Genomic DNA, 142,477 nt, shown 5'->3' on the forward strand with positions numbered 1-142,477 from the left:
GTGAAATTATGTTGATGCTGTGGGGTGATACATGTGAAACCTCTGAACTAAATGATTTCCCCTTATTGTCTTTACATCCATTTTTTTATTTTTTTCTCGGAAAGGAAACAGGAACAAGTGACAGAACACCAGTAGGCCGTTAACTCGTCCAGAAAAGCTTTAAAAGGCAAGGACAGAACACAATGAATCAGAGAGCTTGTTTTTAACCATGTTTGTACAGTAGATAAGAAGCTACAGCCAGCAGCCAATTAGCTTAGCTTAGCTTAGCTGGGTCAATATCACCATAAGGTGCCTTTGAGACTTCTCAAAAAACAAAGATTTTCCATTGAACTTCGTATGCATTGTATTAAGTAGATATTATGCTGTTAGAAATGCATGTTGGTCAAACTTGCTGACAGGGTAAACAATGGACATTTTTGGCTAATGTTAGCATTTAATGAGCACATGGTGGACCTTCAGTTAACAACATGATTCAGTTAGCAAGGTGACTGTGTACTGTTTAACAAATAGATTTTGAATTACTGAAAGGTTTTTATATTAATTGATATTTCACTATGACAGAGTGGACATGATAAGCTCGATAACAAAACACTACACGTATAATATGATGATAATTACGAAATATAAGTGTAAATACTTAGTCTGCAACATGCCACTGGTTCAGCCTCCAGTGAAGAAAGACAAATTGGTGGTAGCAATGTCACTAAAAACACCAAAGGTTTTCTTAAAGGGGAAGTTGTTAGACTGTAGGCATGTTATATATGCCATACTTATATCTTATATCCAGGGTAGGGAGGGTTACTTTAAAAATATATTGTGATACAATTACTTATTACCTGTTGTTATTAACCTAATTTAAGTATCCCAATATTAAAAATGGAACTTGATTTGGATTTGGATGCAGACAAATAAATAAGAGAAAGTGAAACTGCACAGCAGAATGTATGTACAGCAGAGCAGGGAACATCACAGTACAGTGCATGCCTTCCAGCAGTACCAATTTATTGAATTCAGTTACAGTCATGCAAATTTCCCGGTTTGTCCCGTGACCAGAAATTTGAAGCAGTTCGCTCATTTCCTACGAACAGTTCTATCATGCTGGGATGGCTCCCGGCAAAAGAGTGAACTTGATGAACTGAAGTTCACAAACCATCCTGCTTTGTGTTAAGTTGCACTATACTGTGATTCTGTTTCTGTTCCATTTTCAGTGAAAGCCTTTTATAATCACTGGCACTGGAGGCCATTGTGTGAGACTTGTTTCATAAAGTGTTATCCCCAATTTTACCAAATGTGTTGGTCTTTTTTTTTCTGTAACTGTTACAGAAAACTTCCTTAATACTTGCGGACAAGCTAGCTTTATTCCAAGCGATGCTAACAGCCTCCCGGTTCCAAAGTCGTACTGATCTTCTTGGAGAGAAAGTGATTGACAGCAGGAAAAATCTGGCCTCCGTCCACCGGCACCTCTAAAGCCGGCGTAAAGCACAACTCATCAAGTTATGTGTTAGTACAAAAACTGAAGTGACAGCTTGTGGGTTCAGGAAGAGACTTTTGCATTTTGCATGTATTATGGCCATTTCAGAAGGACTCCCTGAAGTCTCTCTGGCAACCTAACGTATGAAGTGGTATCCGTCTTCTCATCTGACTTTCACAACACATTCCCCTAAATGTTGAAAAGTTGCCATTCTTTGTGAATCATCTACAATGAAACACATCTTTTGACTTGAACCCTCTGCTTGTCAGTTGAAGGAGTGTATTGAACAACAGCCTGTCGGTGTTGGTGTGGATGCACCTGTGCAGGAGAGCCGTAAACAGCAGAGAGGAGAGGAAGCCAGCACACGTGGGGCTCAGGGAGCAGATCTGTGAGCAAGTGGGCCCCCTGGAGGATCCCTGGGAGCCGGGCGCTGATGTTCAGGAAGTAATATCCATTACTTAGATTTGTACATGCGCCACTAGATGGTGGTCTCATCACATCCTGCCCACTCGACATAAACCTGGACATAAACCTGCTATAGAAAAGATAAGGTTTTAGGGAGAAAACTCAACTCTTTATGTCATTGTACTAGAATTATCATCAATAGAATTAAAACGTTCTTCAAAAGGAGACAAGAACAGTAAAAAATATATATACAAAGGTGAAACAGTTGAAAACAACAGAAAATTACAAATGATATATGAATATGTAAAATGTAATTATTGCACTTAGAAATCTTTGTAATGACAGGAAAACAAGTACACTTTAAAAACAAACGTAAGCGTGTCCATATATATATATATATATATATATATATATATATATATATATACATACATACATACACACACATATTGGGGCATAAGAATGAGTAAATATTTTGAATTTAATTTTCTTAAAGTGTAAAGCATGAATATATTCATAACACTGTGTAAAATATAAGAACAAATTTCATTCCAAATTGATTTGAAATAATTCAGCATGTGGAGAAGTAATTTTATATCTGTAATTTTTCAATGAAAAATATTGACATACACTTCATAACTATCCAACAAACTGTACAGACATAATTCTGAATATTTTACTCTTGTCTTTCACATCCATCTCCTGTGAGCTTTTGTAAATAAAGACAAACAATGCATTTGTTGGCGATCGTGGTGACATTGTCCATGCACCGTGTTCAAGGCTGTCATGTTGTTTTCAGAGAGGACGCCACCACCAAAGCGCTGAGTCATATGCCAAAGCCATCTGAGCCGTAAAACAATTAGGACTAAGAAGTGTCTCACAACAGCACTTAGCTGGAGACGCTGCACAGGCACCGGCCAGCCGGCGTGGGTTACAGCAAGCAGGCTTCTGTTTACCAGAATTGAGGAACATCTCAAAAGGGGAAAGAGGTCCGGAAATGCTGAAATATTAAACTATAAAAAAATGGTAAATTCATGCTTTTTCTCCCCAAACTGGAGTCAGTGAAAGTTTGTCTGGAAAATGCAGTGTTGTCAAATTGAACACCAGTTGTAAGAAGTAAGAACATATTACTTTATAAAAATGTTTAAGACTAAGAACCAGTATTATTAATGTGAATGTTGATAATGTTGAGATAGAAGCTTCTTAGCATCTTCACCATGGTGCAGTATGAAAATATTAATACTTCTGTTCCACGTCCAATTAAATAAAAGCATTTCGCAGTTGAAAACACTTAATTACATTGCTTGAGATATGCAAGATGCTTATAGTACACTTACTTTTTAACTTACAAGGCTGAAGGGTCAAAATAAAAACAGATTTATTATTGACCTATATTGGGACTAAATGTTCAGTGAAACGGTGCATAAAAAAACCCAAACATGTCTAAACTGTCTTACTGGACAACGCTAAATGTAAACTACGGTCTATACTCGTTTTCAGGGAGGTTAGCTTGTTATCACACTGGACTCCTTCAAAATATCCTGAATAAAAAGTAATAATTAAAAGAAAAACAGAAAAAAACACTACAATCTATGCCAAGTCCTTATAAAACAGTTCCATATTTATTGCAAAATATTTTTGTACAGAATACAACTGAAAAAACATCAACAGAGGAGGAATGGACAGTAAGGCCAACATCAGAACTCCGAGAGCTGAACTGTACAAAGACCAATAGTAACATTTGCTGCTTTCTGTTTTTATACATTAATTGGTTTCCCGCCCTCACAGAGACCTCCTCAAGGGGGAGAAAAGAAAGAACTCAAACATCTTCCCCTTTTGTTCCCTAAAACATTATTGCCTTCGCCTCGAAACCCACCGACTTGGGACACCAACGGACAATCCTTAAAAAGGTCGCCACTTCCGTAAGAAACGTGTCCCGTGGTTGATAATGTCTCACAAAATATAAATATATGTTTATATATATGTATATACTTGTAAAAAGCTCCAAACAATATGGGATATTTTGGAAGTGAGCATTGAGTCACTCGTCGTCGAGAGCACAACAGCTGAAGTTAGGAGGCCAGCGGCAGTAACAATGTGCCGAGATAACACTTCTCATTTTCAACTGAATGAAATATCAACGTTTGCTTTTAGTTTTCGTCGCCCTGCTGGAATAATTGAGCCCTCGCTTTGAGCTCGGAGGGGGTTTAGCATAGTGCGTCTAATAGATAAATTCGGGCGTGCATGCCCATGCACATCCTCATGCGATTTGGCACAGATGTAGAAGTTCTTTCCTCAAATTAAAACTCGTGGTAAACGCGTCTCAGTCTCTCCAGCTGCTTCTCTTATGTCTTTTTTCTTTTTTTATTTATACATGAAAAAAAAAAAAAAAAAAAAAAAAAAAAAAAAAGGCAGAGTGAGACAGGATACATTTTTCTTCCCCTGACATTCAAATGTACATCTTAAACATTAGCTCTCCCAGAATTTGGGATCTAATGAGGACAACAAAAAAACTCCCGTCTCTGTAAGTTTATTATAGAAAATTAAAATTAAATAACAATTAAAATTGATAGGATTTTTTTTTTTTCATATGCATAAGCCCTTCAAGAAAACACACCAACACTTTAGAAAGTATGAAGATGATGTACAATCCAGAACTCCAGAGGGGGGAGGGACAGAGGGGGTCTTTTGAAATGACTCCACTGGGAAGGCAGACTTGGAACTAGAGGCGCAACAAAACAATGCGCCCTTCTGATTCTCGATCTTACAATGCATCTGGTGGATAAATAACAAAACATAAGTATCTGCTGCTCGTCGGGGTCCCTAGACCAGTCAGGTGACTCAGACTGGGGTCCTCAGACACAAACACAACACTTTCAAGCTGACTGGGATGCTTCAAGGACATCGTTTTGAGTCGTTTTTGGAGGAAAATTTTAGAAACTCTTCTACAAACATTCATTTAACGAATGACAGTGAAACTTTGGGGGTTGACTAAGTGAATTTTGAGCCACTACTGCACACATTTATGACCATTTCTGTCTGTGTCTGTGTGTGTGTGTGTGTGTGTGTGTGTGTGTGTGTGTGTGTGTGTGTGGACTCTTTAACCTGCTATGGATATCACAAGTGCTTTCAATGATTTGATACCCTGAGTAGAGGACATAGGCTTGGGGTGAAGTTCAGTAGAAACAAAAACATTTTTGCCAAGCAAACATCAACTGAAAAAAAGGGAAAAAAGGACATTACTAAGTAATACCACCTTTCACACATAAATAAAAACCTGTACTGATCGCTACATTAAAAACCACAAATTTAACCAGAGAGAAATAATACAACGACGACAAATCACCCATGAAAACACAGTCATTTTCAGCTTTACAATATGCATATATTCATGCATATATAGTGTGTATTTCCCCTTGCATACAGGCGAGTGGTTGGGGACTATATAGAGAGCCTTTAGTTATACCAACTCCCTCTGCAGAGACAACACTGATTATTAAGAGATCGGTACAAATGAGAGCAAACATAATTCACAGGACAGGCTGAGGGGCGAGAAGACGGGGACTGATTCTGCGCAGCCTTGTAAACAGAGGAGGCCGGACAGCCAGAGAGGATGATGGGTAACAGATATCCACTTAAAGCAGCAAAGATGGGACAGATTACAGCAGGTGGAGGCTGGGCGGGGAAAAAGAAGAGGTGGGTGACCTTTTTTTTTTTCTCCCGGTTTACCAATCAAAGTACTCGCATCTTTTCCTCGCCTGCTTCCCGTCAGTTCTGACGCCGAAAATTAAGTTAAAGTTATCGACATGTTCCTGCCTGCGCTGCTCGAGAGGGAAACTAGTCAAAATGTAACAAACAGTGGACTCTCAGCGATGTAACACAGCGTCTTATGGTAAAGCGCCCTAGGGCTGAGCGAGTGTTCGATAAGAGGGTGTAGGGAGGAGCAGGTGGGAGTCACTAGGTCTTCGAAGGTCACAGATGCCCCCTCCCAGCACACTCTTCTTTCCAGCCCCCGTCGGACATCCTCTTTGGGTCGTTAAGAGCTGAGAGGACAGAGGAGCTCAGACGAATAACTGGATGCGCTCGCGGATGGTCTGCCGGCAGATCGGGCAGGTCTTGAGCGCGGCGCTGCAGTCGATGCAGGAGGCGTGTCCGCACTGGAAGACCAGCTTGATGTGGTTGTCGATGCAGATGGGGCAGGTGATGCGCTCCTCCATCTGGCGGTAGCGAGACTGCAGCTGCTCCAGCAGGTTGTGCTGCTCCGAGTTCTCGGTGCCGGGGCTACAGTCCACCTCCGTTTGGTCTGTGGAGGCGGGAGGAGTGGGTCAATGTTTCCTGATGTAATACATTTAGGAAAGCTATGCAAGAGGGGACTGTTCCACCGAGCGAAATAATAAGGCTTATTAATACGACATCAACTGACAAAGTATGGATACAGCACGAAGAGCAAGATCAGACTAGCGATCACTGCAAATACAGACAGATTCTCTAAGTCCTCTCCTCTGGGATGTCTACCCCCAAAATACACTTCAAAACAATCAATAATAAAAATCAAATGAATAAATATGAAATCAGGCGTAACACTGAAAGCACAATTTAAACCTGGTAAAAAGAAAAGAAACGCACATAACATTTATAATAAATTACAATATTAAAAAGTTCAGTCACCATTACAAGGAATATTTTGTTCCAAACATGAGTTTACACAGAAGACATTGTTTCCTTCTGAAAATGTTCCATTACATCATTCTCCTGTTAACATACAGTGGCTTGCAAAAGTATTCATACCCCTTGAATGTTTCCACATTTTGTCACATTACACGCCACAAACATAAATATATTTTATTGGAATTTGAAAATGTGGAAACGTTCAAGGGGTATGAATACTTTTGCAAGCCACTGTATCTAAGATAAAAAGAAAAAGAAGATTATTCTTACCTTGTCTAATTTTCTTGGTGATTGTGACTTGGCATTTGATGCATTTCTTCATTCGATGGGCGCACTCTGTGTAGACAAGAAGCACGTCAGCAAGGAGGCAAAGGAGAATACAACAGAAACTAAATGCACCTACAGTAGAAAGAATTCCCCTTACATTAGTTAACATCTAAGATGGAAAGCGAAGCAAAGAAGTATTTGGAGATTGTTTTTTTTTTTATATGAAAAAAGGCCATTCTCAATGTTTTTCTCTTGACACACAAACCCATCATTTGCCTATCGCTAACAGTGTGGCCCTTTGCTGCCATTGGCTTCATCGCCAATGACGGCCGTCAAAGAGTCCTCCACGACCTCCAGTCTCCACCCACCTTCACAGGCCACGCTGTGCTGGCAGGGGCAGAAGAGAACCAGCAGAGCCAGCTCGGAGCAGATGAGGCATTCGCTGGGCCCCGGCGGCGTGGGAAGAACCAGGTTGGTCATGGTGTTTGGCGTAGTGTGGACCCGCCGCAGGCTGGCACTGCTCAGGCCCTGCCCACTTGTGATGGCCTGCAGACGCTGCAACCTGACGGGCGACACACACAGCTGTTACGCACAAAAATGCAGGGTTTTTAATCTCTAAAGTGATTGCTGATTTCACTATATCTTTAAATTAATTAATTCTTTGCATGTAAAATGACAGAATGAACGTGGACAAAAAAAAAAAGCTACTCTTTGGTTTAACAATCCAGCATATTTAGTGACACTACCCGAAGGCGTTGTGAATGTTACAGACACATACCTGTGTTTCTCAGAGAAGCTCTTGATGAGCGGCAGCATGCCGCTGTCCGCCACCAGGTCCAGGGGACTCTTTCCCTTGTGGTTGGCGTAGTTGACGTCGGCCCCTTCCTGCGCTAGGAAACAAGCGATGGCTGAGCCAACGCTCAGCTCGGTATTCCCCAGAAGACCCGAAGCGCTCAGCTGTGGGTGCACATGGCGATGATGAAGAAGAGAGGACGGAAAAAACAGAGGAAGAGAGAATAAGTCGCAGACGGGATTTTGAGGCAGACATCTGCAAGAGTACGTAGCCTCTACTACGGCTACGGACTCATCTCGTGGAACTGGTGGGAGTTGAGAATACTTTGGAAAAACTTTCAACGGCTAATAGTGAGCAACAAAAAGAAAGAAAATAGTAGTAACACCAGTGCAATCCAATCTAAGGCTGATTCATAAACCCAACCTTTTCAGTCTGCTCGTGTGTGTGTGTGTGTGTGTGTGTGTGTGTGTGTGTGTGTGTGTGTGTGTGTGTGTGTGTGTGTGTGTGTGTGTGTGTGTGTGTGTGTGTGTGTGTGTGTGTGTGTGTGTGTGTGTGTGTGTGTGTGTGTGTGTGTGTGTGTGTCCAAGATGTTGAGTGGCGCTGCAGTGTTTGCGGTCATGTAGACTGAAAAGGGCATTCTTCATGGGCGCTATGATATCAACACCAACTAATGTAACAGTCGCATAAGGGCCGCACAAAGCAAGGTCTCTCCATGAGGAATACTAAACTAGTTATTGTGAGTAAATTGCTCTCAGACTCACAATGCAGGCGGTTAATGCCAGATTAATTTTCTTTTTTTACTATGGGTTAAATTATTATATGTAATGTGAGAGGTGTCCCTCGAAGTGATGAGACCACTGAGACCTGCTCGACTGCGAATGGCAGACAAACACAAACACAGCTTGCAGCTAGCTGATGAGCGGGAAGAACCAGACGTTTCCCTCAGGAGTTGAAGGAAACAGAAACGTGAGATAAATGAGGGAGACCATGGACCTGACGTTTCAGCTGGTCACCTAAAGCACAACACACAAGTTAATGTTGCTATAATGCTCCTCCATGTGTGCCGTGTGCTCACACATTTGCTACGAGATTAGCGCCACAGTGTGTCTGTGCACCGTTTACATTTACAGCTCCGGCTTCACTCAAAGAACGGTCCATCTGCCAGCAACAGCAGTTTCCTAGCTTGCCATAATAGATACAGACATTGCCATTGGTGGTGGTTGTTGTTGTTGTTGTTGTTGTTGAGGGCAGCGGTGATGCATGGGAACCCCCTCCCCCACAAAATAACTTAACGGAGAAGAAACAGGCCTACAATTCCAAATGTCACATTAAGATTAGACATACTAGAGGGAGGCCTAAGGATTCAGGGAGTTATTTATGTGGCTGAGGATTAATAATACCACATGCCTTTAATGGAGTGTTCAAGACATCCTCTGGGGGGAGGGAGGAAATGACATGGTGTGTTTACGCCGTGCTCCTAAAGTTAACACAGAAATCTTAACTAGAGCTCCGTCTTTGCCAGATCTATAATGCCACGGTAAGTGGACCCTCTTCACTTCTCAACCCTTCAGCGCTTCCTCTTTCTTCACACCATCGTTCTCGGCCTCCGGCCAGTATTCGCTGTTGAACCAGCGACAAGAGATTAAGAAGTGAAAGAGGAGGTAATCTTTATTTCTAAGAAAATTCAAATCTTCGATGCTGAGACTTAAACAACTTAAATGAATGTGGTTAGTAAAATGTTTCTTAAATCTTTTTTTCTTCTTTTTTTTAATTTGGGTGATTTTCCAGAAAGCGACGTGTGCTTGAGTTGCATAGTATCCCTTTGTGCACTCCAATCTGATGACTTTCTCCTCAGTTGACCCGTCTCCCGCCCTGTTTACACAATAAAGCAAAGTTCTTTCTCCTCAGTTAACCTTCACCTTTAAGTAATCCCACCCCACTCCTTTTCCCTCCTCTTACCCATTCATCCCTCATTTACCTGGTAAAGCCAACTAACCCCTTTATCCTAAATCAACCGCTCAGACTACAAACAAACACACTTACATTCTTTCCCTTTATTTTTGTTTACCATTCCCTCCCTGCTTCAATATTAAGTCTGCTCTCAGCCCTTAAGTCTTTATTTACCAGCTTTGAGTCTGTTTGTATCTTCTTAAGACTGCATTAATCCTTTTTTCCCCTCCTTTCGTCATAATCTATCCCCTGTTTTAGTGTCTATTTACCCTTGAATGTTTTGTGTCCTCTTCCTTTGGTTCTTTGTTTGTAGTGGATTGTATCTTCCGTTTATATTTACACTCTTACCAGTATTTAGACCTTACTTAATATTCTTTCCACTGTGTTCACATCTTCTGAAAGTTGTATTGTTTCTCTTCAGCTCATTCTGTCCCAGCAATATGCAGAATTCAGTAGAGTCAACCGCTGTAGTTACATTATAACTCCTTCCCATTATGGAGGAGAGTAATGTCGATAATCACAGAATACCAGTTGAGAATTCGGAGTATAAAATTAATCCTATTTGCTGTGGCCTGTAAGTGTGTCGTCAGCAAGCTTGGTGAAGAGAATTAAAGTAGTAAAGCTTCCTCTCTTCTTTTTTTTTTGTCACCAGATCAAACAAAGCTTTGTCTTGAAGAATGTGCCTATATGTACCATCACCCCAAACCCTGGCAAACAGTTACTCATTCATGGACAGTTGTTTTTCTGGACCCAACTCTAGTGGCTCCCCTTGGAATAAATAATAATAATGCCACCTCCCCGTCGGTTCTCACCCTGCAGTAGAGCGATGTGGAGGAGCAACCTTCGCTGCTCTCCTCGGTGCTGCTGGTTCCCACGGCGGGGCTGAGCATAACGTTGGCCAGCTGCGGGCGGAGGAGGGCCACGTGCATGGCCGTGTCCCCGTCCTCGTCCTCCATGTTGACGTCGGCGCCCTCGGACACCAGCAGCTGCACCAGGTCGGTGTGGCCCTGCGTGACCGCCAGCTGCAGCGGCGTCTGGTTCCGGTTGTTGCGGATGTTGATGTCGCAGCGGCCCTGCAGGAGGAGAGGAGGTCAGGTGAGTGGCATGTACAAAGACAATGCTGGGGTGCAACTCCTGTATTCATCGGGAGTAAAGAAGGACGAAAGGACGCTGACGCGCTCCTGTCTCCAGCTCACCTCCTTGACGAGGATCTCGGCGACGTCCCGGTGGTTGTTGAGGGAGGCCAGATGCAGCGAAGAGAAGCCGTCCTCCTTCTTAACGTCCACCAGCTGCCGCGCTCTGCCCAGGATCTTCTCCGTCGCCCTGCCGCCGCAACAAACAACACAAAACTCAATCAGGCAGAGTGCACAGCGCTCTTCAAGGCTCTCGGCTTAGCTTAAGAAGAGCAATATCCGTAATAATGGCCCCAGTGCTCTTTACTGAATCATCTCTCACTTTAAAAAAATTGCAGACTGCTGAATGTTACGGTGACCTGAGAGAACTAAACTACCTTGTGCCAAAATATTCTGATATTGGCGAACATGAATATATTCTCTGATAAAATGTTGTTTTTTTTACACGTATGTTGATTGAATCTTCGTACATCAGACACGGTGACAACAACATGGACCTCTCAGAATATGAAGCTCGCATCATTTTGTGCCACAGTGCATTTTGACACCAGCTTTTGGACGGAGACCCAGCTGTTGTAGCGCTGTTGACAAGCCGATATCACAAGAACAACACCCAGGCTGCCGGTTCACAATAAATACAGCAGACTGGCCTCCTGATGTCCAGCTGGCCTTTTCCTTGATACTCCCCTTATTTAAGTGTTCGACGTAAATTGTTCCTTTAAGCTTAAAATGATCGTCGATAGCCATCATCCTCAAAGCTTGTTTTCATCACATTCAGCATCAAACCAGCGTGTCATATATGGACAGAATATCACAATCAACACAACACTGCTCACACAACTGACATTGAACACTTTCAAGGCCAAAAAACTGCAGCTTTGGCACCCATCTAGTTTAGTCAGATAGCAGCATGTCATCTTTAATGTGAGGAGCTCTCTGAAGGATGACGGCACATTCAGTGAAGTTAGACTATTACAACTTTTTCTTTGTGATTCACGCAGCGGGCTGATGCTGCAGTGTGAAGGGCCAGGGATGCGCCGTTGAGTGGTCCCCTAGTCTTTAGCCGAGTCTGCTTTATGACGTGTGAAATTGAAGCCGACGGCCTTAGCGAGCACCCGGGACGCTGGCGTGCCAACATGGAAGCTTTGGCGCAACGTGACCCAACCTTTTCCTTAATGGACGCTGGGCTCTCTACCTCTAATGATGCTCACATGTCACTGCTCAGAAACACTAGTGTTGCTGATGTTGACAGATTTTTGTAATTTTTCCTTCAGATCAAAATGAAGCAGACTGACGGCCCACACACAAAGTGATGCTCATTGCTTCCAGCTCAACGTTCACTTTTTGATTCATCTTATCACTCAGACAGACAGACAGCTCCTCATTATCCCTTATTCATATAGAACACAAGAGGATGTTAATTCATTTCTTAGTAACCAGCAGAACATCAATAACCATCGAGTGACCGATAAGGTATACAAGCTTCTTCCTATCCAATACAGCAATAAAAAGTAAATTGCTATAAAACATAACAATGCAATACATACAAAAGTATTCCTACTGAGAAATAGTTTTGACATTAGTCCCAGTTTTAAAGTTTTCTTGTTCTTCTTTTTACATTTACGTCATTAATTAATGTTGTTTTAAAAAGCCTACAGCCTTCTCGTGTCACTCATGTAGTCATGATCATCTCGTTAATGGAAATTCACCACGAGTGTATTTTAAATCGCGATCCACGATCAAATCTTACATCTCCAATTTGTGACTATCCTTCTATTTCTATGTAACTTTTATTCTTAGTTTTAAGGCAAGAAAATCTTAAAAATCTCTCTACCTGAAACACAAGGTTTTAATATTTAACAATTGGCCCTTCTGCAACTAACAAAACAAGAGCACAATCAATAAAAACACAGCCAGTTTGGGACTCAAAGGATCTTTTCTGAAGCTTGAAATTCTACAACCTTAGACACACAAAATCATAGACTGAATGACAGATGCAGTGAAACTAATTGAGCTCATCGAGACTCTTTAATGTTGCATCCAGATAGTGTCATCTTCTCTAGATTACACTGCATAAATGAGAAACGGCAGTTTTAATGCAGCTTTAATTGAAATAACTGACAAATTACAATGTTTACAGGCTCATTAGCAGCAGATTTCTGAAACATTTCAAACGCATTGCTGAGGGGCCTTTACGCCGAGAGAACCAGCTGCTTCGTTACATGTAGAGGGGGAGGGGGCATTGTGTTGGAGGTCATTTGTACCTGCAATGCAGCTCCGTGGGTGTGGGTTTAAATGTGTGTGTGTGTGTGTGCATGTGCGTATTGACAGAGTGAAATATCATTCCAGGCTTCTCCAGGGCACCTTCGATTAGATAAAGAGCCTGAAGTAGACACAGACGTGTCTGTCGTGTCCCCTTCACGCCCACTACGCCTCATTTCGCTGCCTTATTTCCATAATCGTTAACACCGATGTGTTCATGAATATTCAGACCTGGGCAGGCGTTTTGGGGCAGTTTTGTACAAACATGCCTTCACACGCAACAGCCAGAGGGCATCTCGGACACGCTTAGTAGCGATTATTCTGGAGACTGGAGTCGTCATTCGGTTATTTTTGGGAGTTTTGCATAATGTTTGTTTGCAACACACTTCTTGGTCAAAGCTTGATAAAAGCAGAAGAAATGTACCATTACAAGTGCTGCTGCTTTGACTTTGGTGACAAAAGACATAAAAAATGCTATGTGAAATCTATCCAGTGTGTGTGTCAGACAGTTTATGTCAAAAGGCAAACTGTAACGCCAGAAAGGAGTAAGTAGGAACTGCTGGGGGACAAAAGGGAAAACAAGGAAGCAACAAATACATTTGTTAAAAAGGAAAAGAGGGAGAAAGCCAGACAAGTAAAAACAGACCAACCACTCGATCCCAACTATCCTCTTGCCTCTTGGAGCTGAAAACTCCAGAGGAAATCTGGCCGCTTGCCTCGTTTCTTTTCTTTCCCAGGACTGTTCGTGAACTTGGCCTCTAGCCCTCTTTTTCCATTTCCTCACAATAAATAAATAAATAAATACGCTAATAAAACAAAACATTCTCATCTAACTGTCACAAAAAAACAACAACAAAAGGAGAGCCACAGATGCTCATCGGAACTAAAAACAGTGCTGCATTAAAACAACAACAATAAATCTACTTTTATGGATGATCTATACACTCAAAGCAGAGGACGGTAAATCTGCACTCATTAACTGACCAATTTACTCCACAAAGTTTAATCTCATGTTGAATAGGAGATAGACTATTATTATTATTATTATTATTATAATAATAATAAATCTAATGCCCGTTCCTGGTTCCAGAACAAACAAGGAAAATGTACAACAAACACACGTCACCTGTGCTGCAGGCCTGCTGATGATATATGATTGAACTGGTGAACCAAGCCAAGCCTGAACACTGTAAATCCTGTGTCTCTCCTCTTGGCGCAGCGGCTGATGTCAAGCTAAATGAATGCTTAGGAGTGCAGCCTAAACTCCCAGCACTGCACATATGACACTTGCCAGAACGGATTGGACATTTATTAAACGACTGTCTACAGCGGCTTCCACTTGTTTTTCCTCTCTCACTTTCTGTTACTGCTTGTTTTTTGTTGTTGTTTTTTACCCCTGCTCTGTTGATAGTTGTCCACATACTGCAGTGATGTACAGGGCTGTCCTGAGATTAGATTTTTAGTAGGATCATTCTCAAGGTGTGTACAATGTGAGCTTGGAGCAGACTGAGTTGCTGGAGAAATGTGGGTCACGGGGAGGTGAAGTTGGGAGGGTAGAATTTAGCACTTCAAAGCTTTCTTGTGGCGAGAAAAAATAGATTGACTTAAGGTTATTTTTCGCTAGTTTAGCATTTGACAGACTCGCATAAATAGATGGTGGAGAGTCTGCAGGCAAATAACCAAGCTATGGTGATCTACTCATAGCCTGAAAATCTTTGCTAATGACAATAACAGTGCTCCCACTCTTTGGAATAAACATTGAGAATATATTATCCAACAAAGGACATAAAGAGCACTTTAAAAACATCTAATTGAAACATTGAAGGGTGGACATTTATGGTGATGCTGGTGTTTTTCATTCCTCCTTCCTTTCTTTCATGGCACCTCTTTTATATAATAATACAAATTAAAAAAAGCCAGGCACAATTTTCCATTACATGGTTTTGCTATAATTTTGGAAGGAAAGTTCATATGAAGTCATAAAAGCCCTGGAGCGAAGAAGCAGTAACCTCATCAGGGTCAAGCAGACTTGGTGCACTGTGAAAAAAATCAACTCTAAGTAGTCACTCAGGCCTGTGAGGAGACTTACTATCTTATTCATTTGTTTTTAATGCAAATAAATCAGTTGGTTTTCAAAGCATTTTACTGTAATTAATAAATTGTCCTGCTGAAAATATCAAGAAATAATACAAAAAATAATGAAATAATTTTACAGTTCAAATTATCTCAGGTCAGCTGCAGTAATGCATGCACTTGATCTACGCAGTGCACAATGTAAACAGTTCATGGATACCATATGAGAGGACAAACTGCTCAACTGTTGAGGTTAGTTTGAGTCATGGGATAATATATATATATCCAAAACTACATAATTTGTAGATTAAAATTTTAAATGTATCAATGCTGCTGCTGAGAACTTGGATAACTTCACTTTTGGTTTGTTCTCTCTACATTTTTAGGCTTTTTGGCCTGTGTGGGATGCAACATGGGCAGAGGAGGACACTGGTAAACCAAAAAAAAAGAAGCCAAACAAAATTAGTTGTGTTTGAGGGATGAAACCTTATCATTGTGAGAACATTCAGTCATGTGTGGCGTTTCTGCCGGCCTGGTCAGTGCGACGTCAAGGCTACGCTTGTGATTAAGCACCTCCAGTGTTAACGGGCCAAAAGCCAACAAACTAACAGACAGCGAGGAGACAATGGAGCCTTTGTGACAGGTGTCAGTGAGGCAGCCATGATGTTTAGCCTCAAGCACCTCCGTGTAGAGTAAAATAGATGAGCTGATCTTTCACCAGCTGTCTATTGGTGTCATTTTATGACATTCTTAAAATACACGTGTGTTTCCCTTCACGCTCTCTGTGACACAGCAGTGACACGACCTCTGGACAAGTCATGAGTCTTTCCTGGGAAAACTGATCTGGTTCACTGTTCACAGTTTGCTTTGATCTTTTCTTCTTTTTATACCTTCCTTTTGTCCAATCATGAATCCCTGGTTCTGCATTGCTGAAAAATTACTACACAGAATGCAGAGTGGGACAAATTCGGAGGACAAGTCGACGTGGAGGGAACTAGAGTGCAGAAGTAAATGTTGCATTTTTGCCTGATATCGACTGGCAGCCTGCTGACAGCAGCAGAAGCTGTGTGGGAGATGAGCTTTCTATCTGTAACAGATAGTGTTGACCTGCGAGTCCTCATTTGAACACGCAGGAAAGATTCTCTCACACACACACACACACACACACACACACACACACACACACACACACACACACACACACACACACACACAGAAAAGAACAGACATCACACACCACAAGGACTGGATTTCTTTCCCCCACGCATATTAGAGACGCATACTTTTCACAAGCAGTTGGATTTATCTAGTGCATATTCGCTTGATGACAAGCTCGATTTGGGGAGTAGACACCCAGAAAACATGGCTGTCATCTAATATTATAGGAGACTGCCCAGATTTCTTGTGTTGGAAATAACACTGATGATTCTGGTTATCTCACTGAACCCGTTAAAAAATATATTAAAATAAGACCACTCCCAGCTAGTCCTTTTGCCAATTATTAACCATTATCTACCGGTAGTTATGGTAAGTCGTATGTGACCAGCAGGGCTGAACGTTGGAATTTACAAAAAAATTCAATAAGATGCACTTCCACTAATCCTGCTAGATGAAAACTCCAAGAAAATCCCAACTATACTGAAGTGCCTGGGTAAAAATAGCTGACTTCTCTTGGGGGGGTGTGGGGGGACAAACAAACCCTTTTTTTACTGAAAAGTTTGGGTTTCAATATCTAATGTCAATCTTATATAATAAGTGTGGCGCCTGGGTCCCAACCAAGCTTAAAAACGTACTTGCACAAAGTTTCTGACATGACCTCTACTCACAGTTTGTTTCCTTTGAGGGCAGCATGGTGCAGCAGGTTGAAGCCTCTGTGGTTCTGCTGTGTGAAGTCAATGTTGGGCACCAAGACCAGGATCTCGATGATATTTCGAAAATCTTTAGCAATGGCGTCATGCAGCGGCGTGTCTCCATATGAATCCTGATTGGGTGAGAAACATTTCGTTGTTGTTTCACTTTTTATAGGTTTTCTATTAAACTCAAAATCAAAGTGTATACAAGCACCGCTACATTATTCAAATGATTACAGGTACTTGAGGTACCCTACTAGTTTTCTTTGTACTAAAATACTTTGTTGTAATCCTGAAATCTAGACTGTGTATACTCAATTTGTGTCTACATTAATATGATGGATGATGCAGTCCATTCTGTTTATATACAAAGTAGTAGCTGCACCACTCAAACAGAAATAAAATTCGGGGCCTGGTTGCAGGCACGTTAGACCGTCTGGAAAACGCCTTAAAGGAGACACTAAACTGCCTTAATGAGTATGAGGGCTGTAAACAAGCAGGGTCACAGTCAAACACAATAAATGTTTGGTTTTGTGCGTGTTTCCATCTGCTTGGAAGGACAATATGGCAGTTGCTCCCTTCTCCTGACCAGCGACTGAGCCGGAGAGGGGCATGATGAGGGCTTGTAGGAGCCATTTACTTTGGATTTTATTTAATTTTTTCAAAAACACACAAAATGTATGTATATGGGACAAAATAAAGATAACTGGATCCCTGAAACATGGACTTTGTTGCGCAATTATTTTTTTTAACAGATGTTTTTATTTTGTTTTTCTATAAAAGCACATTGCGTGCTGGGCCCTCTCACCTGGAGATTGACGTCAGCCGAATGTTCGGTCAGCACTCGCACCACGTCGGTGAAGCCCTTGTTGACGGCGATGTGGAGCGCCGTGCACATGGAGTTGTTCAGGAGGTTGACATTGGCCCCCTTGCTCAATAGCAGCCGTGTGATGTCTGCCTGATTACTAAACCAGAAGACGGCATCAACAGAAAAAGACACATACGCAGATTAATCCCCACTGTCATCCACTTGAGTTTAGTGATTCTACATGTCTGAACAGTGCTTTTCATTAAGTAAATGTAAACCAGTACATCAAATCTGAAAAACCTAACAGGAGCTACACTAAACTCAATTCACACAAATATCTTTTTTTAAACCCTGCCATTTTGTTTGCATTGTATACCACTCATGCAAGACAACAAATGTATGTGTTGGCTCGACAGCAAGTGTAGATTCCCGAAGAGACTTCCTGAGCACGTGTTAATGTGGTGAGAGGAGGAGATATAGCTGACTGATTAGGGCATCACTTAATGCTGTCGCTTCTGTGAACGGATTATCACATTACAAGGAAAGACAGACAGGAGCTCTACTGTACATCTGTCAGTCTCCTTTCTAAATCCACAAGGAGCAGAGCTGCAACTTGTTTTCTTGTTTTGCGTGTGCGTGTTTTGCGCCTTTGTCAATTGTGTGCAGGAAAAATAAGTGTGTGTGTGTCCTCACCCGAAGGCAGTGTAGTGCAATGCTGTGTCTCCATCTTCATCCTTGACTTCGATGGAGCTGTTGGCCTGCAGCAGGGCCTTCACCACCTCCATGTGGCCTTGGTGAGCAGCAACCTGCAGTGCAGTCTTGCCCTGGTTCTTTATATCCACCTGCCAGGAACACAACCGTGGTCGGAGATTCATTAGAGGCGACGACAGCCAACACACTAACAGAGCTGAACATAGACTGTCTGGAAATAATCTGAGCATGAGTGACAACCACGTTCGTCATACACTCCGTATGTAATCCTAATAAGTAGTGTAGTCGTCGCCAGGTAGTAATGTAGTCGTGTAGAACGAAACAAAATAAGGACTATACAAATTTACTTATATTTAATTGAGCAACATGTTATTACTTTTCTCACTAATATTTTAAAACAAAACATCTCAGACAACATTATATAATGTCATAAATCATATGGAAAAGGCAACTATAACGTGTTTTGTAAAGCGATGTATCAAGTACATAATGTGTAGTACCTAAATACGTTTTTTCAGTTGCTGACCAAAGTTAGCATGATTCATTGTGCTCTTGCAAGACTTTACTGAAATTATATAATTAGTTAAGTAGTAGCATCCCATATTTGACTATCCATATCATTTCTCACATTTCTTTCTGTTCATTATACCTGTAAATATAGTAAAGTAACTACTAACTTATTATATCTAACTAATTACATCTTTTAATATAAGAGTCACTGACGTTTCTAAGAGCAAGAAGAGCATCATATTGTCTAAACCATGTTTGTTACACATAATGTACTATAATCACAGCACAAAGCCAACAGAGTTTTTAGAGGTATTAGAATGGTGTGTGAAAATCTGGACAGTCTAGAGTTGCTTCATCAAACAGACTGGGAAATGTCAGTGTGTACAGCGAGCCCTTGTTTAATCAGATTCACTAAGTCACTGGCCCTTAAATTCCCCACCCAGTCTGGTGTCCTGGTGGAAAGAGCTCTTAGAACGGGTAGTGAACTGCAGCAAAGAGGAGTGCTGCACTCACCTTGTCAGGATACTTCAGCACCAACTCCCGCACTTTGTTGGCACTGCCGTGTGCTGCCTCAATGACCAGCCGGCTGGGATTGTCCTGCTCTGTGGACTGAGACAGCAGCTTCTCCAACACCGAGATGACAGTACCTGAACAGAGACACAGGCAGATGGAGAGCAGGGTGTAGGGAGAAGGAAAAGGTTGTGAAAATGGGACAGACAAGAGAGACAAAAAGGTATAATTCATCGTCATCGGCCCAATGTGAACAAAATGAGAAATGGTGGCAAATTAGAAACCCTTCCAGAGAGCTAAAACAGCAGACACATGGGTTAATGGGTTCGTCAAAGCACACACACACACACACACACACATTCACAAACACCCACATCCCTTTGTTGTCAAGCTCCAATCCGCTGAGGTGAACACATGCACAGAACAGATTTAGTCATGATTAGGAGACTGCTGGGAAACCTCTGACATGATGACAAACGTCTGCTGTGCTGCCAAAGCCTCTCGCTGTCAACATGCAGGATCATGCACATGCAATGGAGCAAAGAACATTTCAAGAAGTAAGACCCCCGTTAACACACACAATGCTGAAAAAAAGACAAACAAGGAATGGCCATAGCTGTGCGCATGAATACCACAGTTGCAGCCCGTACGTGAAAGCATGCATGGGCGGAAACGGCTGCAATGAGGGCAGGGGAGAATGGATGAATGCACGCAGACGGTAAAGCTGGAGCTGGACTGTTAGAGATGGGCCCCCTCCTCTCGGCTTACTTCCAGATTCGTTGGGGTTTTCGGCTGTCATGAGGTTGGCATCCACCTCCATGGTCTGGCCCGAGAGGCACGCTGGGTTGAACGTCCACGTCTGGCCTCCGAACGCCACCCGTAGGTCGCCATCCGCATATACTTTCAACACCTTCCCGGCTTGGCCAAGCACCTAGGAGAGCAACAGTAAGTAAGGTGGATGTGGCATGGCTCGGTGAGAAAGGGCCTTTTAGAAGTAAACTAAAAAACAAGGGAGAAGGGAGACATGGACAATTAAAGAAACAAAGAGATAGAAGAAAAAAACTAATCCAGCAGGAACTATTCATGGTTTTTAGAAAGGACCTATTTCTGTGCCACATTCAAGGAAGCGGCTCTGAACTTGATTACATCCCGATGTAACCTCAGTTTTCAGGACGTACATCACTTTTAATTCAGAGGGAGGTCTGCCAAATGAAGGCTTTACTTAATGTAAGAACATTAACATCCTGCATGCAGACCTAAATACAAAGAATACAGAGGGGAGACAAAAGAATTGTTTTGCAAGTCTCAAGTCTTGGTTATGAAAACCGAAGTGAAGTTGCATTTCGAGTCCCGATTGAGATATTTAATGCCATTTACAAAAAAACTCTCCCTTATAGTAACAGTTAGTATAATTAATAAATATAGTAAACAATAATAAACCATTGGATTATTGTTCCAAGTCAAAAGATTTATGTCCAAATGATAACTTGAAACTTTTTCTGATTTTGTCTCATGTGAAGCCTCCATAACCAACACTGAAACACCATGAAGAGTTAGTACTATCCGGCTACTATCTATTATCAGGCTAAATGAGCATACAGGAGCCATGCTGTCTGTCCACTCTCCATGGCCAGCCTGCAGTCTCTTCACACTCTCGATGTCCTCCAATACTTTTACTAGTTCGCCAACTCCAAAAGTGTTCACCTAGTGGAAAGAAAGAGGGACAAACATACTAAGCTATTAAAATCAGTGGGGGGAAAACAAAACGATAATCCAAACACACTCCCGTTTAAAACTGAAGTTCTGAACCACATCAGATCCCACTGTAAGATCCCCTGGTTCTCTGTTACTCAGTACCTTGGTGAGGGCCCCAGGATGGAAAGTCCAGCGGATGTTGTTGCTGTACTGGACTCTGACATCTCCTCGGTCAGTGATTCTATGTACAGTCCCGATCCGGCAAATGTACTGCAGACACAAAGAAGTTGTTTCACCCAGGGTCTCTCTCTCTGCACGGCTGTGACCTTAATGGTCCCTTTAGCAGCTGTGATTTGAGAATTGGATGCCGTTTTCTTTCACCCTGTTGCACGCCAACATCCATCTGAGCCACTTACATAAATAATCTGGAAGCAAGGCTCAAGAGGCACGTGTGTTTTGACTGAGGGCATGTTTGTCCAAAACATAAAGAGTACATACTATGCACAAAGTACAAAGAGGTCATTGTAACTTCTTGGAAAAAAACAAGTGCACTTTGTACTTCTACATTATAGACATAGTCCGCAGGGAGTTACGTAAAGCTGTCTATTGTTAATATGTTTTGGAATTGTGTGATTTGTCTGTCTGGCAGAAGGGAAGGCTTTAATACCTCAGCCATTTTGGGGTTCCACCCTCCGTGGCCCTCCTGCATCTGTCGCAGGATCTCCATTTCCAAGAGACATTTGACCTTGTCGCCCTGCTGGAAGGAGTGGCCGTCAGCACTCTCCTGGCGTTGCAGCTCTGCGTGCTCTCCTTGATGGACAGGTGTTATGTTGGAGACTTGCGTGAGGGTTTTATTTTTTCAAAGCAAACACCATAGACAAACCTATGTTTTCCAATAACATTTATATTTACAGCGTTGTAATGTTCTACAATGAACCGACACCAAATATGTTTTTGATTAACCAATTCCTGTTTGACCTCCACCTATCAGTAATACGTGACAGACTAGTATCAGATTATTCATTAAGGCCAATATCTTTCAAATATGCTGCTTTACGCCTAATGTTGCAGTGTGATCCCTTAAACAACTGAGAAATAAATGACAGAGCACACTTAGAAACAGGCGCCTTACCGAGCTTTGGTAGGTGTTCTTTGTAATAGAAGCCTCCTTGGCCGTCAGACACGTATTTGAGGTCTACCTTGCCCTTGTGGCCCATTCGGTAGACATTGGTGGTGCCATTGGACCAGGTGACACTGGCCACGCTGCGACCCGACTCCGTGTCCCAGCCGCGAATGTCCACTACCTTCCCAACCTTACCCTCCCCGCCTACACACACACACACACACAAATGCATACATACAAACACACACAAATATGCAAGAAACCATAAAGCATCACTGTGTGTGGGAGATAAAAGGCAGTGGAATAAAATGCATCTCATTAAAGAAAGGAAAAGTTGTTAGAGCCTGTGTTTTGAACAGGGAAGAGAAAATGAAATGTGTGAACAACAGAGTGCACATGTAATCATCCATGGTCAAATTAAGAACAAGAGACAGATTAGATGACAGAAAGAGGTGTGGAAGAAACATTTTCCTGTAGGTGCTTACTGCATACACCATTTAGGCCTGCTGAGTGACTTAATCGAACCCCAGGGCATTGATTTCAAAGACACCAAAAGGACATTTTGACTCATTCGCTCTAGCCCAGAAAAGGGAGCGTTGCTATTCCCAGAGACGACGATGACCCCAGATCAGAAAGCATGAAAGACATATTAGCATTTCCTCTTTCCCCCTAATAGGAACATTCAAGGGCTTTAATTTAACCCACTTGATTTCAACTATTTCAAACACCAGTCAGCACAGGCTGCCTGTATCTGAACGAGAGTCATTCTTTTTACACATAATGTAAAATGGCAGCACTTTAGTGGAAGCCACAAAAACACAATCTCCATTCTCTGCTTTGTCAAAACTTGCATCATAAACTATAATGTTTAAGTGAAGGGGCTTCTCAGTTTATGCCACTACACAGGGCTGGAAAAGAGAAAAACAAAGAAGATAAATGTTACAGAACGAGGACTCTGTAAAGACACAGGCGCACATCTGTGGAACAGACTCAGATGAGTCACTGGCAATATAAATGCACGCAGACACACACTGACACAACATTTTGTGGATTAAAGAGACGTGAGGTTAGAATGTTATTATGGGTTGTGGAGGGTGAAACACTTTGAAGAGGTACAGCTCCATGCTCAAGAAGGTAGGGGGCCTGCTGAGTCGGCAGCAATAAGTTAGCGGTTAAGAACAGTCAGTACCCCCACACCCCCCCCACCCCCTGCCCACGCACCACTCACCGTCTTGGTTGCCCCAATCCCAGTCAGGTCCACGAACCACTTTAACCCCCTGGAAGATTCCTTTGAGGATGATCCGCGGGAGGTTCTGCCTCGGTGCCAAGATCACTCTGTGATAAGAGCATAGAGACACAGCTGAACAAACTGCTCTATGGACCATCCAAGACAATGTTAATACTTGATATGAACTTAATACCAAACTTGGTACAATTGTAGATATTTGAAAACCCAACGAAACATTTAACGGCTTTGAATCTGTAGCAAGCCTCGGCGGACACATGTCCCAAAAGTCAGAATCAAAGTATATCTGAGCAAATACATTTCTTCATTCTTTTCAGTTATTGAGGTTTAAACATAAGTCAGCCTTGTGATCAATTGATTGATTAATCATTGCAAGTTTAGGAAATGCAAATTAAGCATCCTTGAGGACCAATGAACATGATGCAACATTTAAAAAAAGGCTGTAGCGAGATTCCAATCACAGGTGAACAAAAAGTCCATTAACAGACGGACAGATCTAACCAAAATATATAAAAGTGCACAGTGCTAGCTGTAGTGAACCAGTAGTTATTCCACAAGTGGTCAAGAGATAAGCAGAATAAACCCTCCTGAAAATGGGATAGTTTTTTCTGATAGGGTTTCAGCAAAACTAAAAGAAAGAAAATCAAGAAAACCTATGCAAAGCTGCTGAAAGTGTCGAAACTCGACTATCTAACACACTGACCAACAGCCTCAACTGCATTTAAAAGATTCAGACACTCAGCCAGTCATATCCTTAAAAATCAGACATACCTTATGATAAAGATTTGATCAGATCTTGGAGCAAACGAGCTGCCTATTCCCATACTTTCTTGATGAGATCAAACCCGAGCTTCCATTGAAACCCAACAGCTTTTTGGATGGACTCAAAGTCATATAAAATCCAATGCGCTCAAAGGAATATGAGAGCCTTTGCGAGAGCTGTCGTCCTCCGGGAGCATCATCGAGGCTTTGCTGCTCCCACGTTTCTCTCTAGAGCTGAGGTTTTGCTTAAAGTTAGCGTTGGCTGACTTCATCCCCCGTCACTGGACGGATTTTCCAGGTTCCTGGGTGCTACAGCAGGAAACAGCAGTACATTTGGCTCTCGGAGCCAAGTAACAGTAAATCAGGTCTGGGCTTGTACAGGTCTGTGATGAGAGCGGTGTGTCACTGTAAACAGAGCTTTGAGCCTAATCCATGGGAAGCAGAGCTATCAGAAAGCAGGCCAGCAGAGCATGCACTTTTCATTCATACTAATGCTGTAAATAAAGTATATAGCAGCTGTACAAAGCTGATTTAGAACAGACTGGAAGGACTGGTTATTTAGAGAAAAGACTATTACCAAACACTGGACTGAGAATTAATTCAGTCGCAAAGAGGAAGGAAACTGACAGATGTCTCTGGAAACATGACCTCAGACTGTGACATGTTGTTTCTCCGTGCAGCTCTGAGAAAGACAACAGCTCTTTCAAGGGATCAAGATTTTCTAATCCTGCTTGGGCTAAATGTCACCCCTGCTCCTAGAAAGGATCCGAGACCGACACCTACTGACACAACGGCTGCTGGGTCAACACTCCCCCGGAAACAAGCTTCCCTGCTTTAAACCATTTGTTTGCAGAAATCACCAAAATAAAAAGGTCACAAGAAAAATACAAATTTGCATAAAAAGTGGAGGCCGTCAGAATAATACGGCGAGGGTATGAGTTGGTGTTACAATACCAGTTGTGGGCGGCTCAGAGCTTTCTACTCCCTGCGCCCCGCATTATTGGACAAGGAAAGAGGAACATAAGTCAAGTGACGTTTCCTAAAGGATCTCCAGAACCACAACGTTGATTAACTTCATTTAAATTGATGAAATACAGTAAAGCCTTGTGGGAAGAGTTCTAGCCGAACAGAAAAAATTAAACTTACAGTTAAGTTTATGTAATTACATAAACCCGCCGTCATTTGCGGCGGCTGTAACGTTTCACTAGATTGTTAATAAGTACACTTTACAAAGTCGGATTTCAAACCCTACTAGCTTGTAGGACTCTAATAAAGTATGATATATCCTTGTGTGTAGTATATTAGTACCTGAAAAATCCAAATGCGGCCGGACAGGTTTTTTTTCTACTCACTTTGACTTTTGAATGCACCAAAACCAATGGTGTTTAGACATAAAAGGTTATAACCGAATGACACTTTTTTTTACTAAAACTCCACGGTAACTCCCCAAGGCTTTGTTTTATTGTGATTTTTCACAATAAAACTGTTCAACTGCAGATTCCGATTTTGTAGGTCAATATCTTTACAAAGAGGGGTCTTACAACTCTGTAGGTTGTTGTTTAGGCCTTGAAGCATGCATCTGGAAAAACTCGGGGGCAGCTTGAGAAGGCATTTTTGGGAAATCTTGCTCAGATTATGCTGGATGTTTATAGTTATGTTAAAAATATGTTATAAAAGAGATTTTTTTAGAAGAAAATTTTTTTTTTAAATCACAAATAAATTCTGAAAAGAATTATTTAAAATTACACAGGTATTATAACTCATTTGGGGTTCATACGACTACTTGAACAGACCTCACTAAGGCCTCTAGAAGGGCTTCTCCCCCTTTAGGGGAGGGACTAGGGGCTCAAAAGGTTAAAGTGAGATGGCCCTGGTTTAAAATCTCAGCTGTGTTTGCATTTGCTATGCTTTATTGTAATGCGTCTGTGGTTCCTTTGCTATTGTAGAAACACAAAACCATTAATTAGACACACCTTTCAAAGCACACATCAATATATTGTCCACACTGGAAGCTCAGAAGCCCTTGTGTTGGGTGGTGCTCCTACAGCTACAGTGTGGCTTGATGTGCAAGGGGAGGATTAGGCATTGTGTCGACCGGATATGTTCCCTGGAACTGTGTGTGTGTGTTTGTGTGTTTCGTTTGTGTGTTAAAAAGCCGATTAACCAGCTGCATACCAACCACCTCCTCGTAAACATATGGTACACGCATATGCCGCCCTGAGTGCCGTCAGCATGCACACACTTGTCAAAGTAGCATGAACGTATTCACTTTGAGTAAATGCAGCTTCATGCTTTATGAGCAGCACCTTCATTTAGCTCTACATCTAACACTTGTTATCTCTACACGTCTTTTAGGAAGTTGAAACTGTGAACATGCTAATCCGCACAGCTGAGAATGTCCGCATGCTAATCCAGTTAAATCGGTTGTAATTACAATGGAACGCTCATGTACAGTACATCCGGCTCAGGTCTCACACCATGTCTGTAATGGTGCAGCTCCAGTGTCTGGGAGTTGCAGCAGTTTATCGTGTTGACAACTTCCCATTGTCCCCTCAGGACACTGGCGGAGTTTCTCCCCGCAGTATGTCAATGCACTACAAATAGATCTACCCTTCTTAAATAGTCATTAAACCCTCACACATGTTTGGTGCACATGTCCCTCTTAACTATGTTAAGCCCAACCTCCAGTCTCCTTACATAAATCACTGCTGGCACAACAAGAAGCCGCACTCATTATGAAACTAAGCTAAATTTGTCTTTCCAGGCAACTATCAAGCGCGTCCCATGACTGCCAGATTATAAATTAGTCTTTTGAAATGCTGTCAGAGAAATATGGGTCAGTGTGGTCCAGAAATAAAGAAGCAGTGTGTGTTGAGCAGCGCATACTGGAGAGTTTTCCTCTATTGCAATTCATCCGACGAAGAGAGAAGTGACCTTCATGTGATGTTCTCCCAAACGCATGCCCCTTCCCACCGCTGGGTGATAATCAAACTCTATTTTTACTGAGTGAAAGTCGTGAATGGAGAATTGCATGTTATTATTATTATTATGATGAGCAGAGATTCATGCTGTTTAAAAAAAAACCTGTCTTCTGATTTGTCTTCATTGTCCTGCACAATCCACGGACAGTCACTATAGTTTCCTCTTTAATGGGAAAACCAATAGAAACGCAAGTGTAAAATGAACTATGACTTAAAAATAACACACACGCAAACACACACACATGTGCTGTGTCGCTGCAATTTCACACATTTCACTTCCTCTATTGTGTTCTCCTCAACCAGTGTTGCGCAGTTAAGTTATAAAAAGATAATACAAATATAAGTCAGTTCACTCTGCCTCACTCAAATGTTACGTGTCACAGTTGCTTCCGATTACTGTCCAAGCAACCTTTAAATAACTCAGATTAAAGACGGCGATGCTCGAGGTAGCACCATTTGACATTTGTTCACAAAGGCAGGTTGCTACGGTGATCAAACACATCAGATCCCCATCTGATTGATTAAAGGCATCCTTTAAACTAAAATTGTGAACTATTCTTTAAACCATTAGGCGCATTACTCTCATTAATATGTCTCGAAAACCTTTTCACCAAATTTGATCAAATGAAAACCGTTTCGGCAGAATGAGAATCGGCGAGTATTTGTGCAGCGTTCACAGATGGGAGGCAGTGACCTGTTTTGACTGGTTTGAAGGGTTACATAAAAGGTGTTTGTTCTACCAAAAAAGAAGAAAAAAACTCCATAATGAAGGACACTGCTGAGCCAAACATTTGGGCATCAGTGACAAATCAATACTTTTGAAGAGAAACTGAGGTGGGAGGCGAAATGAGATTCCAGCTACTGTCAGAATGCTAAATAATTACTGCAGGCCGGGTTTCACTGTAAGCCAAAATCTGTAATTGGTGTGCAGCTCAATATCCGCTCTGACCATCACAGTCCAAATGGTTGGTTGTGGACCCAACCTTAATACAAAATGACTTGAATTAAGACATTTTTATATATGAGTGAGGATGTGATCACAGATGGTAAATTAAAGCAGGAAGTGAAACAGCAGAGAGGTTGCAAGGATACTGGATTCAAGCCATGACCAAGTCAAGATTTGGAGCGAGGGTTGACCACAAGTTATTTGCTGCACCGCGGTTTAAATCAAACCATTTCAATGACATGCAAGTGACAGTGAGCTTTTTTTAATACAACCATGAGGTGTCAAAGTCAGAAACTCTAAAATCCTACAGAGGGGTTAAAGAAAATACACCGTTGCACCCAATAGCTACTGTAGTGTTTTTTAAGCTTAGTTTGTCACATTTGGACTTGCACATCTATGTAAAATAAATTGTTTATGTGTAGATTACAATGCATGAAATATGATAATTAATAAGGGATATTATTATGAAGGATTTGTAATTGTATGCATATTAAGGTAATTTTTATTACTGTGTAATGATGTCCATGTGTACATTGCGAATACTTTTCACTACCTAGTCTTGATTAACACCCACTATTCGCACGTTTCATTGGACAGCAGGACCGTGCTGGACCTGGACCAGGCTAAACTATAGAAGAAATCTGGGTCATACATATCACCTCTAAAACCAGAACAGGCCATCCAGCTGACATTCAGACAGCGCCTGAAGCCGTTTGGAGCTTTACTGTGAACTGATGCAAAAGAGTGGATTCTGAAGAGAGAACTCTGGTAATCTGGATACGTAAAACACTTGGAATCAGCTCGCTAAACATTTATCCTGAACAAGACCAAGTGTGGTTTGCCTAAGCTGACTTAAGGCTAGACGTTAATAAAAACAAACAAACAGAGTCTTTTGGAAATGATATTATCTGGACAGTAACTGATAAGTTGTTATGCACCTTTCACGTTCCTTGTATGTGTAACGTACTTGGCAATAAACAGTTCCGATTCTGATAAAAGATCCTGAACACAAACAGACAATATATCGGTTTGCCATTATAAACTTGGTAAAACAAGCAGATGTGCACAAGAGTTGAAAACCTGGCAATTTTGCTTAAGCCTTGGCCTGCTGGCCCGCGTCGACAGACGGCAGCCTAACAACAATTAATTGAAAGGAAACAACACTAATGAGATCGTAGGTCCTGAGTCAAAGTGGACAGAGGAAGCTGGTCGAAACAGAGACATTGTGACGGACGACACCATGATTAGAATTTAAATGAGGATCAATTGTGCCGGTGGAAGTGGCGGTGCAGTACTCACGGCTGGGAGTGCGCCGTCTCGTAGCGCTCGAAAGCGTGGCCAAGGTCGTGCTTGTTGTTCATGTAACACTGGGTGCACAGGTCATAGTCGAAGCACACCTTGCACTTCCATCGCATTCCCATGACGCCATGCTTCTTGCAGCTGTCACAGATGATGTTGGAGTGACGCACGCCTGGAAGGGAGGGAAGAGGCGGTTGGAAGAAAGGTGAGTGTGGTTACAACGACAACATGCTGCTACACATCTCCCATATGCAAGTCACTGCGGCAGTCAAGGCCTTTGCCATGTCCTTCCTTACCCGTGGTGCTTATCACAGCGGCTCATATCATGTGATGTGGAAGAACTGAGGCACAAACATCATGACACAAATACCACCACCACCACCCCCACCCCCGCGGCTCCTCTCCTCTCGCTCCATTAAAGGGCAAGCTTCTGAGGCAGAAAAATGTTGCTTTAAAATGGAGCAAAATGCTAATGAGTCCTGCATTATTGTGTGTGTCATTCAAGTTCCTAGAATAGAGCCGGATGGCAGATAATTAGAGATAGTCTTTGCTACCATCATTTGTGCTTAAACTGAACCTGGATTCTAAATCATAGGGCTGTAAAACTCCACAGAAACCGAGGACGATGACTTTGTCTGATGAGGTTTAAGGCGGGGGTTCTCAATGTTGTCCAGCCAACGACCACATTTTAGGGAGCCAAAATTGTCAATTGTCGGCATGTGTATTGTTTCATTTTGTTTTCTAATCAATAGCATGCAGGCAGCTGCAACTTGATTAACAGGAGGGCTGAACTTGTTTATTTTGTATTCATCATTTGCAACCGTTATCTGCACCGTGTCAAGAACTGATTCACAAACAAATTATATTACAGCTTAAACGTGACTTGATCTTGCAGCCGAGTTTGTTTTTTGTCTTATTGTAACTATCCTTGCTTGGCAGAGCAGTTTGGGGTCCATTTCACTGTTCTGGTGCTTTGAAATGGCTTCCTTTTGTCTGATTCGTGCATGTTTAGCGGCCGCACAGCATCAAATGCAGGCGTCACATTCATAAATAAAGTAATACTTGAAGAAACTAGAATCAGCTCTAGTTTGCTCTGGTGTTTTAGTATAACCCATGAGTCATGAGTGCTTACCGATTTGAGCGTTATCATAAAGCAGCAGGTCAAAGGAACCCTGGTAGCCGGTGCGGTAGTTGGTCCGTGTGCCGCTGTCCCACTGCACCACTACCGTCTTGTCCGGCGTCGTGGTGCTGCCCTGGCGCCCAATCTCCACCACAGTGCCCCCGTGGCCCTCGCCATCATCCTGGTTTCCCCATTTCCAGTCGAGGCCACGTACCACGCGCATGCCTACCTCCATGCTGCCTCTGCTGGGCCCCGGCCTGGGGGTTGAGGGCAGCGGCCGAGGCCTGGCAGCGCTCTCACTCCCGCTGCTGCTGCGCCTACGGGGCTTCTGAGCGTGGCTGGACCGTGCGGACAATATTGCGGCCAGGGACGGCACCAGGGGTGTTTCCGGGAACAGTTCGGGGGTGACTGTAGGAGAGAGAAGAGAAAGGCTCAGTGAAACCTAGAAAAATCTAAAGAAATAGTAGGAAACTGACAGTCACAGAATATGTTGGGTTCCTTTCCACTGCCTCTAAAAAAAGGAAATCACGCAACCTGTGTGTTGTCCAACTACAAGTCTGCCAGTGGCAGCTGAGGGACTCACAAAGCAACATACCATGTGTCTCATTAGTTTCAGAGCAATGTTTTTCTCTTTGCTTGTGGATCATTCACTGAGGGCCTTGCAGTGTGTCATGGCACATTTCTGAAGAGAGCAGCTGGACACAACTGCTACGCCCTGCTGCACTAATCAGGCCCTGACTGACCCCCACAGATACAAACCCACACTTAGCAAGACTCACTCATGGCAACCATAACACTCAACTACTAAAACCTAACACCACAGGGGCAATCATGAGGAGTAAGTTGTAAACATGCAAGCCAAGTATCCTCCATCCTGAAGCAAAAAACTGGAGTTCTGGGAAAAAAGTTTGTACTATTCATTGAGAAGCAAACATCAAAAGCGGTAGCCATTAACGCCCAGCAAAAAGGTATGAAAAGGGCCAAAAGTGCTCCTGTACAGAGATGTAACGATATAGGATTAAATCACGGATCCCAATACGCACAATGAGTTGATCGTTGTCAATTTCCATTATCGGGACATTCAATGGTGTGGTCACAGGAGTGACTTGAAAAAGCTGTCTGGCTCGCTATCATGGCAGAGAAGTATAATAAATAAAACCTGAAAATAATACAGAAATAAGCATGTAAGAAAGTCACACAATTTCCTCTATTTATGCAGGATGTTGTTATTTCAGATTGTTTGTCTTTCACTAAAAACAATGTTCACTAAAAGAAGACACGTGTCCTAACTGGGATACAATGACAATAATAGTTAATAGTGATTCAGGTATGTTAGTTTTATTGCCATTTTAACAGATTTAAGCATATTTAGATGATTATTGGGATAATTTTGGGCCGGGATAATCGTGACTTGACATTTTCATGTTGTCCAAACGTCTACTCATGCAGCATTGTACACATCCCAGACATTTGCCTGAACTGAAACCCCAGAGCATCCTAAAGAAGACATAAAAAAGTAAAAATCTTGTCATAAGGACAGACGCAGAAAAACTCACTCACATATTTACACACATGACTGAAACAAGTACAAACACAGGAAGGAAGCAGCATTTATGTGTCGGCTTGAGTCAGCAATACAGAGAGGAACTTTTGCTGAGGAGCACGACCATCAGCGACATGCAATCACATCCACTAATCATGTTGTTAAAAATATTATTTTATACACTGGCGCAGTGTTCCGTCTCCGACCATTATAAGTATTAACGAGACACAGACATAAAGCATTCCTTGTTGATGCTGCATTGCTATTTCTGTGTGCACTCACACAACAATGAAATGTTTGTGAGGTTGCAGAAAAGGAAAACTGCAGGCTTGTAAAACTGAAGGACAGCGCATCCCGCTTGGACCACCAATGAGTACAGCTTTCACATTGCAGCAGACATCATGCAAATTGTGATTATCTGCCTGTGTTTATGCTTCTTTCCTAAAATCCGATTTTTGAGGTAGTGCTTTGTACGAAAGCACTACCTCAGAGGCCTCACGTGGTGTGTTGTAGTGGAGAGGATTAATACTAGAGAGATAAACCTTTCGCAACACCAATGTCCACTCTCAAGCAAGACTAAGAAGCCCTAACCATTAGTGTTGATATTTTTGAGCTTCGCAACATTATGTTTCTGGACATTTTATTGAACAGTTTACATGCAGAGATGTGTGACAGACGGTGGCTCCAACTACACAATAAGCAGTGCTATGATGTTGGATGATACACGGACTGTGTTACAACGACCCTTCAAGGATTTGGAACAGAACACTGTCATGTCTCTGCTGAGCCTCTTCCTAGTGTCCTGGCTGGTTTTCCCTTCATTGTGTTTCTCGTTGGTCCCAGTGTGTCACTGTGTGTGTCCCTGTGTGTGTGTGCTTTCCCTCCTGCTGCCAATTAACCTGCACACCTGTAACTCATACTTCAGCCTTTGCCAAATCCTCAGTTCTCACATGTGGTACTAATGCTGCGGCCAAACTACGTTTCCAGCAATTGTTTGCTTATGGCTTCGTTTTAAAATCTGTGTTTACCTAAGCCTCAGGTTCACTGCCTCTCTCGGGATCCCCTGTTGCCTGCCTTAACTAGCCAACCTGCTACCAACCTGCCTCCCTGCCTGCTCAACACCTTGCTGTCCAGCTCTCATTCAACACCAACCCAGACCAACATCATTTCAGCCACTGCTTCTTTTCAATAAACAACTGTGAACTACTCCGGTCCAGTCAGTAGTCTGCTCTTGGGTCCAGCTCTACACTAACATGACAAACTCGTTATATAGCTGAAGCGTGCAAGTTTAAATGTTGGCAGCACGCTAGCATGTTGTACATGATGTAAATGTACACTGTGTAATACCATTGTACCGCTAACCCACTGCAGCGGCCCCAACGCCACGAATAAAAATGGCCATCGCTCTGACCGTCCAGCTACATTGATTTGAATGAGTGTGTCCCTTCTACTCCTATTTTATTTCTAGGGTTACAACCATACATGATACGCATCGCATCACCAGGTTCTTTCCAAAATGTAGCCCTAATTAGTATTGGTAGAATTTATTAAATCATAATTATATACATTATATACAGTGCTACAGTCATCAACAGACAATACAGAAACACCAACAACCACCATTGATCTAAATTACAAGGACGAGGGACGTTTTTCTGTAGACAGCAAATATTTAGTAAATGATCTACAAATACTGGTGTAGAGAGGAAATGTTCAACAAGTATTGTTTTAAAGTCTATCCAGGTTTCTGTATAATAGCCTTAAACTTGCTAAAAAAAAAACATCCATTAATCTGGTCATTTTCATCTCATATGTTTTTAGTTGTATAGCCTGATCGTTCAGTCACAGGGTTTAGGTAAAAATGAATATAAAAAAAAATAATAATAATAATAATAATAATAATAATAATAATAATAATAATAATAATAATAATAATAGGGCAGACAGATGTCTGTAATGCGGCTGAGATTACTCTTCACGCTCATCAAGAATACAATGTCATTTTGGTATTAAACGCATCTGCTTAAGCATGAAAACATATGAGATTTAGTGGATCAAAGCAGGCTGCTCATACTCTACTTTCGGTCCAAACATGACAGCTTAGTCTCTTTTTATCCACTGAAATAATATCCCAACCAATCATCAAACATGTCAGCATGAAAACACAGAAGCTGTCCACTGGCAGTGGATGGCTTTTTGCACAGCTCCTGGCATTCTGGGTGTGGATAGATGTAAGTAAATGCCAAAATGATGTACCACTACCAGCAGCTGAGAATGCAATCATGAGGAATCTCTGAGTAAAAAAAACAACACACCACAACAGCGAAGACAATCTTTTGTTACTTAAAGCAGCTCCACGAGCCAGCATTCCGGATTGAGGACCTGTTTTGCAGACATAGACTGAAGAAAAAAAAAAACATAACCTACCGCCGACATTTCAAAACACACCCACCGCCTCCCACGTCACCAACTCTGCACACACACATGCACACACAAACATCTAATCGTTATTATTTTAGACCAGGACTGGTACTGACAAGTAGATGTAGCCCAGGGGATTCAGGAGATGACTCCATCTACACAACGAGCTCCTATCCGACATCGACAGAGATACTATGTTTTACTGTGTGAGCTCACCATCTACTAGCGTACACTCCAGCATGAGAGTGAATACATACTTCAAGCTGCACTTGGAAGCATATTTTTGTCAAATTACCCTCATCTTCTTAAATCCCAATGCACGTTATTGTTTGGTGTTGACAGATGGCTACTGCTAGAAAATTGCAGCCTAAAACAGCAGTGAACGATTACTACATACCAACAAAGATATTACCTCTTGTGGAAACGTATAAAGTGAAGCCGCCTCAGCAGCTGTTTGCACAAACACACTTCTGGTATGAACAGTGTGAACTCCAGCTTCCACTTTTGTATTTACTTTTCTGTGTTTACTTATGCATTTCTATATATTGTGTAATGTTATCTAAGGTCTAGCAGCTTTATAAGGGTAAACCACTAAGATGGTGTTTGAAGACAGTTTGGCAAGATATTTAGTTATTAATAAACTTACCGAAGTCAAACGTTGCCCATTTCAACAACAATAGCAAGTTAGGAAAAATAAAAATAAAAAAATTTAAAAATCGTAAAGATTCGACAAATCTCAGTTTATAGACTGAGGGCCAAGACTCTCTTCCTGCAATAACAGATGGGCTGGCTTCCGTCACACACACTGCTGAGGGCCAATCTGGGAGTCAACCTCCTTCACAAACAACCAGCCAGGCGTTTGGCCACAACACAAATAAAACACACACCGTAAACAAATTAAACAAAGAATATTATTGGTTTCCATTAAGTAGGTGTTTCAAATTTGACAACATTGTGCTTGGGTTTTATGTGGAGAAAATCATCACTATATTAAAAAATGTATTTGTAGTAAATAGATGTGTACAAGGATTGGGTCAATAAACTTTGAAAGCTAAAAATACAAAAATGAAGACCTGAAAATCAGCTCGCAGTAACTACATCAAACAACAGATGATGGTTTCACTGCACAGACATATATTTAAAATTCTTCACCAGCATGCAGGCAGACCTTCTGATACAAGTCACCGAGCAGCTTCCAAATGGGGAATGAGTCAGGTGTATTATTACTGGCGGACCCGGTGCCATCAGATACATGCTACTGTTTGAGACCGCAGAGGCCTACTTGTGCCGTGTGTCCTCTTGACACGTGGTCTGCCTGGTTTATATCCTCACGCTCATGTCTGATAAGAAGAGGCTGCTCGCTTGTGCTGTTTTTTGGGAGTTATTCTAATATCCCTGCCGCTAGACCCAAATGCTTAGCAAAGAGCAATCTACACACAAACTCTATTGCTTTAGCCTCATCGACTATCACAAATGATTAAAAGCCTGCTGGAACTGGTTCACGTCAGAAACATCTGGTGGCCAGAGGACTTTTGAGGAAATCAATAAGGATCGTGAGCAAATAACACATTTATGGGGATTTCTTCAGAGTGGGCGATGGGCATAAAATTAGACTCTCCAGTTTCCATTTCAGGCTTCTGCTTGGCCTCCCTTCCTGTTCACATATCTCACTCAAACAGATGCTGTGTACAGAGTGTGGAAAATAGTTATATAACATATAATCAACTATTGAAACTAATCCAAGAAGTACGACATGGACATCTTCAAATCTTTGTTGTCTTGTCCAAAAGAATACAAATTAAAAAAAATATTTAAAAAGCTACTTGATACTGGCCGACTTATTCCTATCAGCAAACTTTATCCCTGGAGCCTTTCACAAAAAAAACACGGCAGAACATGATATGAATGTACGTTCCATGACCCTGTACGGAGATTATTGTATCCAATTATCGTGGATCATCATACTCACACCCCATGATCTTCCGCCCACTTTTGAACATGCTGGAAGCTGTACGAGCCCAGTGAGCCGGGACACCGATAGGCTCGCTTTGCTAAAACCATCAGAACCATCTGAAATCCTGAGCGCTATGAAGCCTTCATCCTACTGACAGGGGAGTGAACCTTTTCTGGCACGGTCATAGTATTTGGTTTGCTGTGAACTTTGCTCTCCGTTTTGGAACATGCAGTTCTATTCTCCTCGGTTGGGTTGATTTTTTTTTGACAGATGTTGCTCAAGAACTGGACAAGCCTGATGCCTTATCTGTAAAAAATAAATAAAACATATTGGCTTGGTAAGCTAAAGAAATAAAAGTGCTGATCCTGTGTGTCAGGTCAATACATTACTTTGTGTAATAATGGGGCATTGTCATGTCACATAATCAGTAGTAAGAGGAAGCTTTGATCATTTCTTTTGTTTGCTAAGGATAGTCTCTCGCAAAATGGGCTTAACTGACAACTGTAAACCCAAACTGCTGGGCTTTTATTTAGTCCAGGCCTAGAGCCTCAAGTCAAAAGGTCATTTAAAAAGCCAGTATTTAGTCAGATGTTGATGAATGCGCATTACAAGCTCTCAACCCCAATTTCTATTAACTTAACCCAAAGCAAACAAATCATTCAATCTTATCCAGCGATGCAGTCATCCCGTAATTATCCAATCAGCCATTGTCTGTGTGATATAGTGAAGTATGACGTACCCAATGTGGTAATAGCTACTCAAGTCTAACCTGGGCTACCTGCAATCAATGATCTACAGGCTAAAAACCCAAAACTACTTACACAACTTCGACATCACCATACGTACACGCTCACTTAAATGTTTTACCTGTTTGATGGTCACTGTCTGCTCCACAAACAGTGATAGAAGCCAGCCAAATGTCTGCCTGCTTATCACGTCTACACGCTACAGATTGCAATGACATGTGGCACAACTGTAGTATCGTGGCCATGGACGTATATATCGCCTGCGCATGTTTTATCTTTGCACATGCTAATAGTTACCTTCCTGCGAGGGAAAACAGTGAAATCAGAAAATATGTCCCCTATGACAGTCCATGACCTGGAAACCAGAAGCAGAAGTGTTATTTAAGACAAATACATTTTCAAACTGACGAGAAGGATACATCTAGATCTTAAAATAAGCACAGCATCGTCGCATGGCTCTCACTGCCTGACAATAAAGACATGCTAGCATTACCCAAATGGTCTAGACGGAAACTGCATCACTCGACAAATAAAGCATGTCCTGTTTAGCTAGCTGGTTTAACTGTTGGTATAGTGATTACAGTAGAGACAGAAAGACCCACCAAGACAGGGAAGGAGAGGAAGCAGCACCTACCTCATGCTACATAAACGCATCAGATGGTGAAGGGGTGGGTGGGGGGGGGGGAAGCGTAGCTACCGGTGGTCCTACCGGTTTCCAGCAAGATATAATAAATTAAAAAAAAGAAAAAGAAAAACGCCTCCTCAGGGCTGAAGTCCTTTTCAGATTAACTCTCTGAATGAACCGGCCCAGGAGGAGGAGGGGGGGATACAGTGGGTGGAGTACGAGGGTAACCAGGCCGGTATTTTCAGAGATGCGATATGCAGTCGCAAGCCGTCTCACAGAAACGGTGTTCGGCTGCACAAGCGTACAGCCCAGCTCTAAAGGATCAGAGCTGGAGGAGAAAGAGGAGAGTGCCTTGCTGCTGGAGGATGAGGCCAGCATTTAGTCCTTTGTGCGTTGTGTCAGCAAGGATTACCACCGTGGTGGTGGAGGAGGCAAGGGAAGAGGATAGCCAGGGACAGCAGCTGCCCGACGAGCACTGCATTCAGGTCGACGTACCCTTGCTCTCGCATTTAAAACAGGCCAATGGGCTTCGCTCCGCGTAGGACTCCTCCGATGCTATATTCCGACACAAAGGACGCGAGCGGCAGTGGCACGCGTGTGAAGCCGACGCACCGCATTTACTGATCAGTATGTTACAAACACATGCGCATCGAGCGCGACATAAGGATGTGCAGCCCTTTCATAGCGCGCGGGGGACAGCGTTTGTTCTGCTGCCAATGAGCAGACAAGCGGAGGACAGAGGGAAGGGGGGGAGGGGCGATATGTTTCAGGGGGAGGGTCTTGTGTGTTGTTATTTTGCACACACACACACACACACACACACACACACACACACACACACACACACACACACACACACACAAACACACACACACACACCTCATTTTTAGTCGCAAAATGGCTTGTGCAACCGCTGCTGGGGAGCTGGCAACACCAACCCAGAATCTCTTGCAGGCTCACACAGGAAAGAGGGAGGAGTGTGGGTGTGTGATTGTGAATATTTCCCCTATGCTCTCCTAGCCTTGAACAATACTCCTTAATGTGTCCACAGCTGTGGGAGACCTCGAGAATATGGCTTCCAAGAAAACCAGGCCAAAACAGCATTCTGTTGATGCTGGCACACTGGCATGAATGTACAGTACGGTATTGCCGGAACACGAGCAGCCAATGGATGAACGGGGGCTTAGGATGCGGTCGAGACACGGGCTCATAATGAAGTTTATTACACCACACTCTCCCATCTTGTAAACAAAGCTGCTGCTGTCTGTAATAGGCTCATCGGTCCACATCACACAAAAGGGGGCATTCATTCATAGAGCTCCTCTTCAAATAGACGGTGACACAAACACACATGACGGCAGTCATCAGACCGGGAACACTGTTGAAATGTTGGTTGCTGGTGGCAACCTGGGAAAAACACAAAGCTTAGCCGCTGGGATGCAAGGCGTGTCTGATCGACCAATCATTCTGGCTGCTAATCAAACGACGTTTGGAACCTCGAGTAAATTAAAAAGAGATTTGAAGGGACAGGAAACCTGTTTAGGATTGCACTATTACACTATACTATAGAAATACTGCTTGAGCAAGCCATCATTACTGCTCAAGCTATCAACTCTGCCTCGGAAATTCCAACCCGACTATCACCATGACGGCATGTCACTCTTTTTCTCGCTTATAAACATTAATCTGACCTGGATCTGCTGCTTCAACTCAAGGCCATTCCTACGCGATCCTATCATTTAACAAACTGGCCACCACATAGTCCCACAGAGATCAAACTGGATGACTCTGAAGGTGCTGACTCTCTCTCGGGGAAGCTGTCATCTTTGTAACTATTACGGGACTGGCTTGTGGCCAGAGGGCTGTTGGTCTGAATCCTTCTCAGTCCAGCTGGGAGGATCTCAGATCTGGCAGTGTCTCTCACCAGAGCATGCAATGGCCTGTGACAGGATACACACATCAACATCAAAGAGGTGAGCGTTGGAATTGGGAAAAGTGCAGCAGATCATGAGACACTCCAGACCAGAGGGCCCAAACCACCGAAAGAGAAGTCGACCACCCCAGGAGGAGAGGGAGGAGATTTAGCTAACCCAGCGAGGGCCAAAGGCCACTCCACTACCCAGTCCACTCCGGGCTAACGTCCGGTTCGCAGGAAACTAAGGGATATGGCGGCTACTTGCTCCATCGTGTCATCCCGGGATCAAGCTGCACTTGACTTGAACCTTAAACAGCAGCAGAATTTTACCGTTTTGTATCTGTTATATCAGAACTGGAGAGCGTTTCTTCACTGTAAAGGAGAGGTTTCCACTCTTCTCCTGACTCGCTTCAGCAACAGTTTTATTGACAGGTGGTTCATCAAATCCTCTGCCAAGTATTTTTGTGAAACAAACCATCTGGCGAGTCAGGTTTGCACTTGACGGGTGAACCACAGGACAGAGCCCGGACTCAATGGTGGTTGGTGCTCAAGCATAAAGCTGATTAACAATGTTTCCCCGATGACGAGACAAGGAACTGATTTGGTGCCGCTTTAAATTCCTCCTGATGCAAATTTAAAGAAATGCACTAACGTTTCTGTTTGGTTTAGTTTTGTTTTCCTTGTGTAACAAGGAAACCCTTTTATTCTCAATCAACTGATTGTGTCTCTGAAACACCAGCAACATCTGTGACATAAGACATAAATAAGCCTTACACGCTTTGGTTATTGTGATTTAGTTGTGTGGATGCCAAGCAGGGGCAACAAGACAAAGAAAACAGCAGATGACTGAAACTTCAGCTTCCAAGTAGGTGTGGCTGAGAGCAACCCCGGCGGTGTCCATTTGTGTGGCAGCTGCAGCTGGGCTCATGGCTCCCAAACGACCGGAAGGATGAAAGTTTGGGTGAAGGGGTCTTGTGCGTAACAGCCACAGCCCTTCACGGGACGTCATAATAGACTCAGACAACAACTGCAGGAAATACCTGTGCTCTTTTTATTTATTGTATAGGTTTTCTATGAACAACTGTTCCCACCGTCCGACACAACATAACGCACAGACTTGACAGGTCGCAGTAAACCGACCATGACACCCCACTGTTCAGCTAGCACAAGTTAGCTTGCTTGCTAGTCAAAGCAAAGCCCAGACACTGGCCCCGGTCTCTAAATGAGGAGAAAGCGCCACAACAAAACGTCGTGCCATTTCCATTACTCTGGTTACTTTGAAGAGGAACTTAAAGCACAACAATTAGTTGACGAAACGCGTCGTGTTTATTAATGCGCAAACACAGACGCGCATTTATTCTCATTGCTCAGGTGTTCCGTTTTCTAAAATTAACAGCCAGCGTTCGGCTCGTGCAGCTTCCTGTCGCCCTTTGAAGAGTAACGTTATTTCATCTTTTGACAGTTACATTATCCCCTGGACACGTTTAATCTTCTAAAAGAAGAGAGAGGCGCCGCTGAGAGACTCACATGAACATGTGTGTATTAACCTAAGTTACGTTGTGACACGTATCGATACTCAGGGTGATGGCGACATGTCAACGGGAGCTGAACTGTGCGCGGCTTTATGGCACGCGCGACTACGAACGTTACTAGCTCGTCCTAACGTTGACGCTAGCTAGCGCTAGCTAACTCATGTCTGGACACCGTTTATTGGTAAAAGGAAAACAACTTATTTCACGCTGTAGCTACTTACCAACAATGTCTACTTTGAGGTCTAATATAAGTCCATGTCGCTGTCCGCCGCCGACGCTGAGAGGACCTTGTTTTAGGACAAATAAGTGTTATATTGGAAGGTTTGGCACAGCCATGTCAACACGCCCCATGCGTTACGTCACTACAAATGATGCCTTCACGTGCTCCCCGTAATAAACATAACAACTCGTGAATTCAAGGTTTGGTTTGATTTCAATTAACCAATTCAGGAAAAGAAGAAAAAACAGGTGGACGTGCTTAATTAACGCTTTGCTGCATTTTCTTTCTTCATTGATTGAATATACATTGTTGTGGAGTGAAATACGAGTAGATGATGTTGTTGCTTATGCATAGTCAGTGCAACACAAACACGAAATGGGAGCATTTTCTTCATGAAAATATTTGTCCATGACTTTATTATTGCTATAGTGGCCTTCCTTTACTCTGCTATCACTAGTGCATTTCATCTGTACAGCTCCCTTCTCAGTCTGCAGCATACTCCGATTCAGAAGCCAACAGACAGAGGCAGAAATACTCACCAGGAATTATGGCAAGTGGTAATATACAGACATAAACAATATCAGTTGCTCAACACAGTGGACTCCATGGAAATAAGATGTCACTTGTATAACTATATAGGAATATAGCGGGGTATACTTGTTAACGTGACAATGTGCAAATGTGCAAAACAACAATCTACACAGATCCTTTTTAAATTAAGTGCAATCAAACAACAAGCACAAACACATGTCACCCAATTGCCCAGTCATCACTTATGATTAGGTCTTTGTCGGGCCCTGGTGGAATTTTTAATTAACTATTTACAATATCAACAACGTGGGAGTGGCAATTCTTAATTTCCAGGATATTTGCCCCACATTTCTTAGGGCTAGGGGGGAAACTTGAGCAGCACAGATAACCCACACAGATGCAGTGAGAAGCAGGTTATTAAAACGAAGCTTGGGGGTGAGCTTCTCAATAACACTCTATGGAAGGGGTTTGAGTTTAAATGTACTCAAACACTGTAACATCCAGTATCATTGTTTTTTCTTCTTCTAAATGCAGTGAATTAATTAACGGCAATGACATGTTATATCAAAATGATGTACTTTAATGTGTGATCACGATCGGGCTTCTGGGCTTTCTGCTCTTCTCTTTCAAAATAACTTAATTCAGAACGCGTTTGATGTTTTTCTTAGAGATGACCGACAGAAACAATAATGTGCATTATGTTACAGGAGAGTAATACAAAAAAACAGGTTAACAACAAATTAAATGGTAATGAAAAGTTGTGAGCTGTGGTAGATAGCCTAAAACAGATGAGTATAAATGTACAAAGTAATTTGCATTGATATATTATTAATACAAGTTTAGATTTTTGAAGACACAGAATGTACAAATAATTAGACCTGCCTAGTTGGACTAGCGGTTCTGACCCCACAAATACCCCATTTAACAGAATTTGCACAAAGCCTGTGAAGGTTTGTGTGCATGTTGTGACAATGGTTGTCCACTACTGCCCCCTGCTGGCAAATACCGTGCTTCACAAATCCAGAGCTGTTTGTAAATGTACTTTATTGTGACTTTATTTGTTTTATTAAGTAATATACTCAACATTATGGGTGACTTCATCTCTGTTCTATTCAATTACTTGAGTTATGTCCGTATCAAATTAAATAAGTATACAACACAGTACATCTTTGATTGAAAACAGACAGGCATGTTACCCATCAAGTCTCAGGGACTATCACAAAGAAATAAGATCAGATTTCTGTTCTGGTGTTTTGTCTCTTTGCAGATTAAATAATATGTCTGCTACCAGGAAGTGTCGATATAAATTGTGCACAGACACAAAGGAAATAAGAACTTCTCATGTAGAAATCCTGTCAGAAGTAGAAGCAACCTAAATGTCAAACTTTGCATCTCTACCAAAGTCTGTCAAGTAATACATATTGGTCTCTAACTGTGGTTGTTTGACACTTTTGGTTCAACAATTACCAATACAGAATTAACGCAATTATTTTCTACTTCGCAATGTATATATCCATCTATCAGCCATTTAAATGCCACATTCTGAATGGCCATGAGGTGCTGCTTTATCCCTTTATGTCCATTGTTGCATCGCATATGAAATTATTATTTTTAAACGCATCATCAAATTGCACTCAAAGGGAACTTTAATCCAAAATGAACACATGGAACATCAGCGTCAGTGAGTTTTATTACAATCAAATTAAATACTATTTGACTCTCCAAAGGAAAAGCAAACAATTTACAGTACAATGTCGAGAATATCTGAAGAGTGGTTTATTCATTTTTTCATGTATCAATGTTCTGTCCATATGGCAACTGTAGGATTATTTAATCTGTCCTCAGATGACGAAAATATTGCCGACTTCTACAAAATGATACGAACGTATCAAAACATTACAGCGGTCTTAATACTGAAAAAAAAGATACCCCGGATTATGCCTTCAGTGTCACAGAGGTGGACCTAAACTAAATCTCGGTTTAACATAAATATGACAATAAATTAAAGCCAGCGAAATCCATCAAAGAGCTTTGTACAAATACAAAGAGGAACATGGACTAGTCTTTATTAAAATAAGAAAACATTCGAAATATCATTTCTTATTTTAAAAAAAAGAATCACAGGGACGGCAAGCTTCCGGGGGGAGCCAGAATGATCCCGAATACGTAGAAAAGTCCCATGAGGAGGTTGAGCTTGGCCGTCTTCTGGGGGATCTTGGCGTAGCATCGGATGCGGAACTGCTTCTCCAGCGGGAAGGCCATGGGCAGCGTGAGCAGAGGCAGCGCCATGCTGATGGTGTACCGGGTGGCGAGGATGCAGAACAGCACGTAGGGGACGAACAGCAGCAGGTTGTAGAGGACGTAGGACAGCGTGGGGCCGATCAGGATGGCCAGGGTGACGATGCCCGCCTGCCTGTCAGAGTCCATGTCTCTGGTATTGTTGCTGTGGAGGATGGCTTCCGTGTTGAGGGCCAGCGGCACGGCGTACACCAGCGGCAGCACCGACAGGTAGCCGACCTGCACCGCGTGGGAAAACATGACCGCCAGCGGGCCGAAGGTGATGAGGATTACCACGTCTCCCAGGGCCACGTACTTGAGCCCGATGCCTGTGGAGGGAGGGGGGGGTTGTGTTGTAAATTATTATGTTGGAAAATACACCACTGTAGCTCAGTTGTGTTTGGTTGGTGGTTTAACATAAAGGAGGAAAAGTTGATGCTGACAAACGCAAATGTAAAGCCATAACATTTTCTCAATTATAGTTGATAGTTGAATATCATAACATGAAATATTTCAAATGAATCATATCCTGATTGAACCACAGATCAAGATATCGTGATGAATATTTACATTGTCTAAATTGATTTAGAAATTTCTCGAAAAATTGGAAGATAATAAATAATTTATTGGAATACCTTATTGTAGTTAAATCAAACTATTGTAACTAATTATCTCTCACACACACACACACACACACACTATATATTATTCATTTATATTATGCACATAAACATAGTGTATAGCTGAAAATATTTGTTACCATGTGCTTATTTCGTATAGAACAATAATTTATTGAATAACCAGAAAACATGCCACATTATCGCAATATGAAATGACCTATACCGGGAATAAAGATTTTGGCCGGACCGCCCAGGCCTCCTCAATTACTAAACCCAGACTATTTGCATGGCCAAATAAGTACAAGTTGTTAAGTTCAACATACCAGTGTTTGTTTTTCTGACCTTTTGTAACAACACGTGACAGATAGACCATTATACGTATTTCACAAAACACAAACCTTGTGTTGCCACCTGGAGCCCACTGACGTGCAATGTTGCCCAAACTCTGTCACTCACTCACTGTGTCCTTCTGTCCGTCCGTCTGTCTGTTTAAGTTTATGTTTTACTCACCTCCGGTGTATAAAAAAGAGCTGGACAGTCCCCCGAAGTAAATGAGGGCCAGGTGCTCCAGTCTAAGCGTAGACAGGAAGTAGAGCAGAGTGGCGCACAAGCACCCCAACGAATACAGCAGCGCTCCGAACATGACAACATCCTGCGGCGCCAAGATTTCATCCACCAGAGTCCTGTCGTCACTCTTCTTGTGGTCAATCCCTTTGGAGAAGTCATAGTAGGTGTTGACGAGGTTCCCCGCCCCGTGGACCACGAGGACGGTCACCGCGCACACCAGCAGGATGACCAAGTCCACAGAGCCCCCCAATTTGTACGCCAAGGCGCTGCCGAGGGCCACCGGCGTGAGCGAGGCACTGAAGCTCCACGGCCTCAGTGCCAGCACGTAGGCCGCACACTTGTGCCTCACATCCGAGGCAACGCGGGCCATCCTCGACGCGTGGTTAGCACCCGTAGGAGGGTAGGCCAGGTTACTCAGACCAGTGTGCCATTCTTGGCCATTGTGACCATTCGAGCCAGCCAGTACAAACGTTTCCACCCTGCCTGGTTTCTGCTCTTTGGCCATTCTTCTGCAACGGGTCTATGAGTACCAGCAATGTTTCCAAAAGGTCAAGAGTCTGGGGGTTCCTGTAGCAGTGAAAACAGGTACGCACAGGTGTCAAGTATCGTAGGTTGGCATAATAAATTGTTAAGATATTTCCTGATATCCAAATCAAGACACTGATATATATATATATATATATATATATATATATCACACGTGCATTCTTAAGTAAACAAATGCATTGATGACTTTGTTAAATGAAAATAGGGCTGTCTAAATTTCCCACACTAACGTAGCAATGAAGGTTTTATTTTTGCATTAAAACAGTAATATACACATATATGCACATGTTTGCCAGTTTAATGTTGCCTTCCTTACATATCACATCACTTTTTGTACAATTACTTTTAAGTTGCATGACGAATACTGTACAAATACGGAGATCGTAGCAGGCCCAATGGCTAGAGGGGGCTCTGGTAATAGCTTGTTGTTATGTAAAAAAGTGAGTAACGTTACTGTAACGTTACCGGTCGTGACACTTCCACTTCAAATCGAAGTGGGTGTTTCTGAAGATGTACAAACAGGAGCTAATTGTGTGGCACCCCAATCATACACGTGACATTTCGTTGAATACCACACACACACACACACACACACAGACACACAGACGCTGCTCGTCTCCTCCTCGATAAAAGGCACCGTGTCAAGTGAGGTTGGCTGACTACTGAGCTTATAGGATTAATGCTAACCGGTTAGCCTCGGAGCTAAACGTCTCCGTACAGGGACGCGAGAGGAGGACATGTCCGACAGCCCTCACCTGTTACGTCTTCAACATCCGACACGAACTGGGCTTCCCTCCGCTCACGAACATACTTCTGTGCCCACTGAGCCCGATGCGGCGATGGGAGACAGTTACATGTCTTACGTGTCAACTTCGGAGGTGCTTGACTGGTTGGCAGCTGTAAATCGATGTACGGCTGATGGCCGCCATTTCCTGCGCAGAGGGGTGCCACTTCCGCGCAGGGCTCGAAGAAACAAGCTTCTCGACAACGGTTCCGAGGAGCGTTTTATTCCAGTTTATAGAGATAAATACTAAAGATACATGAACCATGAGTTACAATGTTGTGTTCACAGAGTTTAAACACATGCAGGTCGTCACTTAAAGCCAACATGCGCAGGGATGTTTTTAGAACAAATAACTGCAACAATTACGCATATGACGTATATATATATATATATACACGTCAAAAAATACGTAAAAAAAAATGGCATGGACCATCGACCTTAGCAGCAATAATGAAGAGATGTTCATTAATATGTATTTGTATTTTTATATATATATATATATATATATATATATATATATATATATATATATATAAAGATTCGATCTAATCCATTTATGTGGCCCATAAACCAAGCCAATGAGTCAACATACACAACACGTCTGCTGTTAAAAAAATACCAATTGATTACTGAGTTTTGTAAACACAGTTGTGTTAGACCCTTAACTCCTGGTTTGATCTCGTATTCTTAATCAAGAGACTAAAAAGGGAAGCTCAAGTTCCTCTACCCTGTCTGCCCTGAAAGTGTCTTCTAAAATTGGGCTGAGGAGAAACCTAAACTACTTTTCTTTTTTTCTTTTCTCTTTTCTCTCTCCCCCTCAGCAGCATTACATAAACCTCAGAAAATCCTGTTGAAAATAAACCATCTGATTCCGCTCCAGCGGTTGCAGCGGGTGGTTTCGGTGGGCAGAGCGCGTTTGGTTCTCATTAGATCGTCTCGACTCTGACCCAATGCCCCATCTCCAGTAATATGAAACCGGAGCTTTGGCAGCTAGGCGCACTACGCGGAAGAGAGCCGAACAGATGCAGTCTGCACCGCTTTCACTGCCCGGTCCGCGGGTCTGACTGCGCTGCCGTACACAGCACCAGAAGCTGCGCGCTACGCCGGACGGTGCCACATGGCCAAGGAGTAATGTTCGCGGGCACAGGTGATACACCTGCGTAGTCTTTTCTGAGGGATTATTTGTGTTTTTGTTTCTTCTTCCCCCCCACACACACCCATCCACACACCCTCCGGAGGTGTGACATCGCAAGCCATGGTGTGCTGTCAGACTCCCAGAAGTTTACGAAGAGGCGAATGGGGCTCCGCTCCTCTGCTGGCGGCGGCAATGCTCAGCCTTCTGGTCGCGGGGATGCAACAAACCAGCGCGTTCCCCTCCTGGAGGTTAGAGGTATGCTGTGACTGCAACTGTGAAGTCCAATATATTGCGTATGTAGTTTGTCATTTTCAAATGATATAAGTACAAGTTGGTTACTTAGTCATAAAAAAACCCCCACAAAACTTAATTTAAATGTCCGTGATTTTCCCTAAGAAGATTCATATGAATAATGGTGTTGCTTGACCTACTTTTAAATAATTAAAAACACTTTTAAATTCGGCATGTAGAGGATTGTTGTTATTAGACGAGACTTTCAAACAGAAGGCAGAAGTAGCTGAAAGTATTCAACACCTACTCACTGCATACAGTAAAGTCGTGAACCAATTATATAATGAAATACTAATGTGATACTCGGATACCCCGAATCCACCGAAAGTAGGTAAAGATTGTGTAGAGTTAAATTAAAATCTAACCTATATATATTTAATGAAGTTTGATCAGGATGAGGTCAGATCTAGAAAGATTTTGTTCTAAGTAGCAGCGTAATTCACAATATTTTCTTTCAACTGGTGTTATATATGCATAGGTTCTGCACAAGACCTGTCAATGTAATTTCAATCATTTCACCAGTAATCCTAAAACGTATAATGGACGTCGTCACGTTGAATCACTCGGTTACAGCGTGGCAACGCATTTCAGATCCAATAAATGTTCGGTTATAAAGGCAGAGAAGTTGGATGAAAACTAAAAATAATTAGATTAGGCAATGGAATGGATCCCTGTTGAGTAAAATCCTCAGTCAATTGGATAAGTGTGCTCCTCCAGACTGCCTCCCACCCACTGGAAAACAGAGCCTGAGGGATTTCTTTATGTCCTTTTCTTTGCCACACACTCTCATTATGTGTCAATCAGGAAGACTGCTGCTGCATAACTGCCTATATATCTTCGACCAGAATGAATTACAGCAGAAGTAAAATAAATATTAGTCTAAATGGATCGCTGAGTGAATAAAGTGAGGTCAAAATGCAGTCAAAGAGCATTTCAATGTGTTTTGTTTTATGTCTGAAACCAATATACTGACCAATTATATGCAATATAATGACCAATTTGCATAATTCAAAATCTAGAGATGTATCAGAAGATGCATGAAACTATGCAACATATCTCTATATTACTATATAAATAACACTGTGTTCTATCAATGCTGACAATCTAGTTTTTATACCAATCTGTGACAGTCAGAATGTTTTAATTTGTTGAATTACGCCTTTGTTTCTCTGAAAACTAAGGATGGAAATCATAATCCCTGTTTTAATAATAAAACATAATCCCCCCCCCCCACACACACACACACACACACACACACACACACACACACACACACACACACACACACACACACACACACACACACACACACACACACACACACACACACACACACACACACACACACACCCCGGGCTCCTCTGGGATCCGTCCTCAGATCTGATGCCCTCAGAGTCTGCGCTCACCACTGGCTTTAAGGTTTAGTCTAGAGCGTTTGTTTTCGGACCCTTATGGTTTATGGTTCATCTCTATTTGTGCCAAAGTCTGACAGGAGATTTGCAGGGAAAATAACAAGACGCGACAGCGAAAGAACTGCACTGGAACCGCTACACTAAACACTTCATAAATCACGGGGACACAGGCCTCCGGTGTGTTAGGTAAAGGTCAGGAAGAGCAACTGTTGTATAAAAAAAGCCAGTGCACTGAAATGCAATGCAGAAACATTATATTTAACATCAGAATAAGAGGCCATCAAGTTCAACAGCGGTGCGGGACAATCTGCCAGACGGCCTGTCCCGGTTTCACTATTTTGGTCAGGAAATGAAGGAAGTACTGCTTCCATTTGTCTTGCCTGGGCGAAGCAGGAACAGGAACCAGAGCGTAGGGAGTAGAATACAAAGTGAAGGGAGTGCCTTGGATGTTTCTGCTCTCCATCTTCGGTGCTTTCCCCGCCAAGTAAGACAACATGAATCTGAATCAAAGACAGATTTTCCTCACTACTTCTATATTTGTAATATGCTTTGGTTTTGAAGAAGTCAAATTATGAAAGATTGACCAACATTTGTATAATTTTCTAGAGCAGATATTTGTTTTTCTTGCTCATTTATTGCCACTGCAATGATCTTCATCCTAGTGTATTAGCATGGTATGGTCGTATACACCATAGAGGCCTTGGTATGCTTTAAATGAACAAGATCTTATTAGATGTCGTCTGACCATGTTCGCAGGTAAACGCCCACTTCAGGTGGCGAAAAGCCAGCTCGACGTTGAGGCGCGATGAATGGGGACATTTGACAACCGCACATCATTTCTGTCAGTGTTGCACGCGGTCGGTCGGCCGTTCGTTCCTTGGCATCATCAGATTCTCTTGAGACCACAAAAACTGTTTTAGTATCAAAATGACCAAAAATGTTTGGCTCGCGCTCTCTGGCCGCTCACATAGAAGACCTCTGGTTCTTAAAGCCCCTGAATCATTCAGTCCCAGTACCCAGTCCCTAATGGTAGTAGTTGTGTGAGAGAAGCTTGAAACAGACTACTCTCTCTTTTACACACACACACACACCTGGCCAGACTCTGTTTAAAAGGGAGTGTTTTGTTTGATTGTCTCTCTTTGAAAGCACTTCAGATTCCAAAAAGTATAGTTTCCAAAGCCGTCAGACAATCGAAACAACACGTTAATTTGAAGCATATTGAGGCCTTCACACTTCTCATTGCAACCTGTTCGTGGATGGCATGCTCTCTTTAACCCCTCACACCGTACTCCTGATTTACAGTGGTGACGCTTGTCAGTCTGCAAGCACATAGTTACGGTTAAAATATGTCGTGGCCCATTGCAAAATAAATCAAAAGTTTGCGGTATATGAGCAGTGGTATGTCGCTTCCACATTTTTCAGTTTTGATGCATGGTTCCTATAATCCCTCTTAAATGTATCCGTTAGGACAGGAAGCCTTCCTGCTCTCAGGCACAGAATGGGCTCTTTGGGTCAGAGTGTTAAAGTGTTGGAAAGTGGATTTATTACTTAAACCCGTCTCCATAAAAAGTGATAGATTTTTATCAACTGATGGGATCACTATTATGGAATATCGCAGCCAAGGAAAACCACAGCCTCAGTAACAGAATGTTAATGAAAGCAATAAAACGCAAAGCACACACAGGCGGCCTTTCAAAGCTATAAAAATTCCACCTGTGATGATTTAGAATCGACATTGCCCATCTCCAGAGGGACATCAGACACAACTTATCTGTGAAAAGACTCATTCTTTATGTTTGGAACGCACTTTTACTGCTGACCACTTTCTGTTTCCATGAGACTCTACTCACAAACATTCAGTCGCAAGGCACTGAAATAGCAGCAACTGCAGCGCGGCTGCAACTGTCAAGATTGAGAATGGAGTTCACGTCGGAGCGAGGTGATTAAAGAAAGGTTTTTCTTTGTCCAAGGAAGAAGCTTACACCACTGTGCTGCTCATCGGGATCCGCAAAGAGGCCCGGTCACAAGTGCTTCAACTCTCCAGGAACAAGCGCTACACCCTCACCCGGCGGCAGCTCAAGTGGGACAAGTTCAAGCTGACATACAAGTATTCCTTTGCGATTCTTCCTCTAGTCAGCAGAACAGCAAAATCCAGTCATAGAACACACATTTTTCTTTACTGTAGAATAATGTGTGTAGAGAGCAGTAATAACTACATAACACTGTTGTTTCTGAGCAGGTTGCTCTCCTTCCCCACAAACTTGATCAATGCCAGCGACACGCGCCAAGGCATCGCCAAGGCTTTTGGCATGTGGAGCGACGTCTCTCCGTTCAGCTTCAGAGAGGTGCCCGCTGACCAAGAAGCAGACATGAAGATCGGTGGGTACTCTGCATGTGGCTGCATCGATCCCCGACAGATGTTCCTCGGCTCCGAGCTCCAGCCTTCCCTCTGCTCTGTCGTTACTGTTTTTCTCTCTCTCTCTCTCTCTCTCTCTCTGTGCTGTCAACGCAGAGATGAATTTCACCTCCAAATCTATTAAATCACACCGCCGCTATATTACTGACTTACTGAGCTTATATTCGACGTGATTCACAAATTGTAAGCGATAAAGAAAAGGAAGAGGAAACTCTTAACCACTTCCATACATGTAAGCCTATGGCGAAGCGGCCCACATTATGCTTTATCTGTCCCTTTGGGTGCAAACTCCAGGGTCCTGCATACATTCTCAGTGACAGCGAGAGGAATGGTTGTCATCCTGCGAGGTGAAGGCTGAAGAAAAAGCTCAGCCTTTTGTAATTCATCATCCCCCTGCTGAAATAATGGCGTGAGGGTTTCCCTCCTCGGCTCTGAGGTATGTCTCTCTCTCTCGCTCTCCCCTTCTGTCTTGGCAGGCTTCTACCCCGCCAACCACACTGACTGTCTGGAGTCCCACTTGCACCATTGTTTCGACGGCATCACAGGAGAATTGGCTCACGCATTCTTCCCGCCAACTGGTGAGATCCACTTCGACGACGACGAATACTGGATTCTGGGAAACATGCGCTTTAGCTGGAAGAAAGGCATGTGCCTTAAGCTTGTTTGTCGAAAACTGCTGCTATTTAACCCCTTGTGCGGATTGGATGCCGGTCAGCTCGTTGGGGTGCAGGGCAACTGAAAGAGAAAATAATCAAAACGGTATCTGTGTGTTGCAGGGGTTTGGCTGACGGATCTCGTCCATGTGGCAACTCACGAAATTGGCCACTCCCTGGGACTTATGCATTCCTTGCACCCGGAAGCTATAATGCACAAGAATTCGACTCTGACAGGACGCAAGCTGATCACACAGGATGATGTGTGGGGCTTGTACCGCCTCTACGGTATGTTCACGATCCTTCTTACTTTTCCACCAGCACACAGTTTTCCTTGGGCTTTGACAATTGGGGATACATCCAGGACACAGGATGTTGAGAAGTAATAAATCGAAAGCAAATGGACTCCATGGGTCTTGAAGACATTTTGCGATTCCTCCAAAAAATGTGAACTGCTGAAGCCTCTTCAAGGAATGGAAAATGTCCTCAAAACCTAAAGAAGCAAGTCCCGTTCTCATGCTGGGATCAGACGACATAATAGGCCTGATGGCCCGACGAAGAGGGTCATAGGGGAAGACAACTGCCGCAGCATCTGAGACGCCTCACAGCAGTTTGACAGCTTCTACAACGGGTTCCACGATGTTGGCCCGAAACATGCCGAAGCGAAAGAGGAATGGTGCCGTTGGTGCCGTCAGGTGGAACAGCACCACCTTCCCAACCACCTGAGCGCCATGAAAGTCATGAAAAGACGGCAAGCTACGATTGTCTCTTAACCAAGTCTTTAAGTGATGTCTTCATCCGACACATCTCCAAAGGTTAAGAATATTGTGTGGTCTGATCCCAGTATGAGAAGGATTACGTCTCTGAAAGGACCAGCTGTAGACAACCTCTCAAAATCCGATCCAAATGTTGGCCACAGCTCCCAGAACGTGGACCACAGTTTGTCTTCGACGACTGACACTAATGAATGTTGTATAAACTGCTCATGAGTCACCATTAGCCTGTATTAAGATGAGTCACTTTCATTGGAACCAAAACTAGATCAGGGATCCGAATACTTTTGCTGCTGACTTGTCTGATCCTCCTCGCTCCGTCTGCCCCTCTCCCCCAGGATGTTTGGACCGGTTATTTATCTGTCCGTCCTGGGCTCGGAAAGGCTATTGCGACAGCAAGCGTAAGCTGATGCAGAAGCACTGCCCCGCCAGCTGTGATTTCTGTTACGGTAAGAAAGAAAAAGAAACATCTGAGTTTTCTCTCAATTGAGCAGCTCAAGGAGCTGCTGTGAACCGTTGGCCAATGGAGCAACGGGAGCCAACAGGTCCAGCCGTGCAGAGCGGCGATGGGGGTTTTAGAATAATCTGATTTGAAGGGAGATCACGTTCGCCACTGGACGAGTTTGTCTTTAGTTCTGGAGAAGACGAGCGTCCCCAGGGAGGAAATGTGTGTGTTTTAGCCCAGAACACTGACAGAGCAGAGCAGGTGCCTGTTGATTGCCGTCATTGACGTCACATCTGCAGTCGGGCGGCCTGAGCCCCTCCAGGTTCACCGCTGGGTGCGCCAGCGCTCAGGTCTCCCGTTGCACATAAGGAAATGGCTCTGCTTAACCATCGCAGCCCATAGATTGTTGTGGCGTTTGAGAGTTTTGTCAGCAACGAGGGTCAGTGTGGAGAGAGGCAAGAGGATACGATTCCTGGCTCGCAGTAATCTGTTCCTCATTGTTGATTGGGAGACGTTGTACGGCTGTGGAAAATTCCTGAGCGACTCCAAACCGCTGGAATTTCAGACTGTGGCTTGAGGGTTAGAGACACACAAGGTCAATTTGGATTTTTGCAGCATTAACAAGAGCGACTGTTTTTTAGGCAGACTCTTTGAGTTGATCACAAGGAGGCCTGTTGTGTTTGTGTTCGTCAGAAACCAGATGGGAGAGATTATACTGATAAGACAACCGCGGCGCCGGCAGCTCAGGGGTTGTGAAAAACCCCATTAAGTGACGCGATGAGGTCTGGATCAAAAATGTTCACAAGTAATCAGAGTTTCGGGCGAGAGAAAAGCTGGAACGTCTCCAGACTATTAAACACACAGGTGTAGGATCTTCTCTTTTCTTTTGTTATGGGTCTACATTGCTCTCAGATGATTGTTGTAGTAGGATAAAACAAATTAAACATCCCAAAGGGTCTGATCTTTGTTTGTCTCAGATTGGAGCGTCAGTTTAAGTGTTTCCCTTCCAATATCTCTTCAGAATTTCCTTTCCCCACTGTGGCTCCCACCCAGACGCCCCCGAGGACCAAACAAAAGCTGGTCGTCGAGGGCAAGAAGCTCACTTTTCGTTGTGGGAAGAAAATCGCATCGAAGAAAGGCAAAGTATAGTGAGTATCTCTCTCGCTCTCTCTCTACACAGTAGATGTTACTCAAATTGAAAAAAAAAGTGTCTACAAAATACAACGTTTGGTCCTAGTCTAAATAGAGTACAATCTAGTTAATAGTTCAGAGTATTTTTTACTCCATTTAGCATTCATATTTAACTCTACATGATGATATTTTACTAGAATTAGATTCAATTCTATATAGAATTGGATTCAACTCTTCAGCTCTCTTCCGTCCCATAAACCGTCAGCTCCTCCAGCGCAGCGAGAGGTTTCATGGCGGCGGAAACGGAACTTAAGGAACCGTAGTGTGCGTGGTCACGCTGTTTTACTCCAATATATTCTACTTTGAATATTTGCTCCTACTCTACTGGCTACGGCTAGTAATTATGCTCCAAAATGATGAAATATTACACCTAAATAATAGTAACCTCAGAAAAACTACTCCCCCGTTTTTCCTGTGTAATCTGTCACCCCGTGTCACTGAGCAGCATCTAACGCGTGACCCCCGTTTCAGCTGGTACAAGGACGGGGAGCTGCTGGAGTACTCTCACCCCAACTACCTCTCCTTGAAAGACGACCACATCACCATCGTGGCCAACGCCATCAACGAAGGCACCTACACCTGCATTGTGAAGAAAAAAGACAAAGTCCTCACAAACTACTCGTGGAGGGTGCGCGTGCGCTTCTGAGGGGCCTTCGCATGCTGAACAGGATGCATCCGCACACACACACACACACACACACACAGAGTCACATTGGAGCACATGTTTTCACATCTATCTGTCATTGTGTAAATGTGTGCAAATAATAAATGATCCGTGACGAGTACAATTCTAGTGGAAATATCACTCGGCTGTGAAAAGGTGTTTGTGACGGACGCTGCGGTTTCCTTTTTATGTGGTGATGAAAGATTTTGGACTGTAACGTCCACTCTGGGTTCAGAGCCTGGATTTGTTCTTCAGAGCTCTTGCCGCTGAAGCAGTAATGGCCCGAGGCCACCCGAGGGGCTCTCCAGGTTCTCCCCAGCAAAATTAATTAGATTATGCGGTGAAGTGTCATCCAAAGAAAACATCCATGTTCCCTAAAAGTATCTTTGTTTAGGGGTCTGAACAATTTACAGGAGCCATTGCTTTGACTCATGCCTTTTGGCTAATTCACACACCGACCAAACTAAAACGACTTAAGCCGGAGGAAGCGATGTGGTCGACATCCTTCGGAAGCATTTGGGCCTGAAGCCGCATATGAAGCCAGCGGCCTGCCTCCAGAGAGCGAGCCGTCAGCTCCACGAGCAGCTTATTCAACACACATCCGGTGTGACACCCTGCATTAGGGCTCCGGTGGGGGATAGGTAGTAGGTCTCGATGGGAATAAAATAATAATAATAATAATTCAAACTTATATAGCGCTTTACTAGATACTCAGACGCTTTACACTGGGTACAAGAGACAGAGCGCACTATGCTGTTTGTTTGTCTTCGGCTCAAAATCAAAATAATTTATTGGTTTGGTTCTGAAGTCGCAGAGCCATATAAAACAACAGCAGAGCAAAGTCTGGGCCTCTTTTCCCCCTGAAAGAACAAAGTACTGAGACGAAGTGTGCAGTGCAAAGAATGACATCACTTTTGGACAGCGACTACCAAGTTGGGTTCAAGGCTGCATTTTTTAAATTTCTTTTTTTTAAAGGCTCGACTTCCCTTTTTTTTCCTCCTCTGGCACTGTGCGGTTGTGTTTGCATAAGTTGGACAGTTTATAAATATAGGGAAAACGGCAGACAAAACAAAGTTTGAAACTTTATTTCTTACAAAAACATCATCTCTTCCCCCGCCATCAAGTGACATTGACAGTCCTAAGTAAACTTCTCGCATAATGCTGGATGGAAAACACAGCCAATGCTGCATCATTATACAGTAGCTCAGGCAGCCAGGAAATACCAACCATTTAGAAAATCTGCTCCTCTCTCATGACATATAAAAAGGGAAAATAAAACAAAAGTCAAACATGAGAGCTAAACTTCTAACAGATGTATGGTCGAGTCTCCTCTTTAAAAGCTAGAATGGTCACATTTAAAAAAAACGTTAGAGAAGCCGAAAGTTCGACAAAGAAGCGACAATTCTGAAGATTCAACACGTTGGAGCCACCAAGTCTTGCTGTGAGACAGTCCTGACTATCCTGGTAACAGTTGCAAATGTTCAGATGTTCATCTGGTTCATAGCTGTATACCAGTGACACCGTCCCGATTCCAAAAAGGAACGACAAGTCCCAGATCTCTTTGCTCTCGCTCTCTCAGTTAGACCGCCAGGCGTCCTGCAGCTTTGGGCTCAGAACTTGAGGCTGAATCCTGGACCGACTGCAGACACTCCCTGGTTGCTGGTCGTCAGGTGGAAGCCCGTGTCTTTTAGGTCATCGTCGCCGGCCTGAAGAGGTTATGGAAACGAAGTTAATTCGTGGGTTAGGACCGCAGTCGCTCTTCTGATATCCTGCAGTTTCATTTTTTACATATTTATTGTAGAAACGAACACCACAACACTGATTCCCTTTGAAAATCAGTCTTCCTTACAAGTATGCATGAACATGTTTATTATTCATATTTATTTTCCCCCTGGTTTCAGTGGAGTTTAAATGTGCCAGTTGGCTGCGCAAGCTTTTCCAGAAGAATAAAGCAGAGATAAACAAACCCAACCTTTTGGGCATGATAAAAGGCAAATATTCAACTCGTATTGAAATACATAAGCATTGGCCTCAAGCTTCTGGGTGGGTAGGACCACTGCTGAAGAAATTACGGACTGAAGGGCGCTCATCATGGAAAACACAAGGAGGAAATACCCGGACACAAAGCAGAAGCCTGTAGGTCTGTAATCTATTTACCATAGACGCCGTTCGGAAAGCCTGGTAGCTGTATGTAATGGAGAAAGTGGAGCTTAATGTCCTTACCAGTTGACTATAGCCCAGTCCTCCCTCGGGCGGACGAGGACTGGTGCCTCTCTTCACCCTCTGCTGCTCACTCTTGGCTGGCCAGGTGGGGAACATGGACGGGTCGATGGGCAACGGCGTCTCGCGGAAGTACTCGTGCTTGAGCCCCTCGTCCGATAAAATCCTCTTGCTGGGGCAGTAGGTGAGGAATCTGGGAAACAGACGGTGCTCGCGTTCATATGGAGATGCCAATGCACTTCACACACACACACGTTTCAACACAGAAGCACGGGTAACAGGAGGCTTACATTGTTGCGTGGACTTTTATTCTTTTTCACAGAAACGTCTGTGTGTAGTGCGATGATAAAAAAAAGAAAACTCCCCACATTTTTTTTATATCAGCTGCATTAACTTAACTAAATCTAGACAGGCAATCTGGACACAAGATGCAGGCCAGACCCGAAGGGCCACTGGGTTTGTGCGAGGAGTCCTAATTGGTTTTGACAGGATCAACACGGCACAACGGGGAGCTGCTCAATGGTGATAATTGGCTTTTCAAAAAGTGCCAGATCGGAATCTTCCATGTGCGAGTGGGAGAAATGATTTAACACCAGCGTGAAAAGGTTTCGCTGAACAAATTGTCTTTTTATTTTATTGCGGAAGGAATCTCTGGGAGGGGGTTTCTGGCTGGGATTAGACTGATACACGGGACAATACTGGACTGGACGATCCTACGTCTGTTGACGGACTGACTCCAACAGTGTTGAGGAATGCAGGCTCTTCCTGTACCTGTGAACGTACACCTCCTTACGGAGCCATACGGACCTGTTAATACCTGGGACATACACCAGCAGTATTCCGGGTCTTGAGGTCCGGGATAATATCTGGCTCACAACATTTTGACATGTCCTACAGTTTGAAGTAGTAAATAAAGCAAATTCCGGATACCAAAAGGCCATCATTCCTCAAACACTTTCCTACACAGGGGGGTGTGATATTTCAAACAGCTCTGAAGTCTACCTGCCTGAACTACAAACCTGCCTTCACTTCCTTTCAAAACAGCCTATCTCTACGTCTTGATCCCCCCACCCCCGAGGTAGGAAACTGTCCCTGGGTAAACGCATCGTGAGTCTTCTGACAGCTGGAAGGTTGCAGCTGCGCTGGACAGGCGCCAAACTTCCAGTGATCCACGAGGCCTCCGTGGTGGACATGCTTTTGCCCTCCTCTGCAGCTGTACGGTTTTCATTTACAGGTGGAGGCTAAAGGCTCTCTGGGTGGGTAAAGGTCCTACAGGAGACCCGAGAAGCTGCTAAACATTGCTGATGTACGGATTGTGCAACAAAAAAAAAGACGTATGAACCTCATTACTCTGTGTGAAAATTATTTTCCGTATTAAATGGGTTTTCAAGAACATTTTCCATTTTCCTGTGGAGCATCACCATAGTGAGGGAACTGCTGCTTTGGCAAGCTGACGAATTACCAGTCCGCTACCGTTGTCATGTTTTAGGTCCGCTCGCCAGAAACGTGCCGACTGACTAGGAAGAGCTGGAAAGAGCAACGGTACTCAGAAAGGGCAACAATGGGTTCGTCCAAGCAAGGCAACTTCCACTGGGGGAGTCGCTTGGATTGTTCTAATTTACTGGAACAAATACGCTATTGTGTACTCATCAGGCCGCAGGAGCGTGGTCGCACACACACATACAGAAGAAGAGTTGGAATAGTTCAGACTGACTGGTGCAGCGCGTGTGAGGTGCAATGCGGTGTGCGTGGAATTAAAACAGCCCTCAAGAATCCTACTTGTTCATGAGGTCAAAGCCTTGATCCGAGAGCAGCGCCCCGAAGCGTTTCCGCAGGTGGTTGTAGGGATACTCTGTGAAAGTCATCTTCTTCACAGCGGGCAGCTCGTTGTAGCCGGGCCAGATCTTCTCACTGGGTGACCCCAAGTCCTACAGACAGCAAATTGTTAGTGCAAGGAGAGATGGATATGAGATATTTCCACCTTGGCAAAATCATTCATGGACCACAGACGATATGGCAATAAACCAGTCCTAAGTACATTTCAGTACTTCAATTCATAACTGGTAAAGACTGTAGGATGACTTGGGAGGCCTGAATGACATCAGTTCCCTCAGCTGTCATGCTTTAAGCAGATCATAAGCAGGGCCGACCCGTTATAGCGTCTCCTCCCCTCAGCTGTGTCCTCAGCGTCTAAACTTGTGTGTCTGCGCCGGAGAACCAGAGAGAACGCTCAGTTAAAAAAAAAAAGGGTTCTGCTCTCAGTTCCTTTGTTGCTCTTCCCTGAATTTCTGTGCTGCGGAGGTTAATTTCACTTCTGCGTTCCCGTTTGTATCGTTTCCAGATTGCTTTCAAAAAAGGTGTCGGAGCCGTGCGTTACTGCTGATGCACACACACCTCCACTGTTCCAGCTTCACAATAAAGTGTTCCACTTGGGAACAGGCAGGTTACTTTTATGGTCGTAAAGCAGTACTGCTCTTCAAGAGAGAAAACAGGTCTAACCAACCAGACATGGACACATTTTGCTCCATTTGCTCAGTTTATATCGTTGCAGGGAGAGCAGAAAATGGCTGCAGAGCATCTGACAGCCTGGTTTGCGACACCTCCGATGTGTCACTAAGGTAAACGGCTTTACCTTGCTGTGCTGTGCAGTGGAAAAAACGATCACACTGTGCCAAAGGGGCTTGACTGCTTGCGGCCGTTCTATGAAAAAAATTCTATATAGAGCCCTTTCTCAGTCACATAATAACTTCCTGAGCTGGGTTAAAGTCTACCAACAGCTCCACCCTGTGGTGCACTACAGACCTCCATGCTGACCTCCTCTGACAGACAGCACACTTAAAAGATTTACAGCCTCTCAACCAAAAGGCTTTGTCCTCTGTGGCGAGGATTTACTTCAATTTATAAAGGAAAATTAGGGCATTTACCTTAAAAACCTTGTTAATTTGGTCGATTTCAGATTTTCCAGGGAAAAGAGGTTTCTGGGTGAGGAGCTCGCCAAATATGCAGCCCACTGACCACATGTCCACAGCTGTGGAGTACTCCTGTGGAGAGACGAACAAACACAGTGGCAGTCCGCAGAAACACAAAGTAGACAGTCTGCCTGGCGAGTTTCAACGTTTTCAAAGTGGATGTGCTGCTGGACCGCTATCGTCTCTAAATTATACACTGGAAAACTCAAATAGCGTTTCAGTGGTATTTGGTATCTTAAAAACTATTCTTCTCTTGGATTGAATACATCTTTGGGTAAACCAACTCAAAATGGTGTAACCAAAGTACATCGCCTTAATATTTGTGCGTGCATGGGTATTTTATGTGGTTCCTGTGAAGTGTGGGCACGGGGTGAAGTGGAATTCTCACCTTGGCTCCGAGCAGCAGCTCTGGTGATCGGTACCACAGGGTCACCACTACAGGGGTGTAGGGCTTCAGGGGGGAGCCGTACTCCCGGGCCAAACCAAAGTCACCAATCTACAGTGTGGGACGGTAAGCTCACGTCAACACCAGTCAAAGTAATTTGGGGTAAAAGACCAATCGATCAGCATCAATAGGATTCCTCCACTAGAGTTCATTTCATGATCCCCTGACGTCTCAGAGGAAATCAAATACGGCAACGTTTCTATTCAACCTGACAAATGTCTGTAAAAACCTTGTTTATTTACACGTGGAGACTCATGTCTGCCGTTCATTTCGCCAAATAATTCATGCTCTAATCGGCTTTTAGTATTCGTGTGCAATTTGTGCAGCTGTGTTGTATTGCTGCTAGTTTGGGATTAAAAGATCCCGATGGATTAAAAGAACCCCCTTCAAGAGTCTCTATACAAAAAGAAACATGAAAGAAATATCATTTTCCTTTCTGTAAGGGCTAGGCTTTTTTTCTTGCGACAACTAAATAAAAAAGAAAATCTGACACAGTTACACCACATTGTTCACACCGTCTGCTATATTCTAAATTTCCTGTAATGAACTGTATTTATGGGTGGCATGCAATGGTCTGTGTCCAATATCCAGTTACATTGCTGTAATACATTAATCTGTGATGTTTATTGCATTCCAACCCAACCGACTAATCTACTTCCAATTAATGATTTTCTACATGTCCAAGAAGTGGGAATGTGTGGCTATCTGCATATTGATTATATCGAGCAGAACAACTAGTCCCTGACAATCATCAATGACTGGACTCCCTGAGCTACCTTCGCGGACCCCAGAGAGCCCTTGTTGTTTGTTTGCGTACTGTACCTTGAGGATACCCTTGTGGCTCAGCAGCAGGTTGGACGTCTTTAGATCACGATGGAGAATCCAGTTGTCGTGGAGATGTCGGACACCTCGCAGCAGCTGAATCATCAGAGTCTTTACTTCACCTGAAAGAGAGGCCCACGCGTTAACAGAGCTGTTGGGAGGCGTAGGGTTTAAAGCCGAAGCTGTGCAAAAAGGAAAACAAACAAAAGGCAGTAGACCACTTTTATCCCATTCAACAGAAGCGGACCAGAGGCCCTTTACCTGGCAGGAAGGGCTGCTTCATGGTTTCCATCAGACTCTTCAGGTCATGTTCCACGTAGTTCATCACAATGTAGATCTTGTCCATGTTACTTCCAACAACTATTTCCTAATATAGAGTAAAAGCAAGCGGTTTGATTTTGCGACAACACTCGACAATAAAAGATGTTAACACCCAAATGAGTCATTTTCAAGTTCTCTCACCCTCACTGTGACGATGTTTGGGTGCTGAGCTTTCAGGATTGTGTTGATTTCTCTCAAAGAGGTGATGGGGAAGCCCTCCTTCTCCTTCTCCATCTTCAACCTCTTCAAGGCCACAATTTCATCTGCAAACAGGAGAGCGCGTTCATTGTTTCGCCGATAAACACGCAAAGAGCAGATGGACCCTCCGGGTTTGGTTTTCATACCCGTCTTTTTGTCCTTGGCTCTGTACACCACACCGTAGGTTCCCTCTTCTATTCGGTTCAGGCACTGGAATTCCTCAACACTGCGACAACCCTGGTAAATGACACACAATGTGGTTGAAGACCTCGACATGCTGATGACTCGCATCACATTTGTAGCTGAGCCGGATGAACAATAGCGTTACGTCGGTACCGACCTGCAGAGCGGGCAGATACTTGGGCAGCTCCTTCTTCAGCTCCACGGGTGAAATTGGGGGGGAATCTGGGATGTAGTTCTCTTCGGGGGTGGGGGAGCGAGAATGAGTTTGAGATTGAGGAGTGGGGTCGCCCTCTCCTGCGTCATCCTCGTCTTCCTCCTCCTCCTCCTCCTCGTCCTCCTCCTCATCCTCTTCCTCCTCCCCCCCCTCCATGTCCTCGCCGCTCTCCTCGGAGTCGTGATCGAAGCGGGACTCCGGCACTGTGAGGCGAAGCGGGAAATCAGCTCAGTGTTGGTAAGTGCAATTTGAGTTGCGAGAATTTGGGCATGTAGAGGTCAAAACCCCAGCAACACTTTTAGCATGAAAAATAAAAACGTTATAGGATCTATACTTGCACCACAGATTGCGCCTTTCAGAACCTTGCAGAGATAAATCCTGTGAAAGGCATTTTATTAACCTCCGAGAGAATAATTATAAATGAACTCCCAGATATTTAGCAGACAAAGCCAAGCTTTTACTGCCCCAACTGCTATGTAGGCACTCTCTCCACTGGCCACACAGCTCTTCCTTCTAAAGTGGTTTCCCAGACATAAACTGTTTACACGAAAATGTTTTAACAACACTCAAAGCCAATATCTACAATTCAGCCGAGCTTCACGCCATTTGAAGCATGAGAGTAGCTTCGCAAATGTGCCCATGGATGATGACTTTAAAAGTTCAGGAAACAATCTCAGAATTGGAAACACAGGTGGCATGTTGACCTACCTGCAGGTATGTGATTTCCATTTTCTCTCTCGTCCTCAAATTCCTCCACTGACTGCTCGTCCTCACTCACGTCCTCTGAAATGGTGGAAGCCACAGAGTTAAACCCGTGATGCGGAGTAACTGGACCTGACTCAGCGGCAGAAGCCGCAGCAGGGGAGCAGTTTTCGACAGTTTTACCTGCGCTCTGCTCCGACCTTCCCGAGCCCGAAACGGACTCCCCTTCCTCTTCTTCACCCTCGGTCTGGCTGCTGGACTCCTCGTCGTTGTCGTCGTCTTCTTCGGAGCCTGATCCTGATGCTAGAAGAGGTGAATGAGATGCAGTTTTGAGTCTAATTATCATGAGAGGTGACCATGTACTAAAGAAGGCAGGCCTTCCCACAGGGTTTATCCCTTGATATGTGTTAATTATGTATCATGGTCATGTCTGTAGGTTTTATAACCCTTTACCGATGGAGGATCCTCCTGAGCTGGTCTTCCTTTCGCTGTCACTAATGTCCTGGAGGTCTGCGAGCAGGTCTTTGCCCTCTGGCTTCTCCTCCTTCGACGCTGCAGACAAAACGCAGTGTGAGTTACGCTGAAACTAGGGGTTTGATAACTGTGAAAAATTAAATATTGATAATACACAAATAGACCTGTGACATGATTACTCCACATTCCTACACTCGTATTTGTTTTATTCCTTTGCCAAAATAAACAAAAGACAAAACGCGCAATAAACAAAAGTAAAGATTAATTTAACTGACAGTCTTTTTTCTTATTTTCTCCAGATATTGTGGCAATATTGTTATGGTGAATAATTTGGGCCACTATAATCGTGTAGAAATAATCTGGCAAAGACAGCCTGAGCTGAAACAATCATGATCTTGGGGAAATTGAGACAGTGCGCAGTTGATCATAAATATAATACATTACATAATAAACTCAAATAGACATTTCTTTTTAGAAACTGTGAAAATCGAATAAATAAATGTATAAACTCACGTGCACTTTTCCGTGGTTCGCTGAGGTCAGATCTGTCCCGGGGAATGCGGGTGGGACTTCGGCTGTGGTGGCTTTGTTTTGGCTTGTCGCCATACTCATCCGGTAGCATCCGATGGTGGGACGGCACTGTGGACAGGACAGTCTCTTATTAGTCAATGCCGCAGGTGTAGCACCACAGTCCACAACAATCTTCATGACTGGCAATGGGACTGGGCTGTTTGGGATTTTGAGCTTTGAGAAATTGTTGGAACATTCTTGGCAATATTATTTGCTTTCTTTTTGCAGAGTGGCATGAGCAGATAAATATCAAATCGTATGTCTGTATGGCAACTACGAAGCTGAAATTGGGACATGTTTAGCCTAGCTTAGCTTAAAGACTGCAGGCAGAGGGAAAGCGCTAGCCTGGCTTCATCAAAGATGGGGAAAAAAATGTCCAGCAGGTGTTTATGTTCCTTCACCGACCTTCTCGTCGACCATCTCGCTCTTTGCGCCGCTCCTCGGCCCTCCTCTCCCGCTCCTTCAGCTCACGTTGCTCTTTCTGCTGTTCGCGGAGCTTTCGGTCTCGTTCGCGCTGGCGCTCCAGCTGTTCCAGCCGGTCCCTGTGGTCCAAAAAAAACCCAGGAGAATCCAATCGGGGTCTGTCCAGACAACCAAAAGCCCAATCTCGTCAATGCTTGTTTATTTGGAGTCTGGGTTGTGAAAGTGTGTTCTACTCAAACATACAGTTAGTTAGTGGCTGCAGCAGTGCTTTGTCATATCACAGTTGAACTCAATGACTGATATATTGCAGTAACATAACTCAAATGTGTCTGTTGAGTTCCACTTGAGGCTGCATTATTTACATACTTTACACTTGATAATAAATTGCTTATAAAAGAAAACACATCTACAATCTTACAACCTGCACTTGAGAGAAAAGTCAAAATAATATGTTGATTTATAAACAATTACTGTTGTGTCAATTCAGATACTTTGTACAGTACATCACATTTACACGGACAACTAGAGCACCGAAACTATAGATTTGAAGGAAAAAGAAAATAAATGTATTTCATGTTGCTCAAAGGCTTTAATATGCTGGCAACTTGAATACATACTCCAACAAAACAGACTTTTAAAAACATGTATAGTGAATAAACTCAAGTGGAAATCCAGAGAATAAATACTTCTGTGCATTATTTAATGTAAGATATAATGCCGGTGCTCACCTTTCTCTCCGTGAATGCGCTCTGGCCTGTTCTCTCCGTTTCTGCCTCTCCCAGTCACGCCGGGCTTTGTCTTCCTCCCACTGGCGCTTCCGGCGCTCGTTCTCTCGCTCTTTTTCTTTGTCTTTGGGTCGCACTTGTTTCCCTACTGTAGAAGTAAAAAGACATAAGTGGAAGCAAACATTTTGTATTCAGCTACAAAATGTTATGTTATTAAGCCGCACTTCCACACCTCCTTCTGCGGAGTTACTGCGATGACGTCTTTTATCTTTTCTCTTCTCTTCCTTTCTGTGGTGAGACTTGTCTTTTCTTGCTATTTGCTGTGGAGGCTTGATGGCTAATGATTCATCTTCCTCGCCCCTGTGTGAATGTAAAGAAAACACTCTGAGACTCTAAAAGCGTCAGTGACATCGTGTTGCATCACATTTTAAAACCATAACATACATACTTCGGCGTTTTTTGTTTTGTTGACATGTTTTTCTTGTGTTGCAAATGGGCTACAACTGCATTTCTTTGTACACCCCTGTGTTGCATAATGACAATAAATGATCCTTGAATCCTTAATTATTACATGTCTACTACTTCCGCCGTAAAAATACACTCGTTTGTTTCTTACGGTTTTAAATACCTGTCCTCTGTCGAGTCCTCCCGTGTGTACGGGGAATTACGAATTGTTATTTCCATCTTTTGATCCCGTAGTTCTCCTTCCTCCGGAGTATCTCGTTTGGCTTCCCGATCATCCGACTGGGGAACAAGGGCCTGTGTGAACTGTGCAAGACATAGTAGGCATTGTATAAATTGTATTTCTTGTGACTGCTTCCCTCCCAAACTGCCCAAAATGCCCTCAGATAAGGAAAACAATTACCAGCCTATTTGGAATGTAGCCAACACTACTCAATGTCTTTAAAAATATATATTAATACATCAAATATATGTATCATTCCCACTAGAACTGTTTCAATGTGCTTGAATCAGTATTTAGAGAATGAATTATTAAACTCTTTTACAATAAAGTTGAGAAACCAATCACACATATTTATACATCTTAGAATTAAAGAATTACCAAGAATAAAATGTAAATGTAGTCTGAATAAGTATGTATATGTATATATATATATATATATATATATACACATACATATATATATATATATATATATATATATATATATATATATATATTAAAAAAAAAGACTACATGTATTACACAATCGCCCTTTCCAATCATTTACAATGTAGGGGTCACATGGGATTTCCATAAAATTTGGGATACTTTACATTTTTCTGGCGCTTGGGATCTGTTCTCTCTTCTAATTCTCTTCTGCGTTTTTTCTCCTGTAGGATTTCGTCAAGAGTTTTTACTTTCCAGGTTCCCTTTTCGTCCCCCATCAGCGTCCACTCTCCACCGCCTGCTCCACACAAACACACACACAAAAGACACATACATTTATTATATGTAATTTCAATTCAGCTTCATTTGAAGTGAACTGGACTAATACAGTTATAATAGAGCCATGACAGGGAAGCGTCCGTCACTTGTCGGTCATGTTTTTTTAATCTATAATCATTGAACACAAGTGTTATAACTAGAATCATGCAGCTTGTCAATACAATACATTATCACAGATTTAAGATAACATTCAAGATGGCATCGATTTAAATCAGCAGTTGTAAGATAACCTTAGAGTGACATTAAGACCTTCAACTAAAAGAGGATATTTGTTCAGATCCGAATCAGAACCATTTATTTGCCAGGAATGTTTACACAAACGAGGATTTTTTTCTTGGCGGAAGGTGCATAACATTAGACGAGACAATCAACAATGAACGACAACAACAAGCCTCATCGCGTTATTTGTGTGAAGCTAAAGTTCACTAGCTAGCTAGACGTTGCAGCGCACCAGCTAGCTCGCGAGCAGGGAGCCGACGTCAACAGGTCAGTGGAGACGTAGCTAACGTTAGCCCGCTGGTTCAACGTTGTGGTTTAACAAAGCAGTGGATGATTTGTAAGGCGCCAATGTGGCCGCACATTCAGCGAAAATGAAGATGAGGGGATTACGTATTACTTTAAACTGCTGAGGGAGTCCAGCGGTTGGTGCTAACACATTAGCTAGTAAACGTTAGCTCGGAACAACTAGCATGGTCGACTGTTGCTAAACAACTTCTGTAGCTAATTACGTGATTTTAACGGGAATAGTTAGTACAGCGGGCAGAGCAATAAACTGAAGAACCTGTGGCCGTGTCCGGAGCTGTACTTAAAGCCATATGTACAGAAAAGGGTGACATTAACCAGCGAGCAGGTGAAATGGTTAAACAAACCTGATGTATGCGCAGCGGTATTATGGCACACCGGAAGTCTGAGGCGAGAGTAACGGCTGTAAAAGGTCCGACGGGAAACAACGACACAATTTTACCATTATAACATAGCATAACAATAATGTTTTAGTAGATCAAAAATGATTTTATACAGTTCATGAAAAAAACACATCAATCCTTGTAGTAAGATACTGTGTACTTTCCACTTTGTTTTAAAGAATAGTTTGCTGTGGGTTAGAAAGAATCTCTTCATCACACTTCTGGGTTTTATTGAGGAATAGTTCAATTACTCTTTGTTAAATTACATTGTTCCTTGTCAACTTCAAAGACTGTATATCAAAGGTGCTCGGAAGTTCCTTTAAAGACTCAAAGTGTTCAAGGGAAAATTGTAAATCGTCTCCGAACACCTGTTTCATAGTTAAATCATTTTTGTGGAAATACAAAAATATTGCTCACTCAAAAACCCAGAAATTTCCTTATGCCTGTGAATTTCACAAATGGTAGCACTACACGTTCATACAGGGAAGATAGTATCATGAAAATCTGCAACACAAAGGTATTTTTGCTTTGCAGTTTATGGCACAGGATGTGGTGAAACCGGAGACCAACAAACCACACGCAGCATTAATGGCCCTTTATCACTGAGAAAGAGTCATATAAGAAAAGCTGGAGTACAACCAATGGATTTATGACAGGCTGACCTCAGTGAACACACCAACTACAACCAAGGTCTCATTCCAAGCAGGAGGCTCCTTCAGTCTCACTCGTGGCTATAAAAGTGAGCAGCAGAGCTTTCTTGGCAGATTAAGCGTGTCAGACTCATACAGGTGAGCACGAAATACGTGTATTTGAATGTGGGGATGTAATGTGATTTCTTATATTATATTCATTGACACCTACTTTTGAATATCATATTACATAAAACATATATTTTATTTAATTAAAGTAAATGATGCAATGCAACCAGATTTGTTATGGCATTTTGACAACAGTTGACAGCAATTGACAGCAGTAAGTTACCTTTGATTCTAATCCTTACTACACATAATGATGACATATTGTTTGACACCATTTTGGTCCATATAGTCCTGAGGCCTTACAACAATGGACAGTTTGTGTGTCTAGGCTGAGCGGCGTAGCGGTGGATGAACAGTGATTCCAGGCAGCAGATAAACCTCTGAGGAGAGGAAGGACTTCCCTCATGGACTCCGACAATGCCGGCAGCGTGCAATATGATCGCTGGAACGAGGACAACATCAACATGAACGTGGAGGCATCACAGTCTACTGCGATGAGGTCAACATAAAGTTTTCATATTGTGGAGGATTTTCTGATGCTACTGAAGAACAAACCTATAGAGACTATGAAGATGTGGAAAAAGATAAAACTATATACTGAGACATGAATGGACTCAACTGACAGAGTTCACAAAATATAAAATGAGCTTTTAAAACTGACACCATTTGTATGCAAAATAAGAAAGTAAGCTTTGTAAAAACCTGTATAATCAAAGTGAAGTGACAATGTGGTGAAACCAGGTAATGAAATATATTATAATAAATAAATAAAAAATAAATATATGAACACAGTTGATCTCTCTCTCTCTCTCTCTCTCTCTCTCTCAGGATCTACAACAGAGTGTGTAACGGCAGCTTGGGAGTCGCAGTGAAGGCAGCAGGAGCTTTGGCTGCACTGGTGTCCGTTTACGTCATAGGATATGTGACAGGATACTACGTCCACCGTGTTTAACCCTGACTGCTATCACCATGCTCTGACTTTAGGATCACTAGTGGGATTATTCTTTTATCTTATTGGAGGGTTTTCCCTGCTGCAAGGGTCAAGGGTGCAGCTGGTTGAGCATTAAAAATATTTTTAATTATGATGATCTTCAAGGATCTTCAAGGAAGATTCAAGGAATCTTCAAGCAAGGAGCCAACATAGAACTTCAAAGTATGTTGTGTCTTTATCAACGTAATGCATGATTGTAATCCTTCCGCTAAAACTGTTTGTATAACCGCATTACAAACAGAAATCCTGACTTCATTAACATGAAATCTTGAGCTCAACACTTAATGTGGAAACAGGTTTTTAAACAAAAAGACCTAAACAATCAATTTTGAATTGTTTAAATTGATTTGCTCCGCAATGAAATATCCTTCCTGCATTTCAAATAAACACCATACCATTCAGTTCACAGTCTGTCTGTGTGTTATTTGCATTTCCTTTGCGAACCTAAAGCTTTAAAATTCAGGTCATGTCTAATATTTTGTTGTTTGGCTCGTGGCCTTCATCGGGGTCTTCCTACTACACATTACAGACAACCTTGAATATGATTTACAAAATAAGACTTTTGAACTAACAGAGTTTGGTCCTGGGTCATCAAAGAATACGTTAACACCTTCCTCAAAGGCTATATCTGTATTTCATGTCCATCTTCCACTGCGGCTCGATGGGAAAACACAAACGAGTGACTTTTTTTAAAGGCTGTAAATTTAAGATATCAGCTGGATTTCACTCACTCGGACTGCTTAAACTTTAGATGAACAAAGTATTCGAATTACACTGACCGTGAGTGATCAGAGTGTCTAGGACACCTTTACAGGTCTACAGGCTGGTTCAACTTGTGACCTTCAAAAAACAAATCTTGAGTCTTCTGTCTGATCTGTACAGTGAAATCGGTCACAGTGTTTGATTCCTCTCTTATCGGAAGACACAATTTTGATAATGAGGAAGCAGATATAACTCCGGTAGCAATAAAACAACATTTATGTGTGAGTAGTCATATACCGGTCCAGTCACTCAAAGACAGAGTCCAGTAAATAAAAAAATATGCACTTTGTTGTCTCTTTGTTGCTTGTCTCTTTTTTAATATAAATTATTACAATAAACCACCGAGGTGTTTGAAATGTGTGTATGATGCAATGGCAGGTCTGCCTTACTTCATCAGATCATTGAAAACAGATGCATTCGTTTAACCTGCACCGACACTGGTGTTGGAGCTCAATCTGACCAATACTGCCCCCAAAGTTAGAATATCAATAGTATATGGGAGAATGGGCCATAGCATGAAATTATACTGTGAATAATCCAACGAGTCAAGACTGTTTACAGAGTTATACATATAGAAATTAAGCAGACGTGCAATTATACTATATGGCTTTACCTACTGTTAACAAATCCAGGTAATCAATAGATAGATGGTAGATCGTTTTCCAAATTATGATTAGTTTACTTTTTTATAATGTAACGTTGACGACTATTTTTTTAATATTCACGTTTGTCTTTCCGAAATAGGGACGAGGGCTGCAGCAAATAAGGAATCAATCGCTGGGTTTAACGTCGTTCACACGTCTGATGCAAAAGGCGTCTTTGACTTTTTCCTACAAAATAACTAATGTATTCACTGTCACTTCACCGACACGTAGTGGGAGACTTTTGTCCCTCTCATAATCAGCTGTGTGGAGAGGGGTCAATCATGCGGCGGGGAAACCCGTCAGCGTGATGTCAAAGCCCGGACGGTGGAGAGGCGGACCCGAAGTGGCCCAGGACGTCCAGCTCAGCGCGCCTGAGCAAAATGAAACATGGATGAGGAGGTCGCCGAAAGTTGGGAAGAAGCCGCCGATAGTGGGGTAAATAATGAAAGGCACGATGCCCCACCAGCTAAAGGCGAACGTACTGTCGCGAACTTCTTTGTATTTCCATGGGGACTTTTATAAGTTCTCGTAACGTTGATTTATCTGTGTGTTTGTTCAAGGCTCCCACGGGCCAACAATGTGGCTAAAGCTAGCGTTAGCTTCGAGAAACTTGGCGGAGCTAACGTCAAGTAGCGTTTAGCTAGCTCGCGAGGTTAATGTGGCGTTTAGCCAACAGACGTCAAAGAGCCAAAGTGATGTTTAATACTTCTAACTCGTTTCTGGTGATATGACATCAACGCGGCCCCTTATTAGCCGAACGGCGACCCGCTAACGGACCAGTTGAAGGAACAAGATGCTAAACCCACGAAGTGAAGAGTTCCCTTAGCTTAATGCTAAGCTAAGCTAACACGAACACTGTATTAATTACATGTTGGTTTAACGTATCGGCACAAGTACAAACGTTTCACACGACTCAAAGCCTTTTCCACGACGCACTCTGGTCTCATATTGAACGTTTTAAGACGTTAATGGTAAACGTTCACGCTGCTCCCCGCGAGAAACGAACCGATCTGTGAACGACGACTAGCAGTGAAGCGAGTCGGTCGACATTTCCGTCAAAAAAGTCAAGATAAGTAACTTTGCTGAGTGTGTGCGATTAGTTTCACGTGGGGCGCCTGGTTTATATCCCACACGCGCTACTGTATAATGTCAGCCTGCCTAATTAACTTGGTGATTTCCTGTTTCAAGTTGTTGTGGGGCAATAATTTCGGCCATGTTGCCAACTGCTTCTCTGGGGACGAGCTAGTTATGACGCCACACTTGTAAATGGGTAACATTTCGCTCAAATTAGCCCCCCCGTCGGTGGAGTTAGTTCGGCGGACTGTCTCTGGCTCGTGGCTCCGGGAAGAAATGAACATGAACGATCGGCGCTCGTGAGTTGGAAGTTCACATTACCAAAAAAAATAACATTTAAGTTCGTAAAACAAGCTCATCATCAAACCTTTTTAATGAACAATTTTCACTGGCTACGTCATGCGGCTATACGAGCACGTTGCGTTACCTCTGCAGCGGTCCTGCACGTGTATAAATAGCTTGTAACCGAAACCTGCCCTCCGTCCGCTCTCCGACTTGCTCGCTTCTTGCCGCACTTTTCTCTCTGCCCAAAAATCAGTCGGACCATGTTGTTTTTCATAAATACATGTTTGCACTATTTTCTTTTCACTCAACAGGAAATGGAAAAACGGTTAGAAGAGAAGCTAAGGATCAGCCAGAAAGAAAAGTAAGGCATTTTAAAGGTAGACGAAAACATGGCCCACATTTGTGACTCTGTTTTAAACAATTGCATCGATTTGTCTTCAGAACTATGCTGTTTTGCTATGTGTCTTGCTTATTTGTAAAAGTACACACCTAGACAAAATACTTTTGTTCAGGTGTGTACCAGTGATTTTAAAAGTCACTCCAGCTTACCATACAGGTGTTCGGCCAAGAGCCAATTACTTTTTTTGGGAAGCACAAATTCGGTCCACTTAAGTTATTCCAATATTTCATCCATTTGTACATTTTTAAAGTGACCTCAATGGTAGTGTGTATCCTAATTATTCAAAATGCTGTACCAAGTATGTATTTTGGAAGTCTTTTGGCCATCTAAGCTGTTATTGACACCGCCCCCCCTGCTGTGGGTTTGCTTCTAGGGAGTCCAGTAACAATTCCTCCCGATCTCCACTGAATACGACCATGGTGATACAGGACGACTCTCTACCAGCGGTGCCGCCACCTCAGATACGCATTTTGAAGCGGCCTACAAGCAATGGGTCGTTGGGCTCACCCTTCAATCCGAACAGGCCCACGCCACAGGTCAAGTCTTTGGCTCAGCGCGAGGCAGAGTACGCCGAGGCCAGGAAAAGAATACTAGGCAGCGCCTGCCCAGATGAGACTCCTCAGGACAAACCCAACCCTGACCGGTAACAATCCACAAATATTATTTTATTTTTTTTTCCCCCAACGGTTTTACTCGCAGCCTAATAACACGTTGCTGCAGGGCATGTGCGTTTAGTGTCGTTCGTTTTGCTGAAGACTGTGTTTTACTTTTTGTGAGCCAAGTATCCAATTGGGAGAGAGAGAGACGGCAAAGGAATAGGCATTATTTGAGTCTCATCCACCTTGAGTCCAGTAATTAACATACTTTGGTTGTTTATCAATGAAATGTGTTTATCACAGTGCCATCTATTACTCTTATTCCAAAATCAAAGGGTTTATTTTATTTTCAACTTGATTTGACCTGTGATTCAGAATGTTTTTGTTGGATCTGTGCTACTTTTAGACTTAAATCTTGGATTGGATGGAGAAAAAACTATGTAAACACTACTGTATAAATAAGCATCTGTTTCTTTTGGCTTGATTTTGATTGACAGGAGGTGGAGCCTAACGATAATGACAGAAAGCTGTCTGCAGCTTTGCAGAAATTGATTGACGTTCTCGATAATAGTACATAATTTATTAAATTGAACAAGAGGACGTTATTTGAATTTGTCCTCAGTTGGATTTGAATAAAGAATGGACACAACGAAAAACTACAAACACCATCTTGAAGCCAGCTCCCTAAAACCAAGAGGGAACCATATAATTAATATCACGTGGAGATTTTTTTTCTTCCTTTGTGAGAATACAGGAATCTTTTAATTAGGGTAGTTCAGGAGAAAAACATCCATTGCAAACAAGAACGGTGCGGAAAGTAGTTGTGAGCCGTTTATGTCCGGCAGCAAGTGGCGCGTCTAAAAGGCTGCTGTTGCTAATGTCTTCCCGGTTGGTCTGATTTTCTTCCAGGGCCGGTCGCAATAACTCTACATCGCCTTCAGAGGACACCCGATCAAACAATCACACTGTCCGGCAGCCAGCCGGCCCAGACGGCACCCAAGGTTTCCGACAGCACAGATAAGCGGGGCCCTGGGGTCGCCCAGCCATTGAGGGGGGAGAGAGAAAGAGAGAGATATTAAGGGTCACCAGAGAGCAACGTCAGCAATGGATTCTGAAAAACTTTCCTCCTTCAGTTCCATTATATATTGAGCGGGCTGCGAGTGCAGCTGCACTGCTGCCCGACACTTCCCACTGGCGGTCTTGTGGAACTCAAGGAGGAAGTCGAATGGAAATGTGCTCTCTTCTCTCCTCACTCCAGTCTGTTTGACACTGTGATAATGGACATCTTCTGGACTCACTGTGATGATCCCTTTAAGAGACGCCCCTTCGGCTCCATCGCTCTCCTCCTCCAGTGCCCAGCAGCTCTGTCTCAGGGCGGCTACGAGGCAGAAGCAAAGACTTGGACAAAGGATGGCAGAGAGGAGTAGAAGGGACGGGCCATAGCAAAATGAGATGAGCTGGTAATCGGGCAGCAGCCTCTCCCCAGTAATAATACCAGACATCACCTGTCACACCTTTTACATCCATGTTTTTAATTTTCAGATGTTGGCTCGCATCATTTTTTTTTTTTTTTTCTGGCTTCTCTTTCATTATCTATACTAGGGATGCTCTGATATCTAGAGTACAGATGTACATGCTTTACATTATACATACACCACCAAGAACCGGTTCATTTGAACAGTATTCATTTTGAGCAGCATCTGCAGTGTTAATGAAATAGGAATCATTCATATTTTTCATCTTTGTTTGGTGGTAAAATATTCTTAAAAAACACTTTGTTTTGGTTTGACATCTTGGGCTGCAGCTTGTGGCGTCAGGTCTGCCTCTGGAAACTCGCCACCAAAGCTGAGTACTTAACTTGTACCCGCCCTGTAGTTAGCATTATCAGTGCACCCCTAATATGTATGTTACCATTTGTTTTTAAAAGCTGCGGTTGAGGGTCAAGTTGTATATCTGTTTACGGTTCCTCTTGTTTTTGTTTTTTAAATAAGCTTTTTCAGCTGTCTTCCTTAGGCCGTCGCATCATTATTTCTATTTAAATAGTAAAAGCAAAAAAGACATAAAAAGGAGATTCCGGATATGTCTGTTTTTAAGTAGCTTTTCTGCCTTTTTGTATGAGATAGTAGCAATGTCGGAGCAGTATTTTAATCGAAATGAACCAAAATCCCATTTTAAAATCAACGTGTGTGTGTACACACACACACACACTCTAAATATATATTTTAAAATGTTAATTCAGATGTCAGTGTGAAGGTGGTGTTGGCAGCAACTCGAGGTAGGGTCAGTTAGGTGGATGAATTTACTGCTGTACTCCACAGGCCTCCGTCATATCCCCACCTCGTCAGCGGCGCCCTCGTTTCTTCATGTCTCTCGCTGACGTGCAGTACGTAGGAAACTCAGGTGCGCGTGAATGAAATGAACTAAGATTGTATTTTTCCAGTGGGTTTTCGATTGCTTCAAAAACAGCAAATTTCCGTATTTTTGGCACTTTTGTGAGAAGCAGTGCTACACAGCGAGATGTAACTGAAACGATGTCCTCGTCCCAAGATGAATGAATGCCGGTTGTTTTTTTTGTCTGACTGTTGGCAACTTGGTCGGAAACGGTGACTTCACCCCGTGTGATTGTTGGCTAACTGACGGTCCTCTGCTGAACTGGAACATGGAGAGTGGATACGCAGCTGTTTGAGCCAGAGAGGTAGAGACTGCCTGTATGAGCAGGACCATTGTGCCCAGTAGATGAGAGCTCAATAAAGCCATATTCAGTGGTGCACATCAATAGAAAAGCTCTTATTATAAAAGGGTGGAATTCAGCTCGTGCCTCCTGTATCACGTCTTTACTCCGATTGATTTTTTTTTTTTTTTTTTTTTGTTACCGTCTGTCAAAGTAATTGAATCCATCCGAGGGGAGAATTCGCAAGAGATTTCAGTTCAGGAAATAAAGCAGCAGAACAGGCGACAGATGGATTTAGCTGAGCTTTGAGCGAGAACTCAAACTGCCTGTAAATACTGACTTAATAAAATGATTTGCAAAAAGAACTAAAGTATTTTATTTTGTGATGCATTTTTATTACTTTGTCCAGAGAGGCTCATGTGCATCTCAAAAGGGAACATTAACCGGTTGAAAGTACTTCCAATGAACACTGATTAACCAAAGTAACACATTTAAATTCCATTCAGACTATTGCACTGCTGTATGAAATCTCAAATCCACCCTAACTGCCATGCAACGGTCAGATTAAATTATTCTTTTTTGTAATTTGGCTATAGTGACTATGGGCTTTAACATGCAAACTAGTGATGGCGAGATGAAGCTTCCTGAAGCATTGAAGCTTTCTATCCAAATGGTTCGCTCATGGGCCGGAGCTTCATGTAGCTTCATTTGCTCTACTGCGCCACCAAGTGGACAATAAATGTAAAACAGGCAGAGTGATCATAACGACACCATGGCTTTGGTGTGTGAAGCTTTACATTGAATACATTATGTTTGTGACACCAATACATCAATTATTAACTCATTAATATTGTGTCTATCTTTATGATATAATGGCGGGGTCAAAATCAAAACTCGAAACAAATTGTGAGAGGGTTGTGATGTGACTGTGGGTCAGTGGTTAGAATATCCGACTTTCAGTCAGAGGATCGGTGTTTCGAGCCTCGGCTCCGTTAGTCCATGTTGATGTGTCCAATTTTTGAAGTAAAAATAAGAACTTTTCCACAGTGCTGAGCTTTTTGAGACTATTTCGCCTGCTTTATAAAATACCCTTTCACAGGCACACATGACGCTGGGTACAGAGAGGAAGGGGGAAATCCATTGAGTTTCGCTGCCCCTTTATATTTCAAATCGCACGGCAAACCCACAAACCATTTTCTGAATCAGTCACGTGGTACGGCCGGCTCGCGAGGCTTCGAACGTCACCACATACGTCATCGACACAAGCCTCGATACGCGCTTCACCAAAATCTACCTGGATTACTCGACACGCGCATCGAAGCCTCGCCACGAAAGGACGCATCACTAATGCAAACCCATCAGTGCTTTATGGTCCTCAAAGACCCCACCATCAAATTACTTACAATATTTCAAAACACACACACACACACACACACACTGAAAGTATACATAAATATATATATTTTATTAATGAAGGTAAACATGACTTTGCATTGTTTAAAAAAAAAAGAAAAAAGGATGTAGCTCAGACGGGACTTTCTGGCTCTAATGACTGACGGTGTCCGACAGAGCAGGTGCTAGCTGCACTGGATGACTGTGTGTTCTGTGGGGGACAGGGTTTGATCGAGGGGCGGCCATGATAGAGATTCAGACAGAAGGGCGTTAATGCGTTTGTATTGTTTCTTGGACTGACGTCTCCCACGCAGGAACCGAAAGCAGTTCAGGAGACCCCGGTCTACTAGCACCTGGGGGGAAGACAAAACGACTCGTTAAGCATCTCTAGAAATATACCACACACGAGATGATCTACTAATGATGGAAAAGGACAAATCCTTTTTTAGCGCAGACATTTTGAGAAGAATCTGAGGATTCTGCTGGGAGAAATAATCCCCACTAACAGTTTTCCATACTGTGTATGTCTTTTGAATATGCTGCGCATGCAGAAGGGGCCAGAGAAGTTCAATCCGATAGCACTCGAGAGGAACTGGCCTTCTTCATGAAGGAGAATATTACAGCTAAATGTAATGTAATTACAGACCCAGAGTTCAAGTGTAAAGTTCAGCATCACATCCTGCTGTGCTTCCCAACCAGCTATTTTTCACGTAAATCCAACAAGTATCAAAGTATCGTATCGTCTCTCACCTCGGCGACAAAACAAATGACGAAGTTGAGAGCAGCCACGGCGACGAGCAGCATTTTAAAGTCCATGTCAAGGAAGTCGTGCAGTTGTAAGATTCGGCAGACAACGGGCCCGGGATACAACACCAGCCAAGTCGTCACGGCAAAGAGGACGAGCAGTACACAGAGGAAGATCCCTGGAGAGAAGAGGAAGAGGAAAAACAACACTTCTGAATTCAAGGTCCTTCATCTTCACGACGAACAGCGTGACAGTTTTTGTTAGCACAGGTCTGAATGAGTCACCCTTACAACCCCCCAAAAAATATAAATCTCACAATTGAAGAAGATCGGTTTCTTGTGAGGGTAGCCCTTTGTGACCACCACGGCCATGATGATGAACTGGAAAGCGGACAGAAAAAACACACTGGTGTTCTCCATGTTGGGCAGATTGGCACTGCCGAAAAATGTCGAATTGAGTGGAACGTACCTAAAAAGAAAAAAATACACAGGGGAACGGAGTTTTACAGTGTGTCAGAATGTTTATTTAGCTTTATTTGGCTTTTTTTTAAACTGACCAGTCCTGCGAGGTGGTGATGAAGAACACGGCCAGCTGGCCCACAACAATCATGAAGGTGTGGATGAGGAGGCTGCCCAGGACGGGCAGGGCCAGCAGACTGGCTGAGGGCCTGCAGGGGTGCAGCTCCTTGCTGGGGCCTCCTGCCCCCATCACGATGGCCAGCAAAGTGGCCAAAACCAAGTCACAGTACAGGAACTGCAGGTCACCGAGGTTCGTCTTCACCTGGACACACACAGAGAAACAGAGAGAGAGAGAGAGAGACACGACACGTTTCACTGTATGTTCGGTAGGCCATGCGATCAGCGGTGCAACCAGATGGCTTTAGATTCAAATACATCAAAGCGTTATACTTGCAAGGTTTCAGAAGAAAAAAAAAAGAATGGTGTGCAGTGTCTCTTTTCATACTCCTGCGTGGTTGATAAATAACAAAAGTTTTTACACATCTGGCTTATGTCCAGTGTCTGCTGCATACTTGCCCGTGCTTCCTGTGGAGCTTTTTGTAGTCCGTTTTAGCATCATCACGACTACAGCTGCCGTTTCTCTCTGGAATATGCTCGTTAACGAACCAGAGACGGCGTCCATCAGAGAATCAGCGCGTGGTAATATGACGGCTTCTGTTGTTAAGCTAACGACGACATCTTATCTACACCAACAAGCCGGCCTTTGACAGTGAAATGGCAGCAGCATGAGGGCCACTTTGAAAGCGGCTACTCACGGTGTAGAGGATGAGGACGGAGCAGAACTGGATGAGGCTGTACGTGGCCATGTACCTAAAGAGACTGAAGGAGGTGACCAGAGAACACCGGCCTTCTCTACACACAGAGAAAACAAATATATTATTATATATTCTGCTGCAGATATTGTACTACAAACATTTCTGGTTTAGTTGCTTCGTCCATTTTTAGTTGACGCCTCCTACTTGCTAACCTGATGAGCAGCGGCACGCAGCTGATGTTTTCAGTCTTGGAAGTGAAAGGCGACGCGACTGAAGCCTCGGCTTCGGACAGGGAAACCCCGACGTCAGCGGCCCTCAGGGCCCCGCAGTCATTGGCCCCGTCCCCACACATCCCCACCCGGTAGCTGTAGTAAGAGAAGCCAAGTGGTAGCTAGTGTTAAATTTGATAAAATTATACAAATGACTACACGTGATTAGACATTAATAATGGTGCAACATTTTATGTGGATTCCACAAATAAGATACACTGGAGTGTCAGTATCCCACAGTACTTCATAGACTTTTCCACTCTGATGAGAATTAAATTCAGTTGTTTTTGTTTAGTAAAATGTAGACTGCTTACGCCTTAAATTTAATAGTATTGGTATTAGCTCCTTGATGCCAACATGGATGTGCTCTGAGATACAGTTCCTCCAATGGCCACTAGATGGGCCAAAAACCTGTACACTTTTTGTGGCAGTGGATTTGTTCGGGCATTTCTAGCACTTCCATCCACCCATTTACCCGTATTTCAAGTAAGTGTTGTGGTTGCAGGTTAATGAGGGTTTGAGTTCCCCCCAACGGTTTTCTTTTCTTTTGTGTGTTGCCCATCCTTTCCATTTTGTGTGGGAACTCACTTCAGTTTCTGCAGCTCCTTCACCAGCTGGGTTTTCTGGTCGGGAGCCATGCGTGCAAATACGGTGGCTCGCAACAAAACCTGCAAAGACGGCATGTCAAGGAAGGTTGATCTTGAATTGAAATACAGCCCAATATTGTCCCTGTCACTACTCCTCCCAATTGTTGAATGCTAGCGTCATTTTGATGTAGAAATAGCATGATCCATTCTGCTGGGATAACATAGCATACATTACCTTTGGCAAATACTCAGGGAAGTGATTACAGAGGGCAGCAAAGGACTTGCCATTAATAGCCAAGTGATACTCAAACCCACCCTGAGAGGAGAAAAAAAACATTACCAACAGCAGCCAAACAGCATCCTCCTAGTTAACAAATGTAGGCCATGAATGCCTATTATGTGTGATATAGTGAAAGCTACTGTACATAATCATTAAAATGTAAACACAAATTAGGTTTGACTTCCAATCAAACCCTTTTCACTATTCTCTTTCAAGTTCCAGAGCATGACAACTTGGGAAAAGACTTGTGACTTATGGTGAAGGTCATCCCCTTTAATGTTTTTTATTTTATTATTTTAAACAGAGTAGAACAAGTATCTACAATCCAAAATGCCCTGGGCGAAAGTTGCTCCAAGACAATCCTCAAAGAACAGAACCATGGTTCCCATCTTCCCAGATATCGACAGCAGAGTACACCGGAGACTTCAAAAGACGAAGCGGTACCAACCCGAGTGACAATAGAGGTTTGGGTGACAGAGGCCCCTCCTTCTTCCAGGCTGAACTTCAGGGTAGGTGCGGACCGGGCAGTTTGGGCGGTTGCATTAACGAATATCACCGTCTCATTGAATCCCACCATGCCGCAGCCTTTTGCTACATTGACTGCTGTTAAGATGTTGTCCCCTATGTGAAGAAGGACGAAAGAAAAAGATTTGACATGAGATTAAGATGATGCCTGAAATTTAGCGCTTTAATTATAAAAAAAGTGCAGCGGTTCTCTCACCAGTGACCATGACGCTGCGGAGGTTTGCCATTCTCAGGATGTTAATAACCGTGGCACTTTCTGGCTTCACCAAATTCTTCATTATCAGCAAGCCGAGGAACCGCATGTCCTTCTCTACCTCTCCTCTGTGGAAAGACAAGCAGCTGCACTTCAGCATGAGCGGGTTTACAACACGCTTCAGGTGTAGGGATGATGACAAATGGCAAATGAGTCTATTGAAAATAAAATAAAACACAAAGCAGCCAGAAGCACAGACGTGGGTTCCCACCGTTCAATGGCCCTCAAGTCAGTGCTCCCGTCTACTGGTTTATAGCCGAGGGCGAGGACTCGGAGGCCTTCACTAGAGAAGCCGCTCAGTTCACTGGAGAACTGCGCCGGCACTGTAAACAGGAAGCAACACGTTTAGTATGAATGTAATGGAAAAGAGTGAACAGCAGACAAAGTGCAGAATTCATTTCATTCACATATATACATTAACAGAGTCTTCTTATTATATTATTAATAACAAGTTACTGACCAGTTTCTGCTCGGCAGAGGCTTGCCACCATCTCTGGGGATCCTTTGATGAAAGCGAGTACAGAGCGTCCCCCGCGGGCCACCGTCACCACACTCATCCTCTGCAGGGCCGAGGAGAAGGGAAACCTCCGGACAATGGCCACCGCTTCGCTAGTGGACTGACAAGAAAAGAGAAAGAAGGATATCAGTTTTGGATAACTGGAAACTCCAGAAAGATATTGGCACAGTAGGGTGGGACACAGTAAAATAATAATAATAATAATAATAATGATAATTACATTGCAAAAGGTACTGATGTTGCAACTTTTCTCCATTTATTTTTAATTTTAGTTTCAGTAAATTAAGTCATTAATTTCACATATTGACCACAATGTCAAAATCTAAGGCTAAAAGAACGATCAATACCTGTGCAACAGTTCTATCAGAGTTAACGGGATTAGCCGTTAACAACAAACAAGTCCTACTAGTCGGTCAATATGAGAGGAGGGACACTCACAGTCCCTTGTGTAGGAGGTTTCAGAACAGCCAAAACTCTGTGGCCTCCAAACTCTGCATCCAGCACCTTTCCATCTCCCTCTGGCTCCTGGAGGGTCTGGAAAAATAAAATGTAAATATGGCGATTTAGAAGATTAAATGTAATGAGGGATGCAATGACAAAAAAATAAGTGTTTTTTCTACAATGTCCCAGAAGTGCGCACAAATGCTTTTTGAAGTAACAATATTTGTTCATATTGATAGGTAATAATGGCAAAAAATGAGGTCATGTTTAAAAAGAATTGTGTAACTGATACCAACAGAATGGTTCAAATAAACTGTGCATTTACTTACAAATTCTTTTAAAAGTCTAACCGAGTCATGCGTGGGGCTTGATATATCCAACCTGAATTTAACAACCGAGAACTTTGGCTTCTTTCGTTAAAGAAGAAAAGGGTTTTATAAGTATGCCAGTATTGTTTTAGTATCAGTACCAACTTTGGTGATGCATTATACTAATATTGAGAATTTTAAAAAAACACCCTTGAAGTAAATAAAACAAGTTTCATACCCAGCCAGTGGACTCGACCATCTTGAGCTCCAGAGGGTCTCCGAGGGGCTGTCCTTGCAGCAGCGTCACAGTGTGACAGCAGGCCAGGCCTGAGAGCATGGGCCCTGGGGCCAGGAGTCTGGGGTCCGGGACCAGCTCTGAGAAACCGGCAGTTCCCCCCTCCATCACTCCCCACACGTCGAGACCCTCCTCCGTAAGAGTCCCTGTCTGGAGAACACAGCGGTGCGCCGATGAAAGGAGACTTCAACGGGCGAGTTCACGACGAGCTCTCCACGTACGAAGAGTGGATTCCCCCTCACCTTGTCAAAGCAGAAGACGGAGACCTTTCCGCAGACGTTGATGCGTGGCGGACTGATGCAGAAGATTCCCTTTCTCTTCAGCCTGCGCTGGGCGTAGATGGTGCCCGTGGTGATGGCGGCAGGCAGGGCGGGAGGCACTGCGATGGTCACGATATCCAGGCTCCTAATCAACAGTGCCAGCCAGGTAACCTGGACACACACATCCAGACACACGTCAGTGTGTGTATATGTATGTATATATATATATATATATATATATATATATATATATATATGGTCTTTGCACTTACATTGGCTCTCCAGAGGACTACAGTGCTGTAAATGGTGCCAATGAGCGCTGAAAGGACAGAAATAGGAAAGAGCTTATTAATGTTCAATTGTTGAATAATAGGTGAGAAAGACTAGAATACATTAAATTAATTAGTTGTAAATACAGATAACATTAGCTTCTTTATACAGTCTTGAAACAAAATCCTGCAGAAGGTCACTGTTAAAAGTGCTTACCAACAAAACCCAGGATGAGCAGGAACTTGGTAGAGTCCTGGTAGAAGCGGAAGTCGATTGGCTGAGGATGCATAATGGAGCTGATGAGGCTACCTTTGGCTGTGAAAAACCCTGAGGATGAGATAAAAAGCAGAAGAACTGGCTTGACTTGGAGAGCAAACTTAAGATCTTAAAAAGGAACCCTTCACAGTGCAAACTTTACCATTTCAAGTGGGGGTGGACAAACTACGGCCCGCGGGCTCACAAAAAAAAAAACTGTTACAGAATCACATTAGGGTTTCTACTCACCGGTGCTCGTAACCACAGCAACAGCACCGCTGCTGCCCCCTTTGGCCTGAATGAGCTGGGTGCCACAGAAGAGGGTGTGTCTGCGCTGCTCCGTCTCCGAGCTGTACCTCCCCTCACCGGTCGGCAGGGGCGTCTTCAGCACCGGGACACTTTCACCTGGACATGGGGATGACGAGGAGGAAGAGGAGGAGGACAGAATTGCAATGTTCATTTCAGATATGAGCGGTTTGCCAGATCAAAACAGTTGGTTCAGATTTAGGATATAAAACTGATGCACTATCTTTTAACAAGGGGCAATAAAAATGCTTAAAACCCACAGATGTACGCAGTCATCTTGGATATCACTTGTGATGGCTAACTTGTGACTAAATCAGCCTGAAGGTTTATCCCAGCTTTCAAAAAAGGAACATTGTGTACGTTTTTAGTGGCATCTAGTGGTTTATAAACCCCACATCTCAGCCCTCCCTCTCGAAGCGTGCTGGGCCTACAGGTAGAGATCGGTATCTTTAGGAGTTTAGTACAACTAGGGGCTACTCTTATCAATAATCTGTACTTCAAATTCAGAAACAATTAGAAGTTATTTATAATTTAGATATAACTAAATATTGTTTCTATAGCAGCAACAGAAAAGTCACCATATAAAGTAATGAATAACTCACTGGAAACAAACGTAAATTGTTAATTAAATAACATGTCTGAGTGAAGTTTATTTAGAATGAGGAACACAGACATCAGTCAGTATCGGTCGTTCCTCCTGTAAACGTAGCGGCGGTGCATTGAATTAGGTTTCACTTTCGTTGGTGCTTGCTGAACGGAATACAAATGCTGAATATTTGCCCCGAAATATATCATTGCACAAGCGCAGGTACTGTTGGTGGGGGGCGTTGAGGTTGGTTGATCACCTGTGAGCATGCTCTCGTTGACCAGACACTCCCCGGCCAGCAGGGCAGCGTCACAGGGCAGCAGCAGACCTTCCTGAGGGATAACGAGACAGTCGCCGGGGACCAGCTCCTCCGAGCTCACGCACTCCTCCGCTGAAGAAAACACACAACGAGTGAATGCATGTCCCTCTGGAGAGATGGCTGTACTGGGTCCGACAAAACAAAACGACAAGCTTTCCTTCTGGTTAGGCTTTACGGCAATTTTTGAAAAATAAACTAGTCCTGTAACCAAAACAAACTAAATCTTATTTCTCAGCATGTAGTCACGTTGTTTGCTTATTAACATCCGTTTGCTCTTATGACCACAATTTGCCAATCCTGTTCAATATGGACAGTCTCATATATTCTATTGTAAGCCAGGACCGGGACACTTTTCATAGAGCGTCAACTTCAATGTTATTTAGTATATTTGGTCAATACATTTATATTTTTGACCCACTTCATAATTATGGTGATTTATCACTACATGAAACCGTGGCTACACGTTACTGCCGGACTCATGTTAACGCTCAATCGCGAAACACATCCACACCAATTTCTGAATCTACAAGAAATTCACATTAGAAGAAGAGTACCTTTGCAAAAGCTCACCTCCTGACTTTCTCCGTACCGTGACATTTATGACAAACTGGGCCATGTTGCGAAGAGTGATGCTTTGCTGTGGAGTAAGGTTTGTATAATGTTATTTTATCCATGTTCAGAGCTAAACCCACAACAGAGTATGGTCCAAATAAGTGTCCCCACTGCAAGCTCACCTTGCGGATCTCATAAAGTGAGAGGCCGATGGAGAAAACGGAGATAATAAATATGCACACGGCGTAATAATAATACTCATCGCTCAACCACAGGGCGATGCTGAACACTTGGAACACATAGAACGGGTTGAGGACCTAAAAAGGAGCCGATAAGAAAAAGAGAGAGAGAGAGAGAGAGATCAATTTGATACTTCACCTGGTCGTTTGAATAAAATAAACAATTAAACAAACAAATCTGAGCCAGGCAGTATATAAAGGACAGATTTTCCATCTCACCTCCTCAAACAACAGTTTTATGTAAGGCTTCACAGGCACATCAATAAGGTTGGTCCCATACATGCGTCTCCTGAAAGAAGGCATGTCATGAATAACTCAGCAGTGCCCTCTGAGATTGAAGAATCAGATTAATTTCCTACCTCACGCTCTGCTCCAGGGGACTCAGGCCCTTTTGGAAATCATACAGGTCCTTGCAGGTCCAGTTCTCATCGAGGACACTATGGACAAAAAGATGGAAGAATTCAGCGTTAGGGTGAGTGAAAAAATAAATAAATGAAATATTGGACATTCATGTTGGAAATATGACAGAGGAAAAAAGTAAAACTGCCTAAAAAACATTTTCGATCTAAACATACAGGATGAACCTAGCTGCTCGGGACTGTGTACAGTGCAGTGTTCTTGTGATTCTCTCCCACCCCCGTTTCAGTACCTGACGCGACAGAAAGCTCCTTTCCTGGCCAGCCAGATGTAGCGCAGTCCCTCAAACAGGTAGTAGCGCAGCAGCGTTTTCTGGAACACAACAACGGGCACCTTCAGCATTGGGAGAGAAGATCCCTCAACACATTGTTCTGCCAACCATTCACTTCTTCCTCACCTCCTCCTTGTGCAGCTGAACCGTATCCCTGCATTCATTGTCCTCCAACTCAACCAATAACTCCAAACTGAAAAGAGACAAACCCAGTGAGTTGAGCCTACACACAGTTTCCACAGATACGTGCATACTGGTGTTAAAAGCCTTTTAAAGAAAGGTGATGCTGAAAGAAGGTAGGGACTTGAAGCTGACCTGCCGTCCTCCATCTCCTCTGTGAGGACCTCCACCACATGATGCTGGTTAAAGCTATCCTGAAGGTACAAATGACACGGATACGCTGGTGACTGTTGGAAACTAGGCACAACCAAGATGACACCGAATGTCACGAGACAGAGCCAACAAATACAAAGCAAAGTATGGAATCAAATATACTTATTATAGCATATTAATTCAACGTTCCACCCAGTAAGAACGTGTGAATACAACAGATTAATTGGTGATAAATATTGGTCAGGAAACTGGTGACGCAAGAATAGGTATTTACTGCAACCTGACTGGTGGCAATTATTAGCTTCATTTAAAAAATATTGGCTTTTATTTTTGTGCCGACGTGTGCAGAATTTATTCTGAAAAAGACCAACAGCTTTTCGGACATCATCAAACTAACATTTCAGCGCAGGTTCTATTAAAGAAAGGGGAAATTGTAGGAACCAAAGGGACAATTCATTTGCTCACTCTTATGAGCAGAATATCCGCCAACGCCAGAGGGCAGGAGCAGCAGCGGGCGAGGACAGCGAGGCGTGGGCGCCAGTGGAACACGATCAGGAGGAGACCCAAGGACAGCGCAGCGCCCAGACGACACAACCACACCCGCCAGCGCACCCACTTATAGCCCTGAACATCCTGGCGGGGCAAAAGAGTCAACATGGGCCATTCAGATTAAAACAAAAACATGATTTCCATTGTGCTGGTGAGTTTAGCAGCACCCGTATACATCGTTTGCCACACTTGGACAGTGGACGTTCCTTACCATATGGGAGTCAGGACTGAGCAGGCGGTCTCTTGGACTGGGTGAGGGGAGTCCGCTCTGCAACCCGGCCGCACTACCTACAGGACAGGGACAATGTTTCACATGAACTGAGCAGGACAACCAACGCACATCTTCAAAGTCAATACAAACAAAGCACATACTGCAAAGCTCTCGTCGAGTCCATGTTGCACACTGCAATCACTCCGTTTGGTATGATCTCTGAGGCATGGACGTTTTTGTCTGTACAATATGGTCTAAACTGGGACTTAACAGACACTCAACAGCCTGGGTCAATGTGGTGAAAACTATGGTTTAAATGTTTTTTTTAATTTAAGTAATTCCTCTGCAAAAAGACTGAGCAATTCTAGGGAGAAAAAAGAGAATGCAATACAAACAAAGCTAAACTTTATGAATATATGGAAGACAGTGGGAGGCTACCATAAACTGTAATAAACACACCGGAGCCGACGAAAAACACTGAGTTCCTCTAGAAACATTAACTTGTAATGGCTACAGAGGGTGAGTAAAATGTCCCATAAAGTATTATACGTTTTCTACAATCTCACAGTAAAGACACATATTAACAGCATACAATAACAGAGAAGATAAAAATATATATATATACCAGAAAATGGAGTGAAGTGGTTACGGTGTTTGTTTAACCCGTACACGTACAAAGAGAACCGGATTCGCACTTCCGTTTCCGCAGATGTGGATTAAAAAACAAAACTATGTAATACTAATTAACACATTTGAAGAGGAAACAATGTGCTTACCGTCAACTCGAGACCGTTACTAAACACTTTGTATCGGTCCCGAACACAGAGGGTTAGTTCGTGTGAACCGCTCGCGCCTCTCCGCAGGTAACTACCGCTGCTGTTGCGTTACACCTTGCTGCTGCTTTTCTCTGCTTTTTTTTTCTTTTTCTTTTTTTAAATACACCTGCGTACGTGTCTCGCGCAAGAACCATGGCGACCAGCATCACTAGTTTAAACAACTTCTGAACCCTAAGGCCATTTCTGTTGAGGCGATAAAATAACAAGCAGGACCTTGTCACTAAAAGGACACGCAATGCCTTTATTCCACACCGTTTCAATGGCGACTGTGGCTGCAAAACAAAGATATATACATAATAAAAAGATGAACGGTTCTGTTATAAGTAGGCTTTATGTTGTCAGGTGAATATCAGTTCACGGTTTGTTCGAAAATATAACGACACAAACCACCTGACAGAAAAAGGCAGACAAACTCGTCAATTCATATTTATGAGTTTTTTTTTAAAGTAGCAGCTTGTGTGTAGATAGATATAGTTTATTCATACCGTGACAAAATGTGTTTGTCACAGTAGACACAAAAATATCAGGAATGAAAGATGCTCAATACAACAAAATCAATATATACAACAAAACAGTATAGATAACAGGTGTAGAGTTTAGCGCCATCTAGCTGTGAGGTTGCAGATTGCATCCAACTGAATACCCACTCTCCCTTTCCAAGCGTGTCGGAGGGATATATGGATACGGTGGCCTTCTGGCAATGTAATAAAGGCACCGGGCTGTCACTATAGAGCCATGTGTTGTTTGTCCGTTATGGGCTACCACAGGAACGTGTCGGACACCATGAAGTGGACCCTGCCCCAATACATAGACAAAAACACGACGATTTTTTGTTTTCAGGCGATCATACACTAATTAAATGATGTTTCTGAATATTATATTCCATTTCAGCCAATAGACTACCCTAGACACACTGCTCCTTTAAGTCGAGTCTGATGTCACCTCCACATGAGGCATACAGCTTATTAACTAAAAACTAGTGTCAGATCTGTACTCAGTATCGACCAGGTATCAGTGGAGTGGTATTGTGATGAAGCAGTTGGATGAGCGCGTCCCAAACCGTCATGTTAAAACATCTTCGTATGGATGCAATCTGCAGAAAGAAACCAGAGCAGACGTTCATATTATGTGTGTCCTTCCTACTTGTAGCGTTTGTGTTGGCTTCCACACACACACACACACACACACACACACACACACACACACACACACACACACACACACACACACACACACACACACACACACACACACACACACACACACACACAAAGAATTGAGTCATTTGTTTTTGTCACAGTTCATAACACATGACCGTGGTATAGTATCATGTGAAGGCTAAACAAGGCGCGTGTAACTAAATGTGAGATATTTCGCCCAATCACATGCTTGCTTTGCTGCAACTAGGCCAATCTCAACCAAGAAGGTAATTTGTCATGGTTTGCGGTGTGCCAGATTGTTTGGAATGATTTCCCTGTTATCTTCATAAGCTCCAAAGTGGTATCCAGTTCCAGCCGGTTTCAAGTGACAAATTCATTGAAGTACCTACTAAATAGGCCGTCTCAGCACACACAGGAATTCCAGGCTTCTAAAGTAATAATTATGCACCTTTTTAAATGACCAGCTTGTCCCAGGCAGCAATTAATAACTCACTGTTCAAAAAGGACCATCTGGTGGAGAGAGGCCACAGTGGACAACACATCCTGCTGTGGTCAATGAGCTGTGGATTACCCGAATAAAGTCCAGTCTTTCAGTTTCATCTTCATCCATTACACACAAAATGTCTGCAATGTAAAAAAAAAGGGAAACGCCGATGCACACATGACTAAGCAAGACACAAGACAAAGAAACAACCAGCCTTTAACCTCTAATAGCACCAGCTTCAGGCCAACAGCCTGTACTCTCAACAGTTTGGTGGGCCAGCCTGACATTGGTACCTGGCTCTGTTAAAGCTAGCCATCTCTGCACTGCAACTATTTCATGCTCAGCGGCCTCCATAGACGTTGATCCCCAAGCTGAAGGCGGATTCATCGCTCCAGTTCTAATTGAGACACTTAGTAGTACTTACTGTAGTAGTATTTGTATACTTGCGTTAGGAATGCTAGTTAGGCGGTAGTGAGGTTTGCAGCACATGTGCAAGATCCGAGAGCGGCATTTCGATTGCCTCTCAACGGCTCTCAACATGTCGACGGTTGAGACTGCGGCTAATAGCCAACTATGCAAGCAGAGGGAGAGCGACTCCATCCTCTGCCCAGGTACACATTATTTCACTACATCTTTACACAGACAACAGCTGTTTGATGCCATACAAATGATTAATAACAATAATATACAGCTCCTTTAAAATGGCATTCTTGGTGATGGGGAGGAAGCAGAGACTGACAGCTCGCCATCAGCTGTGCAATTAAACCAAAAACATCTGCTTGGCTTTGTGCCCCCTGGAGGTAAGAAAGGGGATCACATGTTTGTTTGTTTTTTTACTTTTTGTAATTTAGGTTAAATTACCCTTTAAACGCCACCGGAGTTTGCATTTGAAGCACATGACTGAGATGTAATCACACAATGACAGGACAGTTAAATGCTCATTTGTTGCTTTGATTAAAACAACTTATTTCCTCTCATCACCAGTTAGCTATCAGATAGCTACATTGTTGGTTAGTATACATGGCTGCTGATTAGTAGTTAGTTATGCACCCTAAAACCTGAAGCTAATCAACATTTGCACAGACAAAAAAAATAGCACCTCTGGTTTGCTGTTTTTGAGCTAACCTTGTTCGTTTAGAGCACTCAAACACACTCACCGTGCCTCTCCATCCTTCGGTCACGAAGACTGCCTCCACATGACCACCGGAACCCAAATGACAGCAGAACGAGTCTTCTGGCCGGACGGACGCGCTTCCTCGATCAACCCCAACCCGCTAACTAACGATATACCCTTCTACGGCGAGTCGCGATGTCCAAAATAGTCGCATACGTGCTAAAGTGCAGAAACGCCGGTAGGCTCATGCCAGCTTGCTGCAGAGCCGCAGTCCTTACAAACGACTGAGCTCCTCCACACAGCAGATCATGTTCTCTTCTACATGACAAGAGATTTGATCAATATATTTTGTTCCGATAAAGACAAAAAAATCCCGACATCAGTTTGATTACAGTAGTTTTCATTTGGATGCTTTTGCCTATCCTACACATCTCCAATAGAACTGTGAAAATTCCCAGAAACACACTCTTTATCGCTTTCCTAGGGCATCCTTTGCAAATTGCTCATAATCTTAAACCTACGCCGTCAGCCAATGTATTAAAGCTTTGAAGCTTTATTATAAAATAACAACTGTTGGGTTGCCAAAAAAGTATGTGGATCCCTTTGGCAGGAGTTTGTACTCCCTCTGCATTGTACTTGTTTTTTTAATTTAAGATTGAATTTAACATGATATGTTTTGTGTGATTTCCCCACAGACCAACAAATACAAATAGTGAAGCTTTGTTCCCCCGTAGAAATGTTGACTTGTTGAAGCAGTGACAAGCACAGGTTTAAACAATAGCATTAACAATGGCTTCAATCCGTTAATTCTCCCAGTCAGTCATATCAGTGAATGATTATGGACTGCACAAGAGCCCTGGATCTGGTTCAGATCAGACATGGACCTGTCTTTTGCCTTCTTAGACAAGTCTGCTGAGAAAAAGGCATTTTGGGGCAATTAAAATGTCCCATTAGTTGTGTTAATATTGTTTATTGCAATGTACTGTATGTTGCAAAGGAAATCAACAAGAGTATAGTTTGTTCTTTTCTGAACCAAAACACATTCAGTTTCCTTAATGAGCACAGCACATCTTTAATGAACATATATTTAAATATTTACAGTCGAGTTCCATTACAAGTTCCATTAGCGTGTCCCAAAGAGTCAATACAACGGAGCCCAGTATTTTAATTTTGCAAGCAAATAACCTGTTGCACCACTCAAAATATGTTTTATTTAACAGTTCTTTAGAGCAGCCTTTTCTCACAATGTCCTGTATTCCTCCCACTTATCAAATCCCGCTCGGCACACGTGGACTAAACACGTGTTTCTAAAAGTGCTGAATGTAGGCAACAGTTCCTTGGTTTGCTTTTCTCTTCCTTTTAACTTTGTTCCAGGTATTAATGGTGGATCTCTTGAGCCAGCTGGTTTTTCACACGTTCATGAAGCCGCTGCTTGCTTCTCTTTGTAGGTTGCCATCATCTTCTTGATCTCCGCAATGGCCTTTCCCGGGTTGAGTCCCTGTGGAGCAGCGTGCCAAACAGACCGTGAGAAAGCAACACTCGATTAAATCTGTGAGAGAACGTGTGCGAGAACGCTTTTGTGGTACCTTGGGACACGTCTTGGTGCAGTTCATGATCGTGTGGCAGCGGTAGAGAGAGAAGGGGTCCTGAAGCTTAGACAGACGTTCCTCTGTGAATTCATCGCGGGAGTCGATCATCCACCGGTAGGCCTGAGGGATAATAACAACACAGTTGGCATCCGTCGTTTGCTCCATCATTAATCACATTATCCACCTAAACCTAAACTCCTGCAAATATCTGAGCTATTGGGACGTGTATCTTATTACTAAATAGGAAAGAAAACTCACCTGCATGAGGACAGCAGGTCCCAGGTATTTGTCTCCGTTCCACCAGTAGCTGGGACAGCTGGTGCTGCAGCAAGCACACAGGATGCACTCATACAGGCCGTCCTGTTGGGGTAAGAAGACTATGACTCTACGGGCAAATAAATCACCATGCGACCATTAAAAGTGGGACTCTGCTCAATATTTCCCACGAGTAATACATTGTGAAAAGGGGCAGATTGTGTTGTCAATTCTGTGACTGGCCGGCTGAAATCCCTGCGATTAAATGACAACTGTGACCGTGATAAGAAGACCTCCAATATGGCTGTATAATATGTGCAGAGCTCTGTCGATCTTATGGTGAGATTTTTTAATTACCAGTTTTTGCCTGTCTTCCACCGACTGGAAATACTGCTCCTTCCCTTCATTACTGTCATCCTTCTTTTTCAGGTAGGGCTCGATGGATTTGTACTGGGCATAGAAGTTGCTCATATCCTGGTGGAAATCACATAAAGAGGTAGGGAACTCATAACTCAAAAAAACAATAAATGCACCATAATGTAACTTTTTTTTTCCACTTTTAAACATGGCAATGTGAGGAGAAACGGCATACACTTTGCAGCACTTACAGGCACCAGATCTTTGACCACATACATGTGTGGGAGTGGGTAGATTTTTGTCGGCTTGCTTGTGTTGGTGTCAATTTTGTTCAGGCATGCCAGCGTGTTGCCTCCATTTATGTTCATGGCACACGAGCCGCAGATACCTGAAGAAACAAGCAATGGGTCACTGACATCCGGCACAAAAGGTCAAGTGAAACGAGCTGAATCTAGATTTGTTTCTTACCTTCGCGGCAGGAGCGTCTGAATGTGAGCGTGGGGTCGACCTCATTCTTGATCTTAATGAGGGCATCGAGAGTCATTGGACCGCAACTATAGCAACAGGAACGTGTCAACACATTAGAGGAAAGCACAGCCCAACAATGTTCTGTTCACGGGACCCGGTTATGACTCACGTGTTGAGATCGATTTCATATGTCTGCATTCGTGGTTTGTCTCCAGTGGTGTCCGGGTCCCAGCGGTAAATCTGGAACTTCTTAATACGGGCTTCAGGAGCCGGGGCAGCGGCCGTCTGAGCGTGCCGTACCATCTGTATCGAAGATAATAAAAATCAAATAAGAAAGTTAATCTTAAAGTAATCCCTTCTACAGAAAGCATTTTTCTTTTAGGCGAGAGTAAAATAAAGAGCCACAAAAGCGAGAGGTATGTACAAAGGAACACCCCATAATGTGACCTAACAGCCGTTTCTGTGAACTCGGGCCAAAATAGGAAGCACTTGGTTATTCGATCCTGCGACACCAGAGGATACTACTTGCACTAATACATTACCTCATGCAAACAACAACAAAAATTAAGCTTTATTTGTATTTCACAAATCTAAAATAATGAACAAAGTGTGCTTAGCAGTAGAACGAAGAGACCTAAAACGTTTTTTTTTTTTAAATGTACTATAAGATCACAACAACCACAGATAAATGATAAAAAGAAAATCTCAACGAAAGTATTTGAAAACCTGTAAGAAAAAAACAAGACTCAAGCCTTTATATTACTTGTAATATTTCGTATTAGGTTCATATTATATCATATTGCCAGTTTATCCTGTCTAATACCGTTTACTCTTCTTTTTGTTTTCATAAGAAGGTATGGAGACGCCCCCTGGTGGCAGCTCGGGTGAACTAACAATAAAGCGTTACATCACTTAGCAGTCTTTAGTTACCTAACTGACTTTCAGGACAATGAAAGATGGACTTCAGCACAATAACTTAAATTGTTCCATATGGTCGTGAGAAGTAAACATATCTGTGTATCCTCACTGCTAAAACACAAACAAAACTGTTTTGATTTGATAGCCTTTGATGTGAGAGAGGGGGTTGTAAAACAAGCTCAGCTCATGAACAATGGATATATTTACTAAGCATGTATCATAAAAGCCTGTATTCATAATGAAGCGTTGACTGTTTTGCTAAATTCACAATAGCGTAGCACTCAAACGCAACAGTCAAAAGATCAACACAAACATACACGTTTCCTATAAGTATCCCGTGAGGCGTTTCTCTGTTCTTGCGCCGAGTATAATAGTTGTACTCACCACCATCATGCCAGAGTTCCTCACGGCCAAAACATTTCGACACAAGGCGCCACCGACCACCGACATCTTTCCAAGTTAGAGACGAGAGACGGTGCACCACGGGACAGACAGGACGGCTGACTGTTTTGTGTCGTCTAGCCGCAACACCTATCTGCTATATGACTCAAAGCCCTGCCGTATACGTGCATTAAAGTGACGTCAACACGTCGCAGTGCGGAGCGGCTGTTGCCTTCACGAGCTCCCACTTAGCTCTTTCTTCTGGCTATTTCAGACCACAAAAGTACACGCATATGTTTTGTTGTTGTTGTATGTGCTGCAGCTGGAGAATACAATGAGCTTCCAGCATGATTATGGGACTGTTAATGTTGCCGTATAAAAAAAACACTAAATTCGGTCCTAAATGTACACTTCGTATGGGAGTGTCTATAGATCCGACAGCACCTGAAGGCCCCATGTGAAATAGCCTCTTTCACAACCCTCCTTGCTGTAGACGAGGGTCAGTTACATATATATAATAATAAATAATAAAATAAACATGCATTGCTATGCTAGTACTTTTACAAACTTTACTTTGCCCATATTTCACAATTGTTCTCCTTTAATTTTAGTGAATATAATTATTTCTTAATACCCTTTTCTGAATGTAATACTGTACATTTTCCATTTAATTTCTTCTCTTTCTCAATATGTATGTCATACTGTACATGTTCTATTTAATTTCTTCTCTTTCTCAATATGTGATTGTTCAGGCCATCTTAATGAAGTGATTTAGATTTTGTGTCTACTTAGCGTGCATTGTTACTCAACATGTCCTTGACCCATCCATTTTTTATATGCTGTATGTTATATAAAACATACATTCAATATACGTCATTGATTTTCTGCTGCAATAGCCCAGTTAGTTGATCACTTTATTTTGGTCTTAAATAATATCAACAGTCACTTTGGATGGACCCCTGTGTGCTGCATTTAAAAGGGCCCATAAAAGAGATAGGAGCCACTCTGTGTGATTACAGTATGTCTGTTTTATATATGTAGTATGGTAATGTAATGACTGCTGGTCTGTTTGCATTCAATATACATCATATCCCTGGGGCAGAGATGCACACAATGAGCTATATCCTAATGAACATGAAGGTTGAGAGGTAAATTTACTCATGCAGATTTAGATTAATTCAATGATTTTTGTCCACATGTTTAATGAAATGTAACACTCACAACTGGCTCTCCAGAGAAATAACCGGCACTCCTCATCCTCATTAGTGTACACAAGCTAGTGGCCAAATATTTCCCTGGCTCACACCCTAAAATATGTTACACCAGTGTCTTCTCATTAGATACAATGTTGTCTGATGTTATTCATTTCAGTCTGAATTGTAAAACTAGGCGTTATATCTATCAAATAAACACGTAAATATAATAAAACAACAAGGACCCCAGTGATAAAACATGGCGTAAGCAATGGCTCTATTGGACAGTATCAGTTACAGTCTGCAGTGATTTTATGTTGCTCTTATTTTCAGAATAAAAGCATATGAACATATCAATAAATAATTATTGAATGTATAACACTTCACTCAGTAAACATTAGCTTTAGTTTAATTCTCTATAATATGATACATAATACCCTTATAAATAACCACAAAACAGACGGTGAATTGGTAATTTTGTTCAAACATCTTTACTTTGATTGAGCATAAATTAATCCTCCCTCCTTTCGTTTCACTTTATATAAAATGTTGCAAAAGGACTGTTCATATTCATCAGTTGCGACTGGAAGTTCCTTTCACCTGTTGGTGTCTTTTTTTTTTTTTTACAGCCTATGGTAGCATAGTAGTTCAACTTTTCACCTATAATCAAACTCCGGCACAAAAAGGTGACAGACGGTATTATTTAGAATCTCACAAGCTAATAAATAGGCCAGCTGAGCAGGCAGCCTACCCAATAGAATTAGACATGAACCGTAGGCCTATGGCAATCAATCAACACAGCAATCAAGCAACACATAAGTCCCACAATATATTGTATTGAAAGATCAGCAGATAGCAGATCCAGCAACAACATTAACAACAACAAGAACGATAACAACACACTCAACACAACACTGTCCGGTGTTTGTCCGAAACAGAGCGGACCAACGACGAAAAGGGCCTACCAACAGCTAGCCTCCAACAGAAATTAAGAAGACATTGCTTTGCATTACATGTTTGTTTGTTTGTTTGTTTTTCCAAGAAAGAACAAACACATAGGCCTACAACCAATCCTTTAGCCTCGTCCATAGGGCCAGCAGGCTGGATGAAACCAGATAACTCACCGTTAGTAGAGCGGGAGACGATGGTTGGCCGCCAAGTGAGATCTGCGTAGGACAGTGTCCCTCCATTCACTCCTGAACTTCTTTGTTAAGTCTTTCTCCAAAGCATAATCAGGTTGCCCTTTCATTTTTGGAGCATCGACTGTCTGTGATCAAAATGATTTTGCTCCTTTTTTCAGGAGAAATGTAAAAATCTGGCAAGTATTTGTCATTATTATATGTTATAAAGGCTTAAAACACGCAACTTAATAATGTATTCAGCATCGAGGAAGGAAAATAAAAACACTTGTTTGTTTGAGTATTTGAAAGAATCTGGATAAATAAAGAGAATTTCATTTATTCTTCTTCTTCTCCTATAGTTTTAAAGGAACTCACACTCCAGCATAATAGGTGGCGGTAACGCACCATTGACGGTAGTTGCCACCCGCCGTTAAACAAGACGAAGAAGAAGAAGAAGCATGAGCTTAGTTCGACCACCACAGCAGCGGTGACTTGGAAACAAAGTACAGCCCGTGCAGCCTGTTGCTTGAACGCTACTGAGCAGCATGTCGTGGCTCTTCGGCTGGGGCAGGGGCTCCGGCGCTGCGCCGGTGGAGGAGCAGGCAGCCGGTGCCGAAGGGGCCGGGGGTGCACCGGGAGGCGGCGGCGGCTCTGGGGGAGACAAACCCGGGGACAAGTGGAGTAACTTTGACCCGACGGGACTGGAGAGAGCTGCAAAAGCTGCAAAGGACCTCGACAAATCACGTGCGTACTACTTTTCTTTTTTTACAATAATGTCGTATCAAAGCTCTTTCTTTATTTCATTATATCCCGGTTATTTCACTGAGTTGATCTGCTGCACCAGACACACTTTCTCACGCTGGTACGTTCTGTTCTTTTCGGAGGAGAGTCCCTCGCGCCGAAGTCCAAGCAAAAAAAAGTCTAGCTGAAGGATTTCAACGAGCAAATGTGCAGTTTTTGAATATCGTGTTGTGTGACTGTGAAACGGTATAACATCATCTTTCTTTAGGCATTCATCAAATTTAGCAGCACCATATATATTTCTATATATTCGATATCTTAAAGGAACAATACTCTTATGTAATGTGCTGTACCGACGGAGTCAGAACACTGTCTCGTTTGGTTTCGGCCGAGGGGAGAAAGCAACACATCGGGCTGTTGAATTGCTTACTAAGTTCCACATGCGCGTGCAAAGCTATTTGACCTCCACGCAGTCTTCCCAAAGTTACTGAGGTTTGGTGGGCGTGTCAGTGAACAGAGATAGGACAAAGTGTCCCCCGCGAGCGCAGCCCCGTCACCTGTCCCATACGTCACACGCCCCCATGTCAGTATGAACATGCATACTGCTGTTCACTGTGTGGGGGTGTTTTTTTCTTCTTTTTCTTAAACCAGTCAGTCAAGAAAAGTTTAAAGCATGTTATACCCAAAAGTGTAACTATTGTGTTGGTGGTTATGGTTTAAATTTTGAAAGTTGAATGAATAAAGCAGTGTTTGATTTTTCCATAATTTTACAGGGCATGCCAAAGAAGCGTTGGGGCTGGCTCGTATGCAGGAGCAGACGGTTCAGCTGGAGCATCAGAGTAAAGTGAAAGTAGGTTTTTGGGTTAAAAATTGTCTCTTGGTGTGATTGTGTGGTCAGGATGGCACCCACTGCTGAACCTGTGACGTCACGGCAAGCGTTACACAAACCAATCTCCTCAACAGGAGTATGAAGCGGCCGTGGAGCAGCTGAAAGGCGAGCAGATCCACCTGCAGGGCGAGGAGAGACGGAAAACGCTGGCAGAGGAGACGAAACAAAACCAGGCGGTACGGAATCAACACTTTACACACACACACACACACACACACACACACACACACACACACACACACACACACACACACCATGCTCTTCTGATATTAAAACACGTGTTCCGCCTAGAAGAGTTTACCTGAGAAGGTAATGCCTTATTTTCTGTATCGCCTCCAGAGGGCACAATATCAAGACAAACTTGCCAGACAGAGGTATGATGAGCAGCTCAGGCAACAGGTAAGACTTTTTATTAATTTTTTATTGAAATGGACCCTTGAAATAAAAACCTGAATGGAGTGTTTATCATACGTTTGTTTGTTTGTATCCACAGCAATTTCTCAACGAGGAGAACCTTCGCAAACAAGAGGACTCTGTTGTGAAGCAAGAGGCCATGAGAAAGGGTAAAAGACAAAACGCTCGCTTTCGCATTATTTATTCATAATGCCATGTAAAAAAAAAAAAAAAAAAAACTCCTTTATTACCCTACTTGCAAATGCAATAAGTGGGATTTGTACTGCTCCAAAGCAAAGAATGACCATAATATGCCCTCAGGGGTTAATAAGGTTGTCGATCAGTACTGATGACTAAGCTCACTGTGAGATTTGTGGGCCCCCGTGGGCCTGTACTCTGTGTTGTAAGAAAAACACACAACCCAGTTTTAGGATGCTAAATATTAACATTATTCTAATATTTATTGTGATCATGAATTAGATCTCCAATAGACATTTGCATTGAGTCAAAGATTTCTTTAAAAATCTTTTAGATCCTAGTGAAGAACCCACATAGAATGAACACTTAACTCTGCAGAGCTTTTATGCTCTTTTAGCTCATTGTTTAGTTTTTTTTTTCAGTCCAGGCCGTTACGGTTTTGGTCAACTCCCACCGCTCATTACCAGCCGCAGAAGGCAGCTCCATTAAACTGTTCAGTGCTGCACAGCTCAGACAGATTAAGTCAGTGACTAGCTGGTGATGATAGTTGACGTTTAGCTGCTAAAGAGAACGATGAGTTGGCAGAGTCCCAAACCAAACTAAAAGGAGAGTAAATATTGCAGTATAGCGTCTGCAGGGCATTTAAAAATGCGTTTTGCAAACACATTCTTCAAATAACATAATTAAATGATGATATGTCTGTGTCGTTGTTTACAGCTGGTTCCGCTGCCTCCGTGTGGCTAGAAATATATATGAAACAAGAAATAAAACAACATGAGCCGACAGAAACGTCAATAGAACAGAATAAGGGACACTAAACGATGAAAAGGCTCATATAAAACATTAACACACGATAATTGCCAATAGGTCAGTAGATTTGTTTGCAACATTTATGCCCCAAGTTAGAAAATGCCATTAATTTAAAGCTGTGACTACTTTTAAGTCCAATATAGGCCACTATAAGACTGATGGAAATCCTATATTGACAGCCCCAACTGTGCAAAATGCAAAGGGTTTCCATAATAGAAGTAGTTCAGTTCAATCTAGTTCTGACCGTGTTGAGTTAAACCACACTGATCAAAGTAGGTCAAATTCTCAGCCCTGTCAGAAGTGGTCATAACAAGCACGTAGTTATTAATATCTGCCTCTTTCCCCCCCCCAAGCTACCATCGAACATGAAATGGATCTGAGACGCAAGAACGACCTGCTTCGCGTCGAAGCGGAGGCCAAAGCCCGTGCCCAGGTGGAGAGAGAGAACGCCGACCTGATCCGGGAGCAGATCCGCCTGAAGGCTGCCGAACACAGACAAACTGTCCTGGAATCTATAAAGTGAGGGCAAAATGACTTTCCACTTTCCTTAATCCTCAGAGTGACTGGCACGTTATCTCCTAGAGTCTCTCTCAGCTGTAAGAGTAAGATCCCAGAGGGCGAGCGGGCGAGTGCGGCTGCCACAGCGGAGGCAGCCGGCGTGATAATTGTGTTCTGTTCCTGGCAGGACGGTGGGAGCGGTGTTCGGGGAGGGATTCAGGGCCTTCGTCTCTGACTGGGACAAACTCACCGCCACGGTAAATCCATGTCAGACCTGTCACGCTTCTGTCACATTTCCACCACAGGAGGACTGTGGAGGATTATGGAAAGCAGCGGCGTTCCCACTTTGATATGCTGTACGGTGCGTTTTGAAGACGTGTGCGTTTGTCTTGATGTCCTTCCCACAGGTCGCTGGGTTCACCCTGTTGGCGGCAGGGGTGTATTCGGCCAGGAACGCCACGGCGGTGGCCGGGCGATACATAGAGGCTCGCCTGGGCAGACCCTCGCTGGTCCGAGAGACCTCCAGGATAACCGTCGTAGAGGCCATCAAACACCCGATCAAGGTGAAACTACATCCCAGTTTCACGTTTTTCATTCATTGTGTGGATGTGGTCCTCCACACAATGAATGAAATGTATGCAAGATGTGTGCCAATAGTATATTTTAATGAGACAGCTTTTTAGATGTAAATAAATGCCTTCTGGATTATTGGATTATTTTGTTGCTTTTTGAAAAACCACTGCTCCTAAATAACAGTGACACGCCCAGAGTCTTGTTGTCACTGAGATTTCACCCCGTAACAGCTGCTGGTGCATCAAATTAATTTTCTCTCAAGGAATTGTTTCAGTGGATTTTGTTTATCCAGCCCAATGAGCTGAATGTGGGAGAATTTTAGAGGGTAATGTGAAAAATGTGCTAAAAAAAGTGAACAAATGGAGTGTGTAAAATGAACACGCATTCACCGAGATAACAGCAGGTGGGATGTGTGCTGAAGTTATTTTGAGGACTGCTTTGGGTTATTTCTCACATGTTCACCACAAAAATCTGTAAAATAGATAAGAAATGGAAAATTTGAATTGGTCTAAAGCCGAGCAAAAGAGAGTCACTCAAAGGTAATGAAGTGTTAAATGATAATTAGAAATTTGATTCTACTGTATATCTAAGGTTTCCGACATAATTCCTGTGACGACTGGTTAACCGTTAAAACAAGTTACCATCCAGTTCCTGCTGTTCTCATTTTTAGACCACCAAGCGTCTGAGGAGCCGGCCGCAGGACGCCTTGGAGGGCGTGGTGCTCAGCGTGAGTCATTTACTCTTTGTGGCTTTTTGTTGCATGGACATCTTCTGAATGCAACGTCCGTGTACTCTTTTTATGACTTTGTGAAGAAGAAAAAAAAAATGCTGAGTGCTGTCATTGTGCTGTGGGTCACAAAGGCAGCTTTGGAGGGGCGTGTGAGGGACGTTGCCATCGCCACTCGTAACACCCGGCAGAACAGAGGCTTGTACAGAAACATCCTGATGTATGGACCCCCCGGAACTGGAAAAACACTCTTCGCTAAGGTACGGCCGGGTCAAACACCTTTTTGTTTTTCGTTCCCTTTTTGACTTGGTGCATATATAGTTCTATTTTTGGAAGCTATTTCTTTCATGCATTAGAGATTCAGTTCAGTTTTGAAACGATATATTTTCTGGCTGTCACTTTATATTTTTAAGAATTTTTTTTGCGCCTCTGTTTTCTGTTTTGAACAAAGCTCTTTCCATTGCCTTCTAGAAACTGGCTCTCCATTCAGGGATGGACTTTGCCATCATGACAGGTGGCGACGTGGCACCCCTGGGGCGCGATGGAGTCACTGCCATGCACAAGGTGTTCGACTGGGCCAGCACCAGCAGGCGAGGGTAGGGCTCTTTAATTTGCTCCATTAACACTCAATGAATCGTTACTATAATGTGTATCAGCCGTTGGATATTGACCGTGAAGGTTCACTAGTGCGGACTGTATGTCGTGTTAAAGTACATGCAGAGCTGCTGTTATTCTACCGGCTAATTATCATTTAAAAGCCTTAAAGAAAGGGAAAAAAAGCAGTTTTTAAAAAAGCACATTCTCTTTGATGTCCTCTGATTCACTGCAGCGTCTTGCTGTTCGTAGATGAAGCTGATGCGTTCCTGCGTAAGCGGTCCACAGTGAGTTCAGCCGCAGTGCCATATGCATGGGGATGATGCCCTGCGTTTGAATCACATATTCATGAGTCATGATTTTTGCATTGCAGGAGAAAATCAGCGAGGACCTCAGAGCCACCCTGAATGCATTCCTCTACCGCACTGGGGAGCAGAGCAACAAGTCAGTGTCTTAATGCTATTCACTGTGCATGGCTAGGCAAGAAAAGGTTATCAGCCATGACTGAAAAGGTCACTGGCCGGGTCTAAGTAGTCTCATCCTCTCTCCTCAGGTTCATGCTGGTGCTTGCCAGTAACCAGCCCGAACAGTTCGACTGGGCCATCAACGACCGCATTGATGAGATTGTGAACTTTGCGCTGCCTGAGCTGGACGAGAGGGAAAGATTGGTGCGCATGTATTTCGACAAATTTGTGCTGGTTCCTGCCACTACAGGGAGACAGTGAGTCAACTTATTGTATTTCAATTTCTTAAACCGCTACTGTTGCAGCTCTGTGGCAGAGGTGATTTACTACTGCAAATGAAAGCCCAGGTCCCGAGAGGTTGCCGTGCTAGCTCCAGTTGCATAATGGTGTCTATAATGCATTCAGTCCTGAAAACAAAGTGGTGTCTGGGTCTTTACTTATTGCTTTTGTGAAAAGGTGTTTAAGTCCTCAGGAAGTGCAGCACACATGGCGTTTGCATAGCGCATTGGCCAGTTGAAATAGATGATCAATGACAAGAAGCGAGTTTAAACTCAAGGTTCACTTACACTGCAAACCTCTTTAACTCAACAGGAGAATGAAGTTGGCTCAGTTCGACTACGGCCAGAAGTGTTCCGATATCGCAAAGCGAGCAGAAGGCATGTCTGGTCGGGAAATCTCCAAACTTGGTGTGGCCTGGCAGGTGAGTAGAGCAGCCTGTTGCCACAAAATATGAATCTCCATCGAAAAAACCCAATCTAAAGCCAACCCTTTTGTATTTAATTTCTCCTTTCCCGGAAAGGCTGCTGCATACTCTTCCGAAGATGGAGTTTTGACCGAAGCGATGATTGACGCGCGAGTCGATGATGCCGTCAAGCAGCATGCGCAGAAAATGGACTGGCTTCTGATGGAAGCAGGTGAGGGGGTCGGGAAGGTCGGTGTACGCCTCCCGAGGGAAATGGCTGCAGCAGTCGCGGCCCAGGAAGCCGCGTCACTTGAACAACCCAAAGATACAACCCTGACGGCACAACAAATCCTTCCACTTGTGAGCGCGTCCATGGCAGAAGCAGCCGCCCTACCTATAGAGGTGGAGGCAGATGGTATTCTCAAAGAGGCAGCCACTTTGGTTAAAGACAGTGAAGCTGTGGCCGCAACAACTGCGGGAGCGCCAGTTTCGATTGAAACGGTTGAAACAATTGAAACCATTGTTGAGACCGCTGCTGCTTCCCCGTTGGTGCAGGAGGCTGAGGCCATCAAGGACCTGACGGAGGACGTCCTTGGCACAGCCGTAGCTACCGACACCGTTGTTCGCGAGGTGACGGATATAGTCGCTGAGATTAAAGAGGCCGAGGGTGTACCGGCTTCCACCATCCAAGAGATTGCTGCTGTGAGTAAGGAAGAGCCAACTGCTGATGTAGCGGTGCAGAAGGCTGAGGCCATTGAAGTAGTCAAGGAGGAAAATGATGTCGTAGCACACTCGGAAATGAGCGTCTCTGCGGTCGCTCTGGAGAAGGAATTGGATGCTGTTGTCCAGGAGCTTGAAGCAGTAGAAGCCACTAAGGCTGCAGAGGAATTGGCAACGGATGCTGTAAAGGTTGCAGAGGAAATTGCAACCAATGTAGCTGAAGCGTCTGAGTCCCTGGCAAACATTGCCAAAGAGCCCGAAGCAATAGCAACTGATGTGGCCAAGGTGGCCGATGCCGTAGTAACCATCACCGAGGAGATTGAGGCAGTCGTCACGAAGGAGACTGAAGCGATGAGAAGTGACGTTGCCAAGGACCCAATCGAGGTTGTAGCGGAAACTGCTCCCGAAACATCTGAGGTCATTAAAGAGGTGGAAGTGACGGATGTGGCCAAGGTGTCAGAGAATATTGCCACAGAGATCGTTAAAGAGGTCGAACCCGCGATGCCCGAAACCGCTGCCAAGGTTGCTGAAGTCATCTCAACAGAGTCTGCCATTGAAACGGAAGCCACGATTTTGGAGGAAATCAAGGAGCCTCAGACTACTGCCAGTGAGTTTGTCGCAGAGGGTCAGACTTTGGCTACAGAGGTTGCTGCCAAGGAAGCCGAGGTCACACCAGCAGAGGTTTCCATGGAAGCTGAAGTCACACCAGCAGAGGTTTCCATGGAAGCTGAAGTCACACCAGCAGAGGTTTCCATGGAAGCTGAAGTCACACCAGCAGAGGTTTCCATGGAAGCTGAAGTCACACCAGCAGAGGTTTCCAAGGAAGCCGAGGTCACACCAGCAGAGGTTTCCATGGAAGCTGAAGTCCAAACAACGAAGGAGACTGACACTGTGGCTACAGAAGACGTGAAATTATCTACTACTGAGGTCTCTGCCAAGGAAGCTGAAGTCACCAATGAGACTGACTCTGCAGCTGTTCCCAACATAGAAACCAAGGTCGATGCTGAGGCCATCGCGTCGGAACAGTATCAGAAACTAGAGGGTCCAACTACCGAGAAGTCAGCGGACTCTCAGACCGAAGGGGCTGAGCCGAGTCCAACTGAGAAGCCTCTCTCAAAGAAACAGAGCGGAGATGACAAAGCACCAGCCAAGCCTTGTTCAACAAAATGATCACGTGAAATCGTTGATGAAAGGCGAATGTGAAAGTCAAGCTATTTGTCAAACACTCGAAACATTTAACCTCAAATTTTGTCTACTCTTCTAACAATACGTTTGTAACCCAAGTACTGTGACGACCTGTAGGTTTGCAAGAGTCTGAATTAAAGCACGTGTGGACCACTTTGTCTGACCGTCTCATTACGCTTTTTTTTCTTTTCTTTCTCGTCTGGTCGTCGTTGCCATTTTCAAAGTCTGTGGCTGGGTGACATTTTGAAAAGGTGCCCTCTGAACAGGATGTTCTCGCATGTTTACTGACCGGCCCTGGCAAGAGTTCAATAGCGTGTCTGCAAAAATGTTCGTTCGGTACATTTCCTCCCCGTCACAAAAACCTGCCCTTGACCGATATTTTATTTCACCTTTCATAGGATGAAATAGGATTAAAATGTAGATTGAGATTTTTTTGTTTTGTCCTCTATAGGTCTGACTGTCACATAATGGGCTTCACGGTAAGCCCAGCGTCCCCAATAACCCCACTTTCTATCAGGCTTGTTTTAGTCTCTAACCGCTGCCATACAGGTGTTTAGAGCCAGGCCGGCTGTGTGACCTTTCTCGCACATGTGCAGAATAAAAAATATAGAAACACGAAAATGTGAGAAGATTTATCAATTGCTTGACTGCATCAAACAAATGATCGCAGAGGAAGTAATTTATCAAACAGTCACTGCTTCTCAGATGTGAGGTTGTATATCGCTGTAATTTGAAAATCTTTGGCTTTCAGTCGGACAGTAGGAACTGTTTAAAGATGTCAACTCAAGTTGTTTTATGCACATTTTGTAGATTAGATAATGGCTTTACAAGATATTTTAGAGATATATCAATAATGAAGGTAAGTATTAGCTTCAGTTGGGGTTTATATTTTCAAAGAATAGTGAGGATAATGCCAAAGAATACCCAACAAAGATGAAAATGTTCTCTGTCACTGGAACCTGTCGCGTTGTGCCGGTGGATAACCGTGGAGGGCTTCAGTCGGTCGCACGAGCATGTCATTGGCATTGTTGGTCATTTCATAAGTGTTGTTAGTCAGCGCTATTAGAATCCTAACAAACCCGACTGAAGTTGTCAACAGGACCTCTGCATAATCTGTCTGTTGTCGGCTCTCTGGAATAACCCCTTAATATGAGAACGCGTTCTCATCTTCGCTCACATGATTGGAGTGACACAATCAAACATCAGAGGTCACTGTTGTGCTTCAATTGCACTTTTAATAAAACAGACATTTCATCCTCACAACAGCAATGTCTGGACGGAGAGGACAAGGAGGAGGAGGAGGGGGTGGCTGGGTGAGGGTTCCCTCTGCTGATAGGCTGGTTGCTCCTGATAAGTGAGAGGGAATTGGATAAAGAAAATTGAACTGTGCTGTTGAGCACAGTGTGGGGAAGATGGAGGGGCTGTGTGTGTGTGTGTGTGTGTGTGTGTGTGTGTGTGTGTGTGTGTGTGTGTGTGTGTGTGTGTGTGTGTGTGTGTGTGGAACTCATCTTGGCTGGCATTTATTTCTCCTCCTGTGTCGACTAAATGAATGATAATATAGCAAAGAGAACCCCCGACCACAACCGCACACGCTCCCCTCCCCCTCACATATTTACAGGAAAAATTAATACATTCAGTTAATTCACTAAGTAACAAAGCTAATTAATCTGTGTTTTTTAGCAGAAATCACATGGTTTCACATCCAGTTTTCAAACAGACTCGTCTTCCCGTTCCATTCCTACAGTCTCTAACCACACAGTCCCATCGTTAGGTTTTCTATTGACAAACGACTCACACAAAAAATCCCCCCACGCTCCCCTTTTTTTTTAAAAGACTGTTAAATCCCTTTTGCCTATATTTATAACTATTTACAGAAGCAGCGATCTAACTATCACAAAAACCCGCCCACCCACCAGTCTCGTTCGCCCCTCCCCACGCCAACAAAGTCCAACTCCCACCCGATAGTGAAAAAAAAGAAAAAGATTTCATGACACCCGTCTTGCTGCCCCGTACCATACGCTGCCCACATCTTACCCTGTTCTAAAAGAGCATGCCAAGTTTAACAATGAACACAGAAAATGTCTCTATACAGAAAAAACACCCTTAGAAATGTTTTTTTTTCCTTCTTCCTCCTCCCACAATGGTGGACATGGACATCAGACAAGATTTCAGTGGCAACAAATCATCGTCATCTTGCTCCATTTGGGGATTTTTTATTTTTTTTTAAGTGCTGACAGGGACTGGGTTTAGTCATACGAAAGTCCTGTCATGGGGGTTTAGGGGGCCATGATATGAATCGTGGGAGGGCAGTTTTCCAGGGTCTCTGAGGCAACAGTTGGCCAGGGGGCAGTTTGGGAAGAGATAAGGGGTTTTGGAGAGGAGGAAGGGGTCTAGGGTATTTTTTTTAATCATTATTTTGTGTTTTAGAGTCAGAGGTGGCGGGGACTAGGGTGGCCGTTGTGGTAGAGCTTCTGCTTGATGTGGACCATGTTGCCACTGGAGTCTTCCAGCTGTCTGAGCTGGGCTCGGCGACGGAGGTCTCGAAGGTTGCAGAACTGGGGCAGCCATGACCAGGACGGTGTATCTGGAAGGAAGAGAAGAGGAGGCAGGCGTTAAAGTGTGTGACCAATCGGTGAAATTGTCCTTTTCTCAAACACTAGACATTCTGGTCTGTATCCACATCTGATCGATGCAATAACCCCCTGATGGATGTGGCCCTTCAAAATGTCGACCGATGGAAGCCGGTATCTTGAGGTTTTCTAAATGCAAAGAGCGTGGAATCACAGAGTACCTCACAATTGGATACTATCAAAGTTACATATGTGATTAAATGGAGATAAAATAAAACATCCATGAGCCCAAAGAATGTGCCATTATCAAGTAAAAAAATGCATTCATTGAAGCCTAGAAGTTGTTGGCGATGTATTTGATCAATCTCCATCAATTGTTTTTTGACATCACACACACAAAAAGATGATACTGAAGCCATACACTGTAGAAGGACCTCGCATACGGCCTTGAACAATGTGTACCAAGTGAGTCCAAGCACTTTTTAAGCTGATTTTTTGGCACTTTGCCTTCAATCAATGGGTGACAGAGACAGAGAGGAAACATGAGAGTAAGGTGGTGGGGGGGCGGAAATGTCCCGCGCAGATTTGAAATGGGGCAGTGAGCCTTAATATTACTATAGGTCATGGCTATACCAGGAGTATGAGCATTTAAAAAAAACCCACACACAGCAACATTAACACCTGCCAAAAATTCCAATGACAAACAGACACAAACTGGCCAAAGAGTGAACTGCCAGAGTCGAACACTTCAAATGCTCACAAGAGAAGCAGGAAGCGTCTCTGCATCAGTGATGCAACGCAAAGCGAGTATCGATGTTTTGTTGTAATCGCATGTCGCAGTCCCAATATCGATTACTTCCTTCTCTGCTCCCACGGCGTGTGGTTATTGTGAGGCAACGTCGTCTCGCTTTTGTTGCTACGCAGGCTTTCGAGGACGACTCAGCCAGACGGACACGTCCGTGAGATCAAGACACACAATGGTGTAAAATCCCTCTTAGCCTGGTTTTATGCTCCAAATCCAGTTAGAGGACACATCAACAACAAGCGGCACAGAGGGCTGATCTCCGTGCTGGGAACTGTCCTTTTTGGATGCTGATGAAAATGAGTCTATAAGCGGCTCTTTCTCAATCATTTTATCCAGTAATGCTGTATGATTCAAGGACTAGGCTGATATTGGCTTTCTATTTAAACACAATATACTGTTTTGTCATTTTGTCCATCTCTGATGCCTTTTTTTTTCTTCTCCCATACTCAGTTTCAGCTGACCCTAAATTACAATTCTGACATTTTAAACCAAACTCCAAAATGGTCTTCCGTAGAACACTAAGGCCGGAAATGGCCCACAATCGGATTACTGGAAAAAGCTGATGGTTTATTATGTCTTTCCGCCATCTGGCTTCATCTTATGTGACAACTTTTAATTTGAGCTTTTTGCAGAATGACAGAGACAGAACATTGAGGTATTGGATGAGAACGGTAATTGGCAAGTGCACCACGGTGTTGCCCTTGATTTTATTAATTTATTAATCTTGCACGTGTGACTGTATCCGGGCATAATTTCTCTCTAGTCACAGGGATTTTCTTTTTTTACAGGTGAGATTCTGGCCGACGTGCCGAATTCATCTACCTGTCTTTGTCCAATTAGCAGCCGACAAAGCGGGAGAGGTGTGTAACGTGAAGAGGGGAATGGTTCGTGCCTGTCGAGTTATAAACTGGAGCTGGCGAGGCGGAGCGAGGTCCACAGAGACAGTAGAGAAAGAGGGAGAGAGAGGGGAGAGCCCCAGACAGCAAAGCCAGTATAGCAAATGGCCCTGCTAGAGGATGAGCGAGAGGAGGTGGTGGTGGTGGTGGAGTTGGGGAAGTGGGGTGAGACGTTGGGTGGAGGGGAGGTGAGGAGGGAGGGAGGGAGGGAGAGAGAGTTATTTATAGCTGTGAATGGGTATGCTGTCCACAAGGACTGCTCTGAAGGGTATCCAAAGAAAAAGGGGGCAACAAAGACAGGTTTATCTCATTTGAATAAAAGGATAGGGATGGAGTCGGCAGAAATGGTAATGCGAGGCAGAAAATGTGAGGCGAAAGGCATAATTGTTATGCTCTTTTAGAGGAGAGGGGAGGGAGATGGGGGGCTTATTGCTGAATGCCAAGTCATCATTTTCTTTTTTTTTAAGATAGTTTTTGTGTTGCTCTCCCACACTGTCTTTGCACTGGTGGTATCAGATGTTTGCAGCGCATCGACGATAAGATGAAGAAGAGGTAGTTGCAGTGGGAAGCGTTGTAAAGGAAATGGCCAGTAGATTCAATAAGTGGAGAGGGAGGAGCAAGAGATGGAATTAGGAGGGGGGGGGGGGGGGCGCAACGTGAATCAATGTGCATCTCAATGCAGTGTGTGTGTGTGTGTTTCTCACTTGCCATTCCAGCTGCTCTCCCTCTCGTTCTATTTATAGCTCTGGAGGAGAGTGTGTGTGTGTGTCAGTGGGGGTGGGGATGTGACAGCATCTCCATCCTGCACCCCCAACACACACACACACACACACAGCTGTCAGCCTCACCTTCACTCATCTTGGGGAGGCTAAACGAGTCCGACCTAGCATCAACGTCACAGTCGACACACACACACACACACACACACACAGATGAAAGGGGTATTCCCTCCCAGCACAAAAGAAGAACCAGCCTATACCCCCCGCTTTATAACTGCTGCCAATGAATCTGGGTGTGTGTTTTTTGATGATGCATTTTACACTGTTGTACTTGCTGCTGCAGAACCTTCCACACCTCTGAGCGAAGCAGCAGCCCGCAACGATCACAGCTCATTCAATTCAAGCCCCTCTGCAGCTCGTTAAAACATGGGGGAAAAAATCCAAATATAACATGGTATTTTCTATCCAAAAAACGTATTGCTAACAAAATAACTTAACTGTTTGTTTTAACATGGCCGAGAAGCTTTTCAATAGCAGCTCTAAGTATCCAGGCCACATATCACCATACTTTATCCTTATCCTTCATCCTGAGGATCCAGGCCATCTTCACAACGCAGGCCTGGCCCGACAGTGAGCTCAGACAGGATATTCAACCTCCAAATCCTATTTTTAAAATAGCCTTGTTGCAATATTCAGTATCTTCACATCTAGCGTATTTGTGCCAAAAGAATGCAAAAACCTAGTTCACGGTTCCCAGCCCTCCCCCCCTCGAGTTTGATCTCGGCTGGGTGGAAAAGCCTGTGAAACCGCCGTCATCGTGAGAAACTGAAACACCGTAATCCAGGATGCTAAAACTCAGCTCATCAGCAAACATCTTGCCAGTGCACAGAGACGAATCCTCTGCGTCATCTCTTCAGCGGACAGCCAGACTACGGGGGATTTCACGCTGCCATGTCATGATCTCGCACGTGTGTCACATATCTGCTCGGCTGCAAGCCTTTTACGTCTTTGCTCGTTGTCCGTGCAACCCACGCAGGCCAAATGCCGGCAAACCAAATGCCAGCAAACCGAACGCCACATGTTCTGTCTGGCACACTTCCCTTCTCCTACTTCAATAGCATGCATCTGTCATCTGTCTGGCGGAGATGGTAAGATACATTTTACAATAATTATAAATAATAATAATTATTGTACTTTTAGTTGGTTTTTAAACACACGGCATTATACCTGCTGCCGTATATGCAGCATGCACTCCATTTAAGCAGGCTTCCCCCCACCTTTTGCCAAGGGGTCACAGTCATTTTTTAAATCATGAAGTTTGGTGGCATCAGGTAAACTCCATTTTAGCTCCACCTACCTTTGACCTGAGCAGCCAGAACAATTAGAAACACCTGTGTGAGTGTGCAGGGCCTTCAGACATCACTGTGCCACAGAAAAAAAGCTGTTTCTTTTTCACAGATACCATTTTTGGCACAACAGTAGAAAGAAAGCACAGGTGTGAATAATGAAATCAACGAGGGCTGAGTTGCATTTAGCTGCTTCAATTTTGGCATCCTGGTAGTGCGTATACTTGCTCACAGTCACACGGTCCGGACTAACTGGGACACTTGGACAGAGCAGAGCTATCGTTAGCGTTATTGGTGACACCTGGGCTTTTCCTACTGCCAACATGTTTTCTGTGAAAAAGGCCTATAACACACATGAACATTTTGCTGACCAAAGCAAGGGCCCAAAAATCAATTTGCTTTCAGCACGAATGGATAAACACATCCAAAGCCTGCTCCCCTTTTCCAATGCAAGTTGTTCCTTGTTCAGCCTTCGTGAAAATAGATCAAAACAGGTTTCCATAATAAGTATTGGATTTCTGTGGGATTATTGAAAGAATAGTTTGACATTTTGGGACATATGCGTATTAGTTTTTTTTCTGAACTTTATATGAGAAATAATCCCATTCTCATGTCTGTGCATTAACTATGGAGCTAGAGCCAGCAAGCGTTATGAGAAACTGCTGGCATGGCTGAAATACACCAACCGGCACTTTTTAAGCTTTGTTTTCTTTACACGCTGTCTCTGTTATTCAATGTGTACATACACCGAATAAAAAAAAAGAAAGACAAGTTGGTGGTTTTATAGTTACGTGCTGGAAGTTTTTCCAGACCAGTGACCAGAGGTTACTCCGGGAAATCACTGCGCCTGAAATAATCACCTTAGTTCTCCTCGACTTTATAGCTCAGCCTTCGACAGAGTGGACCACTATCCTCTGAAATCTACGTGGTGCAAGACGATACCTGATAAAACACATTTCTTCTATTGAAAGAAGGCTCCACTCTCTTGTGGCGTCCCCCAAGGAGCAATCTTTGGTCCCTGATTGTTTTGAATGAATATGCTCTCTGCGTATCAAAGCTGACAGAAAGTTAAATAAAGCCATGTATTATATTAAGTATTCTACATTTCGCAATGTCTCTCTCATAAGAAGTGCTGATGTCCAAACAATTTTGAAAAAAAATGTAAAAGGCTCAAAATAAGAGATCCGAACAATTCCCCCTCCTTGCTCCTCTACTATTCCTATTAATCATTCTATGTATAATCTGCTCAGAGAGAGTGAACAAACATGAAGCTGAAAGCCCATAATCTCAGGTCTGTCTTCAAATAAAAGTGGTGTAATTGTGTTTTATTTAACTAGGGCACACCCTTAAGACGATTTCATTTTTACTTAATTTGCAGTCCTGGAGAAGGTCATCTTGCTTGTGCCCCCTCCAAGCTTGATTGTTCTGACGCACTTGTGGACTTTAAGGGAGGAGTATCAACACACTACAGTTAATTCAGAATGCTGCTTCCAGGCTAATCACGCTCTCCAAGACGAGTGACCACATTACCTAAACCCTTCACAGACTGCCCGTCAGTTGTAGAATTGATTTTACGGTTTTAAGTCTGCCTTATTTGTGGGATTTTTGAACCCCCAAGTGAGCCTGATTGCTGCTTGAGATCCTTTTTCGGGGCTCTTCTGGTGAGTCTTTCCTCATCATCATGTGAAACCTATGTTTGCCTTCTGGGCCCCTCAGCTGTTGAAGTCCATGCCAAAAGTTAGTGTTCTCTTCTAAATCCTTACCCATTCTTCTATCTTTTATTTACAATGTCTTTCCATCATTTTATGGAAAGCTTTTTGAGAGTATCAAATGCCACAAATACGAGTTCAGGGAATTGCCCTTTTGCCTGTTAACTAACTTGTATCCTGCAAAGCTGTTCTTTTAGTCTTCTCATTGAGGTTCGACTCAACCTAATGTTAACTAGGGGTTACATCATCTTCGTTATTTCCACTTTTCCCTTGACTGCATTGCTTTGCTCTTTTAGTCTTGCCGTAGTCCCAAAGAGACCCTTAGAGGTTTACCTTAGCATAATACAATGGTGCACGGAAGCTCAGGTAAGCAGAGGTCGTTTTGTCAGACCTGGCTTGAAACTCTGATATTCAATCCAAACCGTTGCTGCAATGTGATCTAACCAAACATGCTGAGAAGTCAATTTGTTTGCTGCCACAAGGACATCAACTAGTCTGTTTGGTTCAATGTTAACACAACATCTTAGCTAACGGGCTAAAACTAATTTGTTAGAGCACAGAAATATGCTGTAGTGCAGTGATGACACTACTGTAAGTTTTCAAAATGAACTTGACAATGACGTATTCAAGTTAACATCTGTAGGGAATTTAATGTGAATCAGCAGTTTAATCGTTTTGTTGGCTTAGATTTGTTTTGTTTTTATCGTCTCTGTAGAGTCATTGCTTTTAACATCATATTCTCTATCCGGTATTTGAATAAAATTACATTTTTGAGAGTCTGTATCACAGCAGCAGCTCTTATTAAGATATGATTTATTTTGTATTCGGTCATTATCCCGTAAATAATGAGTTTCACATATTCAGAACATAATTAAACCTAAAGATGGTGCTCTCGCGTTAGCCTTTGACTGCTGCTGTTTCCTGGAAACAAATCAAGAGGATTTTTTTGTGTGAAACGAGGTTTGAGGTGCTTTGGCTGTCCCATGGAGAAGACAACCATTTAAATTGAGTTTCACCTCAGCCGGTAGCCTTCGTCTGACTCATCACACAGTTGGACGGTTTTAGCTGTGATTTTCCAAGAGGTCGCAGTGCACTGAGAAAATAAATCCAGTGAGGAGAGCCAAAAATGGACCAAGCAATGGGGGGAGGTCATTTGCCAGAGCCAAACCAACTGCAGTGTTAATCTGGTCAACGCCAGCACATGCAGAAGATATACATGGCGGATAGATACAGACGCACAAATCCTGCTTTTAAACCATACTGTCAAATTAAGATTTTATGACAATTTAGGGTTCGCTGAGCTCTTGTTTGAGTTGCGTTCATGTGTGTCTGCAATAGACAGTGTCCATCTTACCGTAGTAGCGGCTCGCCCTCCAGGCCCTGACGGCACAGTGTAGGACTCCGTCCAGCCACAGCAGCAGCCAGCTGATGCAGAAGCCCAGCAGCAGCCCCAGCATCAAGTCCATCTCTTGCTTGGTCACACTGTCGCTCACAAAGTAGTTCTCTGACGAGTCCACCAAGGAATGGTCCCCATCATATGGGATTACATAGTGTACATGATGCCTGGGGGAGAGGGGGCAGACAGATGAAGGTGGTGGGAAGTATTAGCCAACATATAATCTTATGAATCAAAGATACACATTAACATTTCTTATCACATAGACATACAGATGGGCGTTAAATTAAAGGAAAAAGCTGCTGGGCTACCAGAACGATTTCAATGCTGCTCGGCATATACAGTATATTCTGTTGAGCTCTACTGGAGGGATGAACGCCATTCTTCTCAGTTAGTGGTTTGATGATGATGGTGAAGAGCGCTGTGTAACATGTTGCTCCAAATCCTCTCATAGGCGTACAGTTGGGTTGAGATCTGGTAACTATGAAGGTCATTGAGTTTGTTATGTCGGTGGAACGGTTTACCCTATGGTGTTTTTATATTCTATATACCATCCTAACGTGATATCCAGGGATTTACTTTTCTGAATTTTAAGAAAATTGCACTAATCTACCCTTTGCTGGGAACCCCCTTGAAGCCCTCTCAAGGACCCTTGGGTGTCTCCAGGCTGCACTTTAGTGCAGCTGTGGCTGAAAAAGTTTAAGGAGACTTTTGCTCATGGCCTGAAATAAGAATAAGCAAACACTTCACTATCTCCTTCAGAGACTACTGTTGAGGGGCTTTTAAGAAAGGCATTTACTCCAATATCCTATGGCAATACCTGCTCAGTAAAATCCTTTCTGGATTAACAAAATGTTGTCAAGACAAATACATCATCCAAAATGCATTAAGTTTGCAATACGGTTCTTGAGATACCCAGAGGTGTCAAAGGTATTCACATTCATTACTCAAGTAGAAGTATAGATACTAGGGTTTAAAAATACTTCTACTACTGTAAAAGTTGAAGTATCAACTCAAGCTTTTTACTTCAGTAAAAGTGTAAAAGTACTGGTTTCAAAACTACTAAAAAGTATAAAAGTAATGTAAGGGGAAATGTTTTTCCATTAAGGACAAACTCTTAAGCCGCGTCTCAGGGGCCTATAGTGCACTACCCCACCTCCCCCAAAACAATCATTTTTATAAAGGCCATAATGACTATAATGTTTTAAAATGTTATGTTGAAAAATGTGGGATGCACTAGGCTACCCGTTTCAGCTGCATATATGCCCATTTAAAATGATCACATTTTATTACAATGCAAATACATTAAAGTAACATATGTGTACTACATTAACATGCGTTTCATGGAGCAGAAGACATGATAACTAGTTGCCTACGGCGGCGAGTTTTTGAAAGCCATTAGCTCGTGGTACTTGGGTGCGCAGAGCTTGCAGCGCATTCGAAATGAATTGTTTTTGCACCCAACCATCTCAAAAAATTCTTCCAGGTACGGCCAGGGATGTACAAGGGTTGGCTGGTCTTGTTGGCTATCAACCTCCTCGCTGATACTTGGTTGGGAGTGGGATATTTCGCTTGAGTTCTCTGACACGGACATCTTTGTAATAGGCTTTTTTGCTGTCCTTGCTGGAGAGTGACGTGATTTGTAACGGTTGATTTGTGTCGTATGCAGGTGCATCGCGGAGAAAACCAATAGGGTGTCGGAATGGTATATGTTTATACTTCTCATCCAACCACAATCAAATTCACTCTATCCGGATGGCGCAATTTATCTGGTTAGGTTTTTTTTTTGTGTGTTTTTGAACGATGACAAGCCGGAATGAAAACAAACCAAAATGAAATAGTAACGAGCCTATTTTTAAAATGTAGGGAGTAGAAAGTACAGATATTTGCGTGAAAATGTAAGGAGTAGAAGTAAAAAGTCGTCTGAAAAATAAATACTCCAGTAAAGTATAGATACCCAAAATGTCTACTTAAGTAAAGTAACGAAGTATTTGTACTTCGTTACTTGACACCTCTGGAGATACCTCATAACGATCAATTATTTCTGTCAAAGTGGGCTTCTTCATTTTGTAAAATTATTCTAGATCCAAACAGAGTTCTCACTAAAGCCTCTTTGAATTTGTTAAAAGTTGGAGACATTAAAGGACTTAATATGAATCCAAATGTATTGTGTTTTCCACAGATCCACAGGGTGTGTGATTGCTCCTAACCAGATGTTCACATCTCACAGGACAAGAAAGAGGGGGAAATTATGGAAATGTCATGCTGATAGAATGCAAATTAAAAAGACAACTAATGTTTATAGTGAAGGCATCACTCTGTTGCATTGCAGCTTGGGGAGAATATGCATGATAACACACTAAATATATCGCTGCATATCAACAGCTACTGATCAAGACCCTCACATTCACCATCGCCATATTGTCCAGAACTGACTATACTTTTGCTATAATTTTACAACACAGGCAGTTGTCTGACAAAAAACGCGCACACTTTGGGAACACCGCATTGATTACAGGTTTGAACTGATGCCGTATTTAATAAATGTCTGCTTTGCTTATCTCTGAATGAAATAACACATAATTAATGAAAGCATGCTTAACGCCCACTGTCTAATGTGTCTTTGCTGGCAAAGTCCTAATATGCACTGTAAGTTTTTACGGCTTACAGATGTTTCAGACTTGTCTGCCGGTAAAATGAGGGAGAAGTAATAAATGTTCACCCTGTAACTTCTTTTAACAGTAAACCCTCCATTGGCAGAGGATCTCTGGGAAGTGCAGTGCAAAAACACCCACAGCACTTAGTACTGAATACAGGGAGGAAAACCCTGATCTTAAGTATCTTACTGAAGAAGTAGTGGGGCCACACGGGGGATCAAACTCCCTGTCGAACCTAGCTGACTTGAGTCTGACAGCTACTGAGGTCCATTAACGCCAAAACATTCAACAAACAAAGCTATGCTTTACATGCAAAGATAAGCCAAAATCTTCCTCTGGGGTTCTTTCTTCAGTCAGGCATGTGAAAAACCCCAGGCTCGGGTCAGCTCTATTCATCCACACACCCTGCTCTTTCTGCAGTTGGCGTGAAAACACAGATGACATGGTTCTCATTCAGGAAGGTTTCCAGGTCAGGCAAAGACACTGTGTGGGTTTGGTCATCTGGAAACTACCAGGAAGGGGCAAAGATGTGACTGTGCATACCGTCCGAGCCTTGGCTTACTTGTGCTGGAGAAATACAAATATAAATGACAAATATTGAAATCAGTGCTTAATTAATTGCAGCTGATAATTAACTAGACTTGTTTACCCCTCATTGCATACATAACCACACCCCCTTTGGCAGTAGCAAGGATGGCATGGTTGTCAAAATATTACAAAATAAGACCTCAGTGATACATCATCTTGTCACTCAAATCCTGTCTGCAAACATATTTGTTTGACTTGACCAGTCTGTGTATATCCCATCCCATCCGTCAACGTGTGCGAGAGGCCTTTCCAAACTTTCCGTCAGATTATCCCTCTCTGACAGGCACACAGAGAGAACACCTGATGATGACCCACTTCTGAATTTAAAGGCTAAAATAAAGCACACGCACACGCACACACGCACGCACACACACACACACACACACACACACACACACACACACACACACACACAGTTGAACTGGCCTCATAATGCTGCTAATGAAACTGCTAGTATACATCAACCCCCTCACTGCAGTATGCACAGTATACACTGCTGTTTTGTTTTAATGTGCATCTGTTCAGCTTGCACCAACAGTGGTGACATTCCCTCTTTCCTAAACCCCCTCCCATCGGTCCTCGTGGCTGTCTAGCTAAACAGGTTGTCTGCAGGACCTGGGTCAATGAGGATCTAACACCTGAGGACAATAAAGGTGTGGATCTATTGGATGAAAGGACTACTTAAAATATTGCTAGCTGACAGCACTGTTGCCATACCCTCAGGCACTGTAGACTTGAGACCAGGAAAAATAAAACAGGCCCACTTGTGTCTCTCACAGAGCCAAAGCCTGCTGTATTACATGTTGAATGAAAACGTACAGCACTGCTGATTAAATCCGGATTCATTTATTAATGAGTGACTTGCTGCTGTTTTTTCTTCTTCTCTCTCACCACTTCAAAAGCTGCTCTCACCGAGAAAGCACACATCAGGAATACAGCAGGGGAACAGTGCCCTCAGCCCCTAACCACTCCACTCATATGTGATCGAAATAAACCCAGCAGGTTTGCATTGTCGCCGACACCGCGTAGGGCCTGTGTGAAGCGCGCAGCGCACTTGATGCTCAGATTGTTTTTGAACGGCCTTATAGTCCATTACCTATTTATGGCTCCGACACACACCTTCGTATATGCAGCAAAGCCGAACATCCTCGCAGCCCTGTTGTATAGAAGCTACATAAAAAAATACAATTTATTTTTTTCATTATAAAAAACACACACACCACCGCGACCAAACGCGTCTGTTCGAGCAAATAATAAAACGTCAATGGAAATATCTGCCGCTGCGAGCGCACTGACGGGCTGATACACCAGCTTGGCTTTTGCGGAGCTTCGCCGCCAGAAATCTTCGAGGCCTCCTCGTCAATTAAGAATAGACGGTTGAACACAAAAAAAATAACACACACACGCACACACACACAAAAATACCCCCACACCACCATGTTTACCCCAAATATAGAAAACGAGAATGATGGCAATTTACCTTCCACAGTTGCAGTGACAGACGCGATCCTCCCCTCGTAGATGCGGTAAGATGTAGTTGTGAAAGCGATCCAGTAGTGCGTTCATGTCCATTAAACAGGCTATCGCCTGCAAAGAAGCATGCAAGTCAGCTGGGACATGTCAAGCAATGGGCTATGGGCTATTCCTACAGACAGCGACTTGTTCTCTTCATCAGTATCGAGACACATAACAACAACAGGGATCGTAGAGAAAAAGGGGAGAACATAGCCTCGGCAGATCCTCCCGATTCTAAGAGGGGGGACTCTTGCCTCAAAGCGGACTTAGATTATTTATTTATGACAGCAGGTAATTATAGGTAGGGTAACCTACTTCCACATGTCAGGGGTAGGCCTGCTGTGAGGTGGTTCCTCAAGTGTGATGCATTTAATGGCACATTTGCAACGGTTAAATATTCGCCTACATTAGAAGAAGGGAGAAAAAAATCGTATCGTGGCTGAGGGAGGGCGAAGATGTCTTACCATTACAACTGAAGCACCAAGAATCATAAAAATCATGGTGGTTGTGATCATATGCATCAAAACTTGCAAACTGGCCGCCGTTCCTGTGGCCCGGGGTTTCTACCCGCGGCGGTGGAGACGCTCCGGCTGGGCTCTGGGCGCTCTGTCCCGACAGGAGCCGCTCATGGAGCCGCCGCGCCTCTCCTGGCTCCCCGTCCCTTTTCAAAAACTGCCCGGTCTCTCTCCCCCCACTCCCCCCGTCTCCTCCTACACACGGCAAGCCGCTCTCACAGCCCTCACTGCGCCCTCTCCATCCAAGTATTCCCCCCACACCTCCACCACTACGGTCGGTCGGTCGGTCGGACGCGGCTCCAAGGAGGCAGTCCTGTCCTAATTACCGATGCAAAAGTGAGCTGTTCTTCCAGCGTGTCTATTTCTATCCCAGTCGAAAAATAACATAAAGAAAACAAGCGATGGGCTCGCTCAAAATCCTCTCCGGGGTGCCTCGGTATCCTCTCCTCCAAGTTATTCCAAGCCGAGGCTGCGCTTTGATGCCGGCAAAATTCTGTCCTCCATCGGCGGAAAACGGTCGATTTCTCTCGCCTGGACGTTTCAAAGCGCTGCACCGACTCCTCTCACAGCCATCGCCCTCGTCATTCTGGGAATGCTTGATACCATCAGCACGAGGTCCATACAGCTCCAGTCGGGAACTAGACCCACCCTGCGCCCCGAGTCCAGTCCGGATCCAGCAACGGCAGCTGCATCAACGCCCGGAGCCAGACACGCATGATTATCCCATCCTGGCTTCCAGCGGCTACGCGAGCATCCACTCCCACCTCTATAGTGCACGTGCGTGTGCGTAGCTGTGCGCGTGTGAGAGAGAGAGAGAGAGAGAGAGAGAGAGAGAGAGAGAGAGAGAGAGAGAGCGCGTAGTGGGCGGTGTGAGAAGGGGAAACTGCAAACTGCATCGGCCTATGGGTTCATTATTATAGTGGATACCTGCAGATGAACTGGAGGGCTTCAGGAATGGTGACTCTTCTCGATGATTTAACCTCCTTTTTTTCTCCAGAGGCTCAGTATACCGCCACTACACGCGCGCACGCGGTGCAGAGAATTTTTTATTTAAAAAAACAACTAAAAAAAAAACATAATACATACAAATATACACTCTAATGTTTGCGGAATATATTCTTTCGTTAAGCATCTGGAGGGACAATTCAGAAATCCCAAATGTACATAACATATATTTCGTCGTAAAACTTAAAGACCTATATATTGACCAACCGTTATGTATTCTGACCAAACTGAAAGCATCCAATCAAATTGGAATCTGCAGGAGAAATGTCAAACTAAAATCTGGTCCAACAGCGTCCACATGCATCGATTACATTAGACCAACCAATCGGCCTCAGTAAACAATGTAAACAATGTGTAGACAAAACAATGTTTCTGTCCATCTGTGTAATCACAAGGACCGGTGTTGAACATTGTTTCAGCACCATGGTCACTGATCACACTGCAGCCTGCATTTGCCAGCTGCTGTATAGTGGTATGCTTTTATTTAATTTTATTGTTGTCAAAACTATAACGTTTTACATGCTTGTTGTACTAAAATGAAAACATTGTGACAAAATAATCAACAACACAATCGGATGGTATTCTTTACAAAACGCCTGCTGGTACAAAAAACATCTGCTGCCATCCCAGCACAGGCACACAGTGTTACTTCCCTTCGACCTCCTCCAGTGACGAAACACAGCCGAGCTGCTGGGCACCAGCCTCTAATTAAAATCTACAGGGGGTAGAATGGGGGTAATGTAAATATTATGAAAAAAAAAAATCACAAATATGAAAGTCTAGCTTTACAGTAAAAGTTAACTGTCGGTGAACAGCATTTGTTTTGTTAAAAGTGGTCGTCAATCGCTGAAGCAACATGGGACAGCAAATAAAGCTCCAGATAAATGTGACCGAACATGCATACATGCAAAACAGCAAACATTATTAATATGTCAAGACCCCGGGAATCAAATGACCTCGTTTCTGCAAAAGATACATTGCTGTTCACTGTTTGCTTGAAGATTCAGAAAGATTGATTCAGAAAATGTTGAGTGCCCCACAGTTTTTTCTACCTCCTATTGATCATCTTCTGCATGAAAAATCCCCACATTTCCCCCCAAAACTGGAAATATATTTATTTGGTTTCAAGCCAAAGACAACTGTCTTACACTAGAAGAGTTCAGCTGAAGAAACTTGTACCAGTTTCACACAACTATGCCGCAATGCATAAAATGAGCGTGTCAGTGAGGCTGTCAAAGATTTGTAAGTGTCTCAGAAAAGCACAACCGTCAAAAATACAACATTGTGAAATCAGTTGACATAATACGACATAAGGCCTACAGTGCAAATGATGTGTTGTCCACGCTTGACTAAGCGCTCCTCTGTTCCACTCAGGTGACTGACGCTGATTGCTGCAAATGCACAAATGCCTTTAGGCCAATACATCTGTTAACAAACAATGCCATCACTCACTGCACTAATACACCACACACCAACTGATGTCTGCAGATGTACGTCCGGTTTATGGGTCGGCAGATGGTTTGCTGTATACATTTTTAATTGTATTTGTACTTTATCTGGTTTAGGAAGTAGTCTTACTGCTTCCTTCTGTTTTCTGATGCAATTGTATGTCTTGAGGCTATTTTTTTGTCTCAGTGTGTCTGCTGGTCTTTTTTACATAGCAAATATCCTGTTTATTGCTTCTCAGCCCACTCCTCCCCCACATTATTTTTCACCAACTGTGTGGAGTCATCAGAAGGAGTTGTGAGCAGATTTTCTAAGAGTTGAAGAGTGCCGAGTGTGGAGGGATTTTTCAGAAGCAACATATCTTTTGAAACTCGTAACTGAGCCTCCTACTTTGTCCTGAGTCACAGTCTGCAATAGATGATGACTCAGAGCTTTCGACCTGTGACAACTATAGTATAGTATAGATAGATGGATGGATGTGGATAGATAGATAGATAGTTAATAATAATAATAATACTTTTAAGTTATATAGCGCTTTTCCAAATGCTCAAAGACGCTTGACAGAGACAGACAGAACAAAAATAAAACAAAAATATAGAAAGACAATGGAGCAAACAAAACAAGCAATCAAAAAAAAAAGAAAACTAGAGAAGCTGCAACGGAATTAGTCCTGTAGTGGAGGGTAGCGAGCAGGGGTTAGCAGGTGAAAGCGAGTTTGAAGAGGTGTGTTTTAAGGGCTTGCTTAAATCACGATAGGGTGGGCGCCTGACGGATGTGGATGGGGAGGGCGCTCCAGAGGGGGGGTGCAGCAGCAGAAGGTCCTGTCACCCCAGGTCCGACGCTTGGTCTGCAGAGTGTTCGTATCGGCGGACCTGATGCAACGGGTTGGGGCGTGAAGGGGGAAGAGGTCTGAAAGGTAGGGAGGGGCCAGGTTGTTTAGGGCTTTGTAAGTGGTGAGTAACATTTTAAAGTCAATCCTGTATTTGACCGGGAGCCAGTGGAGGTTGCGTAGGACCGGGGTGATGTGGTCATAGCGGCAGGTGGAGGTGAGCAGTCGAGCGGCAGAGTTCTGAACATATTGAAGTTTGTTGATAATTTTGTTGGGGGACCCGTAGAGGATGATGTTGCAATAATCAAGTCTGGATGTTATGAGGGCATGGATGAGAATTTCGGTGGTGGCAGAGGACAAGGAGGGCCGGAGGCGAGCAATGTTCCTGAGGTGAAAGAAGGCAGTTTTGGTGATGTGGTTGGTGTGGGGTAGGAAAGAGAGGGTGGGGTCGAGAATGATGCCGAGGTTGCGGATCTGGCGATGGAGCCATCAATGTCAGAGAGAGGATCTGGGCTGAGCGGGTGAGGGAGTTAGGGCCGATGATGAGCATTTCAGATTTATTGCAGTTGAGTTTAAGAAAATTCTGTTGCATCCAGGATCAGTGAGACAGGAGGTGAGAGTGGAGTGGGTGACTGAGGTGATGGTCTTGGAGGAGAAATAGAGTTGGGTGTCGTCAGCGTAGCGGTGGAAATCAAGACCATGACGATGGATGATTTGTCCCAGGGGAAGGATGTAAATGATGAAGAGGCAGGGACCAAGCACGGAACCTTGGGGGACACCGTGGGCCACTGGGGAGGTGGAGGATTTACAGTTATTTATGGCAATGAATTGATGTAAGTCTGAGAGATATGAGGTGAACCAGAAGAGGGCAGTGCCAGTTATACCAAGGGAGTGCTGGAGACGTGAGAGGAGGATGGAGTGGTTGATAGTGTCGAAGGCGGCACTGAGGTCAAGAAGGATGAGGATGGTGAGGAAGCCAGAGTCAGCAGAGAGAAGTATGTCATTTGTGATTTTCAGTAGGGCGATTCCTGTGCTGTGTTTTGAACGGAAGCCGGATTGGACAGGTAGGGGAGGTTAGAGATGGGCCCGTAGTTGTTGGGGATGTCAGGGTCAAGACCAGGTTTTTTCAGCACGGGGATGACAGCAGCAAGCTTTATTGAGGGGTGTGGGGGTCTTTGCAAGACGCTCCAGTTGATGGCCCTGCACTTTGAGGTGGCGAAGTTGGTCAGTGTACCAGGCGGCGGAGTAAGTGAAGGAGACGAGTTTGGATTATTAGGGGGCGATGAGGTCAAGACAGGAGGAGAGTGCATCATTATTGTGATTGACCAGGGCAGTGGGGGAGGCAGTCAAAATAGGGGCAGAGGCAGAGACAATGGCAGCCAAGGAGGAGGAGAGTGAGGGGAGGTTGATGGACTTGATGTTGCGGAATGTTGTGGTGCGGCTCTGCTTAACATGGGGGGTGGAGATGTCTATGTCCAGGGTGATAGCACTACAATAGCCAGGTGGTCAGAGATGGTGAGGTCGATGCTGGTTAGATTACTGGTGGTAATGCCGCAGGTGCAGACCAGGTCAAGTGTGTGTCCTTTTTTGTGGGTGGGAAAGTCAACATGTTGGGTGATGTTGAAGTTGAAGATGTCCAGAAGTTTTTTGTGGAGTCAGGTGAGTCTACGTGTATGTTAAATTCACCGAGTAGCAGAATGGATGGAGAGATGGCGCAGAGTTGTGTGAGGAATTAAGACAGATCAGAAGGGAAAGCAGGTTTTGGGGGGTGGTAAATAACTGCAGTAACCAGGGGTTTGATCAGACAGTTTAAAAACAAGGTGTTCAAAAGAGGAGGGAGCCGGCATGGTTATTAAACTTGAGTGATGTTATTGCGAAAAATTGTGGCTATCCACCACCACGCCCATGGTGGCGTGGCTTGTCCATGTATGAATATCCAGGGAGTGTGGTTTAGTGAAAAATAGTCTTGTTGGTTTTGCCATGTTTCAGTTAGAAAGAGAAAGTCCAGAATATTGTCAGTTATGAATTTGTTAAGTAAAAGGCCCCAGTTATTTAGGGATCAGGTGTTAAACAGAGCAATTTTTAGATGTGGATGAATTTGGACAGGCTGGGGTGCTTTGGTAAGGGGGCGGAGGCAGGCAACTCGCTCGTGCAGGTTTAAGATAGATAGATAGATAGATAGATAGATAGATAGATAGATAGATAGATAGATAGATAGATAGATAGATAGATAGATAGATAGATAGATAGATAGATAGATAGATAGATAGATAGATAGATAGATAGATAGATAGATAGATAGATAGATAGATAGATAGATAGATAGATAGATAGATAGATAGATAGATAGATAGATAGATAGATAGATAGATAGATAGATAGATAGATAGATAGATAGATAGATAGATAGATAGATGTACTAATCCACGTATGCTTCCCTTAAAGCCTTCTTTCAAATGTGTCAAGACGTGTGTATTCATATTCATTTAGTGTAGTTAGTAGATCAGAGTTCAGTCGCCTTCGCGGTTTGGCCCATTTCTTTTTCCGTACGTACACGGAAAGACGTATGCGGAACCTAAGTTGTAAACAAAAACGAAACTCACTACTACATTCGTCTCCTGAGCCAAAAAATAAAATACACGAAACATATTCATATGTGTGTAGACGCAGCTCGTTGAAGGTAAGCATACATCTATTAATGGTTAAGTGTTCCAGTCGTTCACTACAGAGCGCTACAAGATAGGAGGCAGGATGTGTTACGTAACATCCAGCCGTTGTACGCTCGCGAGCTAGCTGCTAGCTTAGCTGTCGAACTTCACGTTAGCTAACGAGTAACGTCTCTTGTGCCAGGACTAGTTAGTTAGTGCGAGGTTACTAGTTTTCGACAGTACTATTCACTAGTTAACGTTTGGTAGCTATATAGCGAAACTCGTCTTATTGGGATTTAACGTAGCCTCAGTAATAATCGTAGAAAACAGTTAACGCTCATTTAGAGGCCATATCACACACAGAAAAACATACCTTTAGTGTGAAATCCAATAAATTACTTTGTTTTCCTTTTATCTTGCATGTCGTATTCAATTTGTTAAACATCGGCACAAAAACCGCTTCACTAAGCTTCCCCCTTTTATTCAGACAATATGCTTGCCATCGAAACACGTCTTAGAGAACATTAATTTTGCGAAGTGAACCAAGCTCACACTCCTATAAATGGTTGCTTTATAAATAAGGGCTATTTTTAATTTGTCAGTATAAACTATAAATTGAGGAATCACATCATTAAAGTGTCAGAGTCTTTATGGGGTTTGGCTTCACAGGCGACTAACTGGCTGAAATGATAAACTTGGTATATTATGATGTCCTAAGAAAACATTACTTCTCTTTGAAATATTCTGAAAATCTCACTCCTGTTTGTGTCTTTTTAAATCGTCTCCAGATGTTTGGCAGTGGTTGATGCGGGCGCCTGGTCATTCCTGTAAGAAGACATATTTTGGTGTTGTAGGCCCGCAGAGACGACTATAGCCAACATGTCCAGGAAGCAGACGGCAAAACCTGTACGCAGCAACAAGAGGAGTGAACTGGAACGCAAGAGGGATGAACGGGCAGCGCGCAGGGCCATCGTGAATAACCGCAAGAACCGGCCTCAGGATGGCGATGAGGGAGCAGAGTTTGTCAGTTTCTCCAATCAGCTGCAGGCCCTGGGGCTCAAGCTGAGAGAAGTCCCTGGAGATGGGTAAGAGCCACACACAAAAAACAAGATTGTGGGGTCTATCTGTGCTTCGTTTCCCCCTGTGTTGGCCTCCGCTATCCCTGATACTGCAACACATGTCTCCTTAATTTGACTATATACAGAATGCTTCAAGCTGGAGACAGCAGTCTCATCACGAGGAACAAAATGTCTTCAACCTCTGTGCTTACAACTACCCTGCCCACAATCAATAACAATGTAAATTAAATTAAACTGAAAAGTGTTCGTAGTTGCATGGTTGCTGCATAGTAGGGACAAACTTCACTTTGTTGAGACATGATTTGTCTTCCACAGATGATAATAACCGCAGCATTGTGTCATTTATAATATGAAAATAACCAGAGGAAGCTTATTAAAAAGATGGGAATTTAATTTATTTACTATACATCTATCAGTCATGCTCACTACCGGGCAGTAGGTCTGGGGAGCCTTGTCATCTTCTGGACTTGAGTTATTGTTTTTCTCTTGCCAGCTGATGCCAATTCCAGTGAACGCACAAGTGGAATACAAGCCAGGGGAAGCTTATTAAAAAGATGGGAATTTAATTGATTTATTATACAGTCTTGCATCTATCAGTCCTGCTCACTACCGGGCAGAAGGTCTGGAAGCCTTGTGATCTTCAGGACTTGGGTCATTGTTTTTCTCTTGCCAGCTGAAGCCAACTCCAGTGAACGCACAAGTGGAATACAAGCCTTTTACTTAAACATAACATGCATGCTGGCCAAGAACCTTGGCACTGAGTCATTTAACTGTAGGCAGTCATGTGAGGACATACCATTCACTCGCTGTACTTCGTTTCTTGCAGGAACTGCCTGTTCAGAGCGCTAGGCGACCAGTTAGAGGGTCACTCCCGGGGTCATCTGCGGCTTCGGCAGGAGACAGTCCAGTATATGACGTCCCATCGACAAGACTTTGAACCCTTTGTTGAGGACGACGTTCCCTTTGCACAACACTGTAAGACAATTACCCAGTGGGGGACACTGAGTGAATCAACAAAGTAAATAAAATAAGATTCTGTGATCAGATAGAATACTTTTACTAATGCCTCATTCACAATTAACTATTCTGTCATATTTCTGTACCTGGGAAGTCCAATGTTGAGACAGTTGACCAGCAGCTATGCAGTGACCCCCGGTGGCTCTGTTCAGTTTGCAATGGCGTGACAGATGCCGCCTGTCTGTGTATTCCAGCCGGGTGTTTGCTACGAAGTAATGAAGAGAATTGTGTTATTTCCAGACATTCCTCTAATGTTTGCGGTTTTATTTTTTACTTTTGGATTGCAGGATTTTATTTTTTCAGACCTCTAAAAAATTGAAAAAGTAAATAAAACACGAGGAAACTCACTCTTTGGTTGAACTGGTCACAATGAGTAGACATGTGTGACTGTTGATAAAGGATGCACATAGACATTGCTTTGTTTTAACAACCACTGCTATTAGCATCCGTCCATTAAATCAGAAATTCAAGAGAAAAAAAGATCACAGGGTGAGATTATGTTTTTTGTTCTTTCCACCCAGTGTCCAACCTCTCTCAGCCCGGTACGTTTGCTGGAAACGATGCTATTGTGGCTTTTGCTCGCAGTCAACAGGTAAAAGTGGTCATCCATCAGCTCAACACGGCACTGTGGGAGGTATGGACAGAGGCAGAGGCAAAGACTTTTAAACGATTGTCACATAATCAAATTATGATTTCTAACTCACTTTTGGGACCCCACACAGTTCATATGTGCTGTTCTTATTGCAGATAAATGGCGTAGAGAAGGAGGTATGCAGAGAGCTGCACATTGCTTACCGCTACGGAGACCATTATGACAGTGTGAGGCGGACTGGGGACAATTCTGAGATTCCTGCTCAGCTTCGTATAGAGGTATAATGGGCATTCAATGGATAGGTATTTGGGAAAAACATCCCCAATTTAGTAAATTCAAGGTCTACCTCTTTAAATTTCAAGAGTGCATCTTGTCATATTTACACTATTTGAAGCAGCAATCTTTACTGAAGCAGCAATCTTTACTCGCTGTTGCTGTTCCCAGAATCTTCAGAATTCACAAAGCCGGCAGCGTGAGTTTGTGGACTGCAATTGGGACAGAAGGAAAAACCCTTCTCCCACAGCCTCAGAGGAGGACAACGTGATCCTGAGCTCCATCAGGAATCGAGGAATCCACGGTCAGAAGCTACACTTGAATAATTAAACTGTCACGGCATAAAAAAACTATGAGGAGTTACTAGGAGGGACTTTACAGACATAACCATCATGCATTAGGTTTCCTATTGATCCCATAAAAATGTCGCTTTAGGTTGCCAGGATTGATCAGATCACACCGACTGGTCGTATTATGTGTTCAATGTGTGTGCGTTTCCTGCTCCAGGCGATGAGGAGAACCTGCTCCAGCTGAGTGCGGCGACCATCAACGCGGAATGGCTAGTCGGCTCCGTGCTGTGCCAGTTCTGCCAGGGCCAATGTGCCTCCGGATTCTGCTCAGCCTGCCAATCTTCAGCCACGGACTGCAGTGAGCCCAAACAGCCAACGGAGGGAAGCAATGTACAAAAACCAAAGGTAGACTTGCCTGTTGCGCAGCCTGTCTTGCTGTGTTAAATGCAATCCAAGTCCACTTTTTATTTGAGATTTCCCTTGAATGTTTTTCTCACTCACTTCTCCAGACTGCAGCAATTTGTCATTGACAATGTAGTGAAGCAAATACTTCCCCCCAAAAGGTTACAATTACCTTTCGTGAATTGAAAACACAATGTGAAAGGGTTAAAGATGCAAGACAAAAACACAGCAGTATTAAAGTCGGAGGCAACAGACTTTCTTCACATTCGCGTTCACATTTGATTTAAGTTTTGTTTCTGTTGGTCGTGTGTATTTCCTCATGTCGCAAAATGGGTCTAAAAACTGCCTTTTTGTTGCGCAGCCCTGTTGTACAATGACAATAAACAAACCTTGTGACCTTATAACTTGTACCCGTGGAAGCGACCTGTCAATCACCAGGTAGCCCCGCCCTAAAGCGTACCCTGTTTCTCGGTCTATCTGACTCTAAATGGGACCATACTTTACAAATGAACATCATGCTGTATTGGAGAGCGATTTAAATTAGCGATTGAGACTATAAACTCATGTTTACAATGTTTACTGAGGTAATAAATCAAGAGAGAAGTAGTGTCATTTGCGCACAGATTTCTATATAATCAGACTTCTTTTTGCAACCAGAGCCTATTAGAAATAATGCAAGTTTAAGGCACTTCTTCTGCATTGGCCCTGGTCAAAACGCACCTCAGTTACAATGAAATGACTGACATCAAAACCCTTTTTATTCCCCTCCTCACTCTCAGGTATCCAACAAGCAGAGGAAAGAGCAGCAGCGGCAGGAGAAGAAGAAGCGTCAGGAGGACAGGCATCGACAGAAGTTCCTCCAGAGTAAAGGGAGCCAGGACCAGAACCAGAACCAGCCAGAGGCTGTTACTTTAGTACCAGCTCTCAACACTCTCAGCATATAGACTGGAGCTTGGCCAAAATTACCTACTGTTACTCCCTGCTACCAGTGGCTGGCGCTGTTTTTGCACATGGTAAAAATGTAATTGGGTCACAGTGGATGACTTTTCCTCATGAGAACCCTTTAGTTTCTTTGCAAAGGGTGCCTGAGAACTTGTGAGTTGCAAAATACAGAGTGAAAGGGCACGACCTTTAGTAATTTCATGGGGTTTTGACTGAGCTCAATCCCCGGCAGGTGTTGGTGTACGCAGACGCTGCTCAGATCTGGTTGACCTCCCCTTTACCCTTTTTTCTATGCCGGAAATCTTGCGTCACATGACAACCGTGTGGGCAATCTCGTGCAGCTGGGCTTTGCAAAGGATGGCGTGCGATGAATGATTGTTACGCACATGTGTAAGGAATGTGGCAATAAATACTAATGATAAATTACTGTTTTTGTGCACCAGATAATATTTCAAATAGAATCCCGGGATGATGTTATTTTGTTTTTCAAATTAGAGGGACATTAGTCAAACTACATTTGACATCTTGTGACATGTTTAAAGAGGTCAGTGAAGTTAGTCTTTTAAAAAAAAAGAAGCTTAATACACCGAACTGGACGTTAACAGATATAAGGTACATTTTAGCAAGAGACTTCTCAAAAGAAACAATTACTTCTTGGAACCCCTTTCTGATGAATGGATTGGGCAATGTATTAGAGTACACTTTTAATGTTTGCCATCAGTTAATATGTAAAGTATTTGACTGGCTGTCATTCTAATTAGAGATAACTTGGACTCAGTGGGCAGTGACCAAACGGTTTACTGTCTGTAATTATTAAACCAAGTTAGAGGAATTATTTAAGAAAATGCCTCCGATAGCTCCGCCTGGTGGGCACGTTGATGATCTAGTAGCGTTTTTCTAACTGCTAATTGGGCCTCCAATTCTTGGCAAGTTGGAAAAAATAAAGAGGGGTTTCCAAATGTCTACTAGAAGAAAGCTGTGACTTCTAGACAAACTAGAGCCCAAGTTGAATGTGATGTAGGACAGTATGCACCATTACTGTCCGTTGACCCACAGATACTGTTGATCATGCAGGGAGTGAGACGGCAATTTGAATATACCGTACCTTCACGCAATAAAGAAACCGTCCCGTTGCATAAAGGCAGAGCACTGGCGATAACGGAATTTCAAACAGAAAAGTGATAAGGACATTTCATATCCGTTTATATTTTATGATGCGAGAGAAAAGTCCAATCCACACTAGAAAGTACAAGAAATGTTTATTTTATTAAAACATAATAAAAAAAATTACATCAAGTCAAGGCGGGGTTCACAGAGATAATTTGTCTTCCGACAGACTTGACAAACTATTTACACTCTATTCTAGATCTGAAACCTACATGCTGGTGCGAGTTACGCTTTAAAGCGAGATTATGACAATTTTCCTGAATAATGTCACCTGTGGCATTCATGGAGTAACGTTAAATGCTAGTATGACTGTAGCGTGAGAAGAAAAGGAATCTTAAAGCCAATAAACCAACTTGGTAATGTTAATAACATGATAACCATGTCTAGTTCGCTAATCTATTGAATACGAATTCAACTTTCCATTTGCCAGATGACGTGTCTTGTGAAAAACCATACATAGTCTCGCTTTAAACATCTTTTACCTTTGGGGGGAAAAAAGCTGCATTATGACACATTTCACACGTAAAATGTGTCGTCACTGAGGTCTCTGGACTGCTCCTTGTGAACGTCAAAGGTATTTGATGATCTCCTCCACACAGTTGCTTCCAAGTGCAGTCAGTTAAGGAAACAAGATGACATCTTTCCGATTGATGGACCACCAGCTTGTACATCAGTGCTACAAGGGCGATATCTGCTGCTGCTCTAGAAGTCCTGGCGTATGTTCTCCTTGTTCTCGTCGCCCTGCTGTTGCCTGAGCTGAGTTACTTCGTTCTCCAGCTGGATGATGGCCCGCTCGATCTCAAAGTTCTTACTGACCAGAGACACCCAGCTGTTGAGGGGACAGACGCAGATGTTTACAACGGGGGAATCATGCCAAACACATTCCTATGTAGAACGATTATAAACTCTTCGAACAACATACTTTGACTCCAGCTCTCGCAGTTTGGCTCCTCCGGCTAACTGATCGTTCTTACGCTGCCAGTTTAAATCCTGAATTTGCTTCCTGTGTGGCCAAAAAAATATGAATTATGCAATTGGGAAACGTGTGAAAACGTAGTCACAAACACTTTAATTCAGCGCGAATGTTCCAGTGATCCGCTCACCTGAACTTCTGGAGTTCCTTTTGAGCCATCTCAATCATGAAGGCCAAGTTACTGAAGGAGAAAGACGAGGCAACACGTTAGCAGTCAGACTAATAATGCAACGAGTTAATGTCAATGAGAAACGGCTGCAATTACGTACTCGTTGTAGACTTTCCATGCGTTGGTCCCGTACTGCGACATGAGCTCCAGGTTCTCAATGCGGACTGCCTGGTGCTCGAGCTGGGCCATCGAGTTGTTCACACACTCCTGCCACGCGGTGATGTCGTTCTTCTGTCCCGACGAGGGGGCTGGCAGCTCATATCTGCACAAGGAAATAACATTAAGTATAAATAAAAAGTACAACAAAATTGGATACAAAAATACACCCGTGTTATCATTTTAAAACGGTTCAGTGGAGTTGTAACTGCAGCCGCAACTAACAATTGTTGACATTATTATCTACTACAGTTTGGGTTTTTAGAAATGACTACAGACATGAAACTCCACATGATTTGACATCTAATATTCTTATAGCAGCAAGGGGCTTGTTCAAATAGTTCAACTTGAATACAATTAGCTTATAGCTGAAACAATTTGTGAAATTATCCATTTGCCAAAAATCAGAAAATTATTTGATAACCATAACGGCATAACTTTATCAGACGGTTGGACGCAGCAGTGTTTTTAAATGACTGTGTGTGTGTGTGTGTGTAAATGTACCTCTTCATGCTCAGGAGATCCATGGGCTGCCGAGCCGAAAGCCGCTCAAATTCATTCCTCATGATTTCTGTCTAATGGGCGAGAAGAAATAAGCTGTTACTCCTGTCACACTAGTTGAGACGTGAAAAGGGGGGGTTTTAGAGGTCTGAGGGGTTTGTCACCTCAAAAGTAGCGAAGTCAGGTGTTTGCAAGTAGCTCAGGTAGTTCTTGGTAGGTCGGTATCTTCTGGTCTCCTCCTCCACCAACGCTGCAGCCTAGAGGACAAAATATTATTTAGGCTTTTAAAAGCACCGCATCAAAGAAGAAATACACGTTTTTTATTTTGGACTGGAAGTTGGAATCAAGTCGAGGGAGAAACATTTGATCGCAAACTAACAGAGCTTCACAGACAGACTGGATGCTCATTCTTGTGGCAGTATCACACGGAGATTGCTTTTCCACAACTAGGCTCATAAACTTGGTCCTCTTTCTGTTGCCTGTGTTGTGTTTTTAACACAAAACTTTGTCACTGAATAAACTGAATTCTGGGTACGACGTGTACAATAGCGTGATGTGTACATTTTAGGTGCACAGCTGGACCTTATTAATAGTATGCTCATTAGCATATTGTAAACAGAGGAGAGAGAGAAGCCCTTTTTTACAGCAGACATTCCAATAAGCACATTCAAACCATGCAGGTGCCAAAATATAGATCTCATTATAGGATGCAAACGTCACAATTACGAGGCCAGAGCTCTAGTTTACATTTCTTTGACGAATGCAATGTGCCTCCTTAATCACATGGCAAACAGTAGCATCATTCATGTTATTAATCACACCCATGCTTGATCTATGACACGTGCAAATAATAAAAGAAAGTGGCCTCTCTGATCTCCAGCCGTGTGTGGACGACTGGCCCCTAAACTGAACCCACACAGTGCAAGTGCCAGTGCAAAACTGGACACACATTGTCGTTGTTGTACTGTGGTGAAATGACACAAAGTGACAGAAGCTGATAAAGACTAAGAGTGAAAAGTAGGAACAACTGTACATGAATACACCCTGGGCCCTCACGTGACCTGCCTGCTAATATACACCCTGAACAACTCACTTATGGTCGGACGTTATGAGTTTATTTAATTGTCTAAGCGGGATGTGTCGTCCTCCGGCTCACGCTACCGCTCCTCCCCACAGGAAGCAAAGCTAACGTTCAACTTAAACACGGACTTTAACGATACCTACCGTTAGCGAAGTATTTCACTTAACTCAAGCGTATGCTCGCATGTATACGAACTAAACGTTAGTTTCAAGCTGCCCCGTGTCCCATTAAAATGTGTCTAAATATCGTACAGCGTGTCGTGTTAAGCATGGTTACGTTAGCAGCCACGCTGCGGTTAGCTCGTCGGCCACTCACCGCTTCTCGGACACCTGCGGCATCGTAACCTTGGTCAAAATACGGCAACGCATCGACGAACACTTCGCCAGCTACTGAAGCCGTCCCAGCCATTTAATCAGTCTATATGGTTGAGTTTGTTTGCTGTATGTCTTGTAGCGACAAAAAAAGTAAAATCTTCCCAGCTAACTACAAGCCAGTGGTTCCGGTCTCAACCTTCAAAATAAAAGGCGCAACCAGCAGCTCGGCCGTGGGTTGTTGTTGTGACCCCTCGTGGAGTGGAGTGGAACTGCTGCTTGGGGAAGACAAATTGTAAAGAAGTTGTATTTGTTTGTACTCTGGAAGAAGTTTGAGCTTGTTTTACTTTGTTATAATCTTTACTGTAAATGTAGACTTCAGATTTTTCTTCTTCTCAAAAGCCCAGAATATTTTAAAAATACTTTCATCTTTGTGTCTGGCAAATACATTTGACCAAAAGTTATATTACTGGGTAAATACACTAAATAACAAAAATGTGCTAAATGCATACCATATCATTGTTATGTCAAAAAAAATTGTAGCAACAGACAATTTTAGATGGCAGGAGTTAAAATTAGTAATTCTCCCATATACAGCTGGAGGACAATTATATATAAAACAGGTACAGATTGATTTTCTTGTTGGCAACTATCATGTTTCCCCTGCTGGGGCCGGTTTTTCAAAAGTAATCTGATTGGATTACGGCTATCGGATTGGATCAAATCTTGAAAATGGGTTTTTCAAAAGAAAAAAAGGATTCAGAAATTGGATTGGATCACGTAATCCAATCTTGTTGTTGATCCGGATCAAACCTTGAGTTTGGGTTTTTCAAAACTTTTTGGTAGGATTGGGATCATTTTGATACCAAAAATCAGGATTAAACTGATCCCAGCAGGAGGGTGGATTCATGGTGGATATTAGTAATACAACTAGGTCACTAAAATTGGTTAGTTAAATAATACAACATTTATATCATGCATTTTACAGTATTTATATTTATTCATCAATTTCACTTGAATTGTTCAAAAGGAAGTACATAAAGTAGGTAGGCTATGTAGGCTAGCAACCTTTCAGTACAACAAATTATAAATTATAAATATTTCGGCCCCATAAATGAATCCCCCAAACTGTCTTTGTTCATTAAACATTAATCACACTGACACAATCATCAGTCATGGACTTATCAAAAATAGTGTCTAACAATTGCATCTCTTATTGGTCGTCCAGTCAGGCCCTCATTCTGACAGAATGAGGGCCTGGGTTGGTCAGTGTCTCCAATGGGCTCAGGTGCATCAGGGACGTCATCACAGAGAAGGACTTTGCGCCATGTTGTGTAGGACAATGAAAAGCATCCAAAATGTATTTGTGAGTAAAGTATGTATTTATTTATTTGTTGTAGGTCTCAGATGAGCGGACTGCCTGTTTCCAAGAAATGGACAATGGAGGGGGATGTTTATATTGTTTGTTTGCTGTTCTGTGCAGTCCTATTTTCAGTTCAAATCAAGCATATTGGAGTGACCCCACACTTTTCTACCTGTTGTTCTTTACGTAGCTATTGTGATAGTCCCATTTAGACCACAGGTAATCCAGATTTGGTAATCCTTAATAGTTTGAATCCGGATCAGAGTAATCCAATCCCACATTGCTTTGAAAAAACAGCATAAAAATAAAATGGATTACGTGATCCTGGATAGCAGAAAACGAGATTTCCAAATCTGGATCAGTTTGATCCAGATTTTTTGAAAAACCGGCCCCTGATGATGCCTATTTCAATATGGATTATTGTCTTTTTTAATGTGTTTTTTTCTTGTGGTGTCTTTCTTTCTATATTAGTCTTATGTGTGTAATGATTTATTTTGTTATAGTGGCCATAGTGATACACTTTAATTGTGTAGCGTAAACGAGCCACAAACAAGTAAATAAGGTCTTGGGTCGACGTCATGACGTATTCTTACGTACTCATGGTCCGAAAAGTTACGCAGTGCGTGCAGCGGTTCAAAGAGGAAGGAAGATGGCGGATAACAAAGGCGAGGAGGATATGGAACCGTCTGCTAATTCGGACTCGGTGGCCACAGCGAAAGATAACGAGCAGCCAGAAACGACAGATGAAAATGCGGTAATAGTCATAGAATCGATTACGGTGGGTGGTGAACCAACAGAGTCCCACGATAACGCAAATGAGACACCGAAACCCACCAGCGACGGCGGAGACGGCAGCGACAGCGGGGCTGCCGTTGCTGCAGCTGCTGCTGCAGTTGGGGAAGTCGATGTTAGCGTTAGCAACGCCGTCAGCCCAGCTGCGACCAGTAGCGCCAATGCAGAAGAGCCAACGGCGGCTGAAACCCTTGCCGCTGTTGCCGTCGCCGAGGCTCCAGTTGGTGGGCTCACCACTGAAATGTCACCGCCACCGACGGCTCCGGCGGCCACGCCGGTATCCGTTCCCATAAATTTTTTGGATACGTGCGCAGTGTGTAAACAAAGTCTCCAGAGCCGAGACTGTGAACCCAAACTTCTGCCATGTCTGCACTCCTTTTGCCTCAAATGTATCCCGCAACCAGACAGGCAGATCAGCGTACAGGTACCTGGACCACACGGCCAGACTGACACACACATAGGTGAGTTTTATGTATTTTGTACAGTCGTCTCCTCCGTTAAGATGAACCGCCATCTGTCAAAAGTTCGGGCTTCAACAGTTAATTTATATTCGGCGACACATTTAGCGACATAACTGGTCTAACTGAACCGGACGCCTACGGCGGTTGGTCTGAATCTCAATATCTAACCGTTACCGTTAAAACCACTAACGGTCAGATAATTGAATGTCAGTTGCATTGCCGTACAAGAAGATGTCTATGACTAACAGTTAGCTAGATACACTCCCATGTGCACGTTCTGTCTCGTCATAGTTGTCATTGTCAACAGCGAGCCAATATTGTAATTTGACAGGTGTGTGCTGACATGCGAGTCTCTCTCTCTCGGGGTTAAGCTAACGTTTTGCATTTTCAATCCTCCCGGAATTTGAGCAATTATACTGTTGTAATGATTTACAAGAATGTTGGCTTGTGGATTAACAGTTAGACGACAGTGATGTGATTTGGATGGTGATCAGACACCGTGCGCTTCTAGCCAAGCTATTCATTAACAACTATTGGTAGCAGTGAGCTCATCTCTAGGGAAGAGACTGGAGTTGAAAATACTACACCTATAATAATCTACTTGATGTAGAAAAGTATTTCTGCTGGATTCCTAGAAATCCAAATGTCATTAACTCAGAAACAGCATGTTGCAATTTTTTTCTTCTTCATTTTAATGCTCTTATCAACATGAAAAAGTGGATTGGTTTGTTTTATGCAAATGTTTTATTTTATTGAAAAACAACTGCCAAACAGGGCGGTTGTAAATAAAATTATAAAGTGCACATTTCAGGTAAACAAGGGTTTACAACATAAAATTATAAAGTGCACATTTCATGTAAACAAGGTTTTACAAAATAAAATTATAAAGTGCACATTTCGAGAGAGCCACCCATTTAGCTATGACTGCAATAAGTTTGTTCTTCGTTGTGGTGTCCATGTGTTTCTGTCCGAAGTCATCCATTCTTGTCTGGCTATGACGAGGGGGCGCAGAGTTAGCATCAGCTGTGTGCATGGCCATCAAGTGGTATTTCAGACTGGATCTAGGGCTGTGCGGTATACCGGTTCAACCGGTATACCGGTTTCAGTTTGCCGTACAGTATACATTTTTCACATACCGTCATACCGGTCGCTGCTGTTTAGCAGGCAACAACATTTATTGTTCACACCTTGAATCAGCTTCAAGCTACTTTCGTCTCATGTTAACTCACTTGACTCATGGTGTGCAAGAAATGACATCGCCAAAAGGCATGCTGGGTAAATGACCCCCCCCCCCCCCCCCCACACACACACACACACACACACACACAGGAAGACTTTTCTTGAGCAGGAAGAAGTCTTTTCCTGTGCAGCAAAGTGAGCGGGCTTTACCCATCATGCATTTTGGCGATGTCATTTCTTGACAACATGAGTCAACTTCTATCCGTGAGACGTAAGTAGCTCAGACCGCTGTACACATATCTGTGACTGTAAACATTAACTGTTGCTGCCTGCCGAAGAATGACAATAGTCGTTACGGCCGCGCATGCGCCACTAGTATCAAGGGATTCCCCATGGTCCTAAATCCCTCCAGGTTAGCTCCCTACGTACCAATCAAAACAGCTGCTGGCCAGTTGCGAGCGAGTGGTGAATAATGATGGTGGTCCTTTTCGGCGTCAATAAATCAATGTGTTTATAAAAAATACCGTGATATATCGTGAAACCGCCAGAATCTTACAAAATAACGTGATGTGAATTTTTGGCCATACCGCCAGCCCTACTGGATAGGCTACGATGATAGCTCAGTTCACAATGACAAATGGCACATACCACTTTGGTCTTGTCAAGGGAACCATCTGACAACTTCTTGAAAGTAAACTTTCCATTCATTAGCGTCTTATCATTCATTTTGCCGTATCGCGCTCACCATTCATTCATTTCAAACCGCAACGTTAGCCTAGCTTCCAAGCCCAAACGACGTGCCTATTGTTTTGCTTCTGGTTGAGCTACATCCATCGTGGTGCTCGCGAGAAAAACATTGAAAGATTAAACGTTAACGCCGGTAATACAATTGACGGCGTTAAAATTGGTTTGCGTTAACGCCGTTATTAATGCGCTAATATGACAGCACTAATATATATATATATATATATATATATATATATATATATATAGATATAGATACCGGTAGTTATCCAAATGGCGTGTTTCAAAATACGACTGTAGGAGCTCTCTGTACTATTTTTCTTGAACTGTCAGATAGTCTTAGGTCGTAGTCATAACCATAACTATGGCACATGAAGGGCATAATTACAAAGTCTCCAAAATAAATTGCCTTGAATACAATGCAATCTAATTAACAGTGCCATGTAAGTAAACTCTTGTCTTGTCAATATGTTTGCTACCTTAGGGCTTTTAAAAGGTGCTGCCCTGTCGAAAAACATTTTTGAAAGTGTGATTGTTATGGCTTACAAAAAGCCCAAAGAGTCAGTCAACAACAGCTCAGCTGGAGTAACAAAAGCGTCACGCCGTGAGCAGATGTAGTAACTAAAGCAAAACAAATGTTTTTTTACATGGTTTTCACATCCCCTCTGGGAACAACGGAAAAAACGTATTTACTCCTCAAAAGTAGATTTATGTTTTGTCTTGTTTATTTTTGCACTGTTCAATCCATAATTCTCCCTGCATAGCTTCTCACTTTAAGGTAGACTTTCACCTTCATTAATTGACATATTGACTCTTTTTTTTTTTTCTTTTAGCCGGTCGATATTTTGGAGAGCAACTACACTGATGGTATACTGGCAGGTGTCTGGTCTCATTTCATGTTTATATGAAACCTCTGCACAAATATAATTTTTATTGCAATGCTGAATGTAATTCCAACATCCATTAATAAAAACAGAACCGAGCAGTCTACAAAAAAACTATTGTGTCGTATTTCAAGTTTAACGAAGGGGACTCCATCTCATGGTGACATCTCAAATTACTCCTTTAATCTCCAGGTTTTAGCTTTGTGTGTCGACTTTACTTCCTCGCAGTACCTGCCACCAAGCTATAGCTTTATTACTCTTATTGGAGAGTTTTAATATCACATTGTCTAGAATTCTGTTTCATGATAGATTCAATATCACATAGCCTGCATTGTAGTTCTTGAGCTGCCCAGTATCTGCGGTCAAACTGTAATATAGTCTGTATATGGAGGGGGGTCTATTCGCGCCTCGTAGATTATGTGGTTTATATGAGCTCACTAAGCCCTGCAATTTGAATTTTACCTGGGGCATTTTTTTTTTACAGCATATGGCCCAGTCGCTCAACTCTACTTGCCTGAATTTGTGGAAAGCTCCAACATATCAGAAAAATATTAATTGGCCTCTTCCACTGTAGCAGTTGAATCCTCCAAAACGTTTGTTAACAACTAGATTTATAGCATTTGATTCACAAGTTTTCACCTAAAGGGTTACAAACTGTCATCCGTCCCCGGTCACAACACTAACCCAAGCTACTGATTGATATTATTAAACCCTGTGCTTTACCTGGTCAGAGGAAAGGCGGGGTTACGATACTTGATCAGAAAATCTTTTCTTCATGATAATGTGCATATCAAGGTGTGCACATAAATTGAGGAAATATAAAATCAAGGTGAGAATGCCGAGTTCAGAAACAACTTCCTGCTCATGAATTAAACCTTCTGTTCTACTTCTCTTTTGTGATGTCTGCTGTCCTACATCGTAGCAGCTTGTAACGGGACATGTTGTTTACCTTCTTCCTGATGTAACTCTTTGTATATCCAGAAGTACCTGTCAGGTGTGCCTGAAGAA

General features: G+C 43.2%; 13 protein-coding genes across 16 annotated transcripts in view; 6 read left to right on the forward strand and 7 right to left on the reverse strand.

The window, feature by feature from the left end:
• Positions 1-4,381: 4,381 nt before the first annotated feature.
• On the reverse strand, positions 4,382-36,547 carry mib2 (MIB E3 ubiquitin protein ligase 2; the record flags this gene model as incomplete). Its single annotated transcript, XM_079225760.1, has 19 exons — positions 4,382-6,179; positions 6,815-6,880; positions 7,180-7,373; positions 7,590-7,768; positions 10,367-10,627; positions 10,751-10,877; positions 16,849-17,003; positions 17,681-17,837; positions 18,374-18,522; positions 19,415-19,548; positions 20,180-20,342; positions 21,011-21,115; positions 21,269-21,376; positions 21,774-21,916; positions 22,239-22,433; positions 23,458-23,564; positions 29,464-29,635; positions 30,596-30,991; positions 36,517-36,547. The coding sequence occupies 19 exons, from the start codon at positions 36,545-36,547 to the stop codon at positions 5,938-5,940; spliced, it is 3,084 nt and encodes a 1,027-aa protein (XP_079081886.1). The 3' UTR covers positions 4,382-5,937.
• Positions 36,548-43,748: 7,201 nt separating this feature from the next.
• On the reverse strand, positions 43,749-46,039 carry ubiad1 (UbiA prenyltransferase domain containing 1; the record flags this gene model as incomplete). The annotated part of the gene is made up of 2 exons (XM_079226270.1): positions 43,749-44,676; positions 45,478-46,039. The coding sequence occupies 2 exons, from the start codon at positions 46,037-46,039 to the stop codon at positions 44,189-44,191; spliced, it is 1,050 nt and encodes a 349-aa protein (XP_079082396.1). The 3' UTR covers positions 43,749-44,188.
• Positions 46,040-48,119: 2,080 nt separating this feature from the next.
• Positions 48,120-55,957, forward strand: mmp23ba (matrix metallopeptidase 23ba; the record flags this gene model as incomplete). The annotated part of the gene is made up of 8 exons (XM_079226591.1): positions 48,120-48,254; positions 51,673-51,809; positions 51,942-52,081; positions 52,595-52,762; positions 52,895-53,059; positions 53,883-53,993; positions 55,011-55,137; positions 55,652-55,957. The coding sequence occupies 8 exons, from the start codon at positions 48,120-48,122 to the stop codon at positions 55,824-55,826; spliced, it is 1,158 nt and encodes a 385-aa protein (XP_079082717.1). The 3' UTR covers positions 55,827-55,957.
• A 992-nt stretch (positions 55,958-56,949) lies between these two features.
• cdk11b (cyclin dependent kinase 11B) lies at positions 56,950-68,450 on the reverse strand. Of its 4 annotated transcripts, none has more exons than XM_079226571.1 (20): positions 68,430-68,450; positions 67,389-67,519; positions 66,739-66,854; positions 66,343-66,470; positions 66,114-66,258; positions 65,368-65,504; positions 64,906-65,031; positions 64,372-64,470; positions 64,102-64,221; positions 63,925-63,999; positions 63,160-63,419; positions 62,966-63,056; positions 62,763-62,884; positions 62,562-62,667; positions 62,301-62,422; positions 61,422-61,529; positions 60,989-61,105; positions 59,844-59,992; positions 58,068-58,257; positions 56,950-57,550 (listed from the first exon to the last, which is right to left on the reverse strand). In XM_079226571.1, the coding sequence occupies exons 2-20, from the start codon at positions 67,497-67,499 to the stop codon at positions 57,455-57,457; spliced, it is 2,418 nt and encodes an 805-aa protein (XP_079082697.1). In that variant the 5' UTR covers positions 67,500-67,519; positions 68,430-68,450; the 3' UTR covers positions 56,950-57,454. The 4 variants fall into 4 exon arrangements, with proteins under 4 accessions (XP_079082697.1, XP_079082695.1, XP_079082696.1 ...); XM_079226569.1 differs by having other exon boundaries at positions 65,368-65,543; XM_079226570.1 differs by having other exon boundaries at positions 66,739-66,878.
• Positions 68,451-69,627: 1,177 nt separating this feature from the next.
• Positions 69,628-70,175, forward strand: smim1 (small integral membrane protein 1; the record flags this gene model as incomplete). Its single annotated transcript, XM_079225874.1, has 2 exons — positions 69,628-69,722; positions 70,052-70,175. 2 exons carry the CDS (start codon positions 69,628-69,630, stop codon positions 70,173-70,175), a joined length of 219 nt encoding a protein of 72 aa, XP_079082000.1.
• Positions 70,176-72,007: 1,832 nt separating this feature from the next.
• Positions 72,008-77,010, forward strand: szrd1 (SUZ RNA binding domain containing 1; the record flags this gene model as incomplete). Its single annotated transcript, XM_079225979.1, has 4 exons — positions 72,008-72,055; positions 73,291-73,340; positions 73,753-74,022; positions 74,885-77,010. 4 exons carry the CDS (start codon positions 72,008-72,010, stop codon positions 74,994-74,996), a joined length of 480 nt encoding a protein of 159 aa, XP_079082105.1. The 3' UTR covers positions 74,997-77,010.
• Positions 77,011-78,168: 1,158 nt separating this feature from the next.
• On the reverse strand, positions 78,169-88,195 carry atp13a2 (ATPase cation transporting 13A2). Its single transcript, XM_079226581.1, has 28 exons — positions 88,100-88,195; positions 87,805-87,972; positions 87,322-87,380; positions 87,133-87,199; positions 86,968-87,047; positions 86,678-86,755; positions 86,538-86,607; positions 86,262-86,396; positions 86,098-86,164; positions 85,468-85,599; positions 84,566-84,721; positions 84,278-84,388; positions 84,064-84,110; positions 83,774-83,962; positions 83,475-83,681; positions 82,926-83,021; positions 82,431-82,587; positions 82,182-82,293; positions 81,914-82,038; positions 81,641-81,813; positions 81,148-81,228; positions 80,914-80,993; positions 80,269-80,421; positions 80,057-80,153; positions 79,340-79,563; positions 79,100-79,251; positions 78,789-78,961; positions 78,169-78,391 (listed from the first exon to the last, which is right to left on the reverse strand). Exons 1-28 carry the CDS (start codon positions 88,100-88,102, stop codon positions 78,224-78,226), a joined length of 3,360 nt encoding a protein of 1,119 aa, XP_079082707.1. The 5' UTR covers positions 88,103-88,195; the 3' UTR covers positions 78,169-78,223.
• Positions 88,196-92,760: 4,565 nt separating this feature from the next.
• LOC306743463 (succinate dehydrogenase [ubiquinone] iron-sulfur subunit, mitochondrial-like) lies at positions 92,761-95,785 on the reverse strand. Its single transcript, XM_079225975.1, has 8 exons — positions 95,665-95,785; positions 94,532-94,665; positions 94,363-94,448; positions 94,146-94,282; positions 93,895-94,011; positions 93,541-93,642; positions 93,280-93,402; positions 92,761-93,191 (listed from the first exon to the last, which is right to left on the reverse strand). The coding sequence occupies exons 1-8, from the start codon at positions 95,728-95,730 to the stop codon at positions 93,111-93,113; spliced, it is 846 nt and encodes a 281-aa protein (XP_079082101.1). The 5' UTR covers positions 95,731-95,785; the 3' UTR covers positions 92,761-93,110.
• Positions 95,786-98,520: 2,735 nt separating this feature from the next.
• Positions 98,521-106,595, forward strand: LOC306744064 (ATPase family AAA domain-containing protein 3-like; the record flags this gene model as incomplete). Its single annotated transcript, XM_079226636.1, has 16 exons — positions 98,521-98,719; positions 99,490-99,566; positions 99,680-99,781; positions 99,945-100,004; positions 100,099-100,168; positions 101,360-101,525; positions 101,692-101,761; positions 101,912-102,067; positions 102,748-102,804; positions 102,939-103,064; positions 103,276-103,400; positions 103,634-103,685; positions 103,772-103,842; positions 103,952-104,119; positions 104,454-104,562; positions 104,662-106,595. The coding sequence occupies 16 exons, from the start codon at positions 98,521-98,523 to the stop codon at positions 106,432-106,434; spliced, it is 3,381 nt and encodes a 1,126-aa protein (XP_079082762.1). The 3' UTR covers positions 106,435-106,595.
• Positions 106,596-108,878: 2,283 nt separating this feature from the next.
• On the reverse strand, positions 108,879-121,171 carry tmem240a (transmembrane protein 240a; the record flags this gene model as incomplete). Its single annotated transcript, XM_079226356.1, has 4 exons — positions 108,879-109,033; positions 115,849-116,057; positions 120,616-120,722; positions 121,115-121,171. 4 exons carry the CDS (start codon positions 121,169-121,171, stop codon positions 108,879-108,881), a joined length of 528 nt encoding a protein of 175 aa, XP_079082482.1.
• Positions 121,172-126,998: 5,827 nt separating this feature from the next.
• otud3 (OTU deubiquitinase 3) lies at positions 126,999-132,090 on the forward strand. Its single transcript, XM_079226349.1, has 8 exons — positions 126,999-127,125; positions 127,882-128,178; positions 128,999-129,147; positions 129,711-129,823; positions 129,937-130,059; positions 130,226-130,358; positions 130,562-130,749; positions 131,526-132,090. The coding sequence occupies exons 2-8, from the start codon at positions 127,973-127,975 to the stop codon at positions 131,688-131,690; spliced, it is 1,077 nt and encodes a 358-aa protein (XP_079082475.1). The 5' UTR covers positions 126,999-127,125; positions 127,882-127,972; the 3' UTR covers positions 131,691-132,090.
• An 840-nt stretch (positions 132,091-132,930) lies between these two features.
• On the reverse strand, positions 132,931-136,176 carry bcas2 (BCAS2 pre-mRNA processing factor). The gene is made up of 7 exons (XM_079226654.1): positions 136,051-136,176; positions 134,819-134,911; positions 134,658-134,728; positions 134,098-134,259; positions 133,959-134,009; positions 133,778-133,858; positions 132,931-133,684 (listed from the first exon to the last, which is right to left on the reverse strand). Exons 1-7 carry the CDS (start codon positions 136,141-136,143, stop codon positions 133,558-133,560), a joined length of 678 nt encoding a protein of 225 aa, XP_079082780.1. The 5' UTR covers positions 136,144-136,176; the 3' UTR covers positions 132,931-133,557.
• A 1,849-nt stretch (positions 136,177-138,025) lies between these two features.
• The window catches only part of trim33 (tripartite motif containing 33), a 25,515-nt gene continuing 21,063 nt past the window's right edge, over positions 138,026-142,477 (forward strand). The window contains exon 1 of the mRNA XM_079225629.1: positions 138,026-138,662. Coding sequence (XP_079081755.1) covers positions 138,059-138,662 — 604 coding nt within the window. The 5' untranslated portion in view covers positions 138,026-138,058. The remainder of the gene's footprint in view (positions 138,663-142,477) is intronic.

This window comes from Taurulus bubalis, assembly GCF_910589615.1.
Source record: "Taurulus bubalis genome assembly, chromosome: 11".
Taxonomy (NCBI): Eukaryota; Metazoa; Chordata; class Actinopteri; order Perciformes; family Cottidae; genus Taurulus; species Taurulus bubalis.

Excerpts from the sequence above, each read along its gene's own strand:
- cdk11b (XM_079226568.1), bottom strand. The coding sequence starts at position 67,499 with ATGGGGGACGAAAAGGGAACCTGGAAAGTAAAAACTCTTGACGAAATC. Across the intron at positions 66,879-67,388 it reads ATCCCAAGCGCCAGAAAAAT|TTCACACAGGCCCTTGTTCC; the intron begins GTAAAGTATCCC and ends TGTCTTGCACAG. Across the intron at positions 61,530-62,300 it reads GCCACAAGGGTATCCTCAAG|ATTGGTGACTTTGGTTTGGC; the intron begins GTACAGTACGCA and ends CCCACACTGTAG.
- atp13a2 (XM_079226581.1), bottom strand. Across the intron at positions 86,756-86,967 it reads GGAGCTTTCTGTCGCGTCAG|TGTCCTCGATGAGAACTGGA; the intron begins GTACTGAAACGG and ends TTTTGTCCATAG. Across the intron at positions 80,994-81,147 it reads TCCCTGAGTATTTGCCAAAG|GTTTTGTTGCGAGCCACCGT; the intron begins GTAATGTATGCT and ends CCGTCTTTGCAG.
- LOC306743463 (XM_079225975.1), bottom strand. The coding sequence starts at position 95,730 with ATGTCGGTGGTCGGTGGCGCCTTGTGTCGAAATGTTTTGGCCGTGAGG. Across the intron at positions 94,283-94,362 it reads CAGACGCTCCTGCCGCGAAG|GTATCTGCGGCTCGTGTGCC; the intron begins GTAAGAAACAAA and ends TTGTTTCTTCAG. Across the intron at positions 94,012-94,145 it reads TGGTCAAAGATCTGGTGCCT|GATATGAGCAACTTCTATGC; the intron begins GTAAGTGCTGCA and ends GATTTCCACCAG.
- otud3 (XM_079226349.1), top strand. The coding sequence starts at position 127,973 with ATGTCCAGGAAGCAGACGGCAAAACCTGTACGCAGCAACAAGAGGAGT. Across the intron at positions 129,148-129,710 it reads CGTTCCCTTTGCACAACACT|TGTCCAACCTCTCTCAGCCC; the intron begins GTAAGACAATTA and ends CTTTCCACCCAG. Across the intron at positions 130,359-130,561 it reads CAGGAATCGAGGAATCCACG|GCGATGAGGAGAACCTGCTC; the intron begins GTCAGAAGCTAC and ends TTCCTGCTCCAG.
- bcas2 (XM_079226654.1), bottom strand. The coding sequence starts at position 136,143 with ATGGCTGGGACGGCTTCAGTAGCTGGCGAAGTGTTCGTCGATGCGTTG. Across the intron at positions 134,912-136,050 it reads CCGCAGGTGTCCGAGAAGCG|GCTGCAGCGTTGGTGGAGGA; the intron begins GTGAGTGGCCGA and ends TTTGTCCTCTAG. Across the intron at positions 133,685-133,777 it reads CTGCGAGAGCTGGAGTCAAA|CTGGGTGTCTCTGGTCAGTA; the intron begins GTATGTTGTTCG and ends TCCCCTCAACAG.